Source organism: Drosophila nasuta, chromosome 2L, assembly GCF_023558535.2.
Source record: "Drosophila nasuta strain 15112-1781.00 chromosome 2L, ASM2355853v1, whole genome shotgun sequence".
In the NCBI taxonomy this organism is placed as follows: Eukaryota; Metazoa; Arthropoda; class Insecta; order Diptera; family Drosophilidae; genus Drosophila; species Drosophila nasuta.
In genome coordinates this window covers 17125891-17270069 of record NC_083455.1, presented here as the reverse complement: position 1 = coordinate 17270069, position 144179 = coordinate 17125891, and the positions used below count along the sequence as shown (strand labels likewise).

The 144179-nt window shown below is 37.3% G+C and overlaps 8 protein-coding genes and 2 long non-coding RNA genes across 11 annotated transcripts in view; 3 read left to right on the top strand and 7 right to left on the bottom strand.

The window, feature by feature from the left end:
* LOC132799004 (ring canal kelch protein) overlaps positions 1-33333 on the top strand; it is a 59390-nt gene extending 26057 nt beyond the window's left edge. The window contains exons 6-7 of one of the 2 annotated variants that reach the window (XM_060811105.1): positions 4690-4770; positions 33017-33098. In XM_060811105.1, the coding sequence (XP_060667088.1) occupies positions 4690-4767 (78 nt within the window). In that variant the 3' untranslated portion in view covers positions 4768-4770; positions 33017-33098. Of the gene's footprint in view, positions 1-4689; positions 4771-33016 lie in introns of both variants that reach the window. The other variant, XM_060811103.1, reaches the window with a different exon arrangement.
* Positions 3160-4153, bottom strand: LOC132799010 (uncharacterized). Its single transcript, XM_060811111.1, has one exon. It carries the CDS (start codon positions 4107-4109, stop codon positions 3777-3779), a length of 333 nt encoding a protein of 110 aa, XP_060667094.1. The 5' UTR covers positions 4110-4153; the 3' UTR covers positions 3160-3776.
* LOC132799008 (uncharacterized) lies at positions 28330-29907 on the top strand. The gene is made up of 2 exons (XM_060811109.1): positions 28330-29427; positions 29482-29907. Exons 1-2 carry the CDS (start codon positions 28682-28684, stop codon positions 29789-29791), a joined length of 1056 nt encoding a protein of 351 aa, XP_060667092.1. The 5' UTR covers positions 28330-28681; the 3' UTR covers positions 29792-29907.
* Positions 33334-36522: 3189 nt separating the features above from the next.
* LOC132798856 (protein croquemort) lies at positions 36523-40948 on the bottom strand. The gene is given in 6 exon segments (XM_060810849.1): positions 36523-38279; positions 38335-38388; positions 38390-38429; positions 38492-38703; positions 38705-39289; positions 40510-40948. Coding segments are annotated over 6 exon segments (1515 nt in total). The 5' UTR covers positions 40939-40948; the 3' UTR covers positions 36523-38084.
* A 1259-nt stretch (positions 40949-42207) lies between these two features.
* On the bottom strand, positions 42208-44511 carry LOC132795643 (protein croquemort). The gene is made up of 5 exons (XM_060806504.1): positions 44339-44511; positions 43974-44276; positions 42740-43554; positions 42579-42669; positions 42208-42509 (listed from the first exon to the last, which is right to left on the bottom strand). Exons 1-5 carry the CDS (start codon positions 44465-44467, stop codon positions 42327-42329), a joined length of 1521 nt encoding a protein of 506 aa, XP_060662487.1. The 5' UTR covers positions 44468-44511; the 3' UTR covers positions 42208-42326.
* Positions 44512-45972: 1461 nt separating this feature from the next.
* LOC132795652 (phosrestin-2) lies at positions 45973-48541 on the bottom strand. The gene is made up of 4 exons (XM_060806513.1): positions 48246-48541; positions 46534-47341; positions 46342-46471; positions 45973-46284 (listed from the first exon to the last, which is right to left on the bottom strand). Exons 1-4 carry the CDS (start codon positions 48352-48354, stop codon positions 46237-46239), a joined length of 1095 nt encoding a protein of 364 aa, XP_060662496.1. The 5' UTR covers positions 48355-48541; the 3' UTR covers positions 45973-46236.
* A 9808-nt stretch (positions 48542-58349) lies between these two features.
* LOC132783706 (leucine-rich repeat-containing protein 15) lies at positions 58350-119453 on the bottom strand. The gene is given in 16 exon segments (XM_060789052.1): positions 58350-60309; positions 61824-61955; positions 62042-62204; positions 62371-62517; positions 62994-63149; positions 63755-63951; positions 64071-64197; positions 64326-64394; positions 64396-64431; positions 64531-64674; positions 65570-65697; positions 67310-67507; positions 69959-70091; positions 92709-92731; positions 103074-103117; positions 118960-119453. Coding segments are annotated over 13 exon segments (2307 nt in total). The 5' UTR covers positions 92709-92731; positions 103074-103117; positions 118960-119453; the 3' UTR covers positions 58350-59632.
* LOC132790100 (eukaryotic translation initiation factor eIF1-like) lies at positions 91378-92142 on the top strand. The gene is given in 2 exon segments (XM_060798541.1): positions 91378-91822; positions 91824-92142. Coding segments are annotated over 2 exon segments (333 nt in total). The 5' UTR covers positions 91378-91642; the 3' UTR covers positions 91977-92142.
* Positions 119454-123592: 4139 nt separating the features above from the next.
* Positions 123593-124820, bottom strand: LOC132798524 (uncharacterized). Its single transcript, XR_009633951.1, has 3 exons — positions 124147-124820; positions 123898-124094; positions 123593-123840 (listed from the first exon to the last, which is right to left on the bottom strand). It is a non-coding gene; the product is annotated as an uncharacterized LOC132798524 (long non-coding RNA).
* Positions 124821-128753: 3933 nt separating this feature from the next.
* LOC132798242 (uncharacterized) lies at positions 128754-129156 on the bottom strand. The gene is made up of 2 exons (XR_009633916.1): positions 129037-129156; positions 128754-128956 (listed from the first exon to the last, which is right to left on the bottom strand). It is a non-coding gene; the product is annotated as an uncharacterized LOC132798242 (long non-coding RNA).
* Positions 129157-144179: the final 15023 nt, after the last annotated feature.

Genomic DNA, 144179 nt, shown 5'->3' with positions numbered 1-144179 from the left:
TATAAACTTAAATAAATTTTAAAAAAAGTATTTTTGACAATCATATTGATATTTGAAAACTAGTTTAATCTTTGCATATGATGAGTTCTTGGCTAAATATTTGTAATATATTTTGTATTTTTACTGCAAAATTTATGAACATTTCTCATTTTTCTGAAAAGGCCTGAAGAGGTGCTTGAATATTGAGCTGAAATTGGCCAATTTTTGGCTAGGCGAATGAATGATGAGCAAAACGAAATCGAGAAAGAGTTGAATGGGTTTATTTTCATTGCGAATGATTCACGTTTTTCGGTTAGCACCGCATCAGCTTAACAACAAATTGGAAGTTGAACTTAATTGAATATTCAAATGCGCTTGTATTCAATTAATCTGAATGAATACAGCTAACTCATTCGCGACGACAGTTCTGAAATTTTAAAGTACAAACGTTTAAAGCATTTCAATGCTAATTACAAAATGCATATTTACCAGCATATTTGTGTTGAATCATTTAAAAAATAATTACTCTAATTGAAAGTGTTGCGGTCGCCTTTTTGCTTTTGGCATGTCACTTTATTGGGAAAAAAATAACACATAAAAAATACATTCCGTATGTGCATAATTTACATACATTATTAACAATAAATATTTACTAAAGGTTTATTCGTGTATGTTTGTGTATACAATCTGTCTATAATCAAATTTGTTTGCACGTTTGCTTAAAACGGAATTGATACATATACACGATTTATCAATTGAATCTGTTACGAAGCTGATAAAACAATATGATTACATTTTAATATGGAATGCATAAAGTACGTTGAAAGGTGCTTGAACTCATTTCAAAATAAGCTGCGTTCGTTGACACAGTCTTTGTTATTTTCTGCTTTAAATTTGGCTTCTAAAGTGAATGTATATTTTATACCCGCTACCTCTAAGGTAGAAGGGTATTATGAGGAGTCACAATATGTGATTCCTGAAAATTTGGATGCGATGAGATGAAAATTGAAAAAGTTATTTAAGAAATGCTTTTGTATGAGAGAAAGTCCTACTTACTACGGGTCTTCGTGGCTTTGGCTAGCAATGTGGTATATTTTGTGCTCTATGGTATATTTTGAATGTAAGACAATATCAATATACCAAATATATTATTCGGTATAATTTAGTATTTTGTACTCTATGATATGTTTTAAATGAAGGAATATATTCTTTGGTATATTTCAGTATTTTTCGGTATATTAATATGGTATATTTTGTGGAATAATACCGCACTGTTATATCTAACAGTCGAGCCCACACGACAGCAGCTTTCTTACTTGTTTTTATTTATTTTAAATGTTGACATACAAACCGAATATTATATGTTCATATATATTCTCATTGTTATTGAGTCTTTAGTTCTCAAGGACTTTTCATGCCTTGGATACAATTTTCCATTTAGTTAGTCTAACGTTGAGCTTGCCAGCACTTGAGTAGCTAAATAAAAAGCATTCAAGTAAGATTTACTTAAGCCTTAGATTTATTTTCCCAGCCAATAAAAGGAGTAACAGTATTTCCTCTGTTTTCCTTGAAGCCTGTTTTATTGTGCAATTTCCTTTTGAATTAAACTATTGTGTATTATTCGAGCTTTGCATACAATTTAAAAAAATATTCGTAAATAAAAAACTACTTCGCAAAACAATGAAACACAGTCAGCTTTTGTTGCCATAAAACGTTTATCGACCATATTGGTCAAGTGGCAGGACAGCAATAAATCAATGAATGCCTGAAGCCGTATATAAATGTAGACTCGATTATGAAATACTTCGGAAAATATGTGCAACTTTAACAATTGTAAAAAAAAAACTTGTTCAATTAAAGTCAAGAGAGATGTTCTGACGCTGTAAGGCATTGATTGAATTTTTCGTATTTCGTCTGAACTTAATATTTGTTCTTTTAATTCAATCAATAAACCAAAATAAAATTCATGGGAAGTTCGCTTTAAAAAATAATTAATTGTCAGTACAATTTTGTAGCAAATAATTAACCACTTTAATTAGCCGTAGACACCAAAGAAATACGGTTTCAAGCGAAAGCAATGCCAAAGGTTTGACCTATAATATGCAACGTAATCTTTTGCACAGTCAAAGAAAAATTATGTGTAAAGGCCATGGCAAGCGTCTAATTAGAAAGCCACTCTTATCCCGGCAGTGGCTAAAAATAGAAAAACACCGAAATGAAAAAAAAATGAAGAAGAAAAACAAAGGACCACGCCTCTTTGAGCTGGTCCCACAAAATGAATATCCTTCGTTCCGAGTCTGTCGCTCATCGTGCGCGGCAATCGCCATCGCCATCGCCGTCTCCGTCAACAAACGGAAATGGCATTAATGCTTAAGCTAAGCGCACTCTGCCATTATAATTAAATACGCCGGCGTCGTCGTCTGGACTAGCAGAAGGAGAAAGAAAACCAGAGAGAGAGAAAGAATAGACAGAGAGAGAGAGAGAGAGAGAGAGAGAGAGAGTGAGAGAGTAATCCACATGTACTGCACACTGCAAATAATTAGCATGGCTCGACATCTGAGAGAACGAGAAAGAGTAATTAAGGTAACTCAGCTGTTTGCCCCGTCCTGTCTTCTGCCAGCGGAAATTAAAGTTTAATGCCCCAACGCGTTCACTATTTTGTTTCTAAAGGATGAGATTTGCCTTTGTTATCTTTTGCTCTTCTCTCGAAAATAAAAGTGAAAAGTGAAAACGAATTGCAAGTGCATGTCAAAAGTTGTGTTTACAAATTAGCAACTCAATGGTGCTGCAAGTTTTTAATTACGTTTGATGCAGTAGAAAAAGTGCAACAGATATTTTCAGTTCAGGGAATGCAATACATAACAATTTAAATGAATTCAGTTTGCTAATTGAATTAACCTAAATAAACTTGTTACAATTCGTTGATAGATTACCCAACCCAATCAATCAAGTGGAATTTCAATAAACAATCTCAATTTATAATTGCTCCAATTCCAATTGTTAGTTATTAAAGTAAGCTCGTAGATAAAAACATAAAATGCGTCATAGAATTTCGAGAGAGTTTAAACTTTTGAATTCTTTGTGAACTTTATGGATGGCAATTTTTCTCTCAATATTGTTGAAAAACAAATTCTTTTTCAATATTCAGCGACTTCTCATACTTTTCGATGGAAATAAAAAGTCAATAAATGCGTGGTTTGCGCCATTGATTCACAAGTTTTATTTTTATTGCAATAAATTATTGTTGTTGTATAAGTGTCTATATATGAGTTTATATTTTTGTGCTCGATGACCTTCAGTGTCGAGAGTTCTGCTGTGTTACCAATTATATTTCATTGTCACTCGATGCAATAACTAATAACTAACTAATATTGATTTAGGTCTCAATTGAATTTAGCTTATCTTGCACAACGGATAAAGAGAACACACTCTATATATAAGATTTTCTTTATTTATGTGTTGGTTGCTTCATTTATTGGTCGTAAAAAAAGCGGTTTGATTACACTTAACAGGTTTTGTACATAAGATACACACGCACACACACATACATATACACATATCGTATCAGGAGCACGACAAAGTCATAGTATTATGTAAATACTAAATACAGTATTTGTTTCCTTTTCGCAGTATTTAAACGCTATTTGGCATTGGTATTAACTATATTAAAGTCTTTTCATTCCGATATGATAATATTTAATAAGTTGACACAACACTTAAAAATGTTCCCCGACAAAATGATATATTTCGTCACATTAGTCACACTCTTCGAAGTTGGTTGGATGACTAAGAAAAAATCATCGCACTTTGATGCTCTGCACCTCCATCCAGATCATGACAGCTGCTATCGCCACATAGGCAGCCACAATGAGCAGCACCTGCAACACGCTCGTCGTGAAGACTTGCACCACCAGCAGAATGGTGCCAAGGAGAAATACGCTGGCCAGAAAGAGGATCATCAGTATCGTTGGCCAACTGCGGAACCAGGCATTGCGTTTATCCGGTGGCGGAACATAGATCGGTTTCAATGGACTGTATTCCTTGCGATATTGTGTTTCGTAGCCGCTGGTAAAATCGATCTCATCGTGGCCCGACGATGTGCCCGCCGCCATCTTCTCGTCTGTGTCCATGCCGTAACGCGTGCGTCTTTCAACTAATCGAGCAGCAGCGACAATTCTCAGGCAGTCGAAACAGTCAACAGCAAGTTAACAACGACAACAACAACGATTCGAATCGACCAGTTTCTGTCGTCAGTGAGCAGTTTTTGTCTGCCTCATTATCACAAAGCACAAAGGTGTTAATTGGCAACAACAACTCAACAACTGTGTTGTGTGTTGAGTGTTGAGTGTGTGTGCTTTTCTGACTCAGATAAGATAAGTGAGAAGGCGAGAATACTTATAGCACATATTCTTCGTTTGAGTCTTTCAAAACTGCAACCTTATCAATTATGACTTCAATTATTTTGTGGTTCTCTCTCGTTGTTGGAATTTTCTGGCTAGCCAGAAAAAAGTCTTACTATATCACTGACAACTTTATATTTTGTATACAAAACTGTTGATTTTATGGGTTTTTTGTTGACTGTTGTCGTTAGCTTTCATCATGAATGAAATGCGTTTCAGTTTCCCGCGCTGAAAGTTTCTTTTTCTCCACTACAATTCATATAAGTAAACATAAACAAAAATCTTTCTGACGCTGCTCTTTCTTATGCAGTATATTTGCAGATTGCATTTTGAAGTCAAATACCACAATATGCAGAAGACTCATATAAGCTGGAGAAACATATTTTGATGGGTAAGCGATTTGCTTTTGAGACAATTAATTTTGTATTCCAACAATTTCAATTATCAATTACTCTAAATACTCTAAATTCATTTCATTCATTTAGTTATTTTGTGTTATGTACAAAATGCTTTAACATAAACCCATACTTCGAGACTTATGAATTTTAAAGAGTATTTTTTAGTCGCTTTCCCTTGCAACTTATTCTTCTTTTCCCACATAAACCGATTAAATTTAAAGGCAGCATTTACAAACACATAAATAGTTAAACAAATGCCTTTTCTGTTTACATTGTAACAATATTTGCTGTTGATATTTACTATCGTATTTTTAATGGTTAAATTTCTAACGAATGCAAATATGTTAAATATGTTTATGTATTGATTTAAACTACAAGCAAATACTGTATAATTGTTAGATAATAAAACATGTCACAGTGTCGGCAACTGGTGTTTTTCGGTAAATTTCTCATGCCGAAAGTGTCAAATGACCCCCAGCAAATTGTATTCAAATTTATAATTAGCTTAATATATATGCGAAATGTAAATAATGTTGAAAATGGAGAGTGGAAATCAGAATACCCTGGGGAATAAATTGGATAAATAGATCTCTTTTTTGGTTGAGTAATGAAACAATTATATTTCTTCTCATTTAAGTAAAAACTTATGAAACAGTTGTGAAATTTTTAAACTATTTTGCCATCATAAACTAATCTTATCAGATCATAAAGCAGAGTTAAAGTCATCTGCATATGATAAGGAATTTTACACTTACATAGTTTATGTTACATTATTCCGTTTTAAATCGTTATACTCTTTTCAAACATTGAAAATATTTACAGAGTAAAAATGTATTTTGCTGATGCTTGGAATTACATTAAATTGCATAATTTCAAATAAATAGAATTACAATTAACCTTATAACAAAAGTGCTGCTTTTACATATGTTACAATATATTTACGTTTTACTATAATTAGTTATTTAAATGGTCTCAAGCACTTAAATAAGTTTGGTTTGACAACTTTGTTGGTTGTACATACAAATTCAGAAAATATATTCCTGGGAGGCCAATGGTTTCTTAGAATAACAAATGCTGACTTCAGCATAATGTTGCGTTGCTGCCTTTGGTCAGCTGCGCTTTTGTTTTCTGGGATCAGTTCGCTCATTGTCATTAGGCTAGCAACAACGTCGAGTCGCGGATTTTGATTCTTCAAAATGTCCAATCGGTAAATCAAATCAAATTTGTTGTGTGTAAATAGTCAACTAAATGCGCATTTACTTTAGGGAAAGTAGAGAAGTGCTGTGGGATGATCATAGCATTCCAGAGGCAGTGATCGACGTTCCTCAATTCGAAGAGGAAATGCAGTTACCCGAGGAGAGGCAATTTTTGGCTGCTTGCAGGCCAGTTAATCCAATGGTAAATTGGACGCGATTGGGAATACTGTTGTGTGTTGTGTATAATTTATTTATTGTTTTTATTTTATTGGGCACTTACATTTACTCTAAGCTGGCAAACTAAACTCAATGCTATTCTTTATTTTAAGTGGCTTAAGTGAAAAGAAATTTATTATTATTTATAAGAAAAAGCATCAATTGTGAAACTCAAATGCTATAAAGATATATTTTAAATTTAAAACTTCTTATCAAAAACAACTATTTTATATGATGCACAAACATGTGATGAAAATTGCATGAATAACAAATATAAAATGCTTCAACAATATTAAATACAACATGCACTAAAACAACTGAAACTCTTTTACATTTGACAAATAAAAAGCTTTGACAACAATTTTACAAAGTATGATAACAATTTGTGCGCATTTGGGATATTGCAGTCATAAGTTAAAGTTGACGGTATAATTGGCTTAAACGGCTGACGTTGCTCACTATATATACTATATATATTCGGATTGCTGACTCTACGACATAGTATTAGAATAAGCAGCAGTTTGCTTACAAATCGACAGTCCCTAAACGCATTTCAACTTTGCCCTCGTTGCAAGAGTATCTGCAGTGAGTGCTGCCAAACAATTTAAGTTGTTACCAAAGTCATCAGCATTCTAGCTGCGGCTAGAACCACTGAGTTAAAAACTTGCCCCTGTTGCAGTTTCTGCTTGCCGCCATTCCCTCTGGTCCGTCTTCCTTCTCCCCCTCGTTTTTTTGCGCTTTGTGACAAAGTTTTTGTTGCCACTGCGCATTTGCATAAGAGCAAAAGATGTTGGGGCAGATAGAGACGGAGACAGACATGAGTTGCAGCTACAGCTACAGCTTCAGCTTCAGCGTCAGCTTTAAGTAGTTGTTTGCCTTTGATGTTGTTGAGCAATTAGGCAAATCTCGAGAATTGCTGACAGTCAATTCAATTTGTTGCCAGCGGCTGCTGGCTTTTCCATGTTGGTCAAAAGCATAATGTGTGGCCCCACAGCAACCAAACACACACATACATTAAACGCAGTGCAGCTCTCTGCTTATGAATTACGAGGAGAGAGGTCCTTTTAGCCTTCTATGTAAGTGCAACTAACCAGAATTCTCGTGGCTGGGCAACTTGGCCGTCGTATTTCATGGTGGTCCTGTCATAGTCGAGGCCTGAACTCTGCCATTATTTCTAGAGCCACAATTCACGTAGCACTTTTGGTCGCGACCCTCAAACAAAAGTTGTGCTGCATCTCGCACATTTCAATTGTTTTAGCCCCAGTGCCCTGGACATGCTCTTATCTAGGCATAAATTTGTTTAGATGCCGCGGCTTAAAGCACGCCTACCTTTACACCTAGCAAAAGCTCATTATTCAAATCTAAGCCAGCGCTTTAAAAAAAGAAATAAAATCAAAAATAAGTAAAAAGCGAGAGAAAAAAATCAAAATTCATGAGGCAATGTGCGAGAATTATAGCAAGTTGCTGCTTGACGGTTTTAAGGACGCCAAAGCTGGCCCCAGAATGCGTTTGTTGTTGCAAACTTTTTCCATCAAAAGTTTCGGTTTTCGATACGCTTACTGGTGGCAGCAGCAGCAGCAGCACCATCAGCAGCAGCATCAGCATCGCCAGCCGCAACAAAAGCAGCAGCAGCGGCGTCGGCTTCTTCTTCCAAAGTGCCACTTCCGCTTTGCGTCAGCGAACACGGCGACGGCACAAAAGTGTGACTGAAGTGGTTGGTTTCAACTAAACCCCTCTGGTAGCTAGTCGCCTCTGGTTGCTGCTTCGGTAACACATACACACATAGGTGTTAATTAACTGGGGGGACCGACAATCTGCACTAAATTTTAAATTGCAAGCCAACCAAATTAATGAGACTTGCATTTCTTATGGGAGTAGTGAAGTGGGTGATGCCTTTTCTTTAGGTTGTTCTCTTTTTGGGTGCAAAAAGTTAAAACTAAGTTTCTACAAAGTTTTGGGCAACATTTTCTTTGATTGATTTAATTGAAATAAAAATTTATTGTAAAAAGTAGACTGGATTTCGGGTTATCAAATTAATCAACTGATGCTGTTGTTTATTTACATTTTTAATTGGGAACAAGAATAATAAGCATTGACATTAAGGCACATTTTAAATAATAAATGAACATTTTATTTCTTACGCATGTGACCCGCAGTAAACTGAGTAAATGTATTTTCATTTCATAAATATTTTTGCAATGAGAGTCTGATTATTTGAAGAAAACTGCCAGAGTGTATAATATATATTCTTGATAAGCAACTTGGAATTCTATTTATGAGCTTCGATAACAAAGATAGTCAGCAAAACTAACGAGAGATAATGTTTTTAGTTTATTGTCGTTTTTTAATAAAAACATGTTTTATACAAATACTTATAAACCAATTCTGTAATCAACATTCAGTACAATCGCAATTAAGTTCTTTAATTAAAGAGCACCTCTCGCTGTTTTAATCGCGCTTATAATTCGATTTTAGGTAAGCACAAAAATGTGAAATATTCACCTGAAAAATGCCAAAGTTCCAACCACACAAATTCCGCCAACTTCTCAAACCCTTTAGAGTAGTTTTGCAATGTTAATTAAAATTGTGTTGAAATATTTATATCGAGTATGGCAGACAAATAGTTAATATATGCATCATTGAAACTATTTAGAGAGAAAAAAATACTTGTTGCTGGTTGTTGCTGCATGTGGAAATTAATTGAATTGTGCAAGAAACTATGGAGCAAGTGCAACAAACTACTCGTATTTCCATCAACATTAAAACCAATTAATAAATAATGAGCAAAAGCTGTTCGCTTAGTCGCAAACTTGTTGTTATTGTTGCTGTTGTGTATGGCAGGATACTCGATGTCCTTTATGTCTGCAACGGGGATAGACCACCAACGTTGCTGTCCGAGAATGAAATTAGTTACGGTGTCACATAATGATACTTGGCAACAACGGCATCCTGTCATCCTCACAAATGTGTGTGTGAGCATGTATATGCGTGCGCGTGCCTGTGTGTATGCGTGTGTGTGTGTCAGTGAGTGACTAAGTGTAAGTATGCTTGATCTATCATCATTAGTTGACCATGCTACAACTGACACTTAGCCCAATTGATTTAGGGGCCTAGATTGCAGCTCAATTGCTGAACCGGTTAACGGTTTAGCGTCCCTCTCTCTCTCTCTCTCTCCCTTGCTATCTGTCTCTTTCTCTATGAGAGCTTGGCAAATTACTACAGTTAAGTGAAGTCCATCCTCTTGGCTAGCCAACCTAATAAACTGTTCAGCATCTGGCTTGGGTTTCAAGTGATTTCGCTTGACTTTGTCGATTTGAAGACACAGGCAGACAAGCATATTTATTATTTATATAAATGTATCTAACTGTTTGAATATTATGAGCAATTGGTCTGCTGTTTGCATACAATAATTAAGCTAGCACCAAATAATCTCATTAAAATATCATTTAAATAAAATTGGGTTTGATTCAATTGCATAATAAATGCATAAATCATTATTTAAATTAAAAGGCTGTTTACTTCTCGTTTGCAACCATAAATAACAATTCAAGAAATTACTTAAGCTAATGTAATTATTTATTAGTATGGTGAAAACTAAATAAATATTTTCATTAAATAGTTTGTTGACTTTTAATATCACAAGTGATTATTCAACAAAGTGCAATATAGTATGCGATGTTTAAAAAAATGTTATTTTTAATAGTTTCTAATAGTTTATTTAAAATGCTCTCAATCTGTTTTCTGCCAAATATTCATTTAACGCAATTAACATTGAAGAAAATCCGCTTAGGCAACACTTGTGTTTATTTATGCGGTATTTTGCAATACATTTAAAACATTTGTCAATAACAGACTGCTGCTTTTATTAAATATGCAAATTAAATGTTGTCTAATTGCATGAGCAGTACTTAAACGGTATTTAAATGGATTTTGACAGTTAATTTTCAATGCCAAAAAATTGCTAAAATTCTATATAATTAAATCGCAAATTAAAATATGATCTGACTAAAGAATTTGGGTCAAAAACGATTTGGAAAGAGGGGAGCGAGAAACAAATTGATGCAAAAATAAGTGCAAGTAATGGAATTTAATTAAAAGCATGCATAAATTATGTTGCATAATGGCTACTACAAATGCCACACATTCACACTATACACAGACACACACACACACTCAGGTTAATATACAAGCACACACATAGCTATGGGCATAATTATTGTCAAATATGTAATTCCGTGCGCCAAAAAGTATGCAATGGTTTGTGTCTGCGCCACTTGCAATTGTCGTTCTCCTCGTTGTTGGTGTCGCCACCGCCATCGCCGCTGTTTGTGCCCTGAGTACGTCGACGTGCTCGTCCTTCGTCTGTAGTATTATTAATGCAATTGCACTGGCAACACTTCGAAACCACAATCATTTTCCCGCCCCACAAACACTGAACATGCATCGCGTTGAATTGCAGTCGACGTTCAGAAAACGCTTTCGCATGTGAGTTGCTGATTACCAACTAAAAAACTTTACTACTTTTACAACATTTGATTTTAGTTTTAAAATATTCTTTTAATTTATTTTAATTCCTTTTATGTTATACTATAATTATATGTTATAATACTATAATATATAGGATTATTATTCCATTATAATTGATTTTATTTCAATTTAAATTTAAAAAAATTTTTTTTTTAGTGTTATTATTATTTTTATTTTATTTTATTTTGATTTGATTTATTTTTATTTCACTTAATTTTATTTTATGTTAGTTTCACATTAATTTATATAATTTTTTTATATTATTTTATTAGATTCTTTATTTTATATTCGTATTTCATTAAAATACCAAAATTTGTTTTAGTTTTATTAGTTTTTTATTTATAAATGTATTTTATTTTATTTATTATTTAACTTTTTTTTTTTTTTATTTATTTTTTGATTGAATTAAATTTAAATTTTTAGTTATTTAGGTTGTTAATTTTTGGATAATTTTTTTAGCTTTACTAAAATATAATTAAATGATTTCTTAGAAAATAATTTTATAACTTTATGAAAATAATTTAATTTCTTAAACAATAATTTAGTAACTTTTCATCACACTTTCGTGTAGAGTTTGTTTCTGAGAACCGCTTTCAATTTGACATTGCAATAACAGTGAAATGGAGCTTGCATTTTGGTTTTGAGCATGAGATGGGTGTGTCACTGTTTCAATTCACATTCTTGTAATTCACACGCATGCTCATGATTTGCAATGCACCCACACACAGACACAAAGACACACACACACTCACACAGAAATATTCGTGCGTACTTAACAATGTTGCTTTTGGATACGTCGTTGTTGTTGTTCTTGTCCCTTCAACAGCTTCCGCTCGTCGTTTGTTTAAAGCAGTTTGCACATTGTTGTCACTGCTGCTGCTGCTGTTGGTGGTGCAACTGCTGCTGCTGCTGCTGTAATGATTGCTCTTGTTGTTGTGGTTGCTGTTGTTGTTATTGTTGCTGCCTGGCTGACTCGTAGACTGGCAGACTGGCAGCCGTTACCATAATAAGGGCATTGTTTATGTTGTTCCTGATGGCATTAATACCATTGTAATTTCAATATTTAGTCGACCACTTAATAATGTGCGGCTTACTAATGATTATTAATTATTGCGGAATGCTTGTTGTCATTTTGTTGCTGCTCTACTCTGTTTTGGCTCTGCACTCCATGCAATTGGTTTATCATCTATCTATGAGCATATAGATTGGTCGCACAAATGGTTAACCGCATATTAGATTCGAATTATACATACCAATGTGTCGCAGGTGATTCATTTTGGTCAACGATTACACAAATGTTTAACTGATTTATGAATCGGACGTACTGTAAATTTTCACGTTATCTATCAGTTTGAGTGTGTTGGCAGGATTTCCATAAAGTGATTTTCCATTTTGGTAATTAAGTGATGTGTATATTCAACTAATCATTATTGCAATTAAAGCAAGAAATATACGCAATAATCTCTGAATTGCAATAATCAGCTTACATACTATATATTTGTTTTAAAAATGATAATTCAAAACATTTCAAATGCTTCATTTAATTTAACTGAAATGTGAATTCGATGCGATTTTATGACTTGTTGAATCTCGTTTGCAGTTCATTTAGTTCTCTAAAATGCCTTGAAATTTAACTCCCATTGTCCAGCATTTTCATCATATTAAGCACTCTATTACGAGATGCTTGATAAGTCCACACAAAGCATTACCCGTGGCGAATTGAAGGCAATTAGGAGGAGTACGAGCAATTCGAGAATGTTCAGCAATTAAATGCCATTTATTATCTTGTGGCTGAAAACAAATGAATTATAGCTACTAATTAAATCAGCAAATTACAAGCACGCACATTACATAAATTTCAAATTAGATGCAGCGGCGAGCAACAAAATCCCGCAGGTATTATGCTCAGGTGAAATCTGTAAATTTTACTGAAAATTAATGCCAAGCCATTGGCACGTTCAAGCCAAGATGGAGAACGAAAAAATAAAAGGAAAAAAAAGCGAAATGAAAATGGAGCACAGGCTAGAGACGACTTTTCCGGTCTAAGTAGCCGTAAATTGGCCAAGTTGAAAACGTGTGAAAAACGCTGACTAAGTCAGCTAAAGCCAGCCCAGCCAGCCAACAAAGTCATAGAAAAGCTGTGATGATGAAGTAATTTTAGACTTCTGTTTTTTTGGGCCAGTTGACAACCATTGTTTGTTGACTGTGATTTTGACTAGTATTTGATGTAATTATTTTTTAGTGATGCCTGCTGAAAATGTCAAAATAACTTGATTGTATTCAGTTGCTTTTTTTGTGGTAACTTGCGGTGACAGCAGCTCACTTGACTGCTGTCAGTACTTGATGTCTATAACAATGAAAGTACTATATCAAATTCGCTAAAGTCAAAGTGCAAATCCAATGTCCCTCAGGGGTTGGGCAGCTATAAAGCTCAGTGCAGTGTGTAGTAAGCTTAGCTCAGCTCACATTTCACTCACTTTTGCTGGTGACTTAAAAAAAAAAAACAATTTATGCAGCATTTTCGCATATGCCAGACATTTGCCCACACACCCAAAGACACGCCCCAAAACCACACTCATGGCATAGTTGTTTTCGTTGTTGTTGTTGTTGTCAGCAGCCAGTGCAAAATACGCGTTAAATGCGCAAAGCGTGCGGCACGCGCTGAGATTGCCGAGCAGCAAGCTCACTGAGCACTGATAGAATGAGTCTCGTCGTCGGGTCTTTTTTCGTGGGCCCCGTGTGAATATGTTGTCAAATTCTCATGAGGATTTTAGCTTTTCTTCATGTTGGCTGCCTGCTTTGTTTCTTTCCACTTATGACTACTGCTCTTGTTGCTGCTCTTGGCTGTTGCTCTTGCTGTTGCCTGTTGTTGCTGCTGCCTGTTGTTGGCGCTGAAAGCAGTCAGCTGCCAAGCATATTTCAAACTCCACTCGTAAGTGTGCTAAGTGGCTGCTTACAAATACATTTGCGTAACGTCTTTTCTCTTCTCTTGGCGTATATCACTTTTATTTGAGTTTGCGTTTTGCATTAGGCATATTACGCATACGCCCGCATGCCACATCACACACAGACAGCACACATTTCCTTCTTCCTTCTGCCTCACGCATCTCACATCTTCATTAAACTCATCACATTTTCGGGTAAAGCAAAATTAGAAGCTTATGATTTTTGCCTTGCTCTAAGCCTGGCTAATGGCTTAGGCTTATGCTTATGCTTATGCTCTTTATCATTTCTACGTAATTCTTTCTCTTCAGCTTCTGCAAATTTCAGATTAATATCCTGTGTATGGATGTGGTTATGAAATTAAACCGCATCTCCGAATTCGACTCAGTTAATAACTTGCCTTAGTACACCACATATGGCAAACCATTTTGCTCTATTAATAAGTTCATCAAGTATATGTAACGTGTATTTCCATACAGGAAGTTTGAACAGGTGTTTTTGGTAAAGAGCAGAGATGATTCAGTTTGGAATTCAGCAGCAGCAGCTGCTTGAAATTTTATGAAAATGCAGCAAAAGCATAATGGAAAAAGACGTCAAGGTTTTTATGGCTCCATGTATTTGTTTGTGTTATTTCGATGGACAGATACTTCAGTTGGAATATCCCTAATGCATTAGCCTTAAAGTTGTTTATGCTATTTTGTCTGACTTGCATTTTGGTTGCTTTTATTGTTGTTACTGCTGCTGCTTTCGCTTAAGCTCACATTCGCTTCCAACATTCATCATTTATGGCACACAACATCAAATGCATTCTTGTTTGCCCCGAAAGTTTATTTATGTTCAACACTCATACTCACACTCAGACACTCAGTCTCTTTTGTGTGCATGTGTGCAAGCTTAACAGCGCCAATGTCAATGTTTATTGATGCAAAACAAGATTTTTCTCTCTTGCGCAAAAGGAAATCGCAATTGCAATCTTCGTTTTTCTCAATTTTTTCTTGGTGATTGTTGCGGAATGTTTTCAAAAGACTCCAATGACAAATATTCAAATATCTGGGAATTGTGGTGTGCGTGTGTGTGGTTACAATTTTCTCCTACATTAAGCTGATTGTCAAGGAAGCACAACAGATTAAATCAATAAAAATAAGTTTGATATATTTAAAGTGAAAGAAGATTGTGCGTAGATAATTGCAACTAAAGAAAAGTATTTAGCTTATTAAAATAATATTTAAGATTATTTTAGCATTTAATAATAATTATTAAGATGTTTTCAACTGGATATTTAATCACTTCATCTTTTTAGTTAATAGCATTGCTTAGCGGATCAATTCATTTCATTTCGTTCTTACTTATTTAAGCTAAGCTGCTTTTAAATAATGCATAAATTCCCATTTGGGACTAATCCTGTAATCTGTTTTATTCATTTATAACAATCAGATATTAACATTGTTATTCAAAAGTCTAAATAGAACTCGTCGTTGATTTTTCGCAGTCATTTAAATATTTATTTGGTTTGCGCTGATTTGAAATTCTGAGCACGTCACAAAACCATCAGCGGCAAATTTCGCGGCATGCCGCATTTTTGGCAGCACCCGACGCCAGGCAAAGTCACTAACAGTGAGTCACCCGCATCCGCAACGCCTCTCTCGCCCACTCAAACCCCTCTCTCTGACTCTTCTGTCACGAACTTGAATAGGCCTTGATATGCCTATACTATACAGAAAATTTCCAAATACTAAATGCGCAATAATGCGCTCACGCTTCGCCCACCTGCAGTGTAGAAAATATATCACAGAATAATTTTTTAACGCTTGCCACACACATTGAAATCAGTTTTTCTGTGGCAGCTAGCAACGTGCCAACCTCATTGTGGCATGTTGTGGCATTAATTTAAGGAGCCAAAACAGAAATTTAAACTGCGACTAATTTTAAGATACATTTTCCCCCAACATGCTCTGAGGTCGACTCCTGTGCTAGTTGCTGTTGTTGTTGTTGTGTCCAGCACTTACGATAATTACACGCAAAGCATTTTGCTGTGTTTTTCTCTTTTTTTGGGGGGATTGGTAGTTGCCACAGTCAACAGGTCGTATGCGCAATAACTGTGTGTGTGTATGTGTGCTTACGTCTTTCAGACAAGCTGATTGTGCAATCAGCATTAGAGCTTGATAGCGAAACATGTTACTTCAGTTTTAAACCAGTGTGGGAATTTAAACATCAAGCGGTATCTTAACATGTTGTCACTTGTCTTTCTCAGGTTTGCACTTGGCATTAACATCGCGGCGTTTGCTTTCTGGTTTGTTTTTGCGTTTTCCACGCTGGTTAAAACAGTTTTCTAACTGATTTACTTAAAAACTTTGCAAATGTTTCACTATCTGCAGTAAAGGTATTTATTTTTTTTTATTTTTGTTGGTTTTGATGCAGAACATCTCTGCACTTCTGTCAGCTCTAAACTATCTCACTGTCGCTCTAAGTATGGAAGCCTGTCTATGTGTGTTAATGGGCTTCACCTGCATTGGTGTGCGGCAATTTGTGCTGTGTTTTGTGGTGTTTCAGCATGATTACTTTGCTGGTTGCTGGCTGCGTGCTCTATGCGAGTACGCTGCGCTTTGTTAATTGTCCTGATTTCCGGCTGCTGCTGCAGCTGTCGAGTGTGTTAAGTGTGCAAAAAACAATCTTGGCAAATTGAAATAAAATGAAGATAAATTCACTTACAGAAATGGCAGACAACTTACATGCTCAGAGACATTTAAGTCATGTTTACTTTAAGGTGCTTTTCATTTGAAATTACAATTTTTAAACAAATGGGAAAATAATTATAGTCAACAATAATCATTTAAAAGGTTTAAATAAGTTTTGAGTTACTAATTTCTTTTGTGGCAGCGATTTTTGGTATATATTATACAATATAGTATTGTATTTAATTGATTAAAATTTGGTTGCGAATAGATAAAAATTGCCAAAGTTATTTATGAAATAATTTAATATGCCAAATCTGGTATATTTTGTACGCTTTGGTATATTTTGAATGCAATAATGTATCAAAAATATCTTTGAGTATATTTGAAGAATAATAACGTGCTGTTTTGTTTTTATTTCAAAAAGAGCACTCCCAACCATAGCTTTCTTACATTTTGTTATTATAAAATTATTATTTTTTTATTTTAAATTAATTAAATGAGAGTATCTACTATATACATTTTTGTTGACGTAGATTTTTAAACACAAATTATAATTTATTTTATTTCTTTCTTAACGGAGAGAGACTATATACAAATTGAGTAATTAAAGAATTTGAATTAAATATGTTATGAATTAGTAAATTGAATTATTTGGGGACAGTATTTCATTTTTACATTACTTGTGGATTTAATGTAATTAAATTATTATAAATTAACAATTTGTTTACAATGCTTAGATACAATTTAACAAATTGGTTTGCCCCACCGCTCATTAACCTCAATTCACCTTTGTTTCGGCATTTGTAAATCACACTTACACCAACACATATGTATGCATACTCAAGAAGACACCCACACTTACACACACACACCCACACATACACACACACACGCTTACGCAGCCATCATTAGAGCCTCTCACATTTGGTGCGCATAATCAAAGTTATTATTAGGCATGAAATTGTAACCAAATAGCACTTGATTATTATTCAGTATCTGCGTTTAGAGTGTTTTGTCGGCTCTTTTGTGTAGCATTTCGTTCATTGATGTGGCGGGGGGGTTAAGGGCCGTGGGTAGGGGTGGGGATTGTTGGTAAACGGGCACGGGGCGTCAATTATGCTAACAAGCTCCAACACTCATAATCACTCCACAGACAATCGTTTAGATAAGCGCCAAGGCGCGTTAAACAAACGCTGCGGGATATGCGTATACCGTGAGCGAAAGTCGAAGTCAGAGACGGATAAGGAGATGAGGAATGGAAAGGGAAAGGGAAACAGAAGCAAAGAAGGAGTCGAGAACCGTGAGCCTAGGCAAATACTTGAACTTGCGACTCGGCTTTGGCATTTTTCGGGCAGGGTTGGAGTTGGCTTTGTGAAACAAAAGGCATAACAAGCTGAATAAATAGCACGATAAATGCCATAAACAAGAGACGAAAAGTTTTAGCAATGAACGCAGCAACAACAGCAACAAAAGCAAGCAACAACAAAAAAAATATACAGAGAAATAATCCAAGAAAGTCCAATAAAAGTCACGTTGCCGCAATGTGAAGTCAGCAGAATGTCCAAGTCCAAGTCCGAGTCCGAGTTGTGAGTGCATAAAAAGGAAACTGCGTGTTGTAATTGCTTAAAGGAAACCCTTGCGTACAATTTGCAACTAGGTGGCAACGCTGCGCTTCGCTTCGCAGCTCGCATTGTGAACCGGTAACAACTCTCAAAGGACGAGATTTATGCGATTGCCGATAGGAAACAACGCCAAACAGCAATGCCGCTCAAGACTGCTTTCTTTCATTCGTTCGTTTTTTTTTCTTTTGTTTCTTTCGGCTCTAATGGCATTTGTGGGCGTACCTCGAAAGTAGAAGTGAAAGAGAGAGGGGGAAACAGTGGCAAGGACTTGACGATGTCCTTGCTGTATTGTCTTGTAATGGCTGCCCATGTAGTTGTCGTTCTCGTTGTCGTTGTCACTGTCGTTGTCCGTGTAGTTATTGTATCATTTTGTGTCCTTGCCCCCTCGGTGTGCGCTGCTGACTTTTCTTTCAACTCGGCAGCAGCACGTTTTAATTTATTGGCCTTTAAATACTTATTTCAATTAAAATGTACAAGCGCACAAAAACTTGTTTTGCATTTTATTAATTATTCATTAACAAGCTGGAGTTGTTATAGTAATACATTTCGCCTATTGTTCGCTTATTTTACTGAATGTTTTTTTTTTAAAGGGTTTTGTTTGAGTTATTTCTGTTTATTTACAGTATGAATGCTAAACGGGTTGGTTTTTCTATGTATTGTTTTGGTATCTATAAATTAGCTAACTTATAGATCTTTCTATATAAAATTTACCAACAAATTGAAGTGGATTTTAAGCAAAATTTAATAAGAAAAGATTTTAGATAAAAATAAAGTTTTATCAACTAATTTAGCAACACTGTAAAGAGAATGTAAAGTTTTGTTATCTGCAAAATTATAATTAATTTCATTAAATTCATTATTTGGAGAAACAAAATGTTGTTCTGTTTTCTTTTAATCAAACACAATCAATTAAATTTGGCTACTTATGTTAGCTTTCTTGGCCTTAAGTGGCCATTTTACGATGATTGCATGTTTGTGTGTGGTTTTTTTTTTTAAGAATAGACATCGAACAGCGGGGGCGTGAAAGGGTGGGGCAGACAGGAGACTGTTCAATATATATTTATGACAAACTGTTTATGGCGACTCATGAAGGTGAAGTTTTCGTCGTAGGCGCAAAAGTCTTACTTTGAGATGTCTAGACAGATAAACTGTAAAAACAGCACGTGGAGAGTGGAATTAACTGAATGATAAACCTTAGACAGAATATTCTTTACTCGTGTTTGGTTTTAATTAATTTGAATTGCAATTTGAAGTAATTTAAATAAATATTAAATAGTACAAAGTAAATGAAAAGCTTGCTAAGCTTGGCATAAAAAAGTTTTCACTTCTTTTTCGCAATGGCTGAACTGAAAAGTTTTTCTGCATAATTTACAGCCATGCAGTTTGCCATTAAGGTGTACAACGACGGTCTTGCTCTAGCACGTGGCCCAACTTAATGCGGCTACAAATTTTCGCTATCAACTCGCTATGACGCTATCGGCATCATTCATCATCAGCTGCCAAACAATTGACAGCATAAAACGCAGAGGTTGTTCCACAAATGTCGTCGCACCACTAAAAATCCATAGCTGGAAAATCCACCTGAAATGAAACTTTTGAATTTTGATTGCGTTGGTGTTCGCTCATTCATTGTTGTTGTCGTAGCAGTAGAGTGCTTGCTTTTTATCGCAAGGCAGTCGACATTGAGGCTGTTGGGCAGCAGCAGCAGCAGCAGCAGCACTTCATATGCAAAGTATGATCCACTTAATGCGATTTATAACACAGCTTCCTTTTTCCACGCAGCACACCGGCTGAGAGCAGCATGCAAATATATTAAGCTGAGTGACTACGACTAGAGAAAAACTAACATCTAACCCTCAGACCTCCGTCTCCGACTCCGTTTCCAACTCGCAACTTGAGATTGCGAGCCTGCGTTGTAGCAGCTGTAGATCTGGTTCATATACGCCAAGCTCGTTTGTTCCGCCTGTCATGGCCATGTTGCTGTCACCCATCACCCATCAACCGTCGTCATCGCCGATGTCGTTGGCGTTGTCGTTGCCATCGTTGCCTTGCTTGATGTTAGTCGATGATGCTGCGCTTTCATTCATGGCGATTATGCTGGAGCCGCCCTTTTGTTTCCTTAGCTTAGAAAATCCATTTCGAATCCCAGTTTAGTGCAAATTTATACCGTGAATACATTTTTTCTTGCTTCGCTTCGCTTTGCTTTGCCTTGCTTTGCTATGCTCGTATTTATGCAGTAAACTCGCAGCAATTCGTTGTTTAAATTTAACGCCACGAAACAAAAACAAAAGAATGAAAGTGAGAGACAAAAAAATGAAAAGAAGAATTAATACAACAGAGTTCTCGAAAAATCTTGTTACATAATTGTGCCCCAGCGAACCTTGCCACTCACTCACTCGCGCCCCTCAAGCTGGCACACGCGGCGTATGCGTTACATTGTTAGCCATTGTTCTTAGCCCCAGCTGCCCGCTGGGCATTCACAATTTTGTCTTGTTGAGAGAGTAACATGAGAATAGGGTTAAGAGCAGCTGTGTACGTATGTAAGAATTTTTCCCTAATTTGTGAAGGATTTAAAAAAAAAAATGAGCATACTTTAAAGAAAGAAACTTGCTTAAAGTATAGTAAAATATGCTTGACATTTATTTGAACATTGATTGATAAGTGCAAAGGCTTTAAGCTCTACGATTTGCAGCAAGGTGCTCGAGAAGTGATGGCTGCCAGAGAGACAGAGAGCTGCAGACTCATTAGCAAGTACTTAAAAAAACTATTCGTGCAACAGCTGTCATGTGGCTGCTGTCACACTTTGCTGGCAACTTATGGGTGTGTGTGTGTGCTGTGTGCGTGTGTGCTGTGTATATATAAAGTTGCATGGAGGTAACAAATGTCAACATGCTTCACATTCAGCTTTACTGACAGCCGGTTGTCCCGACGGTGCACAGGACACCAGCAACTCGCAAACTCGCAACTCGCGACCCGCGACACGCTGCTCGACCCCCTGGTGGTTAATTAAAAAATGGTAACGCTTTGGCCCCATTCGTTGCTTTGGGGAAAAATGTGTGGACTGTTAAATTTACTTCTCGCATTTTTTTATTTTCGTTTTTCATCGCTCTGGCGCTTAAAAGTCCCGAGTGCGTTGTGCATTACGAGTATGATTAATATTTAATTTTCGCTTTGCTCACGTAAATCTTCTATCTCTCGGACTGAGTTACGGGCCATTTAGCTGCGACTAACTTATTTTCACGTTAACTCTTTCTTTTTTTGTTTTTGCTATGAGCTGTCAATGAGCTCATTAAATTGCAATTCGTGTGGATTATTTAAGAGGCACGGAGTGCATACTTAGCGCTGATTACTTACCACTCGCTATTTACTTTCATATATTTTGCTCCGCTTCTTCATTTTGCCCGCAATCCATTTCTGCTTATTTTTTCCACTCTATTTTCTTTTGGCCAAGTTTGACTGCAACTCTAATTAAAGGTGTCTGGGGCTTCACTCTGGCGGTTTTGTGTTTATTATGAGTTATATTCTCTCGTTCGAGCTGTGCGAATAATTTACCTAAAAAAAAATTGCTGGCAAAAATAAAGAGAAAAACTCTATGAAGCGTGTGCGAGCATTCGACTGGAATAAATCGTTGGCAGAGCGCAACTTTGCGCGAACGAACTAAGGAAAAAAAGGGGGAAAAGTTTGGTGAAATGAAATTAATGCTTAATTAATAACAACTGTTGGCTTTTTAAGGAGCTTTAAAGTGAAAAATGAGATCGCACATAAATATTGTGAATAAGTTGCAAGTGTTGAGCACTGATTATAAATTATTTATCTTATATATTTTTTTAAGTTTTTTTCGCAAGAAAACAAATTGAAAACAGAATTTGAAATTGTTTTACTGACAGACCAATAAAAATCTACAAGAACATTAACCAAATTGTCACAATTCGTAACATGCATGTGACAGTTGTCTGTGGCTTCTTTCTGCTGTTCCCTCACACACTTCACATTGCTCTCACCCTCTCTCTATCTCTCTCTCTCTCTCTCTCTCTCTTTGTCTCTTGGTTCTCGCTTTTTGTGGGAGTGCTTGTGTGCTTTGTGGGTCAGTTGCGTTGCCGCCCAAAACGTTTGCTGTTTGCTTTTTTCGTTGAGTGCAACCCAAAAAATCATCATTGAAATATGTTTTTTGTCTGCCCCAGCAAACCGAACATGGCCCGCCAGCTGCTCAGCTGTCCGTCCATCTGTCTGTCTTCCTGGCAGCTTGCTTGCAACAACTGGGCGAAACATTCTGCGGGTCGGCTGGCGATACCGCAGCAGGCGGCTGGAAGACCGCACAAGAAGCATAAACAAAAACCTTCATTAATCTTATTCAATGTCCAGCACATACTTACACGAGTTCAAGCATTTTGCTGCAGCTCAGCATCAGCATGTGAGTGCAAATATTACATCTCGCAATGTGTTTTCTTTGGTCTTCTTGGAAATATAAACAATTTGCACATTTTAAGTTGATTTCTTTTGCAAAATACTCAACGAGTGAGTGCAGCAGTCACGCGTCGTATACGTGTGTATTAAGTATACGTCGCGTGTTGTCCAGCTGGTTGAATGTATGCTTGTTGGCTTTACGCCGCCTCCTACATCGACTGCATATATAAATTCGCATGGCTTGCTGTAGTATTGTGACTTTATTTGCGCTACGTGCAGACAGTTTCGTATTAAGCGTAATTGTTGCAAATTTTAAATTGCCTAACATTTTGTACAATTTCATAGTAATATATTCCCTTTGGCCATTCACCATTTACTATTTAGCATTTTAGCACTTATTACTTTTGCACCGCAATTAAGTGAGTGCAAACAGTTGGCTGGCAAATCAATTAATTGACATCTGCATAGATAAATACAAAATTTTCAAGATATTTTCATGCATGCATGCAACACAAATTGTCCATGTCTATGTCGATGTGTGTGTGTTCACAGAAAAAGTCAACAAAACGCTGATTAGATAAAAGCAAAAACCTGGCTCACTAAAATTGCAATATTTTGTGGCTGACTTTATTGGCAATATGCATATATTATAAATATGAATAAATGTAAATTCATGTGATTTTATCATGAACGAAGTCAAATCTATAGTTGACAATTTGCTCATGCAATTTGTTTTCAAAGATTGCATGAAGTTTCAATAATATTATTAAGAACAATATTTAAATTTTACGGTTTTAAAGAAATTTAATTCTTTTAAACGATTTCAAAGCCAATCAATTGAAATGCATATCTTTTAAAGTTTTTCAATGCAAGGAATATTTATGAAATCTGTTTGATAAACAAAAATGACAAGACACTTCAGCATTTTAAGAATTTATTAAATGTATAATATTTCATGCAATTCATAAAAGATTAAATCTGTGTTAGGCGATTATTAACTCAATCAATATAAGTTTGAGGAATTTTTCAATATTTATTTACCAAAGTTGTATTCAAATAAAGCTTTATAAAATTGCTTATGTTACTTTTGATTGCCAATAATTTAAATAAATGCTTTATTTATTTATTTAACACACTGAAGCTAAGTCGCTTGAGCTGCGTTGAGAGCCAATTCAATGCCCTTGCATAAATATGCGAGTGCACTTCAAAGCATTCAAGGTTTGGACGTGTGCCACAACTTTCCCCTGACTTATGTGCTTGAACTTAAGCATAAACGGAAATCAAAGACATATTGTGCGTCGTCGTCTCTGGAAGTGCATCATATGGTTAACTAAGACAAGGGTGCCGCCTTCTGTCGTTGACAGTCGCCGACACACACTCGCCCACAATATGAAGGAAATACTCAGAAGCTGCCATCACGTCCAGCAGTTTATACTCGACTCTCTGTTCTCTGCTCTCTGCTCTGAGTCAATCCATGGCTGCAGTCGACGCGCATAAATAAGTCTGTGTCTGTTTGTCTGGCAAATGTCAGGGACTAAACTCTGACTGAATGATGAGTGCTGTTGGCCTTTTAAAGATTTACACGATAATTCTTTAATGCTATATGGTCGAAATGTCCATTTATTTTATACACAGAAAAGGGCGTCGCATAAGCGCATTAACAATAAATGCACTACTATAAATAATACGCATACGCAGTGTAAGCCAGACTCAATTGTTGCTGCTGAGTGGACAAAAGTTTTTAGCTGGGAAGGGGGTGTGGAGAAAAGGCAATAACAAATTGTCAGGCAAAGTGACAGACAGAGAGAAAGTTTATCAGAATGCATTAAATTAAATACAAGTAAATAGAAAAACAGTTTTGCAATTTTCCTCATAGCCCTGCTAAAGCAACAGATTCTGTTGAAGTTCCTAACAGTTTCCCAGTAGTTTTCACAGAAGCTCACTTTATGCCCATTTTATTTACATGAAGTTTTTGATTTGTTTTCGTGGCGCTTGTCAACATTTCCGGCAAACAATAAAACAGCTACATTTATTGTTTACCAGCACATTCTGCACTGCAAAATCTCTTGAAAATTGACGCAATTGTGGCGAAAATGTTTCAAGCAATTTACGTTTACGTCGAGAGAATAGAGTTGATTTTGCTGCTGAGAACACACAACGCATTTGTGTCTATTTATTTGTTGCACTTTTGTTGCAATTGCATTTAAATTTATAGCGAAATCAACAAAAGTGCTGCCATCTTCATTTTATTTTTATTTCCTTTTTTTTTTTTAGCTTGTGTTGCAATCAGTTTGGCGCTGTGTTTGAGCACCGGAAACAGCTAGTTTTTCTTAACTGAGCAACACGTCGCCCATACATATTGTACTTGTTATTGTTATTGTTGTTGTTGTTGCCGTTGTTATTGCATGCATTTCACATGATAAGCAAATATGGTGAAACTGCGAAACATGCAGAGGCAAGGGAAATCAACACAAGGTGGAAAAATATGCATGTCCTTGTTACCGGTAGATTTCCATTTTAGATGGCGCCATCATTGATGCCTGTTGTTGTTCAGCTTGTTGTTATTGTTGTTGCTGATGATGTAGCTGCTTATGATTAGAGGGCGTGGCAGTATAACACTCTGTATATTTGAAGAAAGTACACGAATATATGTATTTGAATTCGCATAATCAGCTTGTGCAATCTGTTTGCCAGCCAATCGAATGTCAATTAATTTTGATTCATCGGCAAGAGAGACGCTTTTAACCTACTTTTGCTGCGAAAAACTTTTACCATTGTGCTCAAGCTGTGCACAGAAGAAAAGTGAAATAAAACAAACACAACGATTGCAATTTGCATTGGACAAGGACATTGGTGTATTACTTTTATGAGGTGGTTATTCAAAACTAACAAGAAAAGTGCACAAAAAACTTTTGCCAACATTTTTGTGTTGGTGTTTTGTGTGTGTGTGTGTGTGTGTGTGTGTGTTTGGCTTTGACGTGCCTGCACTTATATTTCTCGCTGAAGCAATTTTCAAGCACAGTACGAACAACTTAAGTAAGAACAAAACATGTTGTTGATCACATAAAACAGGGCCGAGACCACACCCAGACACGGACTTTTAGTCTCCGTCGGTGTTTTTTTTTTTATTTCGTCGTCGTTTCTTTGTTCTTCGCTCATTGCAAGTTCAAAGGTAGCACAAGTGGGTACGACATGCAAGCAGTTAGCTAGGCTAGTGACTGTTTCCTCCCACAACAACTGCAATAATAATCATAAAAAAAGCGAAAACTAAAACAAAACATTGACATAAATAAGAGCAAGAGCTGCTGCTGCTGCTGCGGCTGCGGTTTGCTAAACTTTTGCTGAATGCCCTCGGGCAAAAAAAGGTGATACCATTTGGGCATAAACTTTGCTTCCAGCTGCCAAAAGAAAGTGAGACATTTTTAGTGTAAATTGCACTGTTTATTGTTGTTACGAAGCTACAATCTTTACTTATATTTCAGCTGTTATGGCTTAGTTTTTGTGAAAGGCAATGTAAATTTAACAATTAATGTCATTAAAATAATGTAATTTCGATAGACTTGAATGGATATATTAAATATAAAAATGTAATTTCCGATTTCAATCTTTAATTAATTGATATTTATAAAAAAATTAACAGAACTAACTTTTAAGAGTTTTGAAAAAACTCTTGTAATATCAAATAATATAAATATTGTGTCATATATTTTTTATGATTTCCTGAACTCTTTATTAAGTTCTCATACAACTCTCCTCTATTTAGGAAAATTTTTTGAATTTAAATAAAATTTCAAACATTTTAAATATTGTGTCATTAAATCTGTAACATATTTAATTCATAAATATTTCCGTATAATTCATGAGCTCTCCTTTAGAGCATCAAATATTCTTCATATTAAGTGCAAGCAATTTCTTCTCGTTTGTACTTATTTTTACTTTTACTAACGACATCAGTTCGTTCCAATTTTTTCTCGTTATTTTTTCGCTTTTATTCAACAATTTTTGCTGTAGTTGTTGTTGTTGTTGTTTTGTTTTAACTTATTAGTAGTTTTATTTTTATGCGCAGGCTGCACGATTTTTTTGCTGTTGCAGAATTTTGAAGCTTGTTTTTTGCTGCGCTTCGACTTGGGTCATAAATTTGTGAAACTTAAACGCAAACGCGAATGTTTTTCATGGTGTGTGCATTATATTTTTGCCAGCTTGTTGTCGCATGCTAAGCAAAAAATGCGCGAAAAGCTGAAAAACTTTGCTGTAAAACATTATTTTTTGATATGTTAATCGCGCCTTACATGCAATTTTCTTATTACCTGATCGTTGGAACGCGTGTCGTTTGTCCTTTGGATTCGTTCACTTATACCCGTTACCAATATAATAGATGGGCATTATAGAGTTTAGATTTTCTGTACATATGTACTAAACTTAAGTTTAGTATCTGTAGTACCCTAAGGTATATTTTGAATGCAGTTTTATACAAATATGCCTAAAAGCATTCGGTATATTTTAGGAATATATTAATTTGGTATATCTTAAGAATAATACCGCACTGTTTTGCTTTTACTCAAAATGAGTAGCGGGTATCTCAAAGTCGAGCACACTCGACTGTACATTTTTTACTTTTTTTGTTAATATTTCTATATTTAAAATGTCGGTACACGTTAAGAGAGTTTCTTTGCACATGTAGCTCTGTTGTTTAATTTTAATTACACTTGGAGTTGCGCCCTCAGCTATGCCACAAATTATGGCGTAAATGAATTAAGACCAAACTCACACATCGCACACACACACACACATACACACACACATACACACAAGTCGCACACTCACACACTTCAGCATACAGCTTTAACACACAATCAGAAATATGTGCACATAAATGCCAGGCATTTTATTGTTTGCCATGTTGAGGTGGGCGATGCGATGTGAAGCGAAGCGGTGTGATGTGCGGTGTGGTGCGGTGCGGTGTGCAGCCATAAAAGGTGTAAGACTGCCATAAACGCCTCACATCAGCAGTTATTGGTTTGCTCCCGAGTGTATGTGTGTGTGTAAGTTAGCGTGTCTGTGTGTGTCATAAAATGTGCGTAAAACTTGCTTATGGCATTTATTGATAAAACGTTTGGCCAATGAATTTTTATTTAAAGCATGACCAAATAAAGTGGTATTTATATGATTTTGGAATTTATAGTTTTGGTATTTAAGATATAGGGGGGAAAACTTTGAAAATTATCTAAAGAATCTTGCTTGGTTATTTATTGGAAAAAATACCACAAATTATTGTATAACTATTTTTTTGAAAACTTAAATTGGCTCAAGAGAGTGCTTAAAATTTTTAATTTGAGATAATCGTAAAACATTTTATTTTGAATTATTATTTGTATTGGCAAACATTTGTAAATAATTATAGTAACTTTTCTAATTTTTATTATTTTTATTGTAGTTTCTTAAAATACAATTAGATTAAATCATGTTTGTTTATGTCAACATGATAATTCAAACTAGAGTCAAGAGGAAGAGAGTTCAATTTGTAAAATAGATTAAAACTAGAGTCAAGAGGAAGAGAGTTCAATTTGCAAAATAGATTAGTGATATAAGATAATACATACTAGTTTCTTAACCCTTTAATGCCACATTCCAAAAGCATGGAAGAAATTTATTGAACTAATTGATAGTGATTTGTGGCTTCTGAACTGAAGTATGTAACGATGAATGATAATAATGTAATATGAATTTAAGAATTTTTCTTTACCTGGAAAGTGGGAAAAGCCCTTAGGGTCTAGAAGGTTAACAAAGAAATTAATATTGTTTATCTTAATTTTGAATACATACAAATTAGTGAAAAGTGTGTGGTGTTTAATAAAAGCTGAATGAAATGGAAATCAATTTATTTTAACTTTAAATGATGTTGGTTCTTGGTTTTTCCTTGTCACTGTCTCATGACCTCTTGTGCTTTAGCCAGACACTATTGTTGCTGTTACAAAGCATGTGAGACGTCGCTGACTCATCTGTTGTTGTCGCAGCATATTTCGCAAGTTGACAACTTGTTGCCATTGACAAGCCGAAGGAATGAACAAGAGCGAATGCGAGTAGAAAAGGTGTGAATACAAGAACGAATACTTGAATGCTCGTATTTGAATTGTGTTGCCAGATGCTGAGACAATTTATTATCACACATCTGTGTTGTTATCTGTTAACTACGAGAATGTCAATGGCAGTTATCATTGCGAGATATTTGCTGTTATCGAAGTCGATAAAAGGCGCTGCACGGTAATATTTTGAAATTAAATCAACGCGAACTTACAACCTGACAAACAACAAAAATATAATATGAAGCTGCTGCTGATGTTGCAACTGTGCTGTCTGGCTGCCGTCGATTGTCAACTGCAATGCAATGCGAGAACGAGCATAAGGCAAAAGCGCATTGTGCTTCGCAGTCCAGCGGCGAGGGAACTAAGCACGTTAGATAGCTGCCAATACGAGGTGGCCGCATGGAGTTCACAGGTCTGTCAAGTGCGCATCGATATTGAGCGTCTGGAGTTGCCACAGCCGCGCCTTAATGCGAGCAGCCAAGTGCTCGAGTGTGCCGATTTTCTGCAAGTGCAGCGCTTTCAGCTCTGTGGCCGCAACAACGGACAGCATTTGTACGTGCAACTGCCACGGGGTCAGGCACTTAAATTGCACTTCAGCCTCGCCAGCCATTCACCATCGACAACGTGGCAGTTGACGCTAACTCAACTCGAGTGTCCGGCCAACACGTTGGCCATGGCCAAGCAGCAGCAACAGCAGCAATCGACGAACGTGCCCACAGTGCGCACAATGCTGCCTTTCTTCAGTAATCTGTTGCCACGCACCATTTTTGGTGGCAATTCGGGTAATGGCCCCGCAGCCCAACTCATTCAGACACTGACGGCTCCATCAGCAGCCGATTTGGAGTTGCTAGCACCGCTTGGCTGTGATCAGTATTATCGCAGCACAACGGGCGGCATTGCTAGCTTCAATTTTGCAGGTGGCATTTACATGCCCAACATGCGCTATGCCATCTGTGTGGCAGGTGCCGCAAATACGGAAATCAGGTGAACATAAATCGATTAATCCATAATCTTATCTAACTATTTTTTATATTACAGCCTCAGCTTGGATCACTTTGCCTTATCAAAATCGACAGGGGATGCACTTGGTCCTGGCTACGATGAGGATTGCCACAGCACGGTGAGAACCTTGGGGCGAGCTGCCGACTATCTAATGATAGCCAACTCATATGTGGCCAATAATCAGGCACTGCAGCCCACGTATTATTGTGGCAATCAACCGGCGGGCAGCAGACTCATCGCCCGGCCTCCGTTTGTTATTCACTTCTCGAGCGATGCCCAGACAAATGCATCGGAGACGGGCTTTCAGCTCACCTACACAGTGCGTCAATCAGAAGCGCAGCTGTAATAACAACATCGAAAACAGATATTGCCATAATTAAATGTTGCTTCTACAATAGACGGTTCCATAACAAGCTGCCTAATTAAACAGCCCTAGCATACTGTGTTGTCCCAGGGCATAAAGCTGTCTATGTATTTGCATTATTGAATAGACAATCATCTGATCAATTGTTTAGTGGGCGGGCAGGAAGGTGGGACAATAGCACAATCATTGTAGATGCTCATACTTACATATCAAATGATGCACTGCGTCAGTGTCGACTAATTGGCGGCTGATTTGAATAGGCTTTACAATGTTGAGAGTTGAATGTGTGAGCAAATTTAGTTATACCCACAACTTTTAAAGGTTTCGCTTTCGAACTTAGATGCATGCGATTTGGTTTAATATTTCAAGCAGAGACTCTTGAGATACATACTTTATTCGTTAGTCCTAAAACTTTTTTTTGTTTAATAAGTCTTTTGAAATCTTGTCGATAGTGGAGATGTTTTTGCATATACATACAAGTTTAAAGTTCAAAGTTTAAATTATTTTTTTTAGATTTTTAGAAATGTGTTAATCTAACATCTCCGACCCTATAAAAATACATATTCTTGATCAGCATCAACAGCCGAGACGATCTAGCCATGTCCGTCTGTCCGTATGAACACCTAGATCTCAGAGACTATAAGAGATAGAGCTATAATTTTTTTTTCGACATCATTTGTTGGGGGTCTGAGTGGCTTTGGCTGACAATCTGGTATATTGTGCCGTCTATGGTATATTTTGAATGCGGTACTATATCGATATGCCAAATATATCATTTGGTAGATTTTTAATATTTTTGCAGTATATGCGGTATATTTTGATTAAAAAAAATACCGCAAAATATATTTCTTTTATTCAAAATGGGTACAGGGTATCTCACAGTCAAGTGTACTCTTACTTGTTTTTATTAGAAATTAGGAGTGGGTATCTCAAAGTCGAGAAAGTAGCTCTGAGAAATTAACATCTTTTTTACTTTGGTTTAAATTTGAATTACGATTCAATATTGTTTAATGGAAATTACTGTCAGTTGTCGCTTGATTATCAACCACTTAAGCAGTCAGTAGAAATGATTATCTTTAACTAGACACGTCGAAAGCGGCACGACACGTTCTTCTTCTTGCTCTGACCCATTTATATTCGTCGTTTTTTTTTGGCATCAGTCTATGAGAGTACACACTACATCATATATGTAGTTGTCACACATGCAACGCGGAGTGGCATGTGGATATTTACATATATAATTGCAATGTCGTGTAACGCTGTTATCACATGAGCCATTCACCTGCCCACTGTTGGCACTTTTACCCCACATCGTGCTTCTGTTCCTCCTCCTTCAACTCCTCTTCCTCCTTTTCTCTCCTGCTTTCAGTTGTATTTCCCGTGCCACATGACTGGTTAAGCGGACGCGTAAGCGTATTCATGGAATTCGCAGTGACATTTTGATGCTGTTGCTGCAGCTGCCAATTTGCTGGCCATGTATTTTTAATGTGAATTTAACAAAATTCTGTGGTTTAAGTGTGAAAATTGTTAAATGCATTTTTGCACAGCCGTCGCAATTGTTGTTGTTGATCAATAAATTGCGGAAAACGGATACGGAAGTGAAATTTGCGATTGAATTGATTGAAATGTTATGGATGAATGTTATAACATCGTTAAATGCTTGGCAACAGCTGTATATTAACATCTGCAATTTTTTCAGCATGTAAATAAAGTCTAAGGCAAATGTGCTGGTGGCCTGGAAATGAATGCGAAATGCAATTATGCGTATACTCAGTGGAAAGACAAGTTCCCTCTGATGCTGTAAACTGATACTGATGCACTGGATACACTATAAAGTGCCAGTAAACACAATGAAATTGGGTTTGCATCGATAACTGGCTCTGCTCCGCTCGGCTCGGCTGGACAGCGTGGCTGCTGGGCAGGCGTGTTTTGTGATGGGAAGTCGAGGAAATTGCCATTCAAATATGCATAGTCATATGCTCAAACAAGGTCCAATATGCTGCATACTTTCAGGCGCTAAGCCTAACGCCAGCTTGCTAGCAGCAGCAATTTATGCAGTCAACTCTTGAGCATAATGGTCAGCAAAGGCCAGCACTGTCAGTAGCAACAGCAGCAGCAGCAGCAGCAGCAGCAGCTTGCGAGTGGCCTTCGATAGCACTCACACACATACACACACACGCACACAGAGTCCGACTATCCTTTTGAATTCATTTTGCCTTCTTGGAAGCCTTTAATGTTTCTATCCTTTGGCAAATTGTTTTTGCACCAGCAGCAGCAGAAGCAGCACTAGTTTTTCAGTTAATGCTGCAATTTTGTGCGCAGCAATTTTGGACTTTCGATTCCCCAAAAAGTGGCCCTTTGGCGTCGTGTCAGCAAGACATCGAAATTGACAAAGAGCTGACTGGTAGTGCAGCGCTTAAGTGACTCTGATAGCTGATTAAATTTCTGCGTGTCGCTAAAGTTGACACGCTTCGCATTGAGTGTTCGAAATGTGGAACTCACAAAAAAGCATTTTGCAAATTTACGATGGTGTGCAAAAGCTAACTTCGTTGCGAACATTTTATGTGCACTTCATAAAAGCACGCAGCGGCAATTAAAACGCACTACGTCGTTCACATGGCGTATGCGTAATATTCTGCTGACCAAATGAAAACTCCCATTACGGCCAGCACCAGCAGCACCAGCAGCTGAATAATGATTGTTATCTGAGCGCAGTTTTAATTACAGCATTTTTGCATTTGCTTCTGCTCGCTCAACAAACTAAAAACCAACCAAAAACTGCTGCACAAACAGACATAAATTAATACATAATCACTTTGACACGGCAACAGAGTTGCTACATTAATATTTTCCTTCCTTCCCGTCCCTTTAGCAATAATTACAAAATATTTATGATCGTTTTAATAAAGTATTATGTGCACCAAACAACACGTTTGGATTTTCTGAAATATTATTTAAAAATCAAAAAATTCTAAATGAAAATAGAGAGACAATTTGTTGTGTGTCCCATGTGTGTGCAGCAGTTCAGTAATTTCCAATTTTATTCATTGGAACAAAAAATATCAAGAATTTTTGTTTTGTGTGTTATAAAAAACTTGTGCTGTGTGCTCTCCGAGTTGCATTTTCGAATTGAATTTTTAAATGTCATTGTCCTTGTCGTTGTTGTTTATAGTAACTTTTTTCTATTCCGTTTTTTATTATTTTCAGATTGTGCATCCTGTGTCCTGCTGTCAACTTTGTAGCGCTTGTCCGACACCAAAGGCCAATGCAATTTGGTTGCGAATAAAATTTGTAGGCATCGCGACTGCACAACGAATAGAAAATTGCACCATAAATTTCAGAATGGAGCGAACAGCAGCGCTTAAAAAAACGACAAAATAAGATTTAGTTCTGGTGAAATATTGTTGAATATTGTGGTTAACATTGTGGTCAAAATGTCACTGAAAATTAACTTCAGGTCGATTTATTTAATTGAGTTTGTATAAAAATTTAACAATTGTATCTACGCCATGAAAATTTTAAAATTTTAAATTGAGGAAAATAAATAATAATACATTTGATTGATCTTTTGTATTACTTAAATAGAAAATTTACAAATAAATTAAGAGGCTATTTAACATTTATAAATGCTAATTGGAATTGGTAAGTAATAATTAATTTTAAGATACAAAAAATAGTATTTATCTCAATTAGATCCTTGAGATTCCTGTTTCAAACACAAAGTATTTTTGAAGTCTATTATCCTGCCAGTTTTTCTTTGTGGATCTCCAGTTATTCTGGTCAAGTGTTGGATCGCGATGATCGATTATTGACAGAGTTAGTTCTTACGAACATAGGAATACGTGTCCTTAAAAAATATTACGGGTAATGGTCAAAATATCATATAAGACTGATTGATATTCATTACATTAAAAGAACGTTTTGAATTAAAATTTGGAAAAAACATTTAGCTGTAACAGTTAATAAAAGCTCATTATTTAGTTGCGCTCTAGGATGTGGTTGTTGTTCCTGTACAATCTGAGCTTTCGCGTACAAGTAAAAATCGCCAAATCATGAAATGAAGTACCAGTCGAACATAAATTATCGCTCTGAGAGGATCGCAGTGTTCTCAGTTGATCCTCGCTAGAAATATTGGTCAACATTATGGTAATTTCATATATTCTACTAGGCTAACAGAAGTGATTAGTAGGTGGCTGTAGTCAAAGTCACTTGATTAATTCTGACCAATCAGGTGCAAGCTCTCATATTCCCGCTCTTAGGATCCACATCCAAGAGCACGCGGCCAGAGAAATTGACCAATGGCAGCGAGGCATATTTGGCTGCATTTCTACACTGATCCGCTTGCTACTCGATTATGTTCGCCTGGTATTTCAGTTGCTCACAGTGGGATTTTGCGAGGGATCTCGTTGAGATTGACGTGAGTAAACGAAGCCATCATCGGAATGTGGATGATGAGGGGGAGGGGTTGATGGTGGTGGGGTATCATCTAAGATGAGTTTGCATTTTTATTGTATGGCTAACACCAGTCGCCCTATAAAGGTTTTGTGACACAGTTTCTGCAATGCGCATATTTTTCATACTAAAATTGTACATATTGTTTGTTGCATACTTTTAGGGGGGCTGAATTAATTTCACACATTTTACAGCTTGAGAGTAATTGAACAATAGTAACTAGCATCAGTACGAAAGTGTTGCATACTTTTAGGACGTCAAATTAAAAGTAATTATTGCATCCCATAGTTACAAAATTTAATGCATACTTTTAGGATGAACATTTTATTGATTTAAAAGAAATGTTCAAATATTTATAATAAACATTACATTAACATTTCAGTTAAGCACTAAAACTAACGATGGTGTAATTTAGAAAAAATATTAAATGTTTATTATTTATGAGATTATTTTATATTGTTCGTTAATATTTAACTTAAACTAAGTAATTTCAAAACTATGAAAATCAATATTAATATAATTACAATTTTATCTTTTATTTTGCAAGCATCACTTTAATTTTAACAACCGAAAGGCATTAACACCAACTCCTGGCAATTGTGTTTCAAGGATAAACAAGTTAGCAGAAATACACGCGCAACCCTTAGATAAAAACTGACCTCGACATTATTATTATTTGAGAGGTCGTGTCTGAAGTCTGTGGACGCACAGCCAAAACACAAACATTTTCATAAACTTAAATGCCAATTAAATAACATTAAATTGTGCGCAAAATAAGGCAAACGAAACGAAATCAACCCAAGCGGAGAACCCCAAAAAAAAGAGAAAAAAAAAAATAAAAGGGAGACACTGTCGAAGGGCTGTCAACATGACAAAGGGAAAAATTAAGCAGCTAAACAAGGCTTTATAGACGTCGGAGGGGCAAGCAAAACAAACAAACAAAGCAACCAATGGTGTTCACAGACAGGACGGGACACTCTAGTACAGGATACTGAAGGACGTTACCAAACTGAATGCATAAGCCGAGCGAACATGACACTGAGAGCTTTCACACACATACATCTATACACACACACAAACATACACAGATACATAAGTACATAGTCGTACATACTCAGGCGAAACATGCTTTCGGCTTTTGGGGCAACAACACACAAAAGCCAAAGCCAACAACATAATCTATGGGTTGTCAACAAAACGAGAGAGCGAGAGACCATAAAGGCGGCAAAGAAAACCATCTAAAAAGAGTGAGTCCCAGTTAGAAGCCGAAGCTGAAGCTGAAGTGGAGATGGCAACCGGGACAGAAGTGGCCCAAAAAGCAAACAAATTAGTATGCAAGTCAGGCAGCAGATTAGGACACCAAAGTTTTCGCGACATAAACGGACAGTCCAACAGTCTAACGATGGACCCGTCCAGCGAACAGTCCTAACAGCAACAATGCCATTTGGCTTATGCATGAAAATTGCCTCACACACACACACACATACATACATCGACTACATCACGGACCTATTTCCTAGTAGCCAAATACATATACACCTACGTATTGTATTTACTGACATTTTTGCGCCTTTTTTTTGTGTTGGACTAAAGTCAAATAATGAAGTCGGTCAGTGGCTCGATCTGTTCCACGAACCCAAAACAGAAAAAGACAAACAGTAATGGATTTTATGAACCGAATGTTCAATACACTTTAATTAACTGGACGTGGCAAATGTTGTATGGCCAATTTTTACTCTGTCTAAATCAATTTCAACTAAATAATAGAATTGAATATGGCAATGAATACTAAATACATTATTTTTAAATTCTTAATACTACCATTAATACCAGCAAGTTGATAGCGTTACAAATGTCGTTAGCAATTTTGTAGACCTCTCTTCAGCAGTGTGCTTATTTGAATACGTCAAGTCTGAGGACAGTTCAACACCTGGTTCTTCTGCGTTCCTTTTGAGGTAGTCACCCAGCCCTGAGATTATCTCTTTACATTCTATTTTTGAAGCTGTGGCATTTTAAAAATATTTCATTAAATATTACTCGCACAACCAAACATTTTGGGGAATTTATTTAGTTAAGAGATGTACACGAATTAAGCAAATAATAAGTACCATAAAATTAAAATATAGACTTCCAAATAGTCAAAAATTTTGGGGTGACAAATAGAGAAAGTCAAGTTTATTTAAATATTAAATACATATCTTGTAATTCATATAATACAATTAATGTACTTTACACTACAAATTTAATGGGCACACAAAAAGTAAATCGAAAGTAAAGGCGTAAATCTTGCAGTCCGTTTTTATTTCGACATTTGTATGTGTCAGCAATTTTGGTAATAATTTTATTTGCATTCATTTTAAACTACGGCTTAGCGCACTTTACATTACATGTATTTATTATGCGTGGTCTACATGGCACGGAATTTAATAAAATGGCATTGGTTTGGTCCATAAATCAAATGCTGTCTTAAATAGTTCGCCCAAAAAGTGTAAATAAATTTTAATCTGAAAATGAAAGCTTGGTCGCAAAAAAAAAAGGAAAAACAAAACATATTTAAATTGGATACAGTCACCAGTAAATTATTCTCGATTAAAAATACCAAAAATATATGTGAGCCTGCAAAATGAATGAATGTAAATCATTTTTGCGTATAGTATGCGTATTTGTCAAGGCATTTGCCACAACAATATGTGCTCTGTTTTCACATTAAAATATATTTGACTATCAAATATGCATTCAAATGCAGAAATATGGGTATGCAAACATTTTTCTATCAAAATAAACTTTAACTAGAAAAATCATCCTTTTGTTTTTATCGATGCTAGCAAATGAGAATTATAAAAATAAAAAATAATGCAGAATTGCTCGAATTGAATATAAAATATAAAATGCTTTAGTTCAATTTCTTGTGGCTTATATTTATTTGTCTATTTAAACTAATTTAGTTGATAGCAATGCTTAGTTTTTTGTAATCTCTTCTCTATTTGCAAGTTGCAATAAACTTAAATTTATTGTGAGACCTTAAGTCCTTGTCAAAAGTAGCTTGAAATATATTGAGAGCGAAATGCGAGCTGCTTGGTTGACGCTTAATCATAACTTATGTGTATTTATTAAAGTTATGGCCAACACATACTTGCTGGCATATAATTTTCATATTTTCATACATTGTTTAACTTTTGTGGGTCCCCATCGTCCACCCACATCCTGCGCGTCCTTCCCGGCTGGCACAGCAAAGGTCCTGCTGCTGCTGCGGCTCGGTTCTTCGACAACAATGTGTGTGCAAAACGTAAGTTTGCGTGCCAGTCGCATATAAATTAGCCGCTTATAATATTCTGTTGGCATTTTTCAAATTTCCAGTTAGCAATTTGGTTAGCTGGGTGAGTGTGTGTGCGGGTGTGTGTGTGTGTAGGTGAAAGAGTTCGTACGCCGTAAAGTATGCAGCTTACGTGCTCAAGGTTTTTGTTGTTGTTGATGTTGTTGTTGTGTTGCACACACAAACAGGCACAACAAAAGAGCAAAAAAGGAACAATAACAATTATTAACATATTAATAAATTTAGCATATCTGAGAGGCCATAATTTTGTGTAATACTAGACGAGAGCGCAGCTGCGGGCAAACCGCAACACCTGCAGCCCAAATTGGATAATCCAGCCAACAGCAAATAGCAGCAGCACGCCAAACCACACAACAACAATGTTCTATACTTTGCGTCACGGTGTCAAAGGAATTTGCTACTTTATGGCCGCGCACTTCAGATAAACTAAACTTCCAAAAATATAACAATAACATTTACGTTATCAATGGCACAACACTTGACGTTCAATCATTGATTGCTGGGGGTATTACTACTCTCTCTCACTTCTGGCAATACACTCACTTTATCGCTTGTTGTCATTCGCCATTCATTATGCCATTTATGTTTCTTGGTCACGATCACGCCCACAATTAGCATTGCAAGGGCAATTAAAAGCAAACCAAGACCAACAAATTGCCCAATTCGCACCGCATTCAATGCGAGCTGTAAACAAGTAATAAAATTAAACTTGCACTTGATAGAATTGTCTGTAACTGACCTTTAGCAAACTGAGCAAACGATCATCCAACTCGGCTTTGATTTGTATTACAAAAAAGTGGCGCATAATGATCGAAAGCAACATGCTTAAGCAAGCTATGAAAAGAGTTTGTAGAGTTAATAAGAAATGCCAGCAAAGCCAAGTATTGACAACTCACTCGATTTCCTCGTCTCGATTAACCAGCACACTGAGCATAACTTGTCCTTTGAGACTCATGGGTACGGCGAGAGTTGGTTCCATTATCACATGCATGCCATGCTCGACGGCATCCGGCCGCAGGCCAGTTGTATTCTCTCTATAGGAAGCGTCGGTCATGTAGAAATGCGGATGTGACATGTAAATGGGACCATGATAGGCAGCTGGCGAAAAAATCGAGTACACCATTCTGAGGACACGGACGATTCGCGACACAAAAACATTTGGTATCTGGACTCAGTTGACCGTTGTCAAAGCTTAGCTCGGTCGTCTCATACCGCCAGGCATCGATGCCATGCATCGTCACATTCGACACGGCGAACATATTGATAAAACGTGATGCATCGGACAGAAATATGGAAATCGTTTCATCATATCGCCGCTGTTGTGCCCACAACTCGCCAGTGCTGCCATTGACTTTGCCACACTCGCCGCTGTAGTAACCTGTGTGTGCGCTGCCATTCCACATCTGCAGCTCGCCCATCTGATGCAGATCTCCGTGTCCTGTGTGTATTGTGAAATTACCCTCAGCGGTCTTCGAGTTGTTGCGCTGATAGAACCAGCCAAAATGATCGCTCGGCAGCGGTATCAAAGGTGAATGTAATTTGTGCGCAAACTCAAACAACGTATCGTAGAAGCCATCGAACATCCATTCGCCGGCCGTGTGCTTCATATAAGTGCTACCTCCCTCGCGATTTAGCATAAAATTAATAATCTTGCGAAACGGCCGACGGTATTGGCGCACATAACGAGCAGCGGTCTGCAAAAGAATAGCAGTTGATTTTGTGATTGTCGATTTTACTTTTCTTTATACCCGCTACCCATAGGAAATGTATTTTAAAGGCAGAATGAGTCACCTCCGATCCCATAAAGAATATACAATAGAATCCGGTTATAACGACTCCGCTTATAGTCTCCGACCGGTTATTACGACGAAAACTCGATGGCTTGGTTGGTCCCCATACAAACTTATATGAAAGAGCCTCAGCGAAATAATGCCAAAAAACTTAAGCATCAAACGACGCTGTTAGAAATATATGTATTTAACAGTGATCGGCACTCTTGCTTGTGTTCGTAGGAGCAACAGGAAGGTCCTTATATTCTCACTACTCTCTGTTAGTTTTAGCTGAAGCCTTAGCTTATGCTAAGGAACATGCAGGTATACGATTTATTATGGAAAAAAGATGATATTAAATGAAATTTATAAATTTTTTTTGGTCTTGTTTAAAAATTAATTTGTTTTATCTTAAAACCCTATTACGAACATGGCAACCATAAAAAAAAAACAAAAATTTGTTTTGGTCCTTTCGATTAGTGCTTCTTCCGGATATAAGGACGTACAATCGTCGGCCCCTTTAAAGTCGCTTTAACCGGAATCTACTGTATATTCTTAATAAGTTTAGCTTTTGAAGAAAGAGTTGCGATTTTTGGTACTGCAGTGGTTGCGATCGGATAAAAGTTGTCAAATTTTTTCAAGAAATACTTTCATATGGTGAAAGATGCCTATTTGCAGTGGGGTCTTAGTTGCTTTGGCTAACAATCTGGTATATTTTGTACTTGATGTTCCGAAAATAGCTTTGGGTATAATTAGGTATTTTTTCGGTATACTAATTTGGAAAATTTTAAGAATAATATCGCATTGTTTTGCTTTTATTCAAAATGGGATGCGGTGTACCAAAAATATAATTCGGTTTAGTATTATATATTTTCGGTATTAAAATGTGTTATATTTAAAAAATAATACCTAAATAATTTGCTTTTATTTAAAATGCGTAGCTGTATATTTTTTACGTTATATACCCAAAATAGCCATCGGTATATTTTCAGTATTTTTATGGTATTATAATTTTGTATACTTTAGGAATAATACCGCACTGCTTCGCTTTTATTCAAAATTGGTAAAATTGGTATCTCATATTCGAGCTCACTCGACTGCACCTTTCTCACTTGTTTATTTTCGCTTATTCACTTCTTACTCACCAGAGTGGCAAAAGCTGGCGTAATGATGACATCGTCTAATTTACCCTGCGACAGCTCGGGTAAAAAGTGAAATGTTCGCGTACCATAATAGGTAACATTTGGTCGCTGCCACACCAAATCCTCTTTCACTTTATAATCACTGAACGTATATGGACCCATTTGTTCGAAATTCGGTTTCACACTCGGATTGTTTAAATCGCCCGGATTCGTCCAGTTAAACAAATAGAAACTAGTGTAGATTGGCGTTGGTGTGGTTATCCAATTTTTGTACATAAACGAATTGGGTGCCAGTGGCAAAATACTCTGCATCCATTGCCGAAAGATGCTCGGCCAGGCGGAGAGCAGCACTATACCGAGTGTTAATAGTAGACCGGCTAGGCCAAAGACCCAGATTTTTTGTTGGCGCACACTGCAGCAATTACAACACATTTTGCCAGCACAATGGCGACTGTTGGCTCAACTGAGCCGTGGGCCTTATTTTATACAGAGATTGAGATCTTTAAACATTGCAAACACATATGATAAGATTATAATTCTAGCACTTTTATTTCGATTGACAATGGGTTAATCGCTTTTACGTTGATAGTCAAATGCAAAAATAATAAGCAATTATAGTTGTTGATTGATTAGATTAGTTGCGGTAGTTTTATTAATAGTTGAAATATTGGTCAGAATTTTAGTTTCATGTTAAGAATCAATTAAATGGCAGACTGATGTGATTTCCCATTTACTTGATATCGGTTAAAGTAAGGGGTCAATGCGCAGTTTGGAAAATCACCCATTATTATTCTTAATCTCGTTCATTTTATGTATGTTACTGCACATTATCTGCAATAACCTTGAGACGGATAAGACCGTGCATTTTGTAAACAAAGAGATATGGATTAATAAAGCAACTAAAAAATGAAAAATGAGAAAAGAAATTGATTTAAAACACATTTGATTTGTTGATTATACATCATTTTATTTACACCATATCCAGCATTTATTTGTCGTCTTCCAAATTATAAATTTGTATTGTGTACTTCTGTATATAATATAGTATGTATATAACTCTATACAAAGGCAAATACCCCCCATGATCGTAGGTACTTCAAAGTTTAAGCTAATAAGTAGGGTAGTAAATGTGTAAATGTAGCCGTATTAAAATTGTTAAAGTGGAACTATTTATAGTACATAAATATAAACACATTTCAAGGTCTTGTGAAGGTGCAATTCAGTATTGCATACATTTAGGAGCTAACAGGAAATGTGTCTTTCTGTTGTGCATATGATTTCTTTTCTTTTATGTTAAGTGAATTTATTCATGATTAAATTAGTATGCTGCTATTAACAACAAGGCAGCCTCAACTAATTATAAGTTAAACAATATATACAATAAGAAAACATAGAGAGAGATCCATACAACTTAATACTTTTAGGCTTTTTAACTAGCTGTCTATTTAACTATCTACATAACAATTTAACATATATACGTAATACACACATGAATATAATAATGTGGATATCATTGCTTCTTCTTGCTCTAGATTAATTTACTTCTATCAATATGTCAAAAATTATATTAAAATAGATCACAGATTCACAATTGTGTTACACCACTGCAAGTTTAGGTACACTCCAAATTGTTAGTTTAAAAAGGAAATACTTAAATAGGAGACAATCACTTTAAAGTTAAATTAAAATGCCACATTAGAATACTAAATTTAGTTATATTTATTTTAAATCAACGACAAAAAAAACATAATAATCACAATATGAAAAGTATTCCACTAGAATAGTCTCTAATATGAATACCAACTATCTTACTGATAGCTTTAATCTGGAGTGTTGCTTGTCGAACCCAAGTCCTTGTTGATAAGCGCCGCTCTATCAGCTGCCGCCTGGCCACGCCATTTTCGCTTGATTGTGAGCACAATGCCCACAATGATGAGGATGCAGCCCACGCAAAGGAATCCCACTCCAGTCCAACGGCCAATTGCAGGCAGATTCAGTGCAAGCTATAAAAAGAAGGTGTATAAATCTAATAAATAGACTGCAAACATAGAAGTAGAAGTAGTCAAACGGACCTTTAGCTCGGAGGCCAGCTCCTTGTTGATGACAGCTTGACTTGTGGACGAAAAAAGCGGAGCATAAAAGGTGGGCAATCCTTTCAGTATGCTGCAAGTATCAAGAGAAGAAAATTGCTTATGACTGAGTTTGTTTGCTTTAAAGTGTGACATTAACTCACTCAATGTCCGTATCCTCCTCGATGAACAATGAGATCATAACGGCGGCATTCACTTGCAGCGGCACGCCCAATTTCCGTTCCATGATGATGAAGAAATTGTCACGTTCATAGTTGGGCTCGGTGCCAGTGATTGTGTTGGCATAACTCTCATCAGCATACATGAAATGGTCGGCCGACAAATACATTGGCACATCATCGGCACAGGGTCCAAGGTCTGTGGCACCCGAGGCGGGGCAATTGTTGGCCGCTTGTTTCTCTGCAGAGCAATAACACTTCATGTCCCCGTTGCGCTGCCCATTGTCAAAGGTATGCGGTGTAATCTCATATTTCCATCCCTGTATGCCCTCAATCTCATAGCTCTGGCCCGTAAATTCCAAATTGATAATGCGACAGGTGTCGGTGATATAAATGGTCAATGGCTTCTCCTTTGGCTCATTCGGCACAAACAGATCCGAGGTGCTGCCATTAAGGCGGCCACATTCGCCATCATAAAAGCCCGTATGATTTTTACCATTCCAGAACTTAATTTCACCCATTTCCTTAAGATCTCCCACCCCCGAATGTATGGTGAATACGCCTTCAAATTCCTTCGATTCATTGCGATTGAGAAACCAAGCGAATTGGTCCGTTTCAATGGGCGGTGCAAGCGGATTATTCAAGCTCATGGCATAGTGCAGAAACTCATCGTAGAAGCCCTCGAAGAGCCATTCATTGGCCGTATGTGTAACATAGAGTGCACCGCCATTGTCGTTCAGAGCTGCGTTGAAAAACATCTTGATCAACTTGGGACTGTTGCGCATGCTAATTGAGGCGGCCTAAAAGAAAGTGAATTGCTTAATATTAATTATAACAACTAAGAAAGCTACCGTCGAGAGTGCTAGACTTTGTAATACCTTTTATTTTTTCTTCGGTATATTTTAGTACATTTTTGGTATATTCATTTGGTATATTATTATTTTCAATAAAAAGAAAACAGTGCGGTATTTTTCTATAAATATACCAATTGAATATACCAAAAATACTAAAAATAAAATAGCGAGGTAGAAAATATAAATGATTTTGAAAAAATATTTCTATATTTTATAGTCTCTCAGATCCAGTGTTTTATACGGACTGACAGACAGCCAGACGGACAGATGGACAGACAGACATAACTTTGTCGTCTCGGTTGTTGGGGCTCGAAGTTATAATACCCAACTATCCTGTGGTATATCAAAAGTATTAAATTACTTACAATCGAGGGCAGATGTGGCAGCGTTAGCATATCGTCTTGTTTGCCACCCGAGAGTTCTTCCTCCCAGTACCAAGTGCGACGTTGCTTAAAAGTCACAGTTTTATTCTCATTAAACTCGAGATCCATTTTCGTACGTTCCTCTCTGTAGACATATGGTCCACACTGCTTGAAATTGGGCTTAGCACCATTCAGTTTGACATCTTCAGCATTTGTCCAGTTCCAGAGATACATTCGCATATACACGGGTATTGGTAACTCAACCCATTTGTCATAGGTTTTCGAAGTGGGCGTCAACGGCAAACTCTGCATCAGTAATAATCACAGTATTTCATAATCAAAAATGAATATAAAATTTAAATACACACCTCCATTATCATGTTGTCTATGAAACCGGGCCACCAGATGACGAACAAAAGTCCGGATATTGCGAAAATCGTACCAATGCCAAAGACCCAGACCTTCTGCTGGGTCACTCCACAGCAATCGCAGCACATTTTGCGACCGTTCCGTTGACTGTTCTAGACTGTAACTAACCCATTATGCCTTAATCGCTGCGGATTTTATTCTTTTCCAATGCGATAATCGTTGCTTAATCGCCAAGCGATTTTTCCCTTTTGCTTTGTTTTGCTTTGTTTTTTCTTCTCAATCATTTGGAACGCCCAACTGGTCGTATACATAATTATCAATATTGCATGGTTATCAAAAGCTATATAGCTTCGTTTCACTAACCCATATACATTTGTATACATATATGCACAATGCACTCAATACAGCTAGAGTATGCTGATAGCATTCTAGGGTTTAACTAGCTTATCACTTTAAAGTGATTATTGGGCATTGAAAAGTACATAGAAACAATGCATTCAGTTTCAACTGGTAATTAAAGAATGATTTAGCAAAAGTATTTACTATTCAATGCTGAATTATGGAAGAAGTAAAGCGTCAGTATTTGTTTTTATTAAAGAAGAGTTAGTTGGCAAATTGTAAGTTTGAAGAATTATTTTAATTAAGATAATCAAAGTTAATTAGATTAGATCAATTTTATTTTTGATTAAGATGAATGTGAATTTTACATATTTATCACAGTCTAGAAAATCATCTGTCATTCAGTAAGTATGACCAGCATGGTCATTTTAATTTATAAATAACTTTATCAATGATTGCAGTGCATGTCACAATGCCAATAAACTGATAATAATTTCTTCACTGTTAATAATCGAATATTAACTATTCAAACTTTATCTCAAATACACTTGCATTCTTCGTCTGGCTAAATCGTATAATATAAGTGGGACTAATAATTTTTTCCTTGTGCCTTAACTACTGTTTCCACGTAGATAATCGTTTGCAGTTCGTGAGGGCGTCTGACAAAGATAACCATAATCTTAACTGATAAACGTCAGGTGTTTGGCGTTTATAAGAAACATAAACATGGCTAATTATAATTACGACGAAAACTTTAAGTACTTTACAGCAGTTTATCAAGAAATTAATTAGTGTTGAATATGTTGATTGACTATTCGATTTAAATTCCTCTTCAAATCGAAGCTTCATTATTAATTACTATCCATCGAGGAGATATAATGTTTGCTGGCGTTAGAGAATATTCAAATTAAATTGAAGAATGTTTCGGCCACATTTAAACAATACGCCCAGTTATGCAGTTCATTACGTATACGTAATGCGTTATGCTGTTGCCTAGCACGAATATTAATTCTGCCAGACACTGAAGCTATTTGCTCTGGGCATGGAATTAATTGAAATTAGTAAGCCACAAAAGTAAACGTTGCGATTAGCATATAACATATTGATTTTGCCTGCCCCATGTGGTGGGGCATATTAAATGCAACATGCAACATTCGGTTGCCACAAATGCACTTGAATAAATGCATAATCTTGGGCCGTAGATCGAATCTTGTGGTGCTGCTAGTTGCATTAATGAATACAGCTTATAGAGTCTGATTTGCGGCAACTTCATAATTATTTCAAAGCAAAATGATTCCCATGATAGCGTTGTCTTTTTTTTTTTAATTTTAGATAAATTGTTTAGCGTTTATAATACACATACACACATAATTTAATATAGTTTGAAAATAGATTTGTTATAAGAAAAGTACGACGACTGCAGTTCAGAACAATTCAGCAACATCAGCTTTGGTTTCTTGTTTCTGTTTTGTAAACACTTTGATTAAGATTTGTTTCGTATAAATATATATAATATGTATATATTATTATGCACTCTGTATTGAGGTAAACAAATTGCTTAAGCTTCCACGGAACCCTCAGCCTCCAGTTGAGCCTTGCGGCTGGGCTGCAAATAGAATAATGTTTAAACTAGTTGCAATGTTAACGAAGTGTGCAAACTCACCTTGGGATGCATGAGTATGAAGGGCAACTCGGCGCACAATTCGCCGCCCAAAGCGCCCAAAAAGAGTTTCACCTTCACCGCGTACGAAACAATAATGCCAAAGGCATCGCGAGCATCCTGACTGGCAATACTGCGAAATATTCATCAGTATTAAATACTATTCAGAATCTTTTGAGTCTCAAGCAAACTTACAGTGTTGTGGAAGCCAATGCTGTCTCCTTGCGCTTAATGTCACCCTCCACAGCGATGCCTGCACGATCACAGTTGGCCACCAATGTGGGCACCAAGTACATTACCTTCTGCAGACTGGAGCCTGGGTTCAAGGGGCAACCCTCGCTCGTTTCCATGAAAGCAATCGTATTGCGAAATTGTCCATTCTGGAAGAGCACCACATCGACGCCCTGCTGCACCATTGCCTTGATCTTCTTCACCACCTTGTTCGAGTTGTTGCGCACACAAATGTTGACTGATATCTTCTCGCCATGATGATACAGCTGCTTATCGAGTGTCACCTCCAGCTCGAGTTCGCCGGGCGACAACAAGAAGTCCTTGCGCACCACTGTGCATGGCTGCAAGCCCTGCTTAGTGGGTGCATACTGTACTTTGCGTATGCCCAAGTTGATGGTGCTGCGACGATGCGAACGATCGCAATCGCTGTCGCCGGTGAAGATTTTCACAAAGTATTGCACACCGCATGGCTGACTCTCATCGCTGGCCTTCTGCTGCAACACCACCGAAGCGGGCGAGCTCGTTGGCATTTGCATCACAAATGGGAAAGCGTTCGAGCCGAGTTTCTTCAGCAAACGTTCCTGCATTTTCGTCAGCTGAATGTCCTGCTTGACGGGCGGACAAACCTGTTGCGAGGCGAGCGTCAGCTCCTTCTGGAAGCGCAGTCCAATCATTTCGTCATCCTCGCGGCCATATCGAAAGTTGCACACGAGTTGCACGAAAATCTTGCGGTTCTGCCGCACGTATTCATCGTCCAGCACAATGATACCATCTGCAAATAGCCCGCAAAATTAATTGGACCCAACTATCCCATTCGGTGGCTATGCCGCAATCCCAATTGCAGTGTCCAGTGGCCAAGACACGTGTCTTGGCCATATTCCACACTTGGCCAATTAACACGTAACTAATAAGCAGCTTTGTGGCTGTTGTAACTGCCTCGTACTCTCTCTGTGTATTGCTCTGCATAAATTAAGCCCTAATTTAATTAAAGCCCTGCTGCATGAGCCGATTAACCAAGTCGCACAGAGTTCCTTAATCTACTCCATATCGTTGTTAGCAGCGATTTTGATTTGCTTCGGCAGTAATGATTAGCTAATGATTTCTAATATAGTAATCTCAATGTTCAGACAAGAGTAATGTTGCTTTGTACTTTCTTTTCAATTACTGTCGCAATTTATTTGCATAAAAGAATTTTTTCTGTTTGATAATTAAGTTTGCTAGATTACCTTAGAACAGCTTTATTACAAAATACTTACTAACTAATATTCTGTTCACTTGCACAAAATAAATTAATCGCATTGATAATTGGGTTCAAAACAAACTAAATTATGAAATATTCAGATACTTAAAGCTTTTTGCATATACAACTTTTAATATTACTTTTTTCAATAAGATAATTTTCATTCAATTTTCTTTCTTTCTTCAAGTTAATGATTAACTTCAGAATTATTTGTACCAATCAAAGTTATTACTTTAAGTATTACTTTTTTTTATACTTTAATTTTCTTTCCTTTTAGTCATTGAGATGTTTCCTTCCTCAATTTAACGATTAAATTCCTAATAATTTCCATCTATCAATAACAATTCTCAGGGTATTTTTTCACTACTCTAAACTCCTTCTTTCCCAACTCCCCATACAACTTTTCAATCCATACTCCACATTCAAGAGCACCTACCAATAGGCTCCACTTGAGTCACCGAATCCACAAATTCACGCCGATTCATGTACAGCGTGATCATGTTGTTCGGCGAACATTTTTTAAACACCTTAAAGTTGACCACCATGTTGCAATCGAATTCTTTTTGTCTTTGTCTTTAAATTGTTTTCAAAAATTTCGTTTAAAAATATTCCGTTAAATTAAAAAAAACGCTTCGCGCTCGCCGAACTTTTTCTCTTGTTTTTCAGTTTTAGTTTTTTGGTTTTCTAAGAAAAATTTGAACTACGCCGCGTTGCGTTGTTCGCGTCGTTTTCAATTAGCGGTCAACGGCAATCCGTCATTTATACCTGGCATTGCACGAGCTCAGCAAATTCAATTAGCTCGCGAACACAGGTCTAGTGTTGCATTTATTCTAGAATCTAAACAATTTGCAGGCATTGGTACATTTCTTTTTTTGTAGGGCTTCTCCCCAATGGCTTTGCCTTTGATATTGACATTGGCCACAGTGGCTGACCGCCTACAATAGCAGAACAAAAAAAAATCGATGTTTTCCCATTAAATAATAAAATAAACGTACCACATGGCGTATTAGCAATGCAGAAATAACGAACAAAATCAATAGAGCGTGCGTGCAATTGTTGCCTTGTTTTGACTCTCCTTTTTTTTGTTCCTTATTTGTTTGCACTTTTGTTTGCTTTTGTAATTGTTTGTGTGACGCATTGGAAACAATTATTACGTGCAGCTATAAAAAGCCAGAGGAAGCGAAATAGATAGCATGTAGTTGTTTCATAATTTCTACTAATTCAATTGTTAGCGAGCGTCATGAATGCATGCAAGTGCGTAAAAGATACTTTAAGGACTTTTGTTTTTAATTTAATGAATGAATGAGTGGAGAAAAGCAAAAAGGCAGAGAGAATAGACGATATTAGCGATTTCACAATTCTAGCCAATTAAATTGTTAGCAAATATCCAGCATTTTCATATATATTGTAAAGGGCAATTAAAAGAGACTGCTGCTGAATGAATGTGTTGCCAATTAGCAAGTTATTCTATAGAAATAATGACTAGCAGACTTTAAATATTTTTAATGTCGGTGAGGAAGTGCTCTTCCTTGAGAACCTAAATATAAAGTAGCTCTATTTTAAGTGAACAAATTTAATGCCAATTAAGGAAATAAACTTCTCTTTAAATAACAAAATTATTATGTATGTTAAGTAATCATATTATTATACATATTTCAAATTATTTTATTGCACCCAAAATACTTTAATTTAATTCGACATTCTAAAACCAAAGAAATTGTCTAAACAACTTTATTACGACTTTATTAATACTTGTGCATATAATATGAGGAGGACATTTTTGAGGCGCACATTCAATTATGTAAATATGCAGAAAATATGCCGAAAGTCTGGCCACACTGTCGCTCGCTTTCACAACTAAATGACATTAACACAAAGTTGGCTACTTAGCAAAGTCAATGAACGTAATTATTGTACTCCTGACACTAAAAATATGAACAAAGTTGTGCAACATATATTTTGCTTTATTGTGTGGTTCTATATGTTATAGAGTATATGTGTGGGCTTGTGAGTGGGTGTGTGTGTGTGTGTGTGTGTCGACACGTAGCATTAGCATGTAGCTGAGTAGAGGGCAGTCCGTGGGGTCCAACAAAACCAACAATGAGGCGATGCTCTTAATAATAGCAAAACTTTTGCACTTACACACTCTGTGTGTGTCTGTCTGTGTGTGTGGGCGTGGCTACGCCCAGGCCTCTTTTAAATGTCTTAGTTGGTATATAATTGAAGCGAAGTGTGGCGTTGTAGATATTATCATGCTTCGACCAGCAAGTCGAGTAGAGTCGAGTCGACTCCAATATGCTAAGAAATGTGGGAATTACATTCGAGGTAATAGACAATTGCGAGCTCTTCATTTATAAGTACACACATTTCAAAATAATTCTGCTATTCTCTCTGCATTAAGGCGCTTTGCAATGTGAATTTAAAGCGCACTCGAAATCAATCAAGTTTTAGAACCAAGCGCCCACAGACCGCAGCAACAATAAGTCCCAGTCGAAGTGCTTTTGGCCAGACCAACTAGTGCTTTAGTACTCCAGAGAACTGCGCACACACACACACACACACACACACACACACACTTTTAGACTACAATCTAAAGCCACATGCCGTCGAGGACAACCACAAAGCGGCAAGAACAACAAAGACCACGACAACAGCAGCAGCAGCAACAACAGCGAAGCTAACTTCAATTATTTGCGCGCAATTGTGCAACTTGGCAATTCCACTTCCTTAGCTCCCTCATCTCGAAAAGTGAGACAACGAAAAGTGTTCGTGCTGGGAGTATGAAATACCCTGTAACCGCTGAGCAGATTTTCACGAAAAACAAAAGGCAATTGCGGGTTGGGAACAATGAAGCAGAGTAGCTTTAAGAAATAGTTGGTATTGTTTGCAATCGCTTACCTTAGTGACGTTGAGTGAGAGAGAAACGTTTGCTATGAGAAATGTAGGTAAAAAAAATAAATATTATACGTTTTAAGTTCATTTGTTAATTTATAATAGTTGGATATATTTTCAATTAACATTTGTTATTTCTATAGCGCCAGCTGCAAAAGCCTTAAGCTTAAGCTTTAAATTTAATTAAATATAAATAAATGAAGCGATTAACAAGGAAAAAAAAAAAAGATATCGTTAGAAGTATGAAACTAAAACTAAACTCATTAAAATACTTTTATAACTTTTAATGAACTTTAATTTTTCAGGTTCTGGATGACTTTAACTACTATGTAAACTGTAAATATATCACTCAAAAAGATAATTTAAAATAATGTTGACAAATTTAAAGAAATCAATTAAAGCAATTCTCATTAGTGTCACTTAGATGCATTACCCATTGAAAAATGTCTCGCCGAAAGTGAAGATTAGCTGAGGCCATCGCATTGAATGGAAGTAGATTGAATGCTGCCACATGCTGAAGCTAATTTCGGGCAATTCAATTGCCTGATGCAAGACAAAAGCGAAAGCCAAATTGCATTGGGCAATCAGTGTGATTGGCATGATTTGGCAATGGTTCTGGCTCGGCACAGGCCTCCACCAGTTGTGGAGGGTCAGTTGGAGTCAGCTCAAGTGCAATTGATGTTTGGCTGACTCCAGAAGGACAACAAACAATAGCAGCATTCGTTTTTTGTTTTTTGGTGGTTGTATGGATGGCACTCAAGTAGATGCAGCCATTGGAAGCCAATTGGCATTGGACCTTAGCTCATGGTTAAGTTAAGTTAAGTTGATAAACGAGGGGCCAGTTGAGCCGAAATTGTAGCAGCTGCTTTTGACACGTGCGGCCAAGTAGCTGAAAATTTATAGGCCAGTTGGGCAAATTGAACATCAACATTGTCAATAGTATTACGATTATCATGGCCAACAGCACGTAAAATTGCAGTGAGAGAACAACAAAAAAACAAAAAAAGCAAATAGAATTGGCAACATTGGCGCCAACGCAAATGTCAACAGTGGCAACAACAACAATAAAAAGATTGGGGCACAAGACCGACAGCAACAGCAACAAACGGCAATCAACGTTGTCGTCGTTGCCACAGTCGCTTCCATTTCCAGTTACCATTAGCAAAAGGAAGAACTAAGATCCTGAGTTGTCCCCAAAACACAGAGAGAAAGAGAACGAAAGAAAGCAAAAAAAAATACTCTGCTCAAGTGCTGCATGAGCGAACTTGGCAGGCGACGTCGATGTCGTCGATGGCGATGGCGAGGCGATGGCGATGTCGATGTCGATGGCGACGTCATCTTCGTGTGCCTGACGATGTGCAAACTGGCGAAGTGACAGCAAATGGCGCGGAAACTGTGTGCGCCAGCGTCAACTAATCGTGAGTGAACAAATCTCTTTATATACATATCTACAAATACACACACATACTCCGTGTAACTGTGCGTGCCTCAAGGTGCGATTCTAGGTGCTTTCTCTTATGTGGGGGACCATGGCTACGTATTTGGCTTTGGCTTTGGATTTAGCTTTGGCTTGGCTTTCGCTTGGTGGGCCTCGTGTTGACGCCATTCAATTGCACATGGTGTCTGACGTAACTACTCCAACCCTGAACACTCCCACTCCTCCTGCTGCTGTCGTTGGCGACGTCATGGTCATGCAATGATTGCTTTGACATTTGCATTGATGCGTAAGGTAAAGGCAAAAGCACTTCTCATTGCCCGTCTGTGCCACATGTTGTTGCTGTTACTCTTGTGGCTGCCACTGCGGCTGTGGCGATTGCTGTCGTGCTGTTGACTGTGTTGGCTCTCCAACAACTACTCCTACTCTCTCACTCGTTTTCAAATCAAATCAAATTCAATTGCATTTGCCAATGCGCCTCGAACGCGTTGTGGTTAAGGGCATTAGGAGACTGACTGCTGTCTCTCTGTGGTCATTTCATTTCATTGCGAACACTTAGTTAAGCCAAGTTACATTTATTTGATTTATACTTTATATTTATTGCATTATGTTCAGCTGTGGGTTGATATATGTACGAAATATTCGATTCAAGTGTTTATTAAACTTAAAGTTTTAAGTAAAACATGAAAAGTAAGTTATTTTAAATTGCTTCAATCATTCTTCAACTACTATCGTTTAAACAAAATGTAAATTATGTATCAGAAAATCTTATACTGTTTTTCTTATCTGTAAAAACACAAAAGTTTTGAGCATTTAAGTAACTATATATTTAAATTTGTGAGCAACAGGGAATACTTTAATGGTGCCATTTATCGTTTATGGTATATTCCAAAGTACAATGTTTATTATTCTTAATATTGAAACTCCCTAGTTTGCAGCTTTTCATGCTGCTTAAATTATTGGCAACTTGCTTGTAATTGTTTATACTTTAATTCGACATGTTGACACTTTTGCAAAGGTTGCTCAACATATCCATTTTGACCCCTTGACTTTGGGGCCATCAGCTATTTGTCTGCATAGAAAGTCGAGTCTTTAGGATATTTACGACTGAATTTACGAGCATGTTTTAACGCATTCCCGTATTTGGCACACTTGATAAATATTTTTGGCTAAACTGCATAAATTTGGCTAAAAGGCGAACGAGAAAAAGAAGAAGACACAGCGGCAATAACAACAACAACAAAATGTAGTAGCGACAAAGCCAAAGGACTTGTTTCTGATAGTAGAATGTGCAACAATTTGTGGATAGAACACCGCAAAGTTGTTGATGTCATGCTGCAAATGTGTTGCATGTGTGTATGTGTGTGTGTTGCAAGCACAGTTTTGTCGCAGCATACCGAAAAATACCGTTATTGCTAGCTAATTTCCCATGTGCATGCTTGCTTGTTAAATTGATGTATAGCCCAGGCTGGCAGTCAGCTAGATGAAGGTAGGTTTGGTCGAACGTGGAAAGTGGCGAGTCATGTTGCACGTTGCACGTTGTATGTTGTACGTTGCATATTGCCTGGGCCATAGTTGAAAAATATTGTGAAAATGCCTGATGCACAACAATAGCTGCAAGGTGAGGCGATCCCCCCTCTCCATCACTATCTCTCTCGTCATACGCTTTCGGTATTTGCGGTGAGTTTTTGACACAATTTTGCCGATGACATGTTCAATACACAAAGCTGCGTGCTTAAGTTCGTTCGTCTGTTATGTTATACTACTATATGTTCTATATATGTATGTATGTATGCAACATCGAGTCCTTACCTTATTTGCCTCCCCCAGCACGTGTTTAGGTTTGTCCTCTGGTTACCCTCATGTGTGTGTGTGTGTGTGAGCTGTTGTAAGTAAGTGTATTGCGTCTGTATTTGGGTAACGTTTTGTGTGCCGCCATTTGTCATACACTTCACGAAAAAACGCTGCTGAAATTTTAATTTTGCTTTCATTTTGAAGGCTGCTGAAAATACGTATTGAGTTATGAGCAAATACAGTAAAATTTATTAGAATATTATTACCAAAAAGTCGACTGGTAGCAACTGCTCTCTGCAACGTTTCCTCAAACGTATTATGTATGTACATATTTACATCTCGTATGTTATATCCCAGAGATGAACTTTCTTAATGTAGTTAAGCATTATGTTATGTTAAAGCCATTAACTGTTAAAACTCTGCACAAACCACACGAAGTGGTCACAATAAATCTAAAGCATTATTGTCAAATAAATCAAAGTCAATAATAATTAATTACTATATAATTAAATGTTCAAAAAAAACAAAATAAAATTATAACTAAAATACGTAGCTCATAAATTAATTCAAATTTGTAAACAAATTTTTTATTGAATTTCAAAGTATTACACTAGAATTTTTTTTTATTATTTTTACTTTATTATATTAAATCTAGTAAATACTACATTTAATAGAAAAGAGACTGCTGCGGCCTTCGACTCGACTAAAAATATATTTTCTCATGCTTTGTTAGTTTTCAAACTAAAATTCTGCTTTGTCCAGCAATTGAATTTAAAAACATAGCTGTCATATTTGTACCTTAAAGTTTTTTTAAACATTTATCTTCTGTGCAATCAATTTTGTATATTTATTTTTATTGTAATAAAGCAGTCATATGTCATCTGCCTAACTCAATTATAAATGTTATTAAAAGTAAATTTTAATTTTTTCCTAGTTGTACCGATTTTTTAGCAGTGTATTAAGTTCAATTTACGCACTCGGGCTTTGCTTTAAAGTGCGCCTTACTTTAAATTTGCATTTTAACAGCGGGGGAGCCGCAACGCACACAATAAAGAAAAATATGAAACAAACGCAAAGCATATTTTTTTTTATATATCCGCTTTGCTTTTTTCAGTTTGTTGTTGTTTCTTTTTCGTTATTTTTCGTTGCTATTTGCGCTGTAACATTATCCTATTAACACATTTAATGGAGTCACACACGCGCGCGACTTTGTCTCATCATAAATCTGCTGGCAGCCCAGCGGGAAATGATGCCCTCAAGCCACTGTCTGCGGCGGAGCGTTAAGGAAAAGTCGGCGGGAAGTGCTTGGAGCGGGGGTGTGTGTAATATATATAGCCTCATATTGGATATTTATGCCTTTGTGGCCTACCTTTGCCGTATAGATTTATGCATTGTCTTTAGCCATGCGATTATAGTCAATGGGATTGTAGAAAAGTTGCAGAAAAGAAAGTTTCAAAACAGCTGCGATCAAATTAGTCTAGCGCTTAAGTAATAACCATGATGTACGTGTCGAGTTTATCACATAAATGACAATGGCCAGCAAAATGATTGAAACTTTTCCGTTCAGAAGCCAGCAAATTGTTTGCCAAAAACCTCCAAAAAAAAAACAAAATAAAAAAAAACGAATCATAAAACCCAAAAAACCAAAACCGAAAAACCGCTACAGAAAACTTGCTAAAGGGGCTTCGTCTCCCTTTCCCCCTTAAAAAACAAGAACGAGGGAATTTATGCATTTTGAAAAGTTTTCGACTACACCCAGGGGGACGCTTTAGGTGGCAGAATTTTGGCGACGCTACCGACGGCAATCGTCGGAAATATATTGCTGCCTATTTAGCTGCAAAATAGGCGCAAATTTATATAGATGATTTTGTAAATTTGCGCATGTCAGAGAATCTGCAGTGAAAAACAAAATAAAACTTTTAAAGCCTTCAGCTCAATATGCTTTTGCGGTTTAAATTCGAAATCTGGCATTCCTGTTGCCTTTGAGGGAAATCCTCTTTTATTTTTTTTTTTATCGTCGGGGCCAATTGTCCTGCTCAGACATGCAGGCCTAAAATGTTTGTGTGTGTGAGGCACCCACAGAGCGTACATTGCAGCTGCAGTTGCCACAGACAGAGAGAGACCGAAAGAGTTTTTCCACAATTTTCTTTCAATACTTTTTTTACACTTTTACTTTTCCACACGCCTTTTGCCAAACACTCGACGAGAGAACTGTCAACGTGCTGCAGCGCACCACAATATTTGTGGCATAGTTTTGTATTACTCTTTTTGCTTTGGAAAAAGGGGATTTTTGATTTGGTTTTTAGTGCAAGTTAAAGCCGCAATGTTGGCTACTAAAAAACGTGTTTTAGACATGCCCTCAACATGTATCGATGCCGCACATGAAATCCTTCTCAATCGCCCTTTTCACATATTTCTTCCACATTTTGCTTTCCCATTTTTCTTTACATTTTCTTATGGCTATTTTTTTGTTTGCCTGCTTCAGCTGTCGAGGCAAATACTAATTGTTGACAAAGCTTTGTTTTCCCTCGCTTTTGGCAAATGCTTTGAAAAGCAATTAGTGTTCTTCTGTTTCTCGAACTCGAACTGGCACTGGAACTCTGAAGTGCAGACATTGCCCTGTCATGCTCTCAGCTCTCTGGCAACGGCATGTCAAAAGCGATTTGTCATGCAAGGGTTAATAGCCAACTGACAGACTGAAGACGACGACGACGACGACGACTGATTGATCGGCTCAGTCGGCTGAGTCAACTTAATTACTTTGACTAAATCTTAAATATAAACTCTGCATGCATAGAGAATAATTTTGATTAATCGCCTGATGACTCGCCGGCAGACAATCTGCAAATTAAGGACTTAAAGCAAACCTTAACCTAATCGAGCTGAAAGCCAAATGCACTTAATTCAATTTCGAAATTTGATGCAGTCCATAAAAAAAGAAGAGACGAGCCGGATGGCAGCTGACTGATTAAATTTACACAAGCTACCGCAACAGTTGCAGCCAAAAAACTAATAAAATGGGGAGATTATTCTACTTATATGCTTGGCAGGCTCGAACAAAGCTCAAGGACTAAAGCAACAGCCACAGGATAAGAGCAACAGACAGGAAATTCAAGCAGCAAGTCAATTGATGGCAGCAGCTGGCATTTATACTACATACAAGTTGGCAACGTCTTCCATCAAATACCTGTAAAAAAGAAGCATTTTACGTTACCTCATAAAATCGAACTGAAAAAAAGTGTAAACTGTAAAGTGTGTTGCTCGCTCAAGTAGCTTGTGCAGCACTTTTAATTTGTTTTTGCCACAGCAAATGTTAATCAAATGCCAATCGAAGCTGAACGAGAACATTCATCGTTGTTCTATGCTGCAGCACGTCAAGTGTGTCAAGTGTACCAATATTGATGGGCAATCTCAAGTGGTATAAACTAGAGCAACATGCTCGATATTTGCATCGCTCGGTCAGTTCCAAAGTCCGAAGGAGCACTTGAGCATCTGCTGCGCCAATTTCGAATGCATTTGCAAACTGACTGCGCGGCCCTTGTGCGATGTTCATGCATAAATTCAAATGTTTTTCCAGCCACTCGAGTGCAAGTGCGATGTTCGAGTACAGGAAAAAGCATCCTCCAAACAAAAAAAAAAAGAAAATATTGTCTATAAGATTCATGGTTGGCCAAAACAAATGACTGCAGTTTTCTTTCTTCTTCTTCTTTGCCTTTCACCTAACATAATGTGCTTGTTTGAAGTTTGGGAGTCGAGAGTACTTCTTTCTTTTTCGTTTTTTTGCGGCTGTCAGAAACTGCTTCTCGCAGAAAACTCTCTAAATCAAAGCCAAAATAAAGTAGTAACCCAGCCAGCCAGCAGCGAGCATCTTGTTCACAACGCAATCAGTAACAATAGCAAATCCAAATCCAAATCCGTATACGTATTCGTATCCGTATACCGTATCCACATTCGCCACGGAAGTGTGCCGCAAACGGAAACGGAAGCAATTTTCATTTGCGTTGAGTTAAAATGGTGGCCGTTTGTGGTCTCTAACAGCAGATGTTGTAAGTGCGGGGGGCAAAGCAGCAACTGAGCAACTGAGCAATTGCTTGCTCCACATGCTTCACGACATGCTACAAGCATAATTTTAGCTGCCACACAATGCCGCAGCGTGGGGCGGTGACGTCGAAGCGTGCTGCAAGTAACCGCAAACGTTGCAAGTGCCGCCGCACTGTAAATGCGCATTTTTATTTAATAAATTGCAGCGGTGATTCGCATTGTCCTTTTTCCTTTTTGTACTTCCCATCGTTTTGCTTCAATTTCTTGTAGTTACGTTTTTTTTCTTGATTTTTATTTTCATTTGATTTGACTAAACGATTTTGTGGTATCCATTAAAGCTACATTAAATTAAAGACAAATAACGAGCATTGTATGGTATTCTGTTTGTTTTTATTTTCTTGGTAATTTCCATAAACTGTCACACTTTATTACTGATTTAGCGCTTAAACGGTTTTGCTGTTTGTTCAACACACAAGTTTGAGTCCTCGTGCTCGTAAATAAATACAGTTGTTCGTTTGCTTATTTATTTGCCATTGTTATAAAAATGAAATCAAAATGCTCTTAAGTTTATACAAAGAGTGAAAGGTTAGAGAACAAAAGTTATCGTTTGGGCTTTCTGGTTGGGTTTCAATTGTGATTGTTTTTGTTTTTTTATATTCGTTAATATCTAAATTTAGTTGGTTGGTTTTTGTCATACTATTTCCTTAAGTTTAGGCTTAAATGTTTTAAATTTAGATGTGTTTAAAATCTAACCAACTAACTAAGTGCTAATTTATACTTGTCTCGTATAAGTTATGCTTAAATTTATAATTATTTTCTTTTAATCGCTAAACAAAACAGCGGCTGCTCAATTTCCAATTCGCAATTTTCCAAATGTACAATTTCGTTTTATTTATGTAAACTTTTAATATTTGTTGTTTCAGATTTCGTTTTTTTTTTATTTACAAAAATGTTATCACATTTAAAATGTGCTGTAGTTTCCTTTTCGTTTATTTATTTTACTTACAAATTTTAATGCCCTAACCGCTTTGTTTTTCTTGTTCGTCCATTAATTTAATTTAATTGCAATTGTGTGCAATCAAGTTCACACACACAATTCATATATATACACACACATACATAGTTGCAGAGTCGTACAAAATAAAACTACAAATATACGTAATGAAACGCTGGTAATACGCTGCGTATGCGCAATGCACAAGAAAATGGCAGTATGCTCAGGAAGTAGAAATGCGATGACGACGCCTCGTAGTGATACCAAAAATATATTCTACCCAACATAATCGATGAACTGGATGCAGTTGAAATCCGCATTATTTTTCGTTATTTATGCCGTGGGAGGAGCTTACTTTGGTAGCACATTCGTCGTCGCTGATAAATGAACCTAATTGCAAACTCAAATCCTAATTACTTCACTTCAATTTGACCCCACCGAAAGAAAAAACAATGCTTGCTTTTTACTACTACGACCGCATTGTCATTAATTATACGTCTCCGTTTGCCAAAGTCTCTCTCGTTGTTACACAACTTCGGTGTGTGTTTGTGTGAGCTTACGTTGCTGTCGTACTCACTGCTGTTTGCTTGGCAAACTTACTCGTTGCTGTTGCTGTTGTTGCTGTTGCCGCCGCATCGGTATCGGCAACTGCTGCTAAGCCCCTGGGTCAGTTAACGCTGACCAGCGGCTCGAGCGTGCTGCTCAAATGCACCAGCTGCTGCTGCACCTCGCGCAGGCTGGCCAAGCTGCCCATCTGTTGATGCTGAGGAGGATGTTGTGGAAGCTGTGCAAGCTGTGGATGATGATGATGATGATGTTGGTGTTGTTGATGCGGCAACTGTGGCGGCGGCGGTGGTGGCAGCACCACAACCACAGCCTCAGCGGGCGCGGGCGCTGGCATCGGCGAGGGTGCACCGGGAGGAATCACAGTTGCCGCAGCCGATGCAGCGGCCAACACTGTGGCTGTTCCGCCCATGCTTCCGCCCACCACATTCGGCTGTGCCACGCTATACAATAGACTGCCCATGCTTGGATGTGTAGTTGCATGCACTTGAGCAATGGCTGGCGATGCTGATGCTGGTAATACGAGTTCATCGATAGTGCAAACGCGATCGTCAATGGGAAAGGTAAAGTTGATTTCCTTGCCTCCATCATGCGTCTTGTGTGCTGGCGTATTGCCATTGGCAGGACTCTGCACATGACCGTTTGTAGACGTTGCTGTTCCTGCTGCCGCTGCTGGCGATGTGGCCAGTGTCAGTGTGGTTGTCGTTGTCGGTGAGCTGCCGTTGCCCAAAGTTGTTATTGTGGTTGCCTCCAAATTCTTTTCCAAACATTTGCTATCGCCTGCAGAAGAAAACAATAAGAAACAGAGATGAGAACATCGAGCTTTAATATGATACTTCAAAGTACTTTAAAGTTTTCTGCATTGCTATTTTATGAATGAATATCTAATATTTAGTAGATTTAAAATTGCTGCAGTTTAATTTAAAATTCAAATATTTGTTGCTCTTTTGTAGAACTAAATTAACCGCCGTTAACCGCTGTTGCAATGCATAAATAGGAATTTATTTTAGGAATTTAATACTATTAAAATAATTTCTTAACCATGACATTAATATCGATAGAGAGACTGAAATATTGTGCTTCAAATTTACAATTCAGATTACCACAATTTCTCAATTACGCCGCATTCTTTACCCTAACGTATGCTTTTTTTTGGAGGTAACCAAATTGAACTTCTATCAATGCAATTCAGATATTTGCGTTACGTTTGCCTGACAGTTTTACTTTTCTTACAGCCAGCTGCTAAAAAAGTAAAAAATTCGTGTTAGTGCCCGGGAAAAAGGTTAAAGCGCCCAATGTCAGTGAACGACAGTCACGTGTTTCGCTGGCATTGTTTATTTTGCAACGAAACGCGGTTGAATTTTTGAGTGTGACTTTTTTGCCTCAGCGTTGAACTACAACTGTTCTGGTTTCTCTGTTTTCTGTTTTTTGTGTCGTATATTTCTGCGCTACGTACACTGTTCGCTTATCGAGGGAATCGAATTCTCGCTCTGGTAAAAGTTTTCCATATTTTTTCGCTTTTTTTTCGCAGCAACAGCAGCAGCCTTGGTGACCATTTTATTGTTTGGTGAAAAAAAAGAAACGAAAGTGAAAAGGAAAAAAAGCTACAATTGCGCAAATTCAGAAGTTTTCTTTGTTTTCCGTGGGAGCAAAGCGTTCGTCGCGATTCCCTCGAGCGCGTTCTGGTGAATGACATGGCCAGCAGCCAGCAGCGGGGCCCCTGGGCCAATTTGTGCTAAGGTAACCAAGTTAGGCAGATGTGTGCACAAACATTAACGTCGACCTCGGGGCTGCATAGTCAGGTCAGCTGGAAATTTATTTATTCCTCAATTAGGCGGGAACGGGGAAGGAAAACAACGTGGAAAAATAAAGTAAAATCCTCCTGCTCGACATAATGAAGCACGTACTTGTAATTAATTAAGTGCGGCTGCTTCTTTCTTTCTTTTTTAATTGACCAAAAAATTTACGTGCTCACAAGAAAGAGACAAAAAGGAAATTGCTCGACTAAAAGACGCCCTCGAACAGCGTCTATTAATGTTTAATCTACGCCAATTTAAGTTAAAGTAAGTTGAGCCCGCATATTAAGATGTCTTTCTGGACAAAACCCAAATGTAAAAGCCCATATAAATAGTTTGTCGTTTGTGGCTGGAATGCAAACAGACAGTTTTTCATTTCAACGCCTTGTCTTGGCACTTGGCACATTGCCCAAACGGATTTCATCAGCTTAAACGCAACTTGGAAAATGTCTTGACAAAATACTTAATAGGCAATTACAATGCTCTTTCGGTACTTACTGCCAGTCAAATGATCCTCTCTCGTGTAGTAGCGTGCTCGGTTCTTGGAGAAGCAGGCAACAAGTGACAATATGATGACGGCAATTAGCACAAAGATAATGCCGCCCAATATAGCCAAAGTATTAAGACCACCTAAGGAAATGAAATAAATTATGGAACAAAAATAATAATTTTAGTACATTTAAAAATAGTTTCTCTAAACTTTTCACTGCACTGACCATGCTCAAGAAAATTATATGAAGTGCTCGCAGCATTTTGCTCCTCGTCGCTGATGTAATCGAGGCACGTGTGAAGCCCGCCAATGTCCAAATTAATTATTTCAGCGCCACGCAAACTTTTGGGCAAAAAGCAAATGGGATACGTATCCCATTTCCATTGCAGCTGTAAAAAAGTCAGCAAATTAAATGAAATATATATGTGTACTCTATAGATGCACTCGTTTTTCTGGCCCATCTTTTCTTTGAGTTTCACATCAATCACTGGGGCTTTGGAAACTAATTGAAATTGTGGCAAGGGTGTCAACATGGCGTATACGCGTTTTACTTACTTGTCGAACCACATTTATTAATTTTCCCATATGACACTCGTCGCATATCAACGGATTGTTGTCCAGTCTTACATTGCGTATACCCTGTATACGCATTGCCGTATCGGCATTGATGCCATACAACTGATTGCGAGACAAGTCCAAATACTGAAAAAAAAACATACAAGAGATGCAATTGTTAGAAATGTTAAATGGATTTTGTGTGTGCATGTTGAATGCCTATCAAATGGCAATTAGCTGCAGATGTTGCACACAATTTTTGGAAATTCGAAATTGTTGCAAGCAACCGAAGAGTTGAAGTATGTGCTTCGAAGAGTGCATACACCATTAAATGCAATTAAAATGAAGGCTTAATGGCCATAAACTGATTGTTGCCTGTTTTCAATGAAAACAATGCTGGCACACAAGAAGCACGTACAAGGGAGACAAAAAAAGAAATAAATCCATCCACTTTTGACCATATTTTGCCAATTGTAAATTGTGGCAGAATTGTGTTGCAAAAAGCAGGAAATTGAATGTGCACAACAGAAGTCAGAAATGTTCTTTTTATTATTCTGACATTTTGACATCATCTTGTCGAAACAATAAGCTAAATACCTAAGCAATAATTTGTCAAGTCTTACCTCCAGCTCTCGGCATGGATCGATAACTTGCAATGCCATGTTATCCAATGAATTACCCGAGATATTCAAATAGCGCAATTGCCTAAAGGGCGTCAACAAGCCAACGGGCAACTGGCCCATGTCAGCAACAGCCAAGTGCGTTAAGTCTGGTATAAGCTGCAATAAAATTTAAATAAATTAAGCATATCGTAAACTAAACTTCAAACAAACAAATCTAGATTGAGAACTAGGTTGCAAATCCTGATTAAGTCCTATTCGATCTTAATGAAAAATAATCTTAATATAAGATTTTTAAGTTGAAAAAATTTTCAATCAAGATTGTTATGCAAAATTTCCTTTTAAAGATTAAAATTTTGATTCAATAATGTTTTATTCTAGATTAAAAAGAAGATTGAAAATCTTAATTTAAGAACATTTCAATCTTGTAAAACAAAATTGTTACTTAAAATGTTAGCACTGCCTCCGTTTTTCTTAGTTCCATTTTGAGAGCTTTCCTTACTTGAAACAAGATTCGAATCTAAAATTTCAATGATGGGCAATCTAGATTTTTTGTAGAATTTTGATCTTAATTTTAGAATAAACCTTATTGGTTCAATTGTGAGATCACATAATCTTAATTCACAATATTATTTATAATTTTAATACTTTTTTCCTATCCGTGTACATATATGTAAGTTAACAAAAAAATCTTAAATTTACGTTTAATGAAAATTTGATTTATTAGCGTATTTTTAATTAAATAAAAATATAAATAAACTCACCTCAAATGTCTCGTGCATTTCCCTTAAGTCCATCAGAACATTGCCGCTGATATTCAAGACTCTCAAATTGCTTAAGCTGCGTACCGATTGTGGTTCGAGGCGCACCAATTTGTTGTAGGACAGATCCAGAAATGTTAGATTGGTCAACTGAAGAAACGAATCATTCGGCACTTTGGCCAGACGATTGTACGATAAATCTGAAAAGCGTAACCGTAAGAAAATCGCAAGCAATTGAGTGAATGAATAGAAAAAAAAAAACAAAGAACAAAAAGTTCTGAGACTAAATTGAGTATAATTTTGTGGAGGAATAGCTTACCCAAGTGATTAAGACTTTTCTGCATGCGAAAGAGTTGGTCGACGACCACAGACAATTGATTGCCATCGAGTAAAACTTTTGTGAGATGCTTCACATCGTGAAATTCATCCTTGTCAAGGAATTTGAACTGCAAGCGAACGCAAAGTGGTAGACAAAAAGAAAACACACGAAAAGAGGAAGAGAAATAATTGGAAAATGTCTCCAAAGGAACACAGAGAAAGAGAGTAAAAGGATGCTTTGGCATTGGCGACAAACCTCGTTGCGTCCCAAATCCAATTCGCTTAAATGCGGCAATAAATTGTACAATTGCGGATTGATTTTTTTTCAGCTGGCAATTGCGGCATTTCAGTACTTTCAACTCCTGTAGAGAAAAGGATACATATTACATATAGAAAGAGAACGAGATAAGTGCGTAAGTTGTTTCTGTTGTTCTTATTATTATTATGTGTATACAACTCACGGTCACATCGCGAAACACATCCGGCTGTAAATCCTGCAACGGATTTCCGCTCAAGTCCAGGTACTTGAGTTTGCTCAGCATGAAGAAGTTGCGCTGCACAAGCTCCACGATTGAGTTATCGGCCAAATTAAGACGTCGCAGATCCTGCCAAAAAGAGTTATGCCAATTGCCAAAAGTTTATTACAGCCACGCACCAAATTAATAATGTTTCAATTTGACCCAGTCCAGAGATAGAGCAAGAGAGAGAGAGATAGTTAAAGCAATAATAATTCATAAATCAGGGCAATAGCCATGTTTCTACTGCACTCTACTGCTCCTCAAACTAAAGCAAGCGGATGTAGTCCCAAAAAAAAAAAAAACGAAAACTTTCCAACATTGCACTGAGAGCTAGTTGCAAGTTGGCCAAAGGAAGCCAAGAGTGGGTGCGAGGGGAGTTTGGGGAACTCAGCGCACAAAATAAAATCGAAAGCAAATTGAAGACAACGTTGCGAAAGTTTTGTGCACTGAACACTTCCGCCAACATCAGCAGCAGCAGCCGAAGCCGAAACGAAGGCAAAACTTAAATTCAAGCACGTACATCGAACTTTCGTTTGCCCCAAAAATGCGGGCAACACTATTTGCGACGGCTATTAAAAATTCCTGGATATTTATTACAACAACCTATCCTCTTGTCTTCCTTTTACGCAAAGACAAAACTATTTAGTAAGAAAGTGCAATAATATTTTGCTATAACCTTGCTATTTTACTCTGGCACGTGGCATATTAAACTCGCATAAAAATTGCGAAAATAAAACGGATCTATGATTAGCATGCAAATTTACTGTTGGAATAAAGTTTAATCCAAGAGATTTTTTAGTGTAAATATAAGCTGAGCCAAGTTGACGACAGACATTAGCAGATTGTTTCCGTTAGCACTTAAAATTATTCGAAAGCGAAGCTAAAATGTATTTTGCTATTGTATTCAAATTTCCATTTCTATCTCTCTACTTCTGCCTCTCAGAAAGTCATTGCTTAAAAAATCTGTTATTGCTTTACTCACCGTCAGATGGCGAAATGTTGAACTCGCCATGCGTAGTATTTTATTTTTCGATAAATCCAATTCCAATAGATTATCCTGGCCCCGAAAGTTATTCTCCGTGATGTTTGTGATGTTGTTCTTCGATAGATCTGTATTGTGGCCACACAAAAATGTTGTTGTTTTTGTTATTATTTTATTGTGTAAAGATGGATATTTCATCATGGCAAAAATATGCAACAGTTTTTTTGTTTGCGAATGAAAAATGAAATGGAAATTGTTGTTATTATGACGTGATATGTGTGTGGCCTGACTTCAATTTGATATAACCCCCGCAAATGGATTGAGTTTGTATTTTGACCTCAATGGCGAATTGCGTAAATATTTTTGTAACGTGTAAATAAATGCAAAAATCGTAAAGAAAATAAAAACACATTGGCAATGCCTCTTGTCGAATGCAACTTCACATATGGATGGGAAAACTTTAAAACAAATACAAATGGGTCGAGCACACACACAAGAGTATTTGGATGCTCGTTGGATTCACTGTGAAAGTTGCCACAGATAAAGCACAAAATACATTACACACGACGCCCCCTTTTTGGTGCCTAGACAACATGAGTAGCATTTTTAGCTAAAAGCAATGTGGGACTTTGGATTTTACTTTAGCTGTTGCTTGTAGCATTTTCTTTTGTATAACAAGAGGAGGAAACACTGCAGAGTTTGCTGCTGGTTAAGCAGCTGGCCACGCCCACTTAAACATTTTAAAACATTTGCCAAAAAAATTAATTTAAATACTAGAAATGGCGGGCAAACGAAATGCCATTTGTTCTATTTTTAACTGCAGCAGAAAACTTTGTGCATATGTGTGTGTGTTTTATGTCGACTTTTGACTTTTGGCAAGCAACTGGGGAAAGCGTTGAAAATACAGAAACAAAAATAAAATAAAGAACGACAAAAACAAAGATTGGGGCATGTAAATAATTGGAGGGCCGTTCCCGATGCGATTTCCAAGGACCAAGCAGACAGACAAACAGCGAAACGTACTCGTACATAAAATCCACATAAACAAGTTGAAAGCTTGGCAAACGATATCGAAGCGTTCGTTGCCTGGTTGCCTGCCTTTTGCTTTTTGATTTCTCACAATCTTATTTTATTTGTGGGACGCTTTTCGCTGTTTGGCGCATCAATTTCAATTTTATTGACAAGTAAGAAAACGCAGAACGCCACAACGAATGATTAAATACGCTATGTTATGAAATGTGCCGAATAAGTATTTGAGCATTGTAATCTCTTATCTGCGTTAGCGCTGTCGTTGCTTTAAATGCAGTCTTAAGTGTGAGCTCCTATAACCATCTGTCAGTTACAAGCTTAACGATAAAGTGTCAGTACCCGCTACTGCCGTGGAGATTATATTGTCCTGTCGACCGCATCGAGTGCTGCGCTCATTTACCATTTTGCGAGGCGCACTTTTATTTGCCTTCGCCCTTTTACGAGGCAACAGGACAGCAGGACAGCAGCACAGCAAACGCAACGCTTGACAGCGTTGGATGTGATTTTCTTTTTTTTTTTTCGATTCGGGTTGTCCTTCTCCTTACTCATTTTGATTGTATTTATTTGCATATCAGGGTCGCGCGCGGTGTTTTTAGCTATGCGCAGCTGCTTAAATTGAAATCGCGCTGCGCTCGCTGCTAAATTTTAATACGCTGCGTATACGCAACGACGATTTTTTAGTACCAGCGTCATAAACAATTGATTACTCACCTAATATGCAGAGATGTTTGAGACCCCACAAGGACTCGGCCCCAATTGCCGGCAGATTGGAGTCCGTAATGCGCAGCACTTGCAATTGCGTAAACTGACGCATTGCCGGTCCAATGGTTATCGAGTTACGCGGTCCACGCACAATGATTACCTTCACATCGACATCCAGCTGATTGGCAGATAAAGAGCTTAGTCCGCCTGTAAATTAAGTATATAGTAGAGAGAGAGAGAAATGCAATTAAATGTGAGGTCAGTTTTTAAAGCGTTAAACGCTGGCTATAAAAACAGCCCCGCCCCTTAGCATAGTAATTTATGCAATGCTGCCAACAATATAACTAAAGGTTAACAATGCTCCCCACCAACAAGATCATTAACTGCAGAACCACAAAACTAGTATGAACTCTGGTTTCTTTTTTCGTGTTATATGTACGAGTATGCAAACAATGTTACAGCACACAAATGTCGGGGTCATTTCAACAATACCACTTTATATAGAAATGAGTGTAGGATTTCATACAAAAATTTGCAGCAGCTAGTAACGAGTGCACGCACTTTACGACTGACCCCACGATTGTACTAGATGCTATACAATTTTTGGGGGTAACCGCAATCCTAGTCTCCGCCGCCTTTATTGTATTTCCACTGCGAACAATACGTATACGTAATACGGCATATACTATGCACATTTTTTGGCTGTGTATTTGCTCGTTGCATTATTATGTGCTCATTGCATTGTGTGTTGTTGCCAGAGAGAGTTGGCGAGTTGAACTAGTTGCACTGCGCTACGCTGCGGGAAATATTCATAAAAAATGCAAAGCATTAACACTGATTGTAACATATTTTAACGCGCTTGCAATTTTGTTGGCATTTACGAGTATTGTTACATTCCTCCACAGGGGACGCGAAGAGGGGGAGAGTGACAAAAAAAAATAGAAGTAGAAAGAAGCACAGAAAATGGGGAACACGGCATCGCATGCTGCTGACGCTGCTCATTAGCAACGCAGTTCACATTGCTCATAAATATTATGCAGATGCAATTGTACTTTTGTGTCTAAAAATATATATATTTTTTTATAAAAAAGTAGTTGAGCAACGTAAGCAACTAGGACAAAACCTGTAAAGTTTCTATGTGGAAAACGTAAAAACAAAATGTGATGCGGAATTTATATTATCACATTGTAATATTTATGGTAGCGTGCAGAACGAACAGAAAGGAAATTAGCAGTCGAGTTGATAGACTAGAGTTAGTAAATGGGAGTTTATATCAACTTTTTTTTACTATGAACTGTATATTTAATATGTAATTTTCAATATTATTATTGTAACTCTGATTTGAATTTTTATACATGTACTTGGTATTTGGTATTTATTTTGAATTAAATATAGAGTAGTAAAATAATAAATAAGGAGAATAAATGTATAATTTTTCTTCTATCTTACATTTTATATATTTACATTTTATGTATTTCCTTTGAAATACTTTTTAAATTTGTAATGATTTCTTCTCTGTTACGGCTACCTAAATTTAATCAAAGAAATGGAATATTTTCCATTTTCTGTCTTTCCTAAAATAAATGAAGTAAATACATTTTAAATGTGTAATGTTCATATATATTGTCTCTTTCTTTTTGGATCTCTTTTATATTCTATAAATATTAATACTTTTTCTTTGCACATTTTTTTTTAAATATATATATACATATATACATTCTTGCTTATCTTTTCTCTTACTTTCTTTTTTGAACTTATTTAATACAATTGTCAAATGCAAATATATGTATTTCTGTTTGAAATTTTGTGCATGCAAAACTAAATTGAAATCTGCTTTTAATACGTTAAATAAATAATGTGAAACAATTGAAACAAATTGCTTAAACATTAACACTAATTCAGTCTCGATAAGCTGCGAGTTGAATGGGGAGCAAGAGATATTCAATGGAAAGGAGAAAACGAGAGAGAGAGAGAGAAAGCAGCAGATTGTTGTCTTGTGGCACTGTCAATGCCAGTTCTCGTTCACATTGCTTAGTCGTGCCAGTTATTCTGCCCAAACGAAATTTTTGGGGGAAGTGAAATTAAAACGACAAAAGCATCAGCAACGCATTTAAAGCAAATGCGAAAGGACTTACAATGTGTGAGACTGTGTGCGTGTGTGTGTATGTGTGTGGATGTGTGCGTTCGAGTCTGTGTATTTGCGCTATCCAAACAAGCGTTAAATTGAAATTATAGATTTTTGCAATGGAAATACATATACATACATATATAGTATGTGAGTAGCAGACGACGGCAAATGACAGTTGAACAAATTGAAATTGTCAGACATTTAGAAGCGAAACGAATGGGCAGCTTTAAAAAATAATATCACACATACACACAGACAGGGGTGAAAGGAGGGGAGTAATGGCATTTTGGGTGCGTGTGTGGCACAAATCGAACAAACTGCAAAACTGAGTAAAAGCATTGTAATTATGATGTTATCCTAACGATAGTGTGTCGGGCCATGCCACAACGATGAGTTGCGTTGTGGCCTGCATTTCACTCTACTCTGCTGCTCTTCTCCCATTTCATTCTCTTTCTGCCCCCACTCTGTGCATAATTTTCCCCCATTCACCCATTGAGCGTATCGTTTTTCGCAGTTATTGCGCCACTTACCTTTTGTACAAATGGCCTGAAAGCGATCCAAATCATCGAGGCTACAACTGCATTCGACGGGGCATTTCCTTCTCGTATTGCTGAACAGGGCCGGCATTATGCACAGGCTGAACAGCAGCCACTTTAAGAGCATCTGCAAAAATAGATAAATGTTTTTTTGACGTATTATTAAAGTGGCATTTTTATACCCGTTACCCATAGGGTAGAAGGGTATTATAACTTGGTGCCTGCAGGAAAGGTACGTAATAGGCAGAAGGAGGCATCTTCAGCCCATAAAGTATATATATTCTTGATCAGTATCAACACCCGAGATGATTTAGCCATGTCCGTCTGTCTATATGAATACTTAGATCTTTGAGTCTATAAGAGATAGAGATAGAGTCGTGAATTTTTGTAGATACAATATTATCTATAGTCTTTATGAGATTCCTGGTTGCGATTACATAATAATTGTATAAGTTATTGGAGAAATAGTTTTTATTTTACTGCAGGTTTTAGTTGCTTTGGCTAACAATCTGGTATATTTTTAGTACTCTATGGTATATTTTGAATATATTACTATATAAATATACCAAATATTAATTTTGTCATATGTTTTGCACTGTTTTGCATTTATTCAAAATGTAGCGGGTATCTCACAGTTGATCAAACTTAACTGTTGCTTTCTCACTTGTTTTGTGTTCGCTTTATTGCCAAGTGGCAATTAGTGTAGGGGTTTTTTTGTTAAATACTTTGTCTGCCGGTCAAAACTAATTCAACTTTTAACCCACTTCAATTTTTTCCATTTTGTCAATGGCGCTAATCCATTTAAAAAAACCACAATCACACACACTCTCTCTCTTACAGCATTTCAAATTGAAATCAACGTGGTGTCATATGTTGACATAGTTGCTCTCTGCAGTTGTTGTTGTTGTTGTTATTGTTATTGTTGTTGCCGTTGTGGTTGTTATTTTTAGGAGCAACAACAGCAGCAGTAGCTATTGTTTTTGTATACACATGTTAGCATTTGGGTTTCGGTTGCATACGTTACGTATACGCCATGTTTGACCTCGGTGATTTGTGGTCAACACATCTCTGGACACTCGTGTGCTCAGCGATAAACTGCGGTGGTCGCGCAGCTCGCTCTCTGCATAAATTAGCCACAGCACAATGCGGTTAGCAACTAAAGAACTCCGACAGGAAAACTCGACAATGTGAAATTTAAACACAGAAATACTACAACTTATGTGCCACTACTGAAAATAATCGTTAGTATTTCGTAATTTCATTTTCATATGATTCTACTACAAAGTACTCGCTTTTCTTAACTTTAGTTTACGCCCTCTGGCTTGCTTTGTGTCGCGAGCTTTGCTGCTGCCGGAAAGTGTATGAAGCCGCTGGATTTATATGTGAAACATATTTTTCATTTTTACGCCGGATGGCAGGCAGCAAACTGTCAAGTTTCCGGCTCATCGTCGGCACCTTATGCACATTGTATGCGCATCGGATTTGTTGTTGTCAGAATATTGCTGCCAGGGCTGCCAGTCGTCGACAGAGTAATATTTCTGCAAAGTTGTTGCGGTAAAAGTGAAAAATTGCAAGCGCTTCCTCTTGGAGACAATATGCTTGAGTTATGTCTGCTGTATGCCCAAAACTTCTGCGCTCTCTCTCTCTTATTTTATTTGCTCCTTGTCTTCTTTCTTTTACTACAACCAGCATATTCTCAATTTCAACTCCATTCTTTGCGCACAAACACACTCAATTTAACTTGTGGCATAAGCCACAAAGAAAAAAACCCGTACAACAAATATTATATTATATACAACAACTTGAAAAGTGCATTTAAAGTAAGCAGCTTGACTGCATTATGCACTTTAAGCACACAATTCTTTCAGCGCATAGCTACTGCCAGAGCTGGGCATCAACAACTTGTTTGACAATGGAATTGTATATTAAGAAATCGCCTTTCCTATCGCATTAAAACTTTAAGCTTCAAAGGGTCATTGCTTATTTCACTTTTTTATTTAAGCAAGAGATTCAAAGTGACTTAACGTTAATATAAGGCTCACAAAAATTGCTGTGTAGACTTTAACAAATAACTTTCGTTAAATGTTATTGCTTTTATTTAGAATTGTTTTTATTCAGATTAGAGTTACATAAACATATCATAAATTGAATATAAGAAACATTTTAATCTGACTGACAAAAAGATCAAAGCTAAGCCTCAGCAACTACTTCTTCATAGGAAACAAAATGCGATAATAGTTTTTTATTTATGTCATATTCGTTTTTATTGCTACTTACAACAACTTATCCGTTCATCACCTTTCAGTTCTGTTGAAACAGAAACAAACCTGTATTTTATATTTAGATATTTATATACATACATATGTCATTTATATTTTAAATATTATAATTCAGTCAACAGAAATTGATTGCTCTATAAATTCTGTGATATTATCATTATTAAATTATTATTATTATATATGCAGTATTAATGTTAAAATAACTCAATTATTTCCTGTTATTCTTAGCAAACTGTCATCTAAGCCACAAGTCGTTAATTAAAGTCTCATTAATCGTAGCATTCGTTCATTTAATAAAAATGGAAAGTTTCTAGATTCGAAGCCACATCAAAGCAGCGGGCCAATGGCCAACAGCTGTTCAATTCGTTAAAGAAGCTGCTAAGCAAGCGGCTGCCACGCCCTCCACTCTCCACACTCCTCCAGCCACAATGCAAATACACAGCCAGCTGACGATGTTCGACGTACACGCTCGATTTGGACTTTTCGGGTAAAAGTTTGTTTGCGTTCTGGGCCGCTGCTTGACGCTGCACATGCCGCACGCGAAATGCCCCGAAAAAGTTGAAAGTTGCGAGGCAACAGGAAAAGGAAGGGGAAGTCGGCGAGTGGACAGTGGATGCCGCAGTAAAGTAGTTGTTGATATCAGCTTTCAGCATACATATTTGCTATGACTTCTTTCTGCCCATTTCGTGCTATTTAAGCACTCGAGAAATCAAGACTGTGGCTGAGGCTCGTTCCATTTGCCTATGCGAATGCAAACAGAATGCCGGAAGCAGTCGGCGAAAAAGATATCATACGACTACGGGTTAAGCTTTGCCATACTAAATTACTCATACGCCGCATGGGACTTGGGCTGGTTTGGTGGCTGGTGGCAGGATGCGGCCATTTAATACGTGCGCTACTTTTGTAATTGAATATGATAAATCAAACCGAAAAGTTACTCCCCGAGTCGGATGTGGTTGAGTTCTCCCCCATTCGCTAGCTTTACTTTTCCGACTCCTCCTCCTTGTTTTCCTCCTATTAAATTACGCGGCAAACGTATTCATTTGACTACCAACTAAATTGTATTAGGTTTAATGCTAAAACATGTTTGCATTTCGCACACACAATTCAAAATGAAATAAATCTCAATATTTGGTCGTTGCTTCCCAAAAATCAAATTATATTAAATTTCAACTAAAAGGCTAAGCCAGGCAGGGTAGAAAAAAAAGAAACAGCTGGCATAATATTATGAGTTATGCCTCGATTTGTAACCTAATTGGAAGTGGAGGGAGGGACGCGAAAGAGAGAGAGAGGGGAAGGCGGATCAGAGGGCAGTCCGGGCTGACCAGCGAGAAGCCAACATTAAAATTCATGAACACATTTATTGCCAATTACCACAGGGCCTGCGGCACGTTTTATATAGAGAGAACAAAACTGGCAACATACACACACCAACACACACACACTTGTTTCCTTTGCCTTTGCAATTCTCTGTCCAATTCTCTGATTTGCCAGCAAATGTTACTAACAAAATGTTGCGGCCGCTTTTATTTATTTTTTTTGCGTTGCGTTCTGTTTGCCCTTTTGCTGCCTTTTATTCGATTTTGCGCTTTTCTTGTCGTCGCTTTAGCTTATTTCTCTTTTTTTTTGGCCCCACACACACACACACATACACAAATTGATAAATTAGATTTACGCTCGAAAAATTATATTACAATATAATATATTTTCGGCCTGTAGATTTGTGTTTTATTATTGTATTTTGCTTCTCTCTTGCCTTGCTTTTCTTTAATAGCCAACAAGTGATTTTAAAGCGCCAGCAAGTCTGCAGCAAATATTCCGGCGCTAAACTGCACATTTATTTATGATCTAACTGCGTGCTCGGCGTGTGAATAATGTGAATAGTCGGTTGAATCAAATCCCAATCATTGTCAAATTATGCGCAGACATTGAAATGGCATTTGTTGCTAAAAATAACTGCACTAAAGAGTTAACTCGAGAGAAACAAGCTATGAGATTTAAAAATTGCGTATTTAGAAAATATCATAATAATATATCTAAAATTTGTCTTGATTGTAAATTGAGCTTACTCAAAGTTTTCTTTAATTTCAGCATTTCATATAAACAATGTTTATCAGCTTTTTAACATCAACATCTTTATAAAAGAACTTCACTAAAGATTTTTATAAAAAGAAGAAATCTATAGAAGTTTGAATTGGTTATTAAGAAAAAATACAAAATTTTGCATATATAATTGCCGTACATAATAAAAAAAAAGTATTGCGATTGCGATGGCGATGGCGATGGCGATAATGATGCTGTTTTGGCCAGAGAAGAGAGCTCTTTTGTGAGTGGATGCGCTGGCGTGAAGCGTTAAGAATGCAATCAAAAGACAACAAAGGAATTGTGACCGTGACCAGAGCAGAGCAGAGCAGAGCTGGGCAGGTAGGAAATAAACGAAAGACGAACGGACAGCAGCAAAAGCAGGCAAGTGACACTGAAACGGGTTGGACAGCTAAGAAAACCGCGATCAATGGCAAACGGTGTGGCGACTGTGTCGGCGGTTGAAAGTTAATATCTTGCAACGGGTTTTAGGTTCTTTCTTGCTGCAGCTGAAATCTGAAACACTGGTAAACACATTTTTGTGAAGGGTCCGTCGCTCTATGGTAACTAAAGCTGTTCACGTTAAAGCCAAATGCTGACCTGCTTCACATTCAGTTATTTGCCACACACAAATAGTGAGCGAAGAGGAAGCAGCTTCATTTACTTTTTCTTGGTTCAGTCAGGCTTAATGCCTCAAATGAACTCTCTGTGCAGGCTCCAGTGGTCAAGGTGAAGTGTGGGGAGGGGTGCGACCTGTTTTAGGCATCATTGAGTCAAAAGATTGCTGCTCATTTGCCGTGCTTAATTGGCCAGTGTCAGCTTAATGTCGTCTGCGCACTTCCTCTTCCGCATTGAGTACATGCTCACACAAACACACACACGTGCACACACGCACACACATGTGGCCACTATGTGGGCGTGGTCAGTTTGTGGGCGTCCCAGCAGCAGCAGCAGCAGTGGCAGCAGCAAATGTGGCAAAAGCCAAAGCCAAAAGCCCAAAGCCACACGAGCTAATCGCACCAGCCAAATGACCCAAAAAATGAGCGACAAAAGCTGCAGCCGATTGCACGCAACCACACACAAAACACACACACATTATTAGTAGTGTATTTACACATACACACGGACAGACAGACAGACAGACAGTCGCTATTCATAAGTGTATATAAATTTCCTTGTGTCGACACGAGGCAATTACATGAAAATTCCCACGCAAATAAATCAAATAAAATAAAATTTGTTGTTGTCGTCGCCCACAAGTGGCCCAAGTGGTTGACCAAGTGGGCTAACAAGTGGGCGTGTCTGATTTTGTAAACACATGTTACTACAATTACTACAGCAACAAAAAACAATTGAATTGCCATTGCCAAGAGACACCGAACGAAAGCGCAAGAGAGAAAGGAAGAACCAACGAAACTAGAGTTTAATTCCTTTATGTGACAATTTTGTTTTCTTGTAAATCCCCCAAAAGCTTCCTCCAATGGCCAGCACGGCTTAAAGCTCTAGAGTTTGCTTTAGTTTCCTTCTCAGTCTCCTCTCTGACAATCCCTGGCGCTTTGTGGTTACTCGTAGCTTGTGGCCAAGGCAAAAGTAGCACGTGGCCAAAAAAGAGAGAGAGAGAGCAACGGCATCAGGATTGCATGCACCGCACGTTCTGCAACTAATCGCTCAAGTCTTTTATGCCTTGGCCACCGAAAAAAGGTGACAGAGAGGACGGAAGAGGGGGGAGGAGCATGAAGCGCGGCTGCTTCGTGACCATGCAGCATGTTGTGTCTATCATCTAGTTACTGCCACAGTTGGCCGCATAATCACGCCTCGCTGCCACTTTGCTCAATCCGAGCAGCTTACTGATAGCCTCTGCCTCTGCCTCTGCCTGCGCCTTGGCCCAAGCTCATAGCTCTTCGCTCTCTGCACACTCTGCCACTCTCCCCTATGGCATCCATGAAAATTGATAAAAACGTTTGGCCTGCTTCACACAGAGCGGACACGTGTGGATTTCAAATTGCAATATTTAGTCCGGGGAGTAGCCCAAAATGGGTTATGAGAGTCAACTGTTCAATATTTAAGTGGCCTTCATGTTGTAAATTGTTGCATAGATTAGGCATTAGCTCAGCTGATGAGATATAAAATAGTTAAGTTAGGGCCAGTAGTTTGTATGTTGAATAATAACTATTACGATCTCTACAACATAAATTATATTATATGTTATATGTTTAAATTGTCTCCTTAATAAAATCTCTACAACATAAATTATATGTTATATGTTCAAATGGTCTCCATTATGAAAATTTTTTCATAGATTAGGCATTTGTTCAGCTGATGAGTTAAGTTAGGGTTAGCACACAGCTTGTGTGTTAAAAAATAACTATTAAAATCTTAACAACATAAATTATACTATTTTCAATATTTGGTATTTAATATTACGCATAGGCTGGAAGGGTAACTTTGTGCCTCTTGGAAATGTAAGTAACAGGCAGAAGGAGATAACTCCTACCCCATAACATATTTATATTATTGATCAACGTCAACAAATCTTAGTTGCTGTGGCTGTCAATCTAAAGTGTTTAGTATATAAATACACTAAATAAAGCCTTCTGCATATTTTAGTATTTTGGTGGCGGGTATCTCACAATCGAGAACTCTCGCCTATGAACTTCTCACTTGTTTAAAACTATGTTATTCGACATTAGCATTTATAATTCAATTATAATATACGTTGTCAAAATTTCATATAATTATCATAAACGTAATTTAAATTGACAAAATAAATTCTTTAGCTAAAATGTTTTCACTTTCAATACTAAAGTATAATATTAAATTCAAATTAAATAAAATTCCGTAATCAGCATGCAATTTTTAATTAAATTGCCATGCATGATAGCACAAATTTTATGTGATTAATAATGAATACATTGAATTGACTTTAAAAATGCAAAGTCAAAAAATTGATTATAAAAAATGTTATGCACATTTAATGTATTCTCCTGAAAAAATAATCTAGTATGGTAAAGAATTTTACTGCCACTATAATAATTAACAAATTGCATTTAATTAGTTGCTTTGTTGCCACTTTACTTATGACAAACTACAATGTAAATTTGTGTACTCAAAAAAAGAGTTGACTGACTTTAATTTAATATTTTAATGCACTTTATGCGTTTGTGCGCGTGAGAGGGCTTTTTCATATTTAATGCATTTTAATGCCACTTGAGCTGACAGCGCACATTACAGGGGATTTATTTTTATTCAATTGTACGCGCAATTGTTGCAAAAATTCTCTCGTAAATGTTTCCTTTAAATTATGCAAATATTTTTTTCAAAAGTTTCAGCAGATTTATGAATGTGCAATATTATTGAATATAATTTATTAAAGTCAGAGATTGAACCTTGATATACACATATTTATTTGTGGTAACGATGACAGCAATTTCTGATGTATCAAATAAAAATTCAATCAAAAAATAGAAAACTTTGCTTAACCAAAATTGTTTTCTTTTTTGTTTGCGTGTTTATTTTAGGTTTTTCTTTTCCATTGTTTATTTTATATTTCAACAATTTAAAGTTTTGAAAGTCAAAGTAAAACAAGAGACGACAAACCGTTGAATTTAGTCGCTCGGAAAAGTTTCACATTGCCAGACGGCGGCGAAGGCGAGCAAAAAGTAAGAATGAGAAGTAGAGAAGCGCCCACAAAAGGATTTAAGGCGCCAATTTGTAGATTACAACAAACCAAGCAAGAAGACGAAACAAAAGTGTCGTATACATGTTTTTTTGTTATCCTTTCAACGCTTCAAATTCTCATTTCTTTTTGTTGTGTGCAAAAACTTGTGTTGGGTTTGAGGTTTTAAATTGCTGTGGAAAATGTGTATAAAATGAAAAGTGTCTTTAAGGGCACTCGAGACTGTCTGCAGTAGCGACAGCATTGTAAAAGATCTTTCCATTTAAATTTATCATTTTTTTAATGAGACACTTAATTACTGGGCTGGCAAACAGCATGTTACAAATAATGCTACAACGCTAATTGTTTCCGCTTGTTCATTTTGCTGCTGCTGCTGCTGCTGCTACTGCTCTTTCACATACAAGTGCTTCAGCGGAGAGTCGAGAGAGACAGATAGAGAACTGTCAGGGCCACACACAGAGGGAGATAGAGCTAGACTAGCTTTGCCGTCACCACATTGTTGCCTGCCTTTGGCTTTATATCATTTTGAAAGAAGGTAGCCAGAAATTACAACATCGTTTCACTGTGTCTGTGTCTGTGTGTGAGCTCTCGTGCTGGCCACAAAACTGAGGCACGTGCGGTGTCTGGGAGCCCAGGCTGTGCTGCTTGGCTTGGCTGCTAAGTCGTCTATCTTGCCACCGCATGCCAGCCTCAGTTGGGCGCCAAGGACTCATGCATCAAACGCACACACACATTTATATATATACACACTCTTCATTAGATTTGTTTAATTTAACTTATTTTATGCACTTGTGGATGCCACAGCATTCAATTAAATCACAGCCCTGAAGCAGCTTCAAAACACTCTCGAATTCTGATTGACAGCCAAGCATTAGAATAATATTGAGCTCAACACAAATTCAAAGACATGTAACGAGTTGGCTCGATTTAATTGCTGTTAATTTGTGAATTGTCAAGATTAAGTGCATGCTTTTAGCCACTTAAATAGGTCAATGTGCATATTGTGATAAATTCTTGATTATAGTACAGAAAATTAAAGCGCAAACAGCGAAAACTTGAAATCACATCTGTGCTTCAATTTGCCAAAGACAACATTTAACCTTTTTTTATTGCCTATTGACATTAAGCAGCTCGATGGTTCAACGCAATGCAAACATCAACGTATATAACTCACTCAATGAAAGCGCAAATAGCAAACATATTATTGACATTTTATGGTTGGAAATTCATGAGGAAAAAACAATCAAAAAGGGTAACGCACAGACAGACAGACCGACAGGCATTCAGAAGGAGCGATGCAGGCGGCTCGGCCACGTTCCTTTCATCGTAACCACAAGTCGATTAACAGTTTGATTGAGTTTTCCTACATACGACAGAGTGCGACTCTCATACTCCAACTCACAACTGATACTCGTAGTCTGCCGCTGCGGTATTTGCGGTTGATGTGCTCAAAAGTCAATACACAAAAGGGTGTGACAGAAGGGCAACCAATACAAAATGAGCGGACGCAAAAGGGAAGAAAAAAAGGGAACCATAGAAAAGAAAATTTAATGGAAAAATGCCTCTGCAAGTTGGTCGTAAAAAATTTCGATGCGCTTCACATCGCTATCGCCATCGTCATCGCCATCGTCATATAAAATTTCGAGTTCTAATAATGTACAGGGCACAGAGCATCCTTCAAAATGAGAACGTAATTAAAAATAAAAGTGTCAGCAAGACTGTCAGTTTGGGGACTAAATATAGTCCAGAAGGGCAACTGGCATTTTGTCATAAATATTAAAGTACCACACAATGTACTTTCAATCACATAAACCGACTCTGAAGACCTTGGCACGCTTTTGCACAACCCGTTTTTCGCTTGGCCTCGGTCCGAAAGGGCCAAAAACATTACTTAACATTACAAAACAAAATATTTGCAATGTCGTCGCTCCAATTGATAAATTAGCTTTGGCTCAAAGGGTCGGGAATGCGACACGGCAAATATTTTCAATTTCTTAGCGGTTCGCAGTTGATTGATTAAAAGTTATCAGCACTATAGTTGAATATAAAATATAGAAGTTATGACACTTCTTTCGCTCTCTCTCTATTGTGTTCGACAGCGCCCTCAGCAAATTGATAAATTAATGAGCATTTTGACATTTCAATTGAGTTCAATTGAAAAATTCATTTTAATGACAGCCGAAAAGAAGACAACCAGCAAGAGAGAGAGTCGAGTGGGGATAAAATGCGAGAAGCATCATGACATTTTATTGGCATTTATGGATGGCAGTGTAAAGTTGTCCTTGTTGTTGTTGTTGTTGATGCCCGGCAAAAGTTTCTTGCTGCGCATAAATTATAAAAAATGATTAATTGCCCGCCTTTGACATTCGAGTGTCGCTCTGTCTGACTGTCTGTTTGTCGTTTCCCTTTCTCTTTTGCTCTTCACTTGCTATCTTGCTCTATCTGTTTTGTGTTCACTGTTGGGTGCTCAGTTCGTTATGCTGTTCATTTTAGGAGGCCGGCTAGATTAATGAATTTAATTGAAATTATAAACATTTTTTGCATTCATTTATTAATTGGTTTGTCTGCAAAAATGTTTGTGGATTTGCGTGCAATTTAATGAGATGCGTAAATATGTTTTCAAGGCACTTATTTACGAGCTGTGCAATATACATATATAGGTTAACCATTTAACATGCATACGCTGAAAGAAAGCAGGCAATTTAAGCCGCAAATTTTATTATAATTGATTACATACATAATTGATTACAAATACAGTGTAGATAAAGTCAATGCAGAATTTCTCTATTTTTGTCCTTTTATTTCGTCAGGGAAATTTTTTTTATTGGAAATTCACGCTGCCATTCTAAACATTTTCTTTGTAAAACCCAATAAATTAAAATAATAAATTAAAAACTAGTCAACTTCTAAAATTTTTCAATTAATTCTTCAAATGTAAAACAATTTTTTTTTTGCAAATGAAAATACAATCCTAATCTTTACTTTTTTCTGATAAAATTGAATAAATTTTGAAAATTTTTTATTTATTATTTTTAATGTGAAAATGCTCATTTATTTAAATCAAATCATGTAAAGTTATTAGCTTAATTTAAAAGCATTTTAATGTATAGAAATGCTCGTAGAATATATGCAATAATGAGATAAACCTTTCTACAGTATATTACAAAGTATCACTAAGTGAAGTTGAAAGTATATTTAATATGCACTTGCAGCTTATCCTTTAGCATAATTAGCTCACAAAATGCAAGCGTTTTAATGACAAACAATGGTAAGTTAAGCCCTTGCAATAATAGCAACAACAACAACGTGTGGATGGTGTCGCATTGCAGTGCAAATTAATCAGAGATAAGCAGGCGATGAAACTCATGTGTGTATTAAGTTGATGTGGTAGCAAAAACATAATAAAGAAATCATATTAATTATGATGAGTTAATGCTAAAGAGCAGCTCATGGTTTGGTTTGGTTGGGTCTTTGATAACTAATTTACACACATTTATTAGCCTGTTGTGCAGCGGTAGAGATAAGCGCGAGTAAAAGTTCAAATGCTTAAGGGAATACGCATAACGCATACGCCACGTGGTGTCTGCAGCAAAGTCTAGGGACTGTGTGTGTGTTTGCCGCACTTAAAGCTATAAGCTTAAATGAAAATCCTCAGCATTGTTCATTTCGCGCGCTGCAATCTCTGAAGCAGCAAAGGAGAAACACACACTACGAAATGTTTGGCATCGTCGTCGACGACGTCCCAAGCTAAATGAGTTTGTTAGCTGCGTTAAATGAAACTGTTAACACTTTTGCAACTAGTCGCCTGCTTGGCCATTAGCCTGTCGCTCGCTCTTCCCATCCGCCAGTCTTAATTAAAAAGTACGAGTACTATTCATAGTTTTCCCTATTTTCCTCTCTCTCACATTTCTTAAGCTCAACTGCGTATAATTTCATTTTATGGCTCCAACACACACACACACACTCACTCGCATTCAAAGGGGACGATGATTAAAAATTCAATTTCATTTGGTGCACGAAATTAAATAATTTATGTGCTCTCGCTATAGTTATTACTTCAAAGTGTGTTGGGCTACGTTTAACAGATCAATAAGTCGATTAATGCAACACACAAAAATAAAGAATTAAATGTGAAGAATTTGAAATATTTTTGCGCAGCATTTTTTATTTCGCAGTTGACTTATGGGCTAACAAACTTTTGCTCTTATTAAAAGTTTTTGGGCAGAAGTGCTTATGAAAAGGTCGCTCGAATGCGCCTGTCATTTTGTAGCCTGAACTCGAAAGCCTCGGCCCTTGAGGCTACAGACTGAAATAGTAATGGGTAGAGAGAGGAAGAGAGAGCAACAACAGTCAGTCAAAATACAATTCAATTTTACTTAACAAAAATGTTTTTTTTTTTCGTTTGTGTGTTTGTGTGAGTATTTTGTTGCCTTCACTGGTCCAGAGAGCTGGCAAAAAAGGTCACTGATCTGAAAAAAAAGGGCCAAGTTATTTTATGAAAATTTTTCATCTGGCATTTTACTACTACATAGCAGCAGGTCTGGCAGCCTGTCAGGCAAGGCTCTGTTGACGCAGCGAGGCGAGTGGCAGCATGATTTTCATTCAATTTCGTTCATTCGTTTAGCATTGGTCAGCTTTATATTTTGTGTGCTAGCGTACTTATTCCCCTCTTTTTCGCAGCCTACATTTCCTAGATTCATAGCTCTATTTATGTGTTTATCCACTTAGAAATGAAGCCATTTGATTTGCTGCTAAATGAGGCATTTTGTGCAATCATTTGCATTGACTTGTCTCGAATGAAAAGAACTAAACGACAAGCAGCCTTCGTAATCAGGCAATGCAGTTGACTTGAGATTGGAACTTAAGATCGTAGTTGCTTTAAACAGTCAATTTCCAATCACAATGGCACTTTTCGTATAACAATTGATGGGCAAATAATTGCAATATGATAAAAAGTTGCTAATCAGCAAAGCATTTGATCGGTTAGTTAGCATATCTAAAGAGTTCTCTAGTGTTGCCGTAATTGTGGGCGTCTGAGAGTTTAAGCACGCTGCTTTTGTTTTTGTTTTTAAGCTCATCTCACTTTTGACGTGGAAGTGCACTTTAAGCGGGCAAATTTCCTTTTCTTGTTGTCAGACGCTTCCTTTGTTCAACGCCTCGTCGACGACGTTGGCGATGAGTGCCGCAAGGATGTTGTTGCAGAGGAGCTGTTGGTTGCACGTTGTTTGGTTGTCGGTTGTCGTTCCACTTAGAGTGTTAAATCGCATAATTATGTCTCTCTCATCGTGCGCACTTCACTAAACCAAGTAAAAGTTTCTTTTTTACCTCCGTCTCCCCCGTTGCTCCGTCCGTTGCCTTTGGCAACGTTTGTGCGCTGCACTTTGCTCTTGTTGCTCGCTTTATTTTTTTGTTTTTCTCGCGATTATCCGCATATGGGGGAAAAAGCACTTTTCTCTGCTTGCATCGCTATATAGTGTTGTCTTCGCACAATATTTTGCTTTGATGTGTACAAAACTTAATGACAACGACGACACTGCGCAACTTTTAACTCGCATTAATGTCGAAATAATTTGCATACTTTTAGGCCACACAAAAAAAAGCATGCGGCAACTATGTACGAAAAGCACTTTAATTGCGAGACCGAGAGGGAAAGTGGGCGGTAGGAAAGAAAAAAAATGGCTTGTAATAAATCTAAGCGCTCACGGAACTGGCACCGGGGCATAAAAATGCGAATATCCTTGCAGATAAAGCAACTACAGGCGCTTATCTGAGCGTAAATACCATGCCAAATCCCCTGTCGACAATTTGAAACATTTAAAGACTGAGGCCGAGATTTTGTCCGAACTAAACTTTCGGCTATTCCCTTTATTGTGCGCCTTGTTATGGTCATGATGGACGCAGTTAATCTATAAAAAAAGCGACTCCAACTGCGTGGACTCTGTGTGTGTGGGTGTTGGGGTAGGCAATGTAGGACTTGAGTGTATCCTGTTCTTTGCCAAACTGTTGCTCTGATATATAATATTTGCTAGCTTGTTTCTTGTTTCTTTTTTTAGGGGGATGCAAAAGTACATTAAAGGCATTAGGCGGACAGCTTGCCTAAGACAGCAATATTTGTGTCTATTTTTAGGCATATCTATGACAAGACCTTTTGCATTACTCATACGCCCTGCATTACCGTTTAAGCTGTTGACACACAACCGAGAAATATTAACTTGCAATTACGCAAGTACGTTTAAAGCTAGCTCGTGCGTAAACTACGAGTAAATAGTACCAAATATATACTTATGTATAAATGCCAGATTTCTGTTTACGCCGCCTACGCGGATTCGTGTAATGGCTTTCAACTCTGGGTAAACAGCTTAGACGCATTTCATTTCAGTTCTTTGCCTTTTAATGTCTAATCAAATAACACACACTTGTCTCTCGCTTAAATAAACAGAATTAAACACGCTTGCCACGTGGCGTATACGCAATGCATAAACGTCAAAGTAAATTTTCGCTAAATTCCGCTCGAATTGCCTGTTGATGAGCACGAATCCCCTAAGCAAATGTGTGAGTGAGTGAGAAAACAACTGCTGTTGTCGTACTCAGTTAGCGCTTAAATCAGTAAATTGCAAAAACATCTACGAGTTTACAGAAGTGTGAGTTTCACACAGAGCTTACTTTAGCCATTTTGTTGCTTTTGTTGCATGACTGATGAATGCGTTGAAATGTCGTCGGCATGCTGACAGTGTAATATAGTTGTATTCGTGTGTCACACACACAAACTAAGCCCAGTCCACGAATGTGGCAGCTGAAGAAAGGTATGCAAACAATGCGCTGCCAAAAAATCAACAGTGAGCTGAGAGCTAATGCCAACTACAGCAACAAAACTGGCACAAAACTGTCATCGTGAGCAGCCAAAACCAGACTCGGCAATAGAGCAAACATTTCGTGAACTCATTTCATTAGAATTCTACGTTTCTCTATCAAATAATTGCAAACTCTTTCTCACACAAAAGCATTTTTATTTTCCTTATATTTAATTATTGATATTATGTATTTTTTTTTTATTTTTACATAGCAAAAGTAAGAAAAGTCCAACTGTAAGAAACCCGTTCATTTCATTTAAAAAAAAATACCATATTATACAGGAGGTTAACTTTGACATATCGATAATAATAAGTATTTGTAAAGAACTTTATGGACACCACTTATAAATAACTTTCAAGTACAACAAAGTTGAAGAACCTCATAACATTTAATAGTTTTCACGCATTTTAAGTAAAACCATTTGAGAACACAATCAAAGCAATTAGTTTACTGGAAACTTCCAAACGATGTAAACAATCTGCCAATAGTTTGCCCTTCATTCTTTACAACTCAAAGCACATTTCTCTATACCTCTTGTATTTCTAATTGATTTTCCAAGTGCCAAGAGCTCGCATGTAAATTTAAATCAATTCTAAACAACTTTTTGTTTCTATTGTTTGTGCTTTTTGGTGGATCTTGCGAAACTACGAATCCGATTTAAAAATATACTTTTGGCAATTTGCAAGACATTTCAACAATACAATAAAATTGTAATTTGATATAAACAAGTTTTATGCAAGAGAAAACATAAAATAAAAAACAACAATCACGCAGAGTCCTTAACAAAATCGTAAGGGCTCCGAAAAAAAGAGAAAAGGAAAAACAGCTTAAAATGCTTACAAATTTTCATGAGAAAATTCACAGAAAAACATCGGCCTCGAACGACCTCAGGCTATCGTAAAAAATGAACATTTGAAAAGCCGAAAGATGTTGAAATGTGCAAACATAAAACTGCCACCAATTGATTGAGATGTAATCAAAAGAGCAGACCAAGTAGAAAAAACTGTAGGGAAAGGAAACGAGACACAAAACTGGACAAAAGCCGTCGCCTGGCAGCGACAAATGTGTAAACGCATAAAAATCATAGCCATGCATGGATGGCAAACGGAAACTGAAAGGCCTACTGGGCAACTCAAATTACGCATACGCAGTGTGTGGACCACAGAAAGCAGAGTACGAGGGAAAACGAGACATATGTGACTGAAAACTTACGCATGCAAATGTTAACCGAGGTTAAACGTGCGCCTCCACACAGACATACACATACACAAATACATCAACGCAAACATAAATTACAAGAAATATTTATATGCGCATGACTAATTTGGCAAAGTCGATGTTATATAGTTGGGAGTCTTTGAAGCTGTGGCTTAAAACTTTGCCGCATTCATATTTTATTAGCCACAAGTCAGTAAGTTTCGGTCATTGCTCAGCGACGCTCTAAACAATTTATTAATCAAAGTAGGGCCAAGAAAATACACACACACACACAAACATTGCGAGTGAGTTTTTGCTGTGTGTTTATATACGAAATTTATTATTTATGTGTCATGTATGTGTGACAAATTGTGCCCGAGGCCAAGTCCTGATGCTTCTTGTTATTGTTGCCGTTGCCTTCGCATCACCCTCTGCCATCGTCAGTGCTCAGTGGGACAACGCTCCCTGGAAACAGTTCAAGCATAACGTCGCTGTCTCTATGTCTCTGCTCTGTCTCCAAAACATTCTATCCGTCTAGCCCCCAAAAAGTGTTACAAATTTACGGCATTTTCTTTTAGCATTTTGGCGTCTGTTTAAAGGGCGAACCAAACGCAAACGAAAATAAAACACACACAGAAAAAAAGGTCAACAAAATGCTCGAGGTTAGCCAGCAGCCAATCCAAAAACGGCAACGGGGCGTTCTGTTCATTCAGTTTCGAAGGAAGTAGTAAAAAGTGTTTTGCTCTTCGCTTTCTTTTACGGTTTTGGGTTGGACACAAAACAGCAAAGAATGTAGAATGTAGAGAAGAAGACACTAATGTCGCTCATCTTTTATTAATATTTCTTTTTCAGATTTTTTGTTTTTTTTTTCTTTATGCGAAATGCCGCACTCGTAAGTCTTAGTCTCAATTGTATTATTTCTGCGACATCGGCAGCAGCAGTTGACTGACCTGACTTTCCACATAAATCGCTTAAATATCTATAGATTTAAGACCAACTGGATATTCAAATGGCGAACACAAAGAACTCTGTCTCTAGAGTCTGCAGCATGATGCTTTATGCTCACTTGCCAGTTTTTTTCAATTTTTCTTTTGAAAAGTGATTTGACGGAAATTGTTTTTTAATGCGCCAGACATTCTTAAACTATTTAACCTGCGGGTGACGCTGTGTGTGTGTGTGTGCTACGCATAAAAAGCGCCGAGCAGCAAAAACTGTCAGCTATTTATCAATGGAAAATCAATAGACCCCAAAACGTTTTGCCAGCCAAAGTACTTTATGGTTTAGTGTCAGTCGTTTTCAAGGAAGCTACGGAAAAGCTTTCGCACACAGAGAAAAAAAGAGCAGCAAAGAATGTATACATAGTATAGTAAAATGATTTTCAGGAACAACTGCGTGTCATGCGATAAAACCGCACAGGTAGGTCACACATACACACACACATATATAGAGAGACACGCACACATGCAAACACATTCAATTGCCCTCGCACATGCCAATGTTGTTGTGCCTGATGTGCCAATTCTGTAACCTTCTTCTCCTCACTCTCTGACTCTCTCTCTCTCTCTCTCTCTTACTCTTCACCCGCTCGCAACCTTTTTGCTAAACATCCGCTGCAATGTTTTGACATTACGGATTACAATAAAAGCGGTTTTATTTGTTTGCATGACCGACTCACTCACTCACTGACTGACTGACTGATTGAATGACTGACTGACTAGCTGACAAACTGAAGCAGTGTTGTGTTGACGGCAAAACTGTCAGTTTTTCGAAGCAACGATTGCGGATGTCCATGGCATTCATTAGTCGCTCACATCAGAAGCGCCGTTTATCACATGTCAACCTGCCGTTTAACCACTTTATTGATTATGTCATTTAACCTACCAGTTTTCTCCCAGCATCTATTTTTTTCTCCTCTACTGTATTGCGTGTCATTTGCACGCAAATCTTTATCAAGGTGTGAGCATGTGCCTGAATGTTTGGCCTGGGATTACGCACTTAATCCTATAAGATGCAATTTATTGAATGCCCACATCAAAGCTCGCACATACAAATCGTTTGGCGTCTAATGAATACATACGAGTAGCTTCAAGTGCTCAAGTGGCTACAAAATCGAAATTGTTTCGCAGAATTCGACCCACAAGAACTTCAACTTCTACACAAAAGCCGAGGCGTCACAAAAATATTATAAAAAACAAAATTCTTTCCCACTGACAGATTTGAAGCACTGTCAGTGAGGCACTTGGAACAATGACTTTCCGGGAAAAATGGCAACAAATCAGAGTGGGCAGACTTTTATAGGAATTTGAACATGTTGTGGCTTCATCATAAAGTTATTTATTTGGCAGATTTTTGGCTTGAGGCCGATTAGAAATTCTCATAAACACTACACTTATGACAACAAAATGCTAAATGAATTTATTTATTTTAACTGAATGCTTTCATTTTTTGATTTTATAAACCACTTTTATCTAGTTTAATACCTGCTACATAAGGGTATTATAACTTACTATCTTCTGCAAATGTATGTAACAGGATTTAGCTCCGACCTCATAAAAATTACGTCTTCATAATCAGTGTCAATAGTAACTACAGTTTTTATGGATCCTGAAAATTATGTTGTGATCCAATATAAATTGTCAAAGTTGCTTAAAAAATATATTTATGTGCCAAAAAACGATTATTGTTGACTTGCCTTGGTTGCTTTGATTGACAATCTAGTATAATTTGCACTCTATGGTAAATTATGTATTTTATATTATATTTTGTACTCTATGGTATATCCTGTAACGTAACGTAAAAGTAAATCGTTATACCAAATATAGTGTTTGGTATATTTTAGTGTTTTCGGTATAATTATTTAGTATATTTTTAGATTGATGTACTAATTTACGTTAATTCTCACAGCTGAATATTAACCACTATAGCTTTCTTACTTGAAATCAATTTCCGTTTTATTTTACTAGTATGCTAAAATTAATTTTCATAGTTTCTAACTTTAGTTTTTGCGATTAAAGGTACAAATTGAATAAATTCCAAGGGCTAAACGGAGATAATAGCTTAAAAGATTGCTCGACTTAATTTTAATTTACATATTTCGTTTTATACCATACGAGTTATGCGTGTGGAGGAGTTTATTTAATTTGCCTGAGTGAAAATTATTATTAATTTTTACACATGGCTCAGCAGCACATAAAATTTTGGTACAATTTGCGCAAGTCATAAACTTGAGCAAATACTGCAAAGCCCTTGCAATGCGTCTCTGTATAATCGTAATCGTCTTTAGCAACTCTCTAAACTCTCTGCATGATGACGATAATGATGATGATGTTGATCCTAATGCTCATCAGCAGCAGCATCAGCATTTGGGCAGGCATTATAATTACATAAAGAAAGTGTATGCGCTTTTTACACAAAAATAAAAACGGAATAATAAAAATATACACGGCTGCCCCAGTGTAAAAGAGAGTCTGAGAGAAGTTTACCTTTTTTGTGCCTGTTTATGACAGCTCACACACACACATACACTGAATATTAATGTGTGTGTATGTGTGTGGTTGTGTTTTTGTGGACTAAACAAGTAACACTTGCAAGTTTTACGATTTTCAAATGATGTACGTACAAATTCATAGAATTTTATATTTTACAGCGCCCAAAAGTGTGCAGGTGTCTTTCTCTCTCTCTCTCTCTCTGTATATATCTCTCTTTCTTTCACTGTTTACGCTTGTGTGTTCGCTTGTGGGCGTTACAGTTTTTAGTTGTTTAGTAAGTGAGATTGTATGTGTATGTGTATGTGTTTTTCGGTAATTTTTCATTATTTGCCACACGCTCAATGCGCGCTGTTTCCGCGCCACATTCATCATATTTTTGCTGCTGCAACTTTAGTTTGCCCAATGGGGCAGCCGAACAAACATACAAATATATGCCATGCCCATATATAACATGTGGATGAAGTTTTATGCTTGTTGCCGTCGCCGTCGCCGTCATCCATGATATAAGCAATTAAAACTGTTGGCAACCATTCACTGCAAATTTGCTTTGGCTGAATGAATTTCCTCTCCGCTCGCTCGCTGTGTCCCCCTAATAGCTGACAAATTGCCGCAAACATTGCAAAATGTTTCATTTGCATTACGGATAAGGAATATATTTGCATTTTGTAGCTCAATTCACTTTATCCTCATCTATCACAGCATAGTAAGCAAAGCAAACCAAAACAGCAGATGACAAGCTCATTATAATCAGATGTCGAATGCTTCGAATACCCAGAAATAGCAAAAGAGGAAAAAAAAAACTTTTTAATTTAGTTTGCAAAAGAAAATAATACACCGGCATCATCGTCGGCTGCCAGCTGTGACTGGGTGAGTTGGGAGTTTTTCCTATTCCCCCCTGCTGTGATATCAAATGTATGCATGTGAATTGGCAAAAACTTTTTGTTGCCTACTTTTGTGCACCATCACTCTCTCTCACACAGACACACACACACTGACACACAGAGAGAGTCAACTAAATGCAAATTTTGTAATTTGATTTTGTGCTTGCTTAGCTACCTTTTATACCCTATGGCCACAAGGGTAGCTGAAAGAGTATGCTGAGGTAGAGCAACTTCTCTTCTAATAATATTAAACAAAAATAAAATAAAAATAGGTGAAGAGCAAAAAGTCTCCTCACAGGGCAACTTATAGTCGTGTTAAACTCTCTCTGCCAGCATATTTCATTTTCCGTGTTGATTCTAGCGTTTTTTTGTTTTGGCTTTTTGTTTGGCGTTATGATTCGGTTTTTACAACCGCAAAAATTAATCAAGCAAAAAACATATTTTTACGCAACGCCGCCTAAAAGCAGGCCATGTTTACTGTACCTCATTTGGCATATTTTCCAAATTGAATTTATGCATTTTTCCTTGTACTTACTCTAGCAAACGAAAAGAACAGAGCAGAACAAAACAGAAGCACAGGCACCCAAGCACTTATTGAATTTTATGTGAAAGTAGCATTTCATGAAGTCATAAAAGAAGTCTGCTCAATTTCATAAATTGGATAATAATTGCATCAAATGTTCAACTCAGCCCCAAGTGGGGAAAAGCACGAAAGAATCGAGAGTAGCAACTAAAAGGGAGGGAAAAAAAAGGAGAAGAAAAAATCTGTCCAGCTTATTGACACTAATTGCCGTTAAGAGTTGGCATATTCTTGAATTTCGCTTAGCTACTGATAATTTGCCAGACTTCATTAGTTTTCATTAGGCACAAAAAATGCTAATGAAATGAGCTGGAGCTAAGTAAGCCGGAAATTTCAACTGTGCTCAACTGATTGACACGGACACTGGCATCAGAGTATTAAGTTTGGAAAATTAAAACAAAGCAATTTTAGTCATTCTCATCAATATATGTATATAGAGTAGTTCAGTGCCAGTCGTCGTAGTAGAAATTTTGTTCTTTTTTTTTCTTTTTTTTTGGTCACTCTGTAGAAAACAATAGTCGTAAAATTCCGTCAGCTCTAAAAATAAAAAGTATCAAGCAATAGAAAAAAAAATTGTAATCGTTTGGGAAAATAGTACTAAACTCTTTAAGCTTTATTCAAAAACTTTTGTACGGCACTTCGTATGTCCATTCAGAATCTCAATTCACGCGATCCATTCGCGGATGCCATCAGCGGACCCGATGATGACATCCAAGACGGTCTCGTTCACATACGTATTCAACAACGCAACGGCCGCAAGACATTAACCACTGTCCAAGGGCTGTCGGCTGATTACGATCTGAAAAAAATTGTGCGTTCCTGCAAAAAAGGAATTCGCCTGCAACGGCACAGTCATTGAGCATCCTGAGTACGGTGAGGTCTTGCAACTTCAGGGCGATCAACGCGAGAATATTTGCCAGTGGCTAACTAAAGCTGGCCTCGCTAAGGCGGATCGCCTCAAGGTACATGGCTTCTGATGAAAGGGAGCTCCCATTGGAATACAAGAAGCAATAGCACACTAAAGTTAATGCAAACATAGATTAACAACACACCAACAATAGTAACGACCACAATTATTCAACATGCGTAGTTATTTTTCATTCAATATCAGTTAATAAAAGTTTTACAGTTCTGCAGTGCTAAGAGTAAGTTTTGTAATTCAAATAAGTTCTTGAAATTAATGGGCAAACTTCGATTATACAAATACTCTTAATTTTCGAATATAATTTAGTATATTATAATACACTATGGTATAATGTAAGGTGATAGAATATTAAGACAACAAATTGTTATTGTTCGGTCTATTTTCAGCATTTTTCGGTATATTAATTTGATATATTTTTAGAATGGTAGTAGGCAGCTGAATACCCTTAACTGTAGCTATCTTCATTGTTTGATATACAATTGAAATCAATTTTCCTTACATTTTACATTTTTATTTTTTGCGATTTAAGGCACAAATTACATTCTTTTTTAATGTAATTTTGAATTCGTCGTGTTAATATATTTATTATATTTAATTTTTTATAATAAACAGTATCATTAAATAAATTGTATTTATTAAACGCTGAAGCATAACATTCTATGTTAACCGCACTAGTTGTGAGTGTTGCTCATTGATAAAGAAAACCATACTTGTTCTCATTAACCTATTTTGCGTACCGTTTTCCTCGTAATTAATAAATATTCTTTACATAAACTGCACTCACCTTTGCTATGGTAACACACAATTCTGAAAAGAAGCCAAAGAAAAGTTAATTAAAATAACTTCAACACACACACAAGCCATACTTAAGCTTAGTTAAACTAAAGTTTAAGCTGCATAAACTTTCACGCACACACACACACACATACACACGCTCCTAATCAAGCTCAAGCACACGATGAACACGCAAATTCATGGCCAGTTTTGTGTTGATGTCAAAGCCAAAGCCAAGAGCGACACTTGGCAAACTTTTCGAAATCAAGTGTTATGAATATGTGGAACAAGCGCCGACCAACGTAGCGACCCACCGACCGACCGACCCCTCAATCCGCTGTCAGCTTTGGCTTGTTACCTTGGCTTGCCTTACCTCGTGTGCAACAACAACATCCGCTTCAATGTCACAAATGTCGCATTCAATGCACCCAGGGATGCTGCTGCCAAGTCACCAAGAGTCAAGCCAATCTGCAGATAAGCTGCGAGGGGAGCGAATGCAAATGGATGGCAAATATTTAAAGTGCCAAAGGGTCAGTTTGCAAATTTATGAAAATCATAAATTTCAATGACAGATGTGACAAGCCAGTAGAAAAAAACGAGCAAGAAAAAAATGACAACGACGGAAGAGAATATGTTTTGTAAAATCCTGCGGATTCTTTTGCATTTCTGTGCGCGTGTATATAAATTTGTTTTGCGGTTTGCCATTTATCATGGGGGAAAATGCCAGAATTAGCACAGTTAGCTCTTAGTAGCTTTGTGGGCGTGCCCATTTGCATGAGCCAGGGGGCGTGGCTCTCGCTAAGCAAATGGCTGCCAACCGTTGACTAAAGTCCAAGTGAAGTGACAACGAAAGTGCAAACACAGAACCCAGAGTAAAGCTGATGGAACATTTTGAACGAAGCTTCTTGGCAACGTGCAAGATTTATTTGCATTTCAAGTTAGGTGCGAAAATTTCTCAACAGATTGTAATTGCATTTTAATGCTACGGCAAATGCATCAAATATTTCATTAAAATTTCATTAAACATCCAAATGCCAACTGCAAACGCTCTTCCTCTCTATCTCTTTCTCTCTCTCTTAATCTCCATCTATACAAACTATCATTACGACGGTGGCAAAGTTCAGCAGGATAACAATTTTTATTATTAGACTCGGGCGTTGCGTCGCTTGGCAAATTCAATTATGCTGCTCGAGCCAGGACTGAAGGCGAATACTGCCATCGAGCCACTAGTCTACAGCCTGCAGTCGGCAATCTGCATCCTGCTGCATTCGTTCTACACACACACACAGACAGACAAATGCAGCCGAGCTGCTGAGAGTTAATCAGTTTTACTAACTTCATTTAAGCGCCTCAAACACACAACTTTTGTGCCCGACCGCTCGAGCAGACCAGGTCCTCAAGTCTCCTCATCTTGCAGTTTTCTCGTATAGTCTGCAGCTATCCCTTAAAGTGAATGCCAGGCAATTTCATGCTGCGCAATCCTTTTCAACAAACTTTTAGTTTCAGACGCGAGCACTCTGGCACTTTACACGCGTGTTTATGGCATTCAAGTGGAAGCTCGTGCTGCGCCTAAAAGTAGGCTAAACAAAGCCATGGAAATTTCGTAGATAAATCAGAGTGGATAAAGTGTGCATAAATCTTATCTAAAGTCGTAAATTATTGCAAGGTTTTTCTACTCAAGAATTATGATAGTCATTAAGATTTTAACTATCGGAATTAATATTCACTTTGTCATAATTAATAAACACAAACATTTGTGTCACGAGACAATAATCATTTTTAATTATTATAAAAGTTTTGTGACAGTTTTCTAATATTAATTATTATTAGAACTATACTTAAGATATATGATTAGTTTTGCGTTTTTCTTTATAAATTTGATGATAATTATTATTGCATTTCTCTATGTGAAATAACCGAATTTTGAGACTTCAAAAGTTTTGCATTTGCATTATTATTGATATTGGCTTTAAGATTATCATCATCCAAGTTTATTCATAATTATTATCAACATGACAAACATAACCGGAAATCTTATTTATAAGTAGCTCAATGACTTAATTTGAAATTTGAAATGTATTCATAAATTTGGTTTTAATATAAGCAAGAATATTTCTGAATGGACATTAATATTAAGCTTACGTTGCAGAATATTTCAGAATAAACAGCATGATCTTTGCTTTAAATTAAAATATGTTTGGCTAGAAGTCAAAGGTAGCGAACAACACAACAACATCATGACTGATGAACTTTGCTGAACTTTGCTCTGAGCATTTGATAAATTGCTACAAATTTAAAACTTGAATGTATTCATGAATTTAGCTAGACGAATGAATATTATAAATTGGTTACCGTATCGCAACGCTTTGCAAATGTTGTACACAATTTGATGCTCAATCGCCGTTGGCTGTTTTCCAGTATATCAAAAGAATTTGCAATTTTTCTAAGCTCAAAGCGTTTCATCTGAATGCAAGTTTGAGAGTGAGTGAGTGTGAAAATCTGGGTCAACTGTAACTGAATTTGTGTAGTTGTAAAAGTAAAAGGTAAAAAGTAATTTAGTTTTTTTGGTTGCGGGTGCTTATTCAATTTGCTCTATAAATCACAGCCCACACATCAAAGAGCCAACAATTACGAAACAATTAAATTGTCACATTTAACGGCAGCAGCAAAGTAAACTTAGCCGGTGGAAAGGACACAGTGAATGGCACAGTGAAAGACAACCACAAAAGACCAACAAAAATCAATGAAGTGCCTGTCGGACTGTCTTTTGTTTTCGTTTCTCTGTGTGGGGTTCCATTGCTCAGCTCACTCGACATGCTTCCGCTCTAATGTGCCCTGGCGAGTCGAATCGAGTTGAGAGAAGGAAATGGAAAAAGTGCACAACTTGGAACATAATACGTAGTAGCACTCTGAATGTGAAATTGAACTGGAACTGGGCTGGATTGGATGACTAGCGAATTGGCTGGCTGGCTGGCTGACAGTCAAGGCCAAATGGCCAACGAATCGAGCTCAGGACTCAAATGTCTGTTACCATTATTTATTTGCTGCAAATTAAAGCCCACTGGCTCAATGGACAACCGTGGACGGGCCACAAAGGGCGTGTGAATCGCGAGTGAGGGTGCAGTCCAAAGTCCGATGGTCGAAGTCCGAAGTCCGCAGTCGAGTCAAACCAAGTCAAGTGTCAGCATAAATGAAATTTCCCACCGCAAACTTCCGGCATCACAAAAGAGCGAGGTCCGTTTCACCCCGCAGTCGCTGCTGCTCCTATGTTGTATTTGCCGGTTGGTTGTTAACAATGCATGGGCATTACACAAAAGGTCTGAACTTTTGGCGGTTTCACTTTCGCTACCATCGACACACTTCGCTGCCCATAAAGTGCAACAAAACGTGAAAATTAAGGGAAATAAGCAGGAGCTGCAAAAAGGGAAATGTTACTGCACACACACACAGACAGAACGTGCACACAATTCAATTGCAACTTTGCATCCGGTTCCGTCACACACACCCAAAGCTTTGAACATCTATAGCACAACCACTTAATAACATTGCACATTGCTTCCTTTATTGAAACAGTTTTAGAATGCAGCAAGTGTAGAGTAAACTCACGGTAGGAAATAACTTCATTACTCTGATTGAATTGTTTAGTTATTCCTTTAAATTGTTTGTTGTATTAGTTAAAATGTGAAAATTTACCAATATGAAATTTATTAATTTTTATACCCGCTACCCATAGGGTAGAAGGGTATTATAACTTTGTGCCGGCAGGAAATGTATGTAACAGGTAGAAGGAGGCATCTCCGACCCTATAAAGTATATATATTCTTGATCAGCGTCAACAGCCGAGACGATCTAGCCATGTCCGTCTGTCCGTCTGTGTGTCTGTCCGTCTGTCCGTCTGTCCGTCCGTCCGTATGAACACCTAGATCTCAGAGACTATAAGAGATAGAGCTATAATTTTTTTTCGACAGCATTTGTTAGGTTTGCACGCAGATCAAGTTTGTTTCAAATTTTTGCCACGCCCACTTCCGCCCCCGCAAATCAAAAAAATCGAATAACAAGCGTAATTGTAAAGCTAGAATTGCGAGTTTTGGTATATATAATAACTACTATAGTAGTTATGATTCCTGAAAATTTGGTTGCGATCAGATAAAATTGTCGAAGTTATTAAAGAAATACTTTTGTATGGGCAAAACGCCTACTTACTAGGGGTCTAATTTGCTTTGGCCGACAATCTGGTATATTGTGCCGTCTATGGTATATTTTGAATGCGGTACTATATCGATATACCAAATATACCATTTGGTATATTTTTAGTATTTTTAGTATATTTGGTATATTTTTTATAATAATGCCCCAAAGTATATTTTTAGTATTTTTGTAGTATAATTGGTATGTTTTGAGAATAATACCGCAAAATATATTGCTTTTATTCAAAATGGGTAGCGGGTATCTCACAGTCGAGCACACTCGACTGTAGCTTTCTTACTTGTTTGTATATCAATTCAATTATTTTCATAGCTAATTTAAAATAAGTCTTTATGGTATTTCAACTGTATACAGAAATTTAAAAAATTTATTTAATTATAAAAGTTAAGAGAGAGAGGAGGAATTTAATTGCATTTAGTATTAAATTACCTAACACTTTTTTAAGTCTACTCTAATGCTCTAATTCTAATGCAAATACAATTTTATAAATATTAATTATTTAAACTTTCATTTAATTAAACAAGTAAGAAAGCTACAGTCGAGTGCACTCGACTGTGAGATACCCGCTACCCATTTTGAATAAAAGAAATATATTTTGCGATAATTTTCTCAAAATATACCGAATATACTGCAAAAATAATAAAAATATACCAAATAGTATATTTGGTATATTGATATAGTACCGCATTCAAAATATACCATAGACGGCACAATATACCAGATTGTCATCTAAAGCAACAACCCTAGTAAGTAGACGTGTTTGCCCATACAAAAGTATTTCTTTAATAACTTCGACAATTTTCATCTGATCGCAACCAAATTTTCAGGAATCATAACTACTATAGTTATTATTATATATACCAAAATTCGCAACTCTAACTTTAAAATTACGCTTGTTATTCGATTTTTTTGATTTTCGGGGGCGGAAGTGGGCGTCGCAAAAATTTGAAACAAACTTGATCTGCGTGCAAACATAACAAATGCTGTCGAAAAAAAATTATAGCTCTATCTCTTATAGTCTCTGAGATCTAGGTGTTCATACGGACGGACGGACAGACACACAGACACACAGACACACAGACGGACAGACGGACAGACGGACATGGCTAGATCGTCTCGGCTGTTAACGCTGATCAAGAATATATATACTTTATAGGGTCGGAGATGCCTCCTTCTACCTGTTACATACATTTCCTGCCGGCACAAAGTTATAATACCCTTCTACCCTATGGGTAGCGGGTATAATAAGTTAAGAAAGTATTTTGAGTAAGATTTAGTATTAAATTTAACTAACAGATTTTTAAGTCTCTATATTTGAGTTATTAAGAAATTCAATTATATAATAAATGTGTACTTTACAAATTGAGTTTTATTTTAATAAAATGATTTATTTCTTCAAATTTTGCGAAAGTAACCAACCAATTAAATGACAATAATAATGGTAGACAATTTTGAACACCATATTTCTTATTTTCCCAATAAATTTTTTAATTTTGCTAACTTTACCAGCCAATTAACTAAACTAACGATGGAAGAGAATTTTCAAGCCGACTATCGTTTAAGCCAATTTGCCTTTCACAACCAGACTATTTGTAATTTGGCTGCCTTCGGTGGTCGCACACAAATGAGCCGCATCATTTGCCTTTTAGCCTTTTTTTTAGTGTAGTGTAGGTGTATGCACAGCTTAATCATGCGAAGAGGAACTGTACATATGTATCTTGTAGATAAAAAGCAGGGGTGGATCATCATTGAAATGCGAAAAAGCGAGAAAAAAAGCGAGTACGATGAAAACAATTTTTAGCAAAGTTCAAGTGAAGCGTTGCAATTGTCGGGTTCCGTTACGTTTCGTTTGAGTTGAAGTTGAGCGTTTTTTTTGCCCTTTTGCTAACTTTTTTAATGAACTTGTTGATGTTGTGAGTTTGCGTTTGCACTTTTTGTGTGCTGCCTCGCATTGTTGCAGTTGCAGTTGCAGTTGCACTTGTCTGTCTGTCTGCCTCTCTGTTTGAGTGTGTGTTTGACTGACTGTCAACTTACTATTTAATCAAGGGCAATAAGCAATGTGCAATGTGGAACGCATGCAATTGACTTGTGAACTCGCATATTTGGCATTTAATTAACTCATTCGCTATGAGCACGAGCTTTATTAAATGTGATATCAGATCTGACATTTGTTTGTTATGTTAATTAGTTTATCATATTTCAACTTATTTTCGCAAATCAACTGCTAAATATTTACTCAACTTTGTGGCAACTACTGTTAAAGAGTAGCTCATTGGCTTTCTTAGCACATTTAATGAATTTTCTTTGCCACACACAGCGCGCTGTTCAGAAATCTGTCTCTAAAATATGCAACACACTTTTCGTCATAAATTTTTGGCAGCTCAGTGAAGTCCCCAGCAGCATTAAGCAGCAAAGTCATCGACAACGGCGGCGTCGCTGCATAATGAATTATTAAATCAAATTTAATTAAAACTGTCTAACTAAGCAAATTCCCTTCGTAGTAGCTAAATTGCTGCTGCTGCTGCTGGTGCTTCTGTTGGTGCCACCTCGACTCGACTAATAAATCAAGAGAGCATCGTCTAAAAACGAAATTGATATACCAGCAGTCGAGTACTGCGAGAATACAAGAGTACTACGATGACGACCTGTCGGCGCCCTTGTGAGCTCAGCTCAGCTTTACTCTTTAGTTGTTGCAATTCAATCCGGCAGCACGACACAACGTGTAAAAAGAAGGTAAAAGTAAAAGGTAATGAAAACTCAACCGACAGACATGCTAGACGTGCTGTTAAAATTACACAATACTCACGGGGACAAACAAAAGTGGAAGGAAAACAAGAAATGAAAAAACATGTCAACGACAACGACAGCGACACTAAAAGCAAAATGCAACAATTAATGTCATCAACTACGGCAAATATGGCTGAAAGCTAAACAATGGCTAGAAGCGGTTAACAATGCCAAACAGTGTGCTGCACTTCGCTAAATGCAAAAACGGTCACTAGATCTACACACACATATGTGCTTCGGTGTGTGTGTGTGTGTATTGCAGCTTATTTGTGTGTGTGCTTGTAGTAAATAGAAATTGAGTTGAGCGCGTGTCTCAAATCAAATACACCGAGTTCAAGGCAAAGTCAAAAGCTGGTTTAAAAATAATTAAAAGGAAAATTCTGAACAATTTTTATATTAACTCAGTTTTTATTTAGCTCATTTTTTACTATATTACCATATATACATACATATTCTTCATCTTTTCCAATGAGATAGAAATTTCTCAAAATTTATAATTCTGCAGCATATTTTGTAATCTTATAAAATTCATAAATACTGTCACGTTCATAAAATACCAAAAAAGTTCTAAATAGAAAATCGCAATCTTAAATAATAAAAAAGTAAGTATTTTAAAAATAAAACAAACAAATACATTGTTAAATATTTAACAAAAAATTTGTAGATATAAAAGCTCTTAAGTGTAGTAAAAAAAAGAATAAGGTTGTAAACTTAGTCAATAAAATAAGCTGTTAAATATTTAATCCACAATTTGAAGATGTCAAAGTTTTTGGAAAAACAAAACAAAAAGAAAAATCCAAAGAAATATAGATATGGTCAATAATTTGTTATGATGAAAGTTTTTAGAGATACAGCAAGAATGTGTTTTGAGATTTCTTTATTTGAAAGTCTAAATTTCTTGTACTCTAAAGTAAATTTAGAGGGTTTTTAGTTTCTTGTGAATGAAAACATCAATAAAATGATGCTATACTTCTCATGCGTGCTGTTCGTGTCACGAAACACATCGCAAACCCTCACTCAACTCTATTTAAACTGAGTTTTGGGAGTGCGCGCATATCTATATGTGTGATTGTTGTCAGTATTTACATGTTGTTTGTCACGCTCCCTGACGCTTGACGTGCCACCAGCAGTAGCACAGTAACTGCAACAACAACAACAACAAGAACAATAACAGTAAATGCCAACTGCATAACTTGTTGGCTTGTTTTGACTAATTGACAAAGAGCCAAACAGCAGCAGCAAATATGCAAAAGGAGTAAGCAAACAACAAATAAGGACAAAGACCAACCGAATCAGTCCAAATTGACAACACATCCAATTATCCCATGCATGTAAGTGTGTGTGTGACACTAAAATGGAATTAAATTTAATAAACATAAAGTAGATAATGGTATGAAGACAACCAGCTAAGACAACAAACACTAAACTAATAAACTAGCAAATTGAGTTAAATACTAACCGGAAATTCCCCAGTTAAATAGCTCTAACATAGCTACACAATTAGAGAATGCGAGTTTCGCCGCAAAGTTACGGCCTGAAACTAAATGACCGAAAATTGTGTCACACATTTTTTTGGGAGGTGCCGAAGGACTCTCTGCACTCTAATTAAGCTAAAGCCTTAGCATTTACCTTGTAGTAGGACTTGTACCTACGCATACGGAGGAGGTTTTTGCATTCATGTTAATAGCAAACTCTTGTTGGTAAAATGCTGTGTGTGCGGCACATAAAAATATCATATGTCAACTGCAGAAGACTTTCGTTGCTCTCGGTGCCAGCTCTCTCATTAAGCTCTTATCCTCGTTCACGGCACTCGCCATACGCACTGTCATACATAAACTCTGAAGGGAGGTGGAAAAAAGTGGAGGTGGAAGCATCCCAGACCAAGGCATGGAGTGGGATTTGGTATACGAACTGCAAGTGAACGTTTTATTACCAATGTCGACACGTTTTTAGGGGACGAGTGCTACTAGCTTTTGTCTTTTACGCCTTGTGGCAAGTTCAATGAGTTTACCCATAATATAGTTGTCTGCTTTTCAACTGAGCTTTAAGCTGGGGCTTCATGGAATTTATGAATGTGTATTACGATCGCGAGTTTACTTCCATGCCACTCGCAGTTTGCTTTCAGTTGCCTTTCAATTAATTTAACTGCCTTTTGCCGAGTTCTTTTACATTGCCCCGACTTGAATGAATGAAATCAAATTAATTACAGAGCGCGCGTCGAGGCGCCTTCCCCTTTTCCTGTTCCTTATACCCATGCGTGTTCAACATTCTTTTCATAATTTATTTTGCCTTTTCTTTCTTGTTCATTTTGCGCCCTCGTTCGTTGCCGTCTTTGGCATTTCCCAGGCGCATTTTATCGGGCCGCCTTTTATCATTATCAACTTCATCAGTTAGCAGGCAGCAGGCAGCAGAAAACAAAAAGCAGACAAGTCTGTTGATGCTGTTGCAATAATATTCGTATAGTGTAGCATAGTTATGCGCATGTGTCTCCTCTCATAATTTGATTCCTTGCACACATGTTTGATTAAGGATATAGAGAAAACCTTACAGACAGACAGAGTACAAAACACACATTGACACATGCTGCTTCGACTTTTAGCCTGCAACTGCTTTCTGCCTTCTTGGATTGTATTTCACTTTGATTTTGCTTGTTTCATTTTCTGGTATAGCCCAAAATCTGCCTTTAAGCTATGGTCAGCAGATTGTTGAACAAGTTTTGATTGCTACCAAAAACCTTTTTCCTGCTGACCAAGATACTCAGATACACAGAAATCGTCTAATGGCATTAAAGCCAAATTATGTTTTCAAGCCTCACAGCAATAACGAATTGTTACCCCTTTAGTTATTTTGCAGGAACGTTGATCTAAAATCAAAGTTCGCATTAAATAAGAGAATAATATCTGCACATGTTTGGCATTGGCGAAATCGATTTTCTGACTTTGGCAAATGAAACGCACAACGCATAACTTATAAATGCATTCATAGCTATCTAATAAAAACAAAATTCTAACAAAATTCCTTTGTTCAATAACAACAGTCAGCCCACAGCTACCCAGAAAACAAATGCATATTTCATGCTTAATAAAAATCAAATGGAGGCCAAACAAAAATCTAAAAAAAAAAGAATGTAAATAGACCAGAAATTTGCTGCAAATATTTTGCAAATAGAAAATAGAAAATGTCGGAATTGATGATTGAATGAGGCTGTCAAAGCGAATGACAACTGTCAGCCAAAATGCTGAGTGCCATGGCAAAAGATGGCAGAAAGATCAATCGACTGGAAGATGCATTGAAGTTGATACAAAAATAGCAGATGAGATTTGACGTCATCGATAAGTGGCTGTCGAAGTCGCTGTCGCTGTGGTATGAAACTTGAGCTTACCTCGATTTTTGCTTTTGTATTATTGTCGCTCAAATAACTTGATTCTGTAATGAAAGAAAAGAAAAGATTTGGAGGGTAAGTATATAATACAAATATATATATATTAATTAAGTTTCATTAAGACATTAACTGTTCTGACGAGAAAACTTAATCATAAAAACTTGCACAGCTAATTAAACAGGGAGCAATTCAATTAATTAGTGTGAGAGTTTGGCCGCAGACAAAGTTAAAGCCATAAGACTGTGTGTCACCTGGTGTGCACAGGTGTGCTAATAAAAAGCAAAACACACATACACACACTCGCATCCAGACAGCTAAGCCACAAAATCAGAAATGTTAATTAAAATCACTGAGCGTTGGGAAATGAAAAGCCCTAGCCACAGACTCTGCGATAAGCAAGCAAAGCAAGGGCACAGAGACTGAGAAAAGGAAGATGAATGAATGTGTAACCCACACACAGTAGCAAATTAATTTTGGATCTAAATTATGACACTGTCAGGTTAGTTAAGCGTTAACACAGAGACACCGAAAACAACACGTACGCCGTACTTTTATTCAAAAAAGGAAAGGATTGCATTCGTCTTAATTTGCTGCTCAATCAATCAATCAAAGTGAATGTAATTTCCGGGCACATATTTCTTTAAATATTAAAAGAAAAGAAATCATTTTACTTGTTGTACAAACCGAAATTGAAAACTTCTCTTAACCAATAACATTGCATTTTCTAGAGTTTTTCTCACAACACACAGTTCGCCATTGGCCACAATAATAAACAAGCGTGGTGGGGAGGGGGGAGGAGTCAAAGGAAGAGGAATGAGCTGGTATACAAGGACGCTGAACAAAGCGCAGAGTTCGCATTTAAAAGCGTAATGGACGTAACGGAAATACAGAATTCCGATCAGGAAGTCAGGGGTCAGGAAATCAACTGAAAAAGTGCCAGCAAAAAAAGCGCTATGCAAAATAAAAGCTCCACAACAAAGAGGGAGAACAGGCAAGATAACGAAAGAGAGAGAGAAAGACAAATGCGGGAGGGGGGAGAAATACAAATATATTTACTACTGTGTGGCAGAGCATAATACCCAATAAAGCAAACGAATATTAAATTGAACAAAGGCAAATGTCCAAAATACGTTCTGAATTTATGCAGCACATTTTTCCTTTCTCATTCTCTTTGCATTGCTTACATTGTGTGGCTTTGTAATAAATATGTAATATTGCTCTTTATTAAGTCGATATTGAGAGCATAACCAGTATTAGCAGTTATTAGTTAAAGACCTTATTTGGTAGAGCAATTAGCCATGCATTACCTTTAAGCGCTTCTAATCCTTTTAATATTTCAACTTTTGTGCTGGACTAACTTTGGCTGCTAGTTGGAAAATGTGTAGCAAAAGCTTTAAAAATGCGTACAACAGATGCGAGGGGCAGACGCATGGTGAGACCGAGTTGGTTACGTGGTCTCTCCGTAACACAATTAGCAACAACAAGTTGCATTAAAGCGGCTTCTAACTTTCATTAAAAACCACTTAACCCATGCCAGAACAACAAAAAGAAAAGAGAGAGAGAGAGAGAGAGAGAGAGAGACCGTAAGCCGACCCTTTGCTTTGCTCACACAATTCTAATACTTGACCCACCCACTTGACCCACATGACCCACTGTTAGCCAGCAGCAACAACGATGATGTGGTAACATAGAAGCTGCAACTTTGGCCATAGCTAGCTAGTTGGCTTAGTAAGCTTATTGTAGGCGTGTCTGCTGCTGCTGCGTGTGCGTTCCAAAAAAAAGGGGTGTGGTCGCACTTCTGCACATCGTTAGTCATATTTTTTACGTGGCAAACTTTTTTTGTCGGCTCAAAATAGCAAAAAGAAAAGAACAACAAGAACAAGAAGAAAACAAAAAGAACAAAAATTATATATATATGTATATATATATTTTTAATTAAATTAAAGAGCATTGTGTGATGCCACTTGCGGTCGACGACGACGAGGGAGCAAAAGTCACAAAGTGTTGCCTAGTTTTGTGGGCAAAAGTTTTACACTAACAGACAAGTTCTAAAAATAACCAAAATAAACATTGCAACAAACATCAATTATAGAAATCTAAAGAGTTAGAAAGAGATATGTTTGTGTTTTATATACAAACAATATTTGCAAACTTTCTGGTGGTTAAAATCTGAAACATTTCTTAAAAAAAGGGTATTCATAATACGCACAACAAGTAAAATTATAAGTAAATAAAATAAATATATTCCACAATATTTACGCACAAAGTTTCTCAGTTATCATGTACATCTATTTGAGTTACAAATATAGAGTAATGTGCAATATTATAAAAACTTATGTATGTCTCCCATCGAAGTCATCAGAAAAAGTGCAAATATAATTCCACACATATGGCAAATGAAATTCCATTTTGGATTGTAGCAAGTCAACGAATTTCAATTTCATTACTGCTGTTATTTTCCTTTAATTTTTCTTGTGCAAACAAACAAAAGCTGCAAAATGGCTAAAGTTGAAAAATGGCCACGCAAAAACAAGTCACGAGATGTGAACGGAAATTGTGCGGTGGCAGAGCAGAGAATCAGCTGCGGGGTATTGCAGACAAACTGAAAAACTTTGTAGCTACTTTTTCGTTTCTTTGCCATTTTTTTTTGTGCTTTCTACTCGACTGTTTTCTTTTAATGCCAAAGCGTGAAAACAAAAACTTTTTTTCGTCTGCAGCTTTAAACGGCGACACTAATGGCCCGAAATTGAAATGGAATTTGTATTTGTGCAAATATTTTGCGGCCCACATTCAGCCCTAAAAGTAACTCAAAGTAAAGTAAAGAAAAGTTTGCTCAGTGTGGCAAGAAACTCGAATGCATTTGCCACGACATGACGCCACATGTAAGGTGATGGATATGAAATTAATTATAGGGTTTTCCTCTAAGCAAACACCACAGCCACAGACAGGATCCTTTTGCATTTCAAAGGATGTGTTTATCTTGTAATGGAGAATGTGTTGTTAAGAAGAATTTTTAACTACTTAAAGTTGTAGTAAGTTTTTAGGCAATCACTTTTAAGCAGTTTATCTTAAATCAAGTAAGAAAGCTCTAGATACCCGCTACTCATTTTAAATAAACGCAAAGCCGTGTAGTTGTATTCTTAAAATATACCACAAAACACTGACAATATACCGGCGGTCTTATTTGTAGGTCAAAATATACAAAATTTTCAGCCAAAGGAGATAAGACCCGATTGCAGTAGGCGCACTTTTTTCCGTACAAAAGTATTTTTTAAATAACTTACACAATTTTTATTCCATCGCAATCAAATTCTCGGAAACCATAAATATTGTTGTAATTAGTGTCTGTTCGCGACTCTAGCTTCAAAATAACGAATGCTATTCGAGCATTGTTAATTAATGCTATAATTATTGTTATAATTACCATTCAATTTTTCAGCCGTAAACTAAAAGTAAAAATATTCGAATTTCCATATTGTATATTCAAAATGAGATTAGCATTTTATCAAATTCTGCAAATAAATCACAAATACTGTTCATGCATTTTGCTAATTGAAATTATTTTTATTTCAGTATTTGCTGCTGATAATCAATTGGTCGCCTTGAGCTCAATAAATTTCAAACAAATTTGCATTTGTTGTTTTTTTTTCCTTTTTGGTTTGTTTTGTGTTGACCCAAATGAAACGATTCAATGTTGCGCTCTATTTCCACAAATAAACAAAGCGTTCAAATACACACACAGAGAGCCAGAAGCCACGGCATAATTTTGTGCATTTTGGCACATTTGCCGCGCAAATTATGCATAGGGCTGAGGGAGAGAGAGAAAGGGAAAGGAAGAGGGAAATAGCTGCTGCTGGTCGGTATCATGATTAAAATTACTAATTGAAAAGTTCTGACAGGGGGAAATTGGAGAGGATAATACAATGAAGGGTTTTGTGCTACCTTAACCATCATCCATCAATGTTTTGCCTGTCAATGTGGGTAAACTTGAAATTAGCTATTAGATATATCGCCGTTTTAATGGATAGACTTGCCAAGCATATAAAATATATTGCTGAGAATTTATTCCACCACAATAAATACAAGTATTAAAGTGTGATTTACATGTGTGTGTGTGTGTGGTTTTACTTAAAGTGAAATTGATGCTAACGTTATGCAGATTTTGTGCAAAGTGTGTGTGATGCCAAAAACGAAATATTTTGTAAAAACGAGCCAAAAATGTTTGCGAATATATTGAGGTCACAAATGCATTAGTAAGTGCTAACTGGCATGTGCGTTTAAATCTGCAAGACACATAAATATTGTGGCAAAGTTTCTGCCATTTTTGCCTGATTGTAAAATGTCGCAAGCACAAACGGTAAACAAACTTTTGTGGCCATCGGCAAGTGCCAATCGATATGCTGGCAGTGCCAATGCTGAAACTGTAACAGAGCCAGGAGGAGGAGGAGGAGGAGACGCTGGACCAACAGACCTGCAGACCAACCGGAGATAGCCAAAATGGTCAGCCAAGCAGACGGGCTGCCAACAGCCAAGTTTGCGTGAAATGTTAGACACATTCGATATTTTTATGCAACCCACACAAAGCTCTCCAAAAATCGTTTGACCGGTCAGGAACTGTGTGTATGCTCAGTGCATATATTTGGCTATCCAGTGTAGTCGCAATTCCTTCTTCTTCTATTTTTTTTGTCTTTTGGTTCGCCTCTTTTTTGCATTAATTGAATTTGTTTTCTGGCAAGCAAACACAGTTTTTACTGCACAATTTAGCACTTGCGGCTGTTGTGGTCAACACCAAAAACAAAAGTCAACGTTGGCCAAAAGATTTCTAAAAAATTAAAATCAAACCAGGCTGCCAGGCTTGCGAAGTGTTTGCGCTGCAGTTCAAGAAATATATTTCAAGGCGCAAAAAATATTGAAACAATATTAAAATTTTGCATGCTAAAAATTGAAAAGTTATAAAAATGGTACAAGCTTGCATTGAAACATAATAAATAAAATATTCAATTCATATTTAGTAGTATTAATTTACTAATTATTAAATTGCTGAGAGTTTCTATAAAACATTTTACCAAGTTTGTATGTAGTTAGCTTGTTGTATTCATTTAGTATTTATTAAACTGATGGAAATAAAATAGTTTCTTTAAAACGTTTCAAAAACCAAAACACCAAATTATGCTAAATTTCTCAAGCTGTAGAAAAAGTTTAATGACATAATACAACCTGTTTAAAATTGAATTCCATTAAAGAAACCAGCAGCTATTGTTGCCTTGAACACTTTTCACATAGCAGGTAATATTTTTCGTACTTATAATAACTCTCTTTCGTTCGTAAAAATACGAAATGAATTATGCGTTTTAATCAAAAATTGTTTTTAAAACTTTCTGCGAAAAGTTAAAGTTCTATTAAGCAGATCTTAAAAAGCTGTCTACTGCATTCATTTATCCCTATTAAGTATAAACAGCATCCGGCTTACAATTTTCTCAGAGCAGAGCTCAAATGTAAGTCAGATGTGCCCTTTAACATCATGCTGTTCTTCTCGTTGTTGTTGTTGTTGCTGTTGCTGTTGTGAGTAAAGCATAAAGTGCTTTAACTACTTGCACATAATTCTTGGATAAAATTTTCGTTGTATACGCGAATATAAAAAATTAACTATGCGTACAAGAGAAGACTATGGAATAATGGGTAAGCAGCTTGCAAGGATGTTTCAGCAAAAAGCAACCAAAGCAACAGCAGCAAGGATGCATGAGTAGTTTTTTGGGGGGAGGGCGTGGGAGAGCATGGGATATGTGGGGGGGAATGGCATGCCTTGCTGCATTTTTAACGCCTCCTTGGCTACATCAACAAAAATCCCAGACATACTCAGACAAACGCAGTTATAGATGCGTATGTATCCAGTGTGTATGCAGCTCAACAGCAGCAGCAGTCGAAGTGGTGGGTGGGGGATTGGGGGGATGGCGGTCAGGCAAAGTCCTGGCTCATTGGATGGCTATGTAAGTGCCGCCGGCTCGTTTTGTGGTCACTTGAATCGACTCAGCATAATGCACAGCTCAGCTTCGTTCACCACATCTCCTCATCTCATTCAGTCTCTCGCTCTCTCTTTCTCCTTGAACTGACTCGCATTTTCCTTATCTACTTTGTATGTTAAATTTTATATGGCTTGGCGCCTTGGGCCGAATGCTAGAGCTCGACCAGCTTGAAGCGTTGCGAAGCAGCACGACTTGGTTTTTGGTCTTGAAGCTCGTAAGTGCATTGGGGACTTTTTGCAGCTTGTAGTCCTTCTTGTGCTCTGACTGTTGCTGCTGCTGCTTTTGCTGCTGCTCTCGTTGATGTCCTTAATTGTAAAGATGTGTTAATGTATTCCCTTTTGCAAGTTAACATTTTATTTCGCTACGTTGCTGCGTTCGCTTAAATATGCAAAATGTTATCCTGTTGGTCACACGCCACGTGAAATGGTCGTTCAAATTGACAGCAAATGCTGGCCTTGAGGCACGTAAGAGATGGAGGTGAGGGTGGCGGAGGAGAAGGAGGAGGCGTGTCTCTCAGCGTGACACTGAACACGTTTTAACGCCGAGCGTCCGACCGAGGCTGTGACTCATAACTTATGCACATAGATAAGCGACAACGATGGCACACAGCGTGCTTCGTCCTTTTCATGGTTGGTCTTCTTACTGCCACGCTGCTGTTGTTGTTGCTGTTGTTGTTGTTGCTGTTGTGGTTACTGCCATTCTCGTTATTGTTGTTGTATTGTAAATGTCGACTGTGAATGTTTGTTGGGTTTTTGTGGTTTTTGAATGCTGCCGGCCATTTAAGGCAATTATGAAATTTTAATAATTTTCCAACGTAATTATTTAAAGCCATCTTAAAGTCGGTTAAGACCAAAGAGATCACTTACTGTAAATACCGCATTTTACGCTTCATTGAAACTTGGCAAAGTGTACATAATTAAGCCACTTTAATTAACGCTTAATGAATTAAATAAGTATGCCGCTTATAGCTTCGTTTTCCATCCACAACCATCATTTTAAGTAATTGTTAATGTCATAGGCAAAATTAAATACTTGTCACTCGAATTCAATATTCATTAACTGAGTGAATGAAAATGTCTTTCATTGCATTCACTTTCCAACAAAAATTTGAGAGATTTTAACATATAATTATAATGTAATAATATCGTCAACTTTAAACATAGTGTATGGTAAAAATCAGATGTTAAAAATCGATTACAACTTTAAAACTTGTCAATCGAAATAAATATTTATAACCTGAGAAGGAACTGGAGCAATTAAGTGAACCAAATTATTGCCTATTTTAAAAAAAACAATTTGTTTGTATTTAAACTTCTTAAAAAGTGGAATAATTATGAGAATTGCACTATTCAGTTGTTTAGTGAGTGGGTTAGTAAGTTAAACTAGACAGTGCTCGACTTTAAAAACACCGCTACTCATTTTTAATAAAAAGATATTAATGTACCAAAAAATACCCAATAATAACGAAAGTTATTTTAGGTACATCAATATACTATAAATATTCCATATTTTTCAGTATTTTATTATTAATTGGCTGAGATTTTTAATAAAAGGTATAAAAAGTGAAACCTTTGATTCAGCTTTTTCGATAATGTATCAACAGAAAATACATTTCCCTCTTATATGCCATAATACCATAAAAGCGAACTTTCTGATATTATTTGCATTTCGCGTTTCGCCATTGCCTTAATTATGCTATATTAAGTATGTCAAAAGTGAAGCGAATTATGCCTCTTCATTAATAGTCGGGCGCTGTTTTTAATCGCCTTTTTTTTTTTGGTTGGTAGTTAATATTATTGGCAAAGTGCTTTGTGTCTCTCATTTTAAAGTACACACTCACTTTGTCCAGGCAACTGAGCTTTCAATTGTTTTCTTGATGTGTATAAGCTCATGGTGCTTAACCACTCAATTCACATGCCATTAATTATGAAAATATTGGCCAAAACACTTTTCGTAGCAACGATAACGGCGGCAACGGACACATCCAAGTATGCTTAAGCGTACTTGTATTAAATTTAAAGTACAAGCATTTACCGCAATATTTTCGCTACACTTTACCGAAATTGTATTTCGTTCGCAGTTTGCACTTTGGTTTGCTGGCATTGTAAGCTACAAGCATACACACACACACATACACACAATTCACAAGTCCAGGCGACAGCCACACTTAAAAGCACACTCACACACACACACACACACACACATTCACGTGCATACACTCGTACTTATTGTATGAAATGTATTGTGTTTTTGAGCTGCGTTTCGTTTGGTTTGGCAGCCGCCATGGCTGCTTCACCTGCTCCACTTTGTCCAGCTGCCAATGTGGCTGCCACATTTTATGCTTTGCGGTGCGTTCTTTAATTCTGCTTTCCTCTTTTCTCCTTTATATCCCTCTCTCTCTCTCTCTCTCTCTCTCTCTCTCTCAGCCTCAACCTTTCGCTCTTGTGTTTGGCTGGCTGTTGATTTAATCCCATTTCCATGGGTATATTAGTTTTATCCTGTTTGTAATCTAGCTGCAAGTACAGCTCCCAGCAAACAAAAAGCAATTTAATATCAATAAAATATTAAACAAAAACTAAAAGTCAATTTTTGGAACACAAATATAATTGCTTTATACTTTTATGATTTTAACTTTACGACACACTTAAACTATTTTTCGTTTTAAAGGCATTAAAAATATCTATAAAAATGATTTTACTGCCTGTGGCGAGTATCTCGACAGTCGAGCAGACTCGACGCTCAGTCTCAGCTTTGCTTAAGTGCATACAAGCACAATATTTTTGCACCAAATTAAGGACACACCCAGACGAAAGCCTACCACAAAGGTGGGCTCTCAGCACAATGCAAAAAATGCTCGACAAGAAGAAAAAATTTGTGAAAAGCGAAAATACTCGGAAAGAAAGAGAAAGCGTATGGAATCGTTCGCTCGGCAGGCGGTAAATTAAATTCACTTGCCGAAAATTAGCGACGCTTATCGTAATTGCGGCCTAGACAGCCACGTGGGCGTAACAGATTTGCGCTTTTAAGTTACCCCAAACACGTAATACGCCAAGGGCAAGTAATGTGGAAGGGAGTGGAAGGGCGGGAAGAAATTCTACCGTCTCTTCTGTCTCGGTTAGCCAGTTAAATATAGGCACGAGACGTACGTGCAATTATTCAAAGTGCAAAGTCTCAGTCTCGTTTGTGCCACCAACAAAACAAAAAACAGAGAAAAACGTGCAACTTTTTGGAGGTCTAGGAAATTGCTCATAATTTTGAAGACGACAACTTTGTTAACTTTGTTAGCCAGTTTGTGTTGTTGGTTGTTGGTTGGATGCCATGCTTGCTGCTGCCACCAAAAATAATGTTTTTATTCCAGTCACCGCCTAATTTATTGATGTAATTTGCTTACCCAGCCTGCTGCCACATTGCATATTAATTTGGCATAAACGTACACACACACAGCAGCGGCAGCACATTCATTCACAAATTACCCTAAAGATTATATGTCCTGGCATGTTGAGACATTGACATCAATGTCATTGTTGTTGTGTGTCATATCAGTGCTTCTGCTTCGGTTGTTGTTGTTGTTGTTGTGGCATTGGTAACGCGTCGCTGAGGATCAACGCCAAATTACCCTAATCAAATTGCCATTGTGCATATTTTAAGTTAATGAGTGCGTGAATTTAGATCGAATTAGCGTGTGTAGCAACAGCAAATAATACAAGTGTGAGAGCTACTTCTAGTTAAAGCAACAAATTAGAAATTCAAAGCACAGCCTCTACAAATTGAATTCAACTTGGCAGCTCATCTTTAATTCTTCCAAATTTAATTAGCCATTCCTTCAGTCAATGTGTCTAAACTTTTTTTTCTTGTTGGCAATAGACAGGTATAAAATATTTAATATAAGAAATTAATCAGACAATGGCTCCGCTCATAAGATAATAAACATTTGTTTTGCGCAAAGCAGTTTAACAAATAGAAAAGTTGTTCGGTATAAAACTAAATGTGGAGTAAAGCATATAAAAGTCTTAACAAGATATAAACGGACAAGAAGTACGTAGAAAAATAAGCAACGATAACTGAAAACTTCAACGAGGTCTCGGTCACACACTCAACTACACACACATACATATATATATATATAACACACATATAAAGTGAACTTCTGGGCAAACACCTCAAGTATGGCAAAAGGGTAAACTTTCAGCTTGCATAAGCTCTAGCTGAACTTTTATTTGTATGTCTCGTTCGTTCACGTTCACGTTCTCTCAGAACTTTGGCCAGCATTTATTTCGTGTTTGTTGTTCCTCGATTTTATTGCTGCAGTAACTTCAGCTGCAGCTGCAGTAGCAGCAACTGCTGCAGCATCCACGGCTCCAACAAGCCGAAGAGCCGCTCTTTCGCCAGAGAACGAAGTGCACTTTAAATTACTCGAATGATACTTGATGGTTGCAATCAACAGTCGTCGACTCCTCTCTCGCTGCTCCCCCTCCTCTCCTATCCTCTTCTCTGCTCATCAACAGGTCAAATAGGGCTACCGCAGGCAGAGAGACTTCATTATTTTGATAGCAATTAGCAAATTGAGTTTTATAAATTTCAAGTTGTCTGTCTTGCAATTAGTGCAGCTCGACTGACCAAATGAAAACTTTTGCTGGCTTACGCTGCGTATGCTTAATATGCTTCAATTCTTCCATTTGCCAGTGGCACGCGTATATCAACGCACTTCGTTTGTGGGGCATGTTATTGGTGTGCCCCGCCGTAATTAACTTTTGTGCAGCACAGCCAAACATTCGCTTTCAATGTAAATTTTTTTTGCCAACTTGTTTTCGCATTTCGCGTTTCTTTTTTCCGGCGAATCAACGCGTAAATCCACGCAACGTGCCAAAAGGCAGTGGATGAAATAAAAGTATGTGAAGCGCTAATGTATATCCTGCATCGTAAGGATATGATGGAAAGTTGTTTAAAATATTTTGAAATTTTTGGTTTTACCTTTAAAACTTTACATTTCTTCAATTTTCTAAGGTCAACAGCTGCTATTTTAGTATCTGTATGTTGCCCTCTACAAAAATATTGTTTAAGCGATCAACTAACAAAAATGAATATGCAAAAAAAAACGGTAATGTATTTTTGCTTCTGTCACACTGATATTTTAAAGTTCACAGCTGTAACTCCCTTTCCGGCATATACTCTAAACATGCATACCCTCTTTTAGTGTTTTTCTCTGTCTACAGGGTATTAAAAGAGGTCATTGCTTTTGAATAAATAAACAGAGCATTTTTTTCTTCAACAGCAATCATTTTTTTGGACATTTGTTATTGACACAAGTGGCGAGAGCTGCTGCTTGCAGATAATAACTGTGATTTATTCACGATACTCATAAATTTCGCGCACATCAACAAAAATGCAGACAATATTAAAGTTCAGTAACATTTTCCAAAGCAAAATATTTATACAAAAAAATTTAAATTCTATAAAAAATCTTTTCTAAATTCTAAATTACAAATAATGCTTGAAATTAGCTCTGAGCATTTAACGTAATTGAATGAATTTTCCTATCTTAAATTTGACAAATTAAGTGCTTATTTGAAGTTTCATTTGCTACCAAATGAAGCGGAAGCATTTCCTTTCGCTTGATTTGTGTTGTGTGTGTGTTTCCACACACGAAGAAACAACAAAACAACCAACAGCTGTACACAGATATTATGATTATGATACTTTAAGCTAGAGAATGTGTTGCGTTTTATGTTTATATCGCATCCATATTTATATCACGAGCTGCGATATGATGACGATGACAATGTGAATCGTGTGTCGATTGCTCCCCCCTCTGCTCCCTTCATTTCGATGGCGTTGTCGATGTATTGAACCGCGTTGACAATTTTTTTTTTTTGGCGGCGTGCAGAATATAAATAAATAAACGAGTCTATATGTATGTCAAGTTCTATGCCTCGCATATATTCACTCAGTCTCCGCCTGTGGCAAGTGGCAAGTGGCAAGCTGTCTTACGGTCCGCGCAACGTGTGTGTGGCATAAAGCGGCTTTTGTTGAGACTTGTTTTGTTTTTGTTTTCGTTTTTCGGTTGGGGCATGCACAGTTTATTTTTACTGTCGATTGGCGCGATTTCGCGCCATATCTATGGCGCTCTCTGACAAAAGGCAAATGCGCCCATTTGTCATTTGGACAACGAGCTGACAGTTGGCAGCGGCAGCGGGAGCAAACAAAACGCGCTTGTTGCCAGTTTGTCAGCAGATGGAAGGGGTTTTGCCTCAGTTAACGTCCCACTATCGAACTTGGTTATTTGTGAAAATTTAATGCAATTAACTTTCAGTTTTTTAATAATAAATAAGTGCAATGCACAAACGAAATACTCTGCAAAGATGTGAAAGCAAATTAATGCTCTTAATGCACTTTATTTGATGTCCACACATTCAGCTTTCAGCATGCTTTTAATTGAGAATCAATTTATTAATGTGTAATACTCCTACATATTTAATTAAAAGAAAATTGCTTGCCTTTTTAATTTTTCAAATGGACTTGGCCATGGCCAGATTTACATATATATATTTTAATTCAGCTGGCCGCATGAAAGACAACAAAAGGCGATGACAACAACGACGACAACTGAAATGAACGCACTCAGCCAAAGGTAAATAAAATGTGACCCAAACGCATTATTTTGATATTCCTCATAAATGAATTTTGCCATTGGAAATGCTCAGCTAAAAGTACAATTTTAACACGTTTTTTTCCCCAACATTTTATTAAATACTCAACATATAGGATATCTGACGATCCACGAAATGTATTTATTGCACTCTTGCTTTATTCTTACATTTATATTTTGCCATTGAAAGCAAAATTAAGGACAAGCTAAGCCAAATGTGCTTTCAGGCACATTGATATAAAAATAAACACAGGCCGCTAATCAAATGTAAGCTCATTTAATGTTTAAATAAACAGAAATGAGTTTCAAGGCAGCAAGCAGTCGAGCAGTATGATTAAAATGGGCATAAATATTGTTTTCATGACAAATAAAATGGCGCTTAATTAGCTAGCAAAATACTTGAAATGAAAAGCGAAAACAAACAGAAGCGAAGCGAAAAATACGCACTCGCAAATAAAAAGTTTTGGTTCTCTTTCGAAAAATATAACATTAATTTTATTATTGAGCTAAACGGGTGGAGCTTGGAGGGGAAGGGAAGAGGGGATTGATGCGGGGAGAACTCGAGCGCCACAATCCAACAAAGTGGCGCACTCCATGGGACACAAGCACAAAAAAAAAAACGGAAAAAAATACTCCACTCATCACTTGCTGTGGATTTATTTGTTATTTTGGTGTGTTCGTTTTTTGTTTGTGTATTTTTGTTTTCAAGTAAGCCTCGTTTTATTCCCTTTGAAGTGGCACTGAGTCTCGCTCAGATCGGTAGCATTTCTCTCTCTTTGCCATTTTCATGTGTTTGTGTAAGCAAAATAAACTCAAAGTCAAGTTTATGACTTCGACTGTGGCACAATTCTTGTAAAAGACTTTAACGCTTTTTTAATAATTTTTTATTGTCAACATTTTGTGAAGTTTCGCCAACGACGACATTTGAGACGTCCTCGACTGTCGAATCTGCCTTTATTTCTTGCTGGCAAAGCTTTCACTTTAATTTGTTCAATGTACTTCACAAAGTTAAATAATATCCTTCTTGTTGCAGTCATAAATTTTTAAATCGAAATATGATGCTGTCTCTTTGAGACCCCCCACCAAGCTGTTGATTGAAATGTGGATTGACAGAGAGAAAGGTTGAGTTATCAAGTGTAATGGATATGCAACTAATTAGCAAACAATAATAATAAACCTAAAACATAATTGAATTATTTGTCTTTCAATTAAATGCGCAACTATTATTAAAACAATTGTAGCAATCATAAATTTATTTATATTCAATTTATATTCACAACATTTTTTAACAGCCGCCAAAAACACAAAAAGGTTAATTTCATTTTGTCGATTTTGTCGTTTCATGAACATTGCACAGCCAAAAAAAAAAAACAATATAGAGCAATTTGAAAATTGCGGAAATTGAAACTGGATGCTGTGAATGCAAAAAAAAAACGATCTGGGTCGATGGGATTGAATTGTCACAGCTGCAATTTTTCAAATGTCAAATCAAAATATAAAACCAATTACTTCTAATGATTAATTACTTTGAACGAGCCATTGCGAACAAATGTTGAAAACCACAAAATGATTTTGATTACGAGACCACACAGTGTGTGTGTGTGTGTGTGTCATGGTGCAGTCAACTTTGATTTGATTTATGATGCGACACTCACCCACACACACAAAGGAACAACCCTTCTGCTGTCAAAAAACCCCAAGTGGCATCAGAAGATGTTAGCGCTCAAAGCGTTTCTTTTCATGAACTTGCAACTTAACCCCGACCGACGACGACGACATGAAAATCACCTTAAAATTCATAAGTTTGTCAAGTGAAATTTACACTCACATTTGACGGAGCGATGGCAGGTCTAAAGCCCGCAAGTAAAACAGCAGCTGCATGTCATTAACTATACGAGCCCAAGATATAATCCCAACTCGGGCGCCATGGCGTATGAGTAATACAGGCGCCAAACTTTTCAGCGCTTCATTTTTTAAACATTTAATGCACACACACACACGAAAGACCTTTGACTCCATGTGGAGATGAAATTCGTAGGGTGAGTATTTGTCAACACCTTTTTCTCATTTTCAGCCCTGCTTTCTATGCCATGTTCCAATTTTCATTTTCCTCCTTTTGCTGTCTAGCCATTTAGTTGCCATCAAGGTTGCGGATTATGCGCATGAAAATGAGAGTTAATATTAAAAATTATGCATAAAATGATGAGAATGTTGATGCTAATGATGCGGCATAACAGCAATTGAAAGCGAGCCACAAAACAAAATGAAAAGGAAAAGGATTATCATCATTTTACGTAAAATGTGTATGGTTATTTGGTAAGTGCAAGTAACCGAATATGATAATTACAACTTGTTGGCCGCAGCTGGTTGAAAGGCAAGCCTTATTACACCCTTTTTTTATTTTATTGTTTTTATCAAGTGACCAGACGAAAGGGCTCCATCATCGTGTTAACCCCCAATTCACCTGAAGCATGACGAATGAGTTGCTCAAGTTTACCCTTCAACTTTCAACTTGAAAATTTAATACAAAATACACAACAGCTGCGATCTAAAAGTTGAGCCATATAATAATGCAAGTAATTCAATGTTTTATCGAAGCGAAACACTTGCGACTTGCGACCATGAATGGCAACATTTTATAGCCAACCTGTTGTACGGCCAAAAAATACTTATTCTAAGTACTTCATTTAGAAATTTCGAAACCAGCAAAATTTATTGGCCACAAATTTCACTAAGCGCGCTAGTCCAAAACCAATAAAATTTGCTTAATGTCGCGATATTTATGGACCCAATTTCTAGGCGTTAATTTATAGGCCCGCCAATTGCAAATTATGAGCAACGATTTCAGAAAATACATTATATTTTTATTTTTAGAGAAAATCGATTTAATTTCAGCGAAGCAAACTGATCGCTTTAAATTGGCTCTCAATTACTTGTGGTTGAAATGTATTCGAAAGTGACGCTAGAAGCCCCTTAAAAAGCGGAAGTTCTGTCATGCGATATACTGACAAGCATTATGTTGATTCTGCGGTTAATGGAGACATTGAAGCAAGTGTAAGCTGACAATGAAACTGTAAAGCAGCACAGATAATGGGAAGACAGTACACAGTTTAAATGATTAAATGTTTTAAGTGCGTTCTTTTGAGTTGCAAATTTAATTTAAATATTCAAATTTGAGCAACGTTGTTTTATATTTTGTCTTTTCACACACACTCACCTTATGTGCAACGGCATGTAAATCGAAAAATTACGAAAAATGTCAGTTTACATTATGCCTCCTTGCGGCAGGCTGCTGTAAATCATGGCAGAGAGAAACACGTACACTCACGATTCAAACAAACTCGCACTTCACGCTCACACTCTCAGCGTATCTAATCTAGTTGCTTGTGCAAATATTCAAATCAGTTGTTGGCATCCCCAATTAAATAGGGTTCTAAAGCAACCTCAATGCACACACACGCTCACACACACACTCAACGTCTGAACGATGTCACCAACTATTCACATATAGTATTCACACTTTATTTAATAAATTCACCAAGAATTCCCTTTTCTTGTCTGTGTCCTGGACACATTCGATTTTAAAAGCCCCGCTCTCAACACTAGAGGCCAAAAAAGACGCGACTCCAAAAGCCTGAACCGAACGACAGCCAACGAATGAACGAACAACGTCCGCACAATGTGAATGAAAGACGAAAACTGAATTTGATTGGATGAATTAAAGTTAAGAATGGTCCTCGACACCGCTGCCAAGCCGCTCAAGCTCGAACATGTTGCAAGCCCAAGTCAAAGCGAGTGCAACATGTTCGCAACGCAGCTGTCGGAAACGAAGTTAACTTCGTGCATTCTATGTTTTTAGTCGGCGACTGGCGTGAAATGATCATTGGCTTTGTGCGATTCAAACAAGATTTTAATAGTTTTACTACATTCACACATCTACGATTTTTCAGCATTTTTTAACCGATTTGCGTACTTAACGATACGGGATCTTGGCAGATGTCCGCTCAAGGCGTGAAGGGTCCGAGATTCAGCAAGGAATTCGACTACAGATGCATTAAAAAGTGAAATGATTGTAATAACTTACCCAATATTTTCAAGTCCCACCTAGCTAAAGTTGTAGATCTGCATGTCTGCAAAAGAAATAGAACAGAATAACTTATTAAATTAAATAAAAAGAAAAACAAAGTGACAAGTGTCAAAGTGACAGCTAACTACTGGCAAGAATGTTTAAAAATTGCACAAATATTTCTTAAAAAACAAAGAAACTTTAATAGTAGAAAATAAAGTTAAGGGGAATCGGCACGCAAAAGCAATGAAAATTCCGACCTACCGCAATAAATTCCGCGTCGCGAATGCCAAAAATGGAGAGTGAAATATCCCGCACAGACAAACACACTTAAGCGCAAAGGAAATGTCGCCAGCACACGCACAGACGTTGTCCTTAAGGCTACACACACGCACGCACACACACACACATACGAACGCTCGGGAACAAAGCCACGAGTGCAAAGGTGGGAGCGTCATAAATCCCGCTAAGCCAAAACAAAACATAGCTAGCCAAGTTCCCAGAAGAGCATCATGCATCAAGCATCAGGCAGGTGGTGGATGCCCCTCACATTCGCACAGCCTTTTTGACCTGACACAATGCTCTACATTCGATGTTTTGGGCCTCCAACCTCTTTGTCGCGGTTTGAAGCGATTCTGCGCAAAGGTCGCTGCAACCCAACAGCTGTTTAGGCCAATTTCCTTACCTAGGACAACATAAAAGACGTAGGAACTACAACGCTAGTAAGACACGCAGCATCCCAAGCAAATGAAAGACTTGCATTTTACAATACATTTTAAAATAATTTATAAACACATATTAGAATAATTAGAGGCAATATTCACAAGTATTCCTTAGCCAAAATTGCTGCAAAAATGTTACTGCACAGAAAAATACTTCAATTAAATCACTCATAGTTCAACTGTGTTGCTTGCTTACCATGGCAAAGTTCACCAGCCGCAACAAGAAGTCGTACAACAGCCGCCACCACAAGGTCCACAGGGACCACAAGAAGAACCACAGGGTGCACAGGAAGGACCACAGCACGGACTACCTCGGGGACCACGACAAGGAGCACACGAAGGCACAAGCGGAGGATGCGGATAACATCCCTTTCGAAATGGTCGAAAAATCATTGGCCCAGGTGGGCAAGGTCCAACATAGAATGGATTAAATTTAGTTGCATAAAACATTCTGCAAAAATCTTCCTGGCTATTGTATTGTTGTTCTAATGCTGTAATTAATCTAGATTAATAGTGGATGTGCATGAACAAATTTATATGTTTACTCACATTTGGCTATTGTTTTTTTATTATTGTCGGGCTGAAGAAATATGTGAATATATTTCCTCAAGGCTTTGAATTATTCTATTTCAATTTGCATTTTACGAGTTGTTTACAGACGAAAACTTCCCAAACGAATAAAGTCGGAACAAATAGAAAAGCTAGTCGAAAAAGTGTTGTTACATGTTTTTCAAAGGATACTAAAGTGTTTAAGATTTTAAAACAGCAGTGTTTGAAAGTAAAAATTTACATCTTTAATTTGTAAAATCGAAAACAAAATAAAATAGAATTGAACGAGGAAAAATTCACACATATTGTCAGTATCTTCAGCCGAAATGACGGCGTGAGTTGTTGCTAAAACAGAAGATTTATCAAGTCTAGATTATGATCAGAGACACTCGACTTACCACAGTCAAGTTTATCGTCTACCAACCGCAAGGTGCGCTAGTGCAACAACCGCCTCCGCAAGGTCCACAGGGACCACATGGACCACAACTTGCACCACAAGGACCACAGGGACCACAAGGACGACAACGAGAACCACAGCAAGCCGCAAAGCGACCGTAAGGCCAACAGCCTCCACGAAACGGCCGAAATAGCATCGGACCAGGAGGACATTCTCCAACATAAAACGGATCGAATGTAGTTGCGTAAAACATTTTGAAAATCTTCCTGGTTATTGTCAGTTGATCTAATGCTGCGATTAATTTATGTTTTATACGTTTTTATCGCGAACTTAATGCTTACTCACAGTAGGCTATTGCTATTGGGGCTGAAGAAATGTATGAAGTTTTTAGATTTCCTCTAGATTTTGGATGATTCTATTTAAATTTGCATGTTAAAAGTTGTTCAAAGGCGAAAGCATTCCAGAGGAATGAGTGCTCAGAGAATCGAAAAACTTTTCAAATGCTTCTCAATGGTTACTGTGTTTTCGGTTATTACGAAATTCTTTTATATTTCCCAATGTTAAATGAATATTTTGAATGATAATTTATTACTTTAATTTGTCAGAAATTGATTCAGCATAAAATGTAATGTTAAGAGGAAATTAAATTCACACAATTTTTTTCAGTCATAATGGCGGTGAATGCTGTAGATTAATTGTTTTGACATGCAGATTATCTACTATTAAACGCTAAGTATAACTCTTACCACTCTTTTGGTATTTGTTTACCAGCCACAGCTAGTCGAAGTGCAGCAACCGCCATTGCAGGATCCCCAACCACAGCCTGAATGACAAGGACTACAAGAATTACAAGAACCACAACGAGATCCTCTACAAGGTGAAGAGCATCCATGAGGCAAACTGCCTCTGCGAAAGGGTCGACATATCATTGGAGGACATTCGCCAACGTAAAATGGATTGAATTTTGTTGCATAAAACATGCTGAACAATATTCTGCTTGAAGAAATATGTGTGAACTTGAATCTCCCCTTTTTAAATATTTTTAGTTGTAGATACTTAAGAGGGAATGAGCTAAATATGCTTCAGAAGCTGTATTGGACAATTTTTTGGGTCATAGCCTACCTCGATGTAGTATTTTTAATCGAATTTAAACAATTATAAATCATTATAAACACGTCACAATTTTATTTTTGTTGTCTTTGATATACACATTTACATATCTTCAGTCATTGTAAAATTTGCAAGGGTTATCTTGTAAAAAAGCTAATCCTGCGTTCGAAAGGTTAAAATGTAAAATGACTACCAGCCGCAGCAAGAAGTCGAACAGCCGCCACAGCATGCACGACACGGTCCACATGGACCACAGCATCCACCAGCGGGAACCAAGACTCCGGGAGGGCAAGGTCCAACGTAGAATGGATCGAATTTGCAAACAATATACATATTGAGTTAGGTTGACAAAATAATATCCTCCGGAAGCGGGATTAAGTTTATTTCTTGTTTATCCAAGCTTGCCTAAGTTTGTATAGTTTTCAGTTAGTAAAATATATTTTCCAAATTGAGATTTAATATTTACTGCGGCTAGAAATTTCTATTTAAGACTGAAGATATCCGTGTACAACTTGATGGAATACTACTTATAATTTATTTCATTTTTTGAGTTGTTTGTTCACCAAAGTGTTGTAAAGGAATGATTTTTAGATGAGGCAATGGAAGCTAGCTCAGAATTATTTTTATCAGAGCCTATTAGGATCTTTTTGATTTCGAAAATAGTAAAATTTGAAACACGATGTAAGAGAATTACACATAACAAGGAAGCGATTACAACAAAAGCTTTTGCTTAAGCACCAATAAATAAATTATTCAAATCTATTTTAATGTCGTATTATAAATTTATTGTATAAACAATATAGTTTTATCTTTATGAAGAAATTAACTTTAAGAAGTCAGTCTTCTAACCACATAGAACTAATATATATGGCAATTTGATTATCCTATTTAATATCTCATTAACATTCTACCCTATGCAAAAACTAATAAAATAGCAGGCAAAATATTAAACATGAGTAGGCCATCAAAAATAGCGAATATAACTTCAATTGAAGCGGAAAACAAATGTGTTTGCATTCTTAATTTATTGAGAATTTAGCATTAAACATAATTTCACTGGTCTTGCATATGTGTATAACCACCAAATACAATCAGCCCATTGACATTTATGATATCAAATAGAACAAACCCTATTTAATATCACAAACATAATTAACGACTTGAAGACTTGTTAAGAACAGATAGAATCATATAGAGCGAAAGTTGCAAAGCAACTCAACCAGCAGACTATTTACCGAAGTAACCCATGTGGAGCTGCAATAATGGAAAACGCTTTAATCACACTTCAGGTCAAAGGTCGTTTATGCTCACCAGCTAGCTAACTTCACCAACCGCATGGTGAACTAGAGCAGCAGCAGCCTCCACATGGACGACAAGATCCACAGTCAGCATAGACCAGACGGCAAGGTGGGCATGGACCAATATAGAAGGGATTGAATTGGACAATGACATGCATTTTAGCAACCTTGAAAAGTGCACAAAAAGATCTCTTCTACCAGATAATCCACCTGCAGAGAGGATTGCATTACTTAAGCACCCAAGTGACCATGATTGACTTACGTTTTTGAGCTGAAAATATCCGTGGTTGTACTTTCGCCAACCCAGCCGAAAATTAATTCATTCCCTACAAGACGAGACTTCCAAATGAAATAAATTCAAAATAAAGGTATAACCCAGATTCTTCATAGTCTACTGGGGTTACTTTCGCTGCTCTGATGATTATTCCATCTGTTTTAATGGAGTTGTTAAGGTTTATCTCGTAATGTATTCCAGCCGACGTTCCATTGTAGTTAATAATAATATGGATGCATTGAATTGCGGAAACTTCTCATATACATTGGCTTTATATTAGGCATGCTTCTGACATTCGAGTTGGCAAAGATCTCGACTAAATTGTAAAGGCCACATCCCGTTTTCTTGACCAACGAACAAGTATTTCGCATTGGTGCACTCATCAGCATTTTCTGCACATAACCCCGTGGCTCCATCAACGCTCGCCCTGCCATTTCACAGAGCGGCGTCGATGCCTTGAGCATTACCTTAGTTGTCGTATGCGACAGAAGTAACAAAAATGCCACTGTGCCAACTACTCCCACACTATTATGCGCCACATCCATTGCGGTTGGCTTCAAATTTGGTTTACTCTTAACTCCAAAGTCTTCGCGTCAGTCAAACAATAAAATTTAGAATTTTTAATTTTTTTGTCAAATAAATTAAAATGCCAAACAGAAGGCAATGCTACAAAGCCAACATGATTCAAATTAAGATATTTTGGTATATTTATTAATTTCAAAAATGAACGATCATTTTTATTTTTGCTTCTTTTCTATGTCAACTTGTTTTTGCTTGCGGCCTTTAGGTCAGATTTGCTGTTCTTCTGACTACCACCCGTCTTGCTTTCTATCTTACTTTCCTCTTTATTTTCCGTCTTACTCTCAACCTTACTTATCGCCTTGCTGTCAGTCTTCTTGAGGGTCTTGCACTCAGTTTTAACTAAAGCTTTACTCTCAGCTTTATCCACAGCTTTGAGTTCAGTTTTGCTTGCGGTTTTTGTTAAAGCCTTCTGCTTCTTTTCAACATTACATTTGCACCTCCAGCCGCATGGATTAAATCCCGAATATATGCCATAAGGACAACTGCCGCAGGCTTTGTCCGGATAGGGGCCAACATAAAAGGGATTCATGCAATCGCCAGTACAGCGTGAAGAACGCATATTTAATGTATTCAATTTTAATTTTGAATTTTTACAAAAAATCTAAACTATAATTTTGACCAGAAAAAAAGCAAAGCGTTGGTCGGGTTTACTTTCAAAAACTACAGGACAAGTAACAAGTTAGGTAATAAGAGAAAAAGCAACGAAGACTTGATCATTGGTAGATAATTTAGGATTTAATTAAAATAACATAAAAATTTAGGAAATATAGAAGTATATAAACAAATAAATTGTTATATGCAATTAGCTTGATCTTTAAATTTGAAAGGACTTTTTCAGTGTGACCATTAATAATTATTGCAAAACTACTAAAAGAGGAATATTTAAAAAACAAGTTTAGGGCTTTAAAGTTTCCAGTTTATTGCTGTGTTGGTGGAGGATTTGAGGGATTGGCAGATTCAGCTTTATTGCTACAAGCTTCACAATCATTTGCATCTTTGTCTACTACTTTCGGTGGCATTGTGACAGCACATTCCTGCCCTGGATCGATGGGCGGTGAACAACCACCACAAGGTGCTCGCGGTCCTGGACAAGGTCCACACTCGGGATTATTGCAGTTGCCTGCTTCGGTACACTCGGGATCACAGCAAGGCGGATTGGGTCCAATATAACCAGGATTGAATATGCAAGGCATTTTAATGCAATCAACTAAGATTATGAAACAGGTTAGTGCTATTTTTGTTGTGTTTTGTAGGCCCAGATGAAGTCAACTAAAATAATCAGTTAATATTGTATATCTCGATGCTGTCAAAGAGCCTGTCAAAGGTTGCTTTAATGACAACAACAACAATAACAAATAATCAGAGCAACAACAAAGCTGGCAGCTCTTAAACGCACAACACTGTAGACACATTGACCCAATGAGAATGGCTATTGAAGCTCATTGGGGAAGCACGTTGCACAATGCGCGCATCATAATTATTATTTCATAATCGGGTAACACTTCATTTATGGTGACAAAAGCCTGCAGATGTGCAAAAGCCACGCCCCGTCTGCCTGGGGAGTTAGGAGGGAATCTCTGGCCAGGCCTGCAATAATAAATAGTCCAAAAATGGCGAGCAATAACAATAACAATATGCGGGAAATTTAAGTTGAAATTAATGAATAATTAAGCTGCGTTGGGGCATGTTTGGCATGTTGTCTGAGCGGAAGTGCAACATTTGCATAACTAACACAATGAACTACATACGAACTGCGTCGAGTTGAATGAATATGAGTTTGAAGTTAGAGTGCGAGTGCGAGTGTGAGTGTGTTGGGCATTAGATATGCAAATTCTTCTTCAATTGGGGAAATATAACGGCAATTCCTTTGTTAATTAATCAATCAATCAACGTCCAAAAGTTGACAATGCCAACGATAATAACGACGGCAATCATAATGATCACAATCTGAATGACGCTCCACTCGACACAGTGCGGAAACAAGCTGTCCAAATGTCTTTCACAACTCTGTTCACAATCTCCCGAACTACTACAAACTGCACCTTGTTGCATGCTAATGTCATTATTTCAAAGTTCAAAATGCTTTGAGTCGAGGAATCATCATCAACATCGACATTGTCATAGTCATCATCATGATCATCATCATCATCATCATCATCGATGCCAACGCCACGCATCGGCTTAGCTATTAACATCAAATTCTGACTAAACCCGTTCAGCACAGTTCACTTTCGCCTCCTCACCTCCTCCATCACAAAAGGCTTCTACATGAATGCCGCATGAATGGCGCTGCAACTGCAACTGCCACCAGCTCGGTTGACTGCCGCCGACTGCTTTTGATGCAACGCATCAAAGTCGTGTGCACTTTCTGTGTAATTCATATTCAAAGTGCGCTGCGACATTGCAGCACTCGGGGTCGGGTTAGTGTAGGCGTCTGCTCTGCCCCTCCCTCCTCGTCCCTCTATCGGCACGCATTTAAGTGGCGACCACTGGGCAGCGTGTGCCTCTCGCTGTGTGGCATGTTGTATTCTCGGCTTACTTCATTGTGAGTCTATGTGAATGTATACGTGTATGTGTGCCGTTGTAGTTGTCGTTGACTGTGGCTACGGCTGGCGTGGCAATTGCGACTCGCTAGGCCGCTTTGTATTTAAAACACTCTAAACAAGTCCACGCTCAATGCACTGCGAGAATTGTGGTACATCGATTGCGAATTGTGAAAAAGAACAATTCGATATACGTTTGTATGTTACTTATATAAGGGTTTAACAATAATGTAGACTACAAGAAACTATCAATTTTAAAGAGAAACATTGTATTAAGAGACCCACAACCCATTTTTTTATGAAAGCAAAACAGTCCGGTATTTATTGAAAAATATACTAAATTAATTAACCGCAAAAATAATAAAAAAAATACTAGAAATCAGAAAGAATATTAATTTAAAAGAAATTTAATTTAAAACGGAAACCAAGCGAAGGAAAAAATCAAATTCAGTTGTATTATTCTTTACTATATCTAAAATATAAGAGCAAAATAGCAAATTTATCATGAAATAATTGAATATAAACATGAAATCAAACTTGTCGCCACCTTTATTTTTCATAGAAAATTCAATAAGCATAAGCAAAACGCCATTTAATGTGCATATTTAACACAATATTTAATTAAACATCACCAAAACAACAAACACTAAAGAATCAAAACTTAATTCATAAAAACTGCTGTTGTTTTCTTTTTTTTTCAAAGAACTATGACATTTTATAAAATCGTTTTCCATATAAATAGCATTTAAAGCGTATCCATTACCACAACCCCATTAATGGAGTTAATTTCTCCAAGTACACTCGCCAACCAATTCATTGACTTGCGACAAAAACCAATTGAAATAAAAAACCATTGGTGAAAAACAAATAAGAAACCAATCGACGTTGTCTATAGCACTTCCGTTAGTTGGAAAAGCGAGTTTCTTGCTACGCGTATTTTTAATAATTCCAGTTCTTCTTAGCTACTATTATATACTATACCATATACTCGGTAGCTGATAGATGGCGATTCGGTTTTGGACACGCGCAGCGGCCACTTGTCTCGCCGTAACTGTTTGAATTATGTTGTGGAGAAATGACAAAGTGACCGGAAGATGATACTATAATAAAACAAACACAACAACCTCCTCGTTGGGGCGGCCCATGTTTGTCTAGGAAATAACAGAGTTACAAGTACTCAAACTCATACTCATAGTTGAACTCGTGCTTGTGCTTGTGCTTGTAGTTGTAGTTGTAGTTGAACTCTTTGGACTGGCAATGAACTGAAGGGCAGCAAACTGGACAATGTTTTATATGCTGTACGCTGTGCGTTTTCTATTTTGGTTTTGTATTTCTTTTCTATTTTTTAGCCATTTATTTACAAATGAACAATATTTATGGCCTCTTTTTGAACTCGAACTACGTTTCGAACACTGCTGTGGGTTCCTCTCGACTCTGCTAGCCAACTTCCGTTCTACGAATAACTAGAAACTGTCTCCTTTCCTATACTTTTTTTTTTTGTTACTTGTTTTGGCTTCATAATTTCGTGGTTTTATTTTCGTTTCCTATGCATGCGGCATATGAAAACTTCCCCCCAAAAATACATTTTTGGTACTTGAACAACGATTCCATTAATATTTATGCTCCAAGTATGGTTTACAATGGCTATTTTGGCACAAGTTCTATGCTCCAATCTTCAGCGAAATAATTATAATGTGCCGACAATTATAAGTGAGTTGACAAAATTGCTAAATAAATTAATGATGTAGCTCACGTTGTGCATAGATAAAATCTGAGGTGTGATTATAAAAGCAAAGCCGTGTTTTATTATGTTGCCGACAGTTTTCAATGGAAATTTACTGCTGAAAAAGAATTTGCCTCTACATAGAATGAGTTTGCTTAGTTCTTAATCTGTATCATCTGTGGCATAAAACACTATACTTTACTATGCGCTAATAACAGCTTATTAAGTTTGCAAACGATTTCGATTAATCGGCAGCTCTACTAGAACACTGCGTATAATTAGAGTTGTCTTGGGAAAAATTTATTGCGACCAATTGAGGAGAACGTCAAACTGGAGCACTAAATGCCGGCCACTTAAGAGATCATAACTTTGCGCATGATAAATCGAACTGGAATCGCCTACAGATACACAAGAAGTTGCATCTGTTATGCAAAACAGAGCACATAACAATATAACTGCGATGAACAAAGTAAGTAAGAACCTGAAACCAATGCCAAGAAGCAGCTGCTGAATTAGTTTCGCTCCTCAGTCTCAGCCTCAGTCTCTGTCCGTCCCTCTGATGTCGGAGCAATCAGCGCTACCGGGCATGGAAAGTTAACGCACACCCAAAAACCGGATTCGGTTTCAATTGGCGCTGGCACTTGGCGCGCTCAACTCTTTGCCAGGATGGACTGCGGCGGATGTCAGCCAAAGCAAGAAAAAGCCTCGCCTGCTGAGCTGTGGCACATCTTGTGCTTGCCACCTCGGTGCGCTTGGGTGCCTGAAGTGTGAGCGAGTGAGAGGCAGCGCATTCAAGTTGAAATTGCCGCAATTGCGTGTCGACCACAATCTTAACCAGCGGTAGCAAAAGTTCTGACTGACTGCTTGCCAAGCGTCTTGGGCTGTTGCTCCTCTCTGCTACTACATTCTATATACATATATATGTATACATATTGTGTATCCCTTATGGCCTGTTCTGCTTCTCCTTAGGTCTGTCGGGGCTGTCTGTTTCCTTTTGTTTTAATGAATAACTTGAAACACCTGCTCGCTGCCTCGTTGCCTCGTTGAGATCTTTTCCCGCTGTCTGTGGCCTGGACATGTTACTCAAGTTGAACGCCACGTATGTGTCCTATCTTTATACCAGAGCTCTTTACTCTCCGCATTGTTCTTAATACACTACATTAGCTGCTGTTTGTTTGGTGTTTCAGCAAAGTTTGCCACACACAGGTTGTCTCAGATTTATTTAAAGTTAGTGTATTGGCTTGTGTCTTTGTTTGCTGTTTACATAAGTCAACTGATATGTTTGACAAGTTCGAGTCAGCTTTGTCTGCATTTGATGCTTTAATTATGGAGTTTGTTTACTGCTTCCCCAAAAGCAAACACGTCGAGTCAATAAATAAGCTCTTCAAATGTCGTTAAGCGTAAATCAGTGACACAATCCCTGCAACTAACTAACGCAGTGCGCCTTATAATTCCCATTCATTAAAAGCCTGAACACCTGCAACCCTGACACTGAAACCGGCTACAAGAGCATTTTTATTCATTCATTCCTTGCCCACTTGACTGGCTGTCTGCCCTATCATTGGCTCATCAGGCAGACAACCCTCGACTCCAATTGACTGCAACAATGCATAACGAGTTAAGTGTAATAAAGAAGAAATAAGAAAGTTACAGTTTAGCGTCCTCGACTTTGAGATACTCGCATTAATATAATATAAATACGAATTAATATATTATAAATACTAAAATATACGGAAGGTTACATTTGGTATATAAGTATACTAATATACTATTACAATATTTAAAGTATATCACGGTATACAAAAAATACCAAATTGATTCTAGCTTTACTACTAAGCTTCCGGAGTGGGGGCCTTCAATAGCTCTTATAGATCTACGTGTTCATAAGTAAAGACAGACAGACATACAGACATAGGGAAAAACCAATCTGACTATATCTCTCAGCTGTCGACGCTGATCAAGAATATATACTGTATGGGGTCGGAGATAACTTCTTTTCCATATTACATACACTTCTTGTAAAGACGAAGTTATCATACCCTTCTACCCTATAGGTAGCGGGTATAAAAATACGCAACGTCATCGCAAATGAGATAAAACAAAAAGAGAGTAAAGGAAAAGGAAAGGGAAAGCGGCACATCCTTGAAATGACTTGCACATATGCGTGATGAGCTGGTGATTGCCTTTTTGATGTAAAAAAAAGGACACCCAAGAAAACCTACTCATTCCATCGCAGTCTGCAGATTGCAACTGCCGGTGAGTGCGAATAAATGAAAAGCCAAAGAGGACTCAACAGCGATGTATGCTGGCCAAGACATTCGATTACTTGCGCACCTCGCCTTGAATCCAATTGAGATTTCAGCGAGTGCACTTAAAGCGAAACCTGAGAAAAGAAGCCAAACCATTGCAAATAATTGCAGAGCGCGCACAATCGCATTCACACTCACACAATCATTGTGGCACTTGCAGGTGGTGCGGTGGGGTGGTGTGGCAAGTACACAAGACGTTGCATGACAATTAAAGAGGTGTGCAACAAATTTAATGTCGGAAATCAAAGCAATTTCACTTAGTCGTGCTAGTTGATGGTACCAACAACAATTACAGAAAAGCACAACATTGCACTCTCTTCCTGCTGCCAAAAGTAAGTATAAACTGCTCGTTGTCAACTCATTGTCAACTCTCGGTCGCTGGCAACTTTTGCGGCAAATAATTTTCTTTTGCTGCATCCTCTCACACTTGCGTTCTTTTAATTTTTTTTTGGTTTTCTTTTTTTCTTTTGTATTTTTTGCTTACTACTGCAGACATTTTTAATAAGTTGCCTGGCAGCCGTTGCACGTCGTTGACGTCGTCGTCGCCGTCGTTGCCGTCGTTGTCGTTGCCGTTGTTGCAACAAAAGCAAACATTGCAGCTGCCAAGTTGAAAATGAAATTCGTGGCACGAATAGATTTTCAAACATATGAGCAAAAGAGGAAACAGACAACACGCAGAGACACAGAGAGAGAGAGAGATAGACAGACAGACAGTCCAATCGAGAGGCACAAGCAGAAAAGCACAAAGCACGTCGACTATGACAGAAATTCGAAAATGAAGCAATTTACTTGTATATTTGATACTGCCGGTCGGGGACAGTTTTCATACATAGTTATGCTGCATGCGATGGGAACCCCAGCTTGAAGCATGCAACTTGCAGCAACTGGTCAAGCGGCAGCTCCAGCTTATTAAGCGACTTCCCTTCTTATTTCCTTCTTGCCATCTTGCAGTTGATAATTAAGCGCGCATTTCTGGACACATTTTACGAATTGCTTACCTACTTAATTACAACTTTTTTGTTTTCATATACTATAAAAAACACCAACTGAAAGAGTTGTTAATTTTGCCTTGCACTTGCGCAAAAGTTCTGACTATTACTTTTTTTAATTGCAGTTGCGACTTTCAGTGGGAAAACTCAGCGCGCACAATAGAATAATAATTGTTTCTAGAGGAAAGCGCGACTCCATAATAATCAAAGTACTTTCATTTTGTTTGCCAAAAGATCTAAATATTTGAATTTCTAAAGTTGTATTTAATTTACACTGCTTTATTTTCAATGTTAGTTAAGCAAACTAAAACTTTCGATTTCATTTGTTTTGCAAATCAATTATTAACAGTCATTTTGAGAAATAATCAAACTTGATTAAATAAATATTAATTACACAAACACCATTCGTATTTGTTTTGGAATTTGAAATCTCCGCTAAAGCTGAACTTTCAATTTCATTTGTTTTGCGATTTAATTATTAACTGTCACCTTAAGGGCTTTCGTTTTTGTTTACTTTGTAATATGTAAAGAGCACTTGAGTGCTTATGAACTCACATGTGCTCATAGCAATTATTTTAAAGGAACGCAACCCTTCCAATTAACGCGTCACATAATGAAGGTTATAAAGACCCATATTCTGGGTTAAAGTTCTTCGTTTCATTTTCCACTTTCAGCAATGGCGCTAAAGCACAGGAAACCTATAAAGAAAATACCGAAAAACTAAAGGCAAAGTGCCAGTTACAGAAGAAAAACCTCCAAAGTGAGAGCCCCCAAATAGAGCACGAGAGTCAGGTCGAGCCTAGGCGGTAATATGGCTGCCAGCTGGCGTAATGGCGTTGTGTCCCCATCCGCCGAAAGAGATGGCACAAATAATGAAAGTAACGCGCTAATACTACGTGCAAAATGGTGTTCAACAGACGCCGCGCTTCTGCTACTGCATATTCGCACGCTGCGTATACGTAACGTTGTCAAAGACAACGCGCCGAAGCCCAGGCCGAAGCTCAGGCCTTATGCAATGCAATTTCCATTTACATAAATTCGGGTGTGTGTGTGTATGTCCCAAAAAGTAAACCAGCTAAAGAACTTTTACCTTGTTGTCTTCTATGTCAATTTGCAGGAAAATTACCTTTTTGTTAATAGTTGCGGACGCGTGGGAGGCAAACATTAAAAGTAATTCACAGCGAAACATAGCAACAACTATAGCAGAGCAGAACAGTGTAGCAAAGCAGCTAGCAACTAGCACTTACATTAAAACAACAGTAAATGCTTATTTAACTAATTTTGCAGCATGTATGCAAATATTTAGAATGCAACAGCTGCATAAGTGCGAGAGTAGATTAAAAATATTAAAAAGAAAAGCACAAATTAAAAAAAAAGGTTTATATATTATTTTAAGGAACATTATTTCTGTCTACGTTAAAAAACTTTTTGAGTAAAATATTTAATTTGCAATATAAATTAATATACTTGTCAAAGAAAATGTTCAACAAAAAATGGTGTAATCCAAATTACTAAATAATATTAGTTCTTAATTTTTAATAAATTATCTTTACTAATTTGCACTCTCACATTTTTACATAATTTCTCTGGCTACCCTCGCCGAAAGGCAGTCGGCGGTAAATAGGCAAGTGGCAAAGGCTCTTTCAGACTGTGCTTGTTTTGTTTGCTCGTTGTTAGTTACTCCCCTCGCTGCAAGTTTTTGCCACTTGTGACGAAAGCCACAAAACCGCGTGTCGGGTGTTTTGCACGTGAAACGTTGGGACAGACAGTGAGACAACTTTACAAATTAATGCCGCATGCTTAAGCGTCAAATGAACCCACAGACTCCAAACGACTTTCATCAGCAGCACTATCTACTATACATACATGAGTATACTATATACAGGTATCCAGGAGCTAAATGCTTTGATTTCACACCCAATTTTAAGCTGATTAACACAAACACCCTCCCACATATACACACACACACACACTTCACACACTCTTTATTCACTTTGAGTTGGTGTCTAATTAGCATTGTTTGCTCGGCACACTTTAATAGGCATCACGTTGACATTGCACTTCACTTGGCACCCTCATGTTTTTTTATTGGCGTGAAATATCGCACTTGTATAAATCACAACAACACACACACAAAAAAGGGCCAGGCAAAGTAAAGTGCCTGCAATGTCCATGTAAGCATGTGATCCAATTAATTAATGCTTGAAGAGAAATATTTTCTGAAGGCATTTAAATGAACAAAAAGAAAACGAAATGAGCACATCAGCAATGGCGACTTATCAATACGCTCAATGCGTTCAAATCAAAAGAAAAGTGACTTTTATACAAGCAGTATTCGTTGGGCTTTAACTGAAATGCCTGAACTGAAGTGCCTACGCTCTGCGTTCTGTGTACCACACTGCGTATGCGTTTGCGTTTGCCTCAATGTCGTTCCTTTTGTAAATAACTGAAGCTCATTAAATGCCGTCACTTGACACATTTAATTAACAGACACGAACAACTTATAATTGCCACACACACACACACACACACACTCGCAGCTGTGACTCTTGCAACAAGGTAATTGTTTTCACTGCGCTGAACTGGACGCTGCTGGCTTGAGTAACTGACGGACTGAATGACTGACTGACTGACTGACTGTCTGATTGGTCCTGACTGCCTGCCTGGTTGCCTTGGCCGCTGCGTGTGAAAATAAATATTCTGCAGCCTCACGTATTAATTACAAGAACACGCAAAAAGCCCTGATTTAATGGCCAATCGAACCATTTAAAATATTCTTAATAAGTGAATGGAATTGGACGAACTTAAGCGCAGCGAAATCCTTAAGCCATCCTTTTTCAATGGCAATTTAATAACTTCTTTAATACATTAAACATATTATTTATTAAAATGTATTACTTTTTACACCCGCAACCCAAAAAGTTGAAGGGTATTATAGCTGGAGGAAATGTGTGTAACAGGAAGAAGGTACGATAAAGTATATACATATATATGTATACTCTTGATCAGTGTCAACCGCCGTATATCTATATATATGCGTCTGTCTGTCTGTCCGTCTGTCCATTTGGTATTTTGTACTCTATGGTATATTTTGTATACAGTATAATATCGGTATAATTTAGTATTTTTGCAGAATTGATATACCAAATATAGTCTTCGGTATAATTTAGTATTTTGTGGTATATTTTCGGTATATTTGTAGAATGTAAATTTATTCAAAATGGGTAGAGGGTATATCGAGCACACTCTACTGTAGTTTTCTTACTTGCGTTTTTTGTAACTCTAAAGAAAATAGCTTAAAAATTTATGACCGAAAACGTGTTTAATTATTTCAGCTGAGTATCTAAACTTTCTTGAGCCGTTTGCACTTGGAACGTCAATTAAAAGCACTAATCAAGCTATTGCTATTTATAGTCATGCCGAATTTATCCGCAAGGCTGAGTCTGCAACCATAATTCTGGGTCAAGGCTCGCAACAACTGACAACAACTACAACACAGAACTTAGAGCACAGCGGGCGGCGATGAATATTGTCTGACTGAGACACAACGATGGTGAGTTGCGACACAGGCTGTGCACTTCTACCAAAAAAGAACCCAGAAAAGTGCAAATGAAAATGAAACTATGTAAAATGCTTTGAAACAAGGCCAAAAACAAGACTCACATGTGTGCATTAAAGCCTGGGCCAAAAATATAAATGGCAGTGAGTCCGAAGAGAGAAATAATATATTTATTAAAAATTGTTTGTTTCGTGCGCTTCACTGCACACACTGGCTGGCTTCAACAAACTGGCAAAGCACTCGGCCATTATTATTTATTGTTAGCCAGCATTCGCATTCCTTGTTGGCCGCATTGTTTGTATTTTCGGGGTATGCCCGTGAGGACAATGCATAGACCAAATTCTTAGCAACGGGCGTCTTTGGCTGTGGCTTCGAAATTTAATTAAGCACATTTGTCGTCGCACCATTAAAAACATTGCGTATTTACTTTAATAAATTTTAATTAAGTCACAATTAGTGCAACTGCATTGATTAAAGCAGCCGCTAATGAGAGGCCTCCACTGTGTGCGCGAATCTATGTGTGTGAGAGAGGTCAAGTGTTAAAAGGACCGCAATCAAATTGCCCAGCAGCGGTGCAATTGCCGCACACTCCGCGTTCATTGCAATGCAAACGGCGTTTGAGACATTCGAGCTGATTGCCAACAGACATCGTCACGGGTGGCAAATTTCGACACTCGACTCACACCCGTACTTTTAAGAGTGCGAGTGCTACTCGTGCACTCGCAAAACGAGTGAGAGATACACACTTATTCAAAATCATGCGAGTGCTGCGAGTATGAGTCATTGTCATACTCGAGCCTTTCTTGCACTCGCCTATTCGGCACCCGATCATTTTAGGCACTCGGCTTGTACACACTTGTGTCTCGCGGGTGGTTGTTCTTCGTGCAACCGATCATTTTAGACACTCTTGACGAAATGCTCTGACACTCGCGAGTGTTTTGCTCAGACACTCGCGAGTGTTTGATCAGACACTCGCGAGTGTCTGAGCAAATAGTCGGGTGTTTTTCCCCCACCCCTATTGATGCTTGTGTGTCGCGGCTTGCGGGTAGATTTTATGACTTTTGACTTCTTTGAATGATTTTTGGGTGTTTTTTTACTTTGACAAATGGTCAAATAAAATATCAGGTGGTTTTTCCTGAAATTTATGGAAATTGCACAAATTTGCAAAATACCCTTTTGTAATTATATAGGCATTTACAATAGTGTTATAAACAGTTAATAAAATTTCTGATTTTCCGGTTATTGATGAATATAAAAAACCCAAAAACTCATAAAACAGGTAAAATTTCACTTTACAAACACCGGATTTTCCACATTTCCTATTGAATTATAATATTCATTAGGTATGAATGGGCGTTACATTTTGTCGGGTCAGGTCAGGTTGGTAAATTTAATTGTTAAACCTTTTGGAATTTTTTGAAATTCTTTACCTAAAACAAAAAAATCATAAAAATAACAAGAACAATACAAAAAGCCGACGGCATTTCTTGCATCTCAATACACATACACACAAACGTACATATGTATGTACATACATACAATCATGCCGGTCCACCCATAACCACCGGCACCGGCTTTACCCGAGTGCATAGAATCACCGATCGCAAATTGCCGAGTATGCCTCGGCACTCGCACTCGCGAGTGTAAGGCTCGCGAGTGTAAGGCTCGCGAGTGGCGGGTATGCCTCGGCACTCGCACTCGCGAGTGTAAGGCTCGCGAGTGGCGAGTGTGCCTCGGCACTCGCACTCGCGAGTGTAAGGCTCGCGATACACTTATTGCTCATGAGTATAAGGCTCGCGAGTGTGTGTATTTTTGGCCACTCGCACTCGCGAGTGTAAGGGTACCGAAAAGGCACATGAGTAACGGGTGCACCCGTTGAGTGTGTATACCCGTGCCGTTCTCTGATTGCCAACCAGAGAGAGAGAGGGAGGGGAACGATGCACAGCTAAAACTAATTAAAATCTCAGTGGTAGAGGAAATTGATGATAATACATAGAAACCAAATACGCACAAAAGTAAGCAACACGTTTCGTGCCCGCAACTGTTTATTCAATGTGACCAGTTGGCAATAATTAGCATGCGGTTGCGTTTATGTTTGAACGCTCAACAAATCGCAGCTGTGTGCCACAAAAACTCCTTTTAACTTGATTGACTTTTTGACGCGCGTGCTGGAAAACAAATATATACAAAAGATTGGAAAGATTGGATGCTTCACGAAATCATGTCCGCCATCAATTCAATAAACATATTGTTCAGCGCCCTTCTCTCGCTCTCTCTCTCTCACTCTCTCTTTCGCTCTGTGTGTGGCCCCATGTCAATGCCAATTTCCCTTTTATGCACAACTTAACAGAGCTTATTGCTTTTTACTCTTCATTGCGCATAAATTTAGCATATACAATACGCATGATATGCTGCCTAAGGCCAACCACTTTTATGCGCTTTTCCCTCTGTATGGGAGTGTGTGTGTGTGAAAGTCCCGAAGCTTCTCTTCAATATGTGCAGTCAATCGTGTACGTTGTATGTGTGTGTGTGTGTGTGTGTGTGTGGAGCATCGCGCACAGATGTGCCCTGAAGGCATCCCCAGCGAAGGCAGCGTAGAAGATGCTGCGAGTCTCATTAGAGCATAGAGCTGAGTTGCACTGCAGGTAATCTGCATACAAAGCACAGCGAGCACCGAGCTCAGTCCTGAGTGCTCAGTGCATTGCATACCTTTAGGCGAGGGCGCACGTATTGCCGCTAAAAGAAGATATGGCCATAATAGCGGGAAAAACTAACTGCATTTAAGGCGAACAAAATGAGCACCACGTAGCACTAAGCATGAAATTATGCATGTGTGCAGTTACCGTTCCCATTCTCCCCCTCTTCCTACCCCTCTCCCTTTTCCACTTCTCATCTTTTTTGTTGCCACTGTTGCACTGCGGCAGTGTGGCAAACTGAAAAACAGCGAAAACGGAAATAATTCAAGTGCAATGCAAATCATGACACGGCCACGCTCAGGTAATTGTGTGTTTACCAACGTCGAGCAGGAAGTCAGAGCAAAAGACCGACTGAACAGAATAAATGCACAGCAAAAAAAAACGAAAAAAAAACCATTGCCGGAAATGAGCAAACACATTTGGGGCATAAGTGTGTCCAGAGTTAAATCAAGTTTGTGTGGCTGACCAACTGCACTTATTAAGCAACCAAAATTGAAGGTTGAAAGTGCACAAACAGCAATTGCGAAAGCAGTTTGTGAGCAGCAAAATATGCTAAAGAGACAGAACTGTTAAATAAATCATAAGTGGACAACGCTTGATCATCTATAATACCATTTGTCAAGCAGTTATCGAACAATTGGTTAATGAACCACAAAAATGTTGGCAAACATTCGTTTTGTTGCACTCATTTATTAAGCCATAAGTCAGACTGAGATACAAACAGTCAGGTTAATGATAACCAATAATCTTATTAATAGTAGTTGCCCGTTTACAGTCATTTAAACCGCAATGGTATAACGAATCATTTATTAAAATTTGATTGGTTGCGTGTTGCTGGCACTTGATTGGCTTTATGCATAAAAATGTAAGTCACTCTTCAAATATTTGCCATTTATTTCAGTTTTATTTGTATTTTTTTTTGGCTGATGCAACCTGACGTTTCCATCCTGTGGCAGTGTACTTATCGAAAATGCTGCAAGCAAAACTTCGCTCAATTCAATTCAATTCAAATTGAAGAGAGCTGCAGAGCACTATGCACTGTGAAGACAGCGAAGAGCGCTCTGTGAGTTTGCCACCATTTATTTGAAATAAATAAATAGACAGACAGAAAGCAGATAGTGAAATAAGTATAAACAAACCAAACAGACAAACAAACACAACTTTTTTACTCTGCTGCACCCTCCAGTCAACATAAAAATGCTTTAAAATGGAAACGAGGGAAAGTAAACCTGCCAAAGAAAATCGAAAAATGTAAATGCATCACATTGCCACAGCCAAAACATTTATCAAATTTTGCGTTTGATTTCATTTAAAGCAAAAGCGAAATGTGTTAGTGGAATGGCCACAATAAGATAAAACAGCATCCAAGGACTTGACCAACTTCAACTTTCATTGCAAAACGTATAAAAAAGCGAAAAGAAAAGAGAAATGATATGTTGAAAAGGATAGCAGAAAAAACCGAGTAGTAAAAATCGTATTACGATGTATGGTAAATGTTTGATGGGTTTGGTTTGGGTCACTTTGCAAGTCACTTCGTTAAGTAGATTTGAATAACAGCTTTTGGCTTTTTTCTCATGAAACTCAGAGACACGAGATTTCTGCCAACAGATGTGTGTACAAAATGGAATTACTTATTCGTATTTGAGAGCAGGTTAAGGTAAGTGTGCTTAGGATCAATTATGCTTTGAAATGAATGTTCCATTTCAAGCTTTAAACAGTTGTTCGCATATCATTTACACAGTCTCGACAATTCTTTTGTCAACTTTCACTTTTTATGGCATTTAATTTCCTCTTTGTGCTCATCATTTACAATAATGCCGACAACGAACAAAATTAACATAAATTTGCTATTTTCCAGCAGTTTAGCGAGGGGCCTATAAAGGTTGGCCCTTGAAAGAAAAGCAAATAAAAATGCGACACACAAAACAAACGAATGAATGAAATGCAAAGAAATGTATTTAGACTAAAGCATATCCTATAAAAACAATTGCTTAGATTATAGTTAGTTGCTGTTTGCAATTTAATTTCCTAAGAATATTTAAATTATACTTTTAATATATTTTAACTTATGAAATTATTCTGCGATTAAGAGAATTGAATACCCTTGTTTGTCACACACTGTAGAGTATATAAAGCGTGGAAAACAAAAATAAATATGCTAAAGCTTTTCTTCGTCAGCTGTCTACGATTTGGTGGCAACTTAAGACTTTGTTTTCAACAGCTACAGCATTGAGATTTATGCTCTATGATTAAATGACTTAAATCACGTTTATATTGAATTTGATTTTCATGTTTTGCAATCAAAGACCAACATTAAAGTTGACAGCACAAGGAGTTTAACAGCAACACCTTCAATTCAATTTATCAACACCTTCAATCACAATGAATCAACTCAGCCATGCAAAAGATGCTTAGCTTCTATCAATGAATGTCCTTTGTCATTTGAATACATAGATCAACTGCAGCAGACATTAAAGTAGATTTATTACAAAATAAGTATTTATTAAATACAAATTACAATTGTCAGAAATATAACACTTTTGCTAACAATAGTAAAAGCATACGGTAAGTAGAAAGCATGTCTACAAGTGGGGAGAACACTTGCTGTTCAATAAATTTACCAGCCAAACACCCACAAAATTGTGTAGGACATCAACAGCTTTGCTTTATAACAAACATTCTCGGTTCTGCAATGCAGCTAACAAAATTAACCACAGGGACTTGTAGAGCATAGCTGAATATTTAAAAGGCTTTGTTTAATACACTTTCTGAAAATTTTCTAATATTATTTATTTTCTACTTATTCGTATAAATAATTTTTAGCTCTTAGTCAAGCTCATAATTCATTTATCAATTTCTGCAAACAATTTCCCAAAAATAATCGTTATTTTTATTTAATTGTTTAGAATATTTAATCATCTCTATTCCTAAAACACATTATTATAAAATTCATTAAATTCAATACCTCCATTATTTTCATCAATAAATCTAAAACAATCTACAAAATCGACCACAAAATTGTGATATCCAACCAAAGGTTATAGACAAGTGTAGAACAAAAGCAAGTGGATACATAATACATAACATATATGTACACTAACATTCTATATTTATGATATGCTTGCAGAACTTATATGTAACTACAATTTAGGTAGCAGCAGACAGCCTGGCACCCAAAAAATTGAACCTCCCTCGTTGGCACTACGAATAATCTTTATGTCTGTCTGCAACTGTTTGTGCTGACAGCTGCTTTGGTTTCAGGCTGAGACCAGGGGATTGGAATTGGGATGATGTTGTAGTTGGGTTATGTTTATGGTTAGTTTGGACCTTTTTTTTATATTTTACTGCCCGCTGCAGTGTGAAAATTGCAGAGGATTGCATGTGTTAGTTTTCAAAATATTTATATCCATAATATTTTTTGTTGCTGTCATTGAGTGTAAGTGTGTGTGTGAGTGGGAGTGTATGAGATGTATGTGTGTGTATCTGTTTACTGGCTTTTGTGGGGTTATACACAAATGATGTGTGTGGAGTGTTGTTGGCTGAGTGACGGCACCGCCTGTAACTGGCAGCAGCAGTTAGATTATAATAGATTGCAACAGTTGAGAGACTCGATGTGTTTCACACACACACACACACAAATGCATGAATTATCCAAGGAAAATGGTTCAGCTTATTGTAAAACTGTTGACACATTCTATAGAAGTGCATATATGGTGTTAAATGATTTAACAATTGCATCAACAAACAAGTGATAAACCATCAGATAAATTCATTACAAACTTTCTGTCTTTACACATAATTTAAGCGATACTTTTCAGCAACTTTTCGGTTTGCTGACAACTGACATTTCATTTGGCAATAACCGTTCAATCATTGCTGCTAATCAACTGTACAAAAGAGTGCAGCAAATGGAAGACAGTCGTCGTTTCCAGGGCGCTGCTATTCCCATAAAGCTACATAAATCACTTGCAAATGACACTGCTAAGGAGCCGCCACAGGCCACAGTTAGCATTCGCATAGAGAGAGCGAGAAAGAGAGAGAGAGAGAGGTAGACAGAAGCGTGGGCCCCATAATATGGCAGTGTAACTGCGACTCTCTGTCACACTCAATGTGAATGTGAATGTGAATGTGAATGCACAATTATAGCCGCTTCGCTAGCTCGTAAAGCAACAACAACAACAACAGCAACGACAACAAACCACATTTGGCTTGAGTTTACCATGTCGCAAATGATGACTTTGTCGTGGCAGCAGCAGCTTCCAGTTGCAGATCCAGCGACATCAATAAAATAAACACTGTCAATGCTGTTTCGACTGCTGGTTTGCTTGTGGAATAGAATGAATGAGCTAACGAATGGATGGATGGATGGCTGGTTGGATAAATGGATGTTTAGGATGCTGGCAGCAACCAAACAAGAAGAAGAAGAAGGAGCACAGAAAAGCTGCACAATTGAACTCGCGACATTTTGCTCGATGTTTGACGTTGTTGTCGTTGTCGTTTTCACTTCGACTTTTATCTATTGACATAATATTTTTTTATGTTTCAGTCGCCGCAGGCGGGTGTTGAGCTTCAGGTTTTATGCAGGCTCAGTCAGTCATTCAACCATTCAGCCAGCTAGTCAATAAGCACGGAACTGGGTGGATATCCTTACCCTAATGGCATTGTGTTGACGGCCTGCATAGATTTAGGAGCAGCATTCCGAATGAGAGCACAGACCATTACAAGTTACAGTACAGTAATAAATGGCAGCCAAAAAGAATACGATACGAGTTAGGGCTGCTAATTCTCAACACTTCACACTTCTATAAAGTTAACTATGCTCTATAAAAGGGAACAATTTAAATTATTTGCTCTACTGCACTTTAAAGCACATTTCTATGATAACAGTTAGTCTATGTTGCTAGTTTGGAAACAATTGCAATTTCTGTTGACTCCCCAAAACATTTCTTATTGACCCAACACCCTCCAGCTAGCTTGCAAGTGTTAAAATAAAGTATCCCCCACATATGAGCTCGTTGTTTATGGCTGAGTTTTTGTGAGGGGGAGGAGGCGAGGCGTTGACATTTATTGCTTGTTTAAAGCAAGCATAAAAAACGAAAACAAGTGGGCCAAGATAGTTCATTCATTATATTTACGATGCTAGCTCACAACTAGAATCGATTATTTTATGACTACATGTGCTATAAATTAGCCTTACTCAATACTCAATTGAAATGTAGGAAGAATGTAGTGAAATTCGTTCACCATTAACTAAACTTATAAAGGATATTCAAGTTACATTGTTCAGTTATCCAATTAACTTCAAACTCATGATATTTTGATTACACTACAACTGCTTGCTCATTGTTGCTCTTTAAGATGAATACGTGTATTTAAAATCTGCATAACAACTTCGTTATAATAATTCGGAGCAAGCAAACAAATGCAATTATACGAGTACGTTTTTCGTATCGTGAATTCTATTATTTTGCTCTTATTGTTGTATTTTTGTCTGATTTTTGTTATTCTCTGGGCTGCTCTGTGCCTTTTCATGCAAACAAAACTTTTGCAAATAAAGCAGTTTATTGTGCCGGTGGGATTTATAATCCACACAAGCGTTATAAGTGGCGCTCCAACCCGA

Excerpts from the sequence above, each read along its gene's own strand:
- LOC132795652 (XM_060806513.1), bottom strand. The coding sequence starts at position 48,354 with ATGGTGGTCAACTTTAAGGTGTTTAAAAAATGTTCGCCGAACAACATG. Across the intron at positions 47,342-48,245 it reads GACTCAAGTGGAGCCTATTG|ATGGTATCATTGTGCTGGAC; the intron begins GTAGGTGCTCTT and ends GGCTATTTGCAG. Across the intron at positions 46,472-46,533 it reads GCATTGGCTTCCACAACACT|TATTGCCAGTCAGGATGCTC; the intron begins GTAAGTTTGCTT and ends AATATTTCGCAG.
- LOC132799008 (XM_060811109.1), top strand. The coding sequence starts at position 28,682 with ATGAAGCTGCTGCTGATGTTGCAACTGTGCTGTCTGGCTGCCGTCGAT. Across the intron at positions 29,428-29,481 it reads GCCGCAAATACGGAAATCAG|CCTCAGCTTGGATCACTTTG; the intron begins GTGAACATAAAT and ends TTTATATTACAG.
- LOC132795643 (XM_060806504.1), bottom strand. The coding sequence starts at position 44,467 with ATGTGCTGCGATTGCTGTGGAGTGACCCAGCAGAAGGTCTGGGTCTTT. Across the intron at positions 43,555-43,973 it reads TGCCACATCTGCCCTCGATT|GCCGCCTCAATTAGCATGCG; the intron begins GTAAGTAATTTA and ends ACTTTCTTTTAG. Across the intron at positions 42,670-42,739 it reads GAGGAGGATACGGACATTGA|CATACTGAAAGGATTGCCCA; the intron begins GTGAGTTAATGT and ends TGATACTTGCAG.
- LOC132799010 (XM_060811111.1), bottom strand. The coding sequence starts at position 4,109 with ATGGACACAGACGAGAAGATGGCGGCGGGCACATCGTCGGGCCACGAT.